The sequence below is a fragment of the Amia ocellicauda genome, chromosome 23, assembly GCF_036373705.1.
Source record: "Amia ocellicauda isolate fAmiCal2 chromosome 23, fAmiCal2.hap1, whole genome shotgun sequence".
NCBI lineage: Eukaryota > Metazoa > Chordata > Actinopteri > Amiiformes > Amiidae > Amia > Amia ocellicauda.
This window is the reverse complement of record NC_089872.1, coordinates 4749-147281: the sequence shown is the minus strand read 5'-3', so window position 1 is coordinate 147281 and position 142533 is coordinate 4749. Positions and strand designations below refer to the sequence as shown.

The 142533-nt window shown below is 44.3% G+C and overlaps 48 non-coding genes across 48 annotated transcripts; all 48 read left to right on the top strand.

Annotated features, from left to right (window-relative positions):
• The first annotated feature begins 3976 nt into the window (after window positions 1-3976).
• Window positions 3977-4047, top strand: trnag-gcc (transfer RNA glycine (anticodon GCC)). The gene has a single exon. It is a non-coding gene; the product is annotated as a tRNA-Gly (tRNA).
• Window positions 4048-4692: 645 nt separating this feature from the next.
• On the top strand, window positions 4693-4763 carry trnag-gcc (transfer RNA glycine (anticodon GCC)). The gene has a single exon. It is a non-coding gene; the product is annotated as a tRNA-Gly (tRNA).
• A 2436-nt stretch (window positions 4764-7199) lies between these two features.
• Window positions 7200-7270, top strand: trnag-gcc (transfer RNA glycine (anticodon GCC)). The gene has a single exon. It is a non-coding gene; the product is annotated as a tRNA-Gly (tRNA).
• A 1233-nt stretch (window positions 7271-8503) lies between these two features.
• trnas-gcu (transfer RNA serine (anticodon GCU)) lies at window positions 8504-8574 on the top strand. The gene has a single exon. It is a non-coding gene; the product is annotated as a tRNA-Ser (tRNA).
• A 4480-nt stretch (window positions 8575-13054) lies between these two features.
• trnas-gcu (transfer RNA serine (anticodon GCU)) lies at window positions 13055-13125 on the top strand. Its single transcript has one exon. It is a non-coding gene; the product is annotated as a tRNA-Ser (tRNA).
• Window positions 13126-23421: 10296 nt separating this feature from the next.
• trnag-gcc (transfer RNA glycine (anticodon GCC)) lies at window positions 23422-23492 on the top strand. The gene has a single exon. It is a non-coding gene; the product is annotated as a tRNA-Gly (tRNA).
• A 6302-nt stretch (window positions 23493-29794) lies between these two features.
• trnag-gcc (transfer RNA glycine (anticodon GCC)) lies at window positions 29795-29865 on the top strand. Its single transcript has one exon. It is a non-coding gene; the product is annotated as a tRNA-Gly (tRNA).
• Window positions 29866-31682: 1817 nt separating this feature from the next.
• trnag-gcc (transfer RNA glycine (anticodon GCC)) lies at window positions 31683-31753 on the top strand. The gene has a single exon. It is a non-coding gene; the product is annotated as a tRNA-Gly (tRNA).
• A 2109-nt stretch (window positions 31754-33862) lies between these two features.
• trnag-gcc (transfer RNA glycine (anticodon GCC)) lies at window positions 33863-33933 on the top strand. The gene has a single exon. It is a non-coding gene; the product is annotated as a tRNA-Gly (tRNA).
• Window positions 33934-36672: 2739 nt separating this feature from the next.
• On the top strand, window positions 36673-36743 carry trnag-gcc (transfer RNA glycine (anticodon GCC)). The gene has a single exon. It is a non-coding gene; the product is annotated as a tRNA-Gly (tRNA).
• Window positions 36744-38191: 1448 nt separating this feature from the next.
• trnag-gcc (transfer RNA glycine (anticodon GCC)) lies at window positions 38192-38262 on the top strand. The gene has a single exon. It is a non-coding gene; the product is annotated as a tRNA-Gly (tRNA).
• A 1518-nt stretch (window positions 38263-39780) lies between these two features.
• Window positions 39781-39851, top strand: trnag-gcc (transfer RNA glycine (anticodon GCC)). Its single transcript has one exon. It is a non-coding gene; the product is annotated as a tRNA-Gly (tRNA).
• Window positions 39852-41584: 1733 nt separating this feature from the next.
• trnag-gcc (transfer RNA glycine (anticodon GCC)) lies at window positions 41585-41655 on the top strand. Its single transcript has one exon. It is a non-coding gene; the product is annotated as a tRNA-Gly (tRNA).
• Window positions 41656-43095: 1440 nt separating this feature from the next.
• trnag-gcc (transfer RNA glycine (anticodon GCC)) lies at window positions 43096-43166 on the top strand. Its single transcript has one exon. It is a non-coding gene; the product is annotated as a tRNA-Gly (tRNA).
• Window positions 43167-45486: 2320 nt separating this feature from the next.
• Window positions 45487-45557, top strand: trnag-gcc (transfer RNA glycine (anticodon GCC)). Its single transcript has one exon. It is a non-coding gene; the product is annotated as a tRNA-Gly (tRNA).
• Window positions 45558-55824: 10267 nt separating this feature from the next.
• trnag-gcc (transfer RNA glycine (anticodon GCC)) lies at window positions 55825-55895 on the top strand. The gene has a single exon. It is a non-coding gene; the product is annotated as a tRNA-Gly (tRNA).
• Window positions 55896-58132: 2237 nt separating this feature from the next.
• trnag-gcc (transfer RNA glycine (anticodon GCC)) lies at window positions 58133-58203 on the top strand. The gene has a single exon. It is a non-coding gene; the product is annotated as a tRNA-Gly (tRNA).
• A 1738-nt stretch (window positions 58204-59941) lies between these two features.
• trnag-gcc (transfer RNA glycine (anticodon GCC)) lies at window positions 59942-60012 on the top strand. The gene has a single exon. It is a non-coding gene; the product is annotated as a tRNA-Gly (tRNA).
• Window positions 60013-62899: 2887 nt separating this feature from the next.
• On the top strand, window positions 62900-62970 carry trnag-gcc (transfer RNA glycine (anticodon GCC)). The gene has a single exon. It is a non-coding gene; the product is annotated as a tRNA-Gly (tRNA).
• Window positions 62971-64997: 2027 nt separating this feature from the next.
• On the top strand, window positions 64998-65068 carry trnag-gcc (transfer RNA glycine (anticodon GCC)). The gene has a single exon. It is a non-coding gene; the product is annotated as a tRNA-Gly (tRNA).
• A 2023-nt stretch (window positions 65069-67091) lies between these two features.
• On the top strand, window positions 67092-67162 carry trnag-gcc (transfer RNA glycine (anticodon GCC)). The gene has a single exon. It is a non-coding gene; the product is annotated as a tRNA-Gly (tRNA).
• Window positions 67163-68096: 934 nt separating this feature from the next.
• On the top strand, window positions 68097-68167 carry trnag-gcc (transfer RNA glycine (anticodon GCC)). The gene has a single exon. It is a non-coding gene; the product is annotated as a tRNA-Gly (tRNA).
• Window positions 68168-71348: 3181 nt separating this feature from the next.
• Window positions 71349-71419, top strand: trnag-gcc (transfer RNA glycine (anticodon GCC)). Its single transcript has one exon. It is a non-coding gene; the product is annotated as a tRNA-Gly (tRNA).
• A 4046-nt stretch (window positions 71420-75465) lies between these two features.
• trnag-gcc (transfer RNA glycine (anticodon GCC)) lies at window positions 75466-75536 on the top strand. Its single transcript has one exon. It is a non-coding gene; the product is annotated as a tRNA-Gly (tRNA).
• A 2668-nt stretch (window positions 75537-78204) lies between these two features.
• Window positions 78205-78275, top strand: trnag-gcc (transfer RNA glycine (anticodon GCC)). Its single transcript has one exon. It is a non-coding gene; the product is annotated as a tRNA-Gly (tRNA).
• A 3186-nt stretch (window positions 78276-81461) lies between these two features.
• trnag-gcc (transfer RNA glycine (anticodon GCC)) lies at window positions 81462-81532 on the top strand. The gene has a single exon. It is a non-coding gene; the product is annotated as a tRNA-Gly (tRNA).
• Window positions 81533-87529: 5997 nt separating this feature from the next.
• Window positions 87530-87600, top strand: trnag-gcc (transfer RNA glycine (anticodon GCC)). Its single transcript has one exon. It is a non-coding gene; the product is annotated as a tRNA-Gly (tRNA).
• Window positions 87601-89623: 2023 nt separating this feature from the next.
• On the top strand, window positions 89624-89694 carry trnag-gcc (transfer RNA glycine (anticodon GCC)). The gene has a single exon. It is a non-coding gene; the product is annotated as a tRNA-Gly (tRNA).
• A 3745-nt stretch (window positions 89695-93439) lies between these two features.
• Window positions 93440-93510, top strand: trnag-gcc (transfer RNA glycine (anticodon GCC)). Its single transcript has one exon. It is a non-coding gene; the product is annotated as a tRNA-Gly (tRNA).
• Window positions 93511-95533: 2023 nt separating this feature from the next.
• On the top strand, window positions 95534-95604 carry trnag-gcc (transfer RNA glycine (anticodon GCC)). Its single transcript has one exon. It is a non-coding gene; the product is annotated as a tRNA-Gly (tRNA).
• A 3111-nt stretch (window positions 95605-98715) lies between these two features.
• Window positions 98716-98786, top strand: trnag-gcc (transfer RNA glycine (anticodon GCC)). The gene has a single exon. It is a non-coding gene; the product is annotated as a tRNA-Gly (tRNA).
• Window positions 98787-101023: 2237 nt separating this feature from the next.
• trnag-gcc (transfer RNA glycine (anticodon GCC)) lies at window positions 101024-101094 on the top strand. Its single transcript has one exon. It is a non-coding gene; the product is annotated as a tRNA-Gly (tRNA).
• Window positions 101095-104491: 3397 nt separating this feature from the next.
• On the top strand, window positions 104492-104562 carry trnag-gcc (transfer RNA glycine (anticodon GCC)). The gene has a single exon. It is a non-coding gene; the product is annotated as a tRNA-Gly (tRNA).
• Window positions 104563-106295: 1733 nt separating this feature from the next.
• trnag-gcc (transfer RNA glycine (anticodon GCC)) lies at window positions 106296-106366 on the top strand. The gene has a single exon. It is a non-coding gene; the product is annotated as a tRNA-Gly (tRNA).
• Window positions 106367-108389: 2023 nt separating this feature from the next.
• On the top strand, window positions 108390-108460 carry trnag-gcc (transfer RNA glycine (anticodon GCC)). Its single transcript has one exon. It is a non-coding gene; the product is annotated as a tRNA-Gly (tRNA).
• A 570-nt stretch (window positions 108461-109030) lies between these two features.
• On the top strand, window positions 109031-109101 carry trnag-gcc (transfer RNA glycine (anticodon GCC)). The gene has a single exon. It is a non-coding gene; the product is annotated as a tRNA-Gly (tRNA).
• A 1151-nt stretch (window positions 109102-110252) lies between these two features.
• trnag-gcc (transfer RNA glycine (anticodon GCC)) lies at window positions 110253-110323 on the top strand. Its single transcript has one exon. It is a non-coding gene; the product is annotated as a tRNA-Gly (tRNA).
• Window positions 110324-112346: 2023 nt separating this feature from the next.
• trnag-gcc (transfer RNA glycine (anticodon GCC)) lies at window positions 112347-112417 on the top strand. The gene has a single exon. It is a non-coding gene; the product is annotated as a tRNA-Gly (tRNA).
• A 570-nt stretch (window positions 112418-112987) lies between these two features.
• Window positions 112988-113058, top strand: trnag-gcc (transfer RNA glycine (anticodon GCC)). The gene has a single exon. It is a non-coding gene; the product is annotated as a tRNA-Gly (tRNA).
• Window positions 113059-114502: 1444 nt separating this feature from the next.
• trnag-gcc (transfer RNA glycine (anticodon GCC)) lies at window positions 114503-114573 on the top strand. The gene has a single exon. It is a non-coding gene; the product is annotated as a tRNA-Gly (tRNA).
• A 2023-nt stretch (window positions 114574-116596) lies between these two features.
• trnag-gcc (transfer RNA glycine (anticodon GCC)) lies at window positions 116597-116667 on the top strand. Its single transcript has one exon. It is a non-coding gene; the product is annotated as a tRNA-Gly (tRNA).
• Window positions 116668-117237: 570 nt separating this feature from the next.
• trnag-gcc (transfer RNA glycine (anticodon GCC)) lies at window positions 117238-117308 on the top strand. Its single transcript has one exon. It is a non-coding gene; the product is annotated as a tRNA-Gly (tRNA).
• Window positions 117309-119331: 2023 nt separating this feature from the next.
• trnag-gcc (transfer RNA glycine (anticodon GCC)) lies at window positions 119332-119402 on the top strand. Its single transcript has one exon. It is a non-coding gene; the product is annotated as a tRNA-Gly (tRNA).
• A 570-nt stretch (window positions 119403-119972) lies between these two features.
• trnag-gcc (transfer RNA glycine (anticodon GCC)) lies at window positions 119973-120043 on the top strand. Its single transcript has one exon. It is a non-coding gene; the product is annotated as a tRNA-Gly (tRNA).
• Window positions 120044-122066: 2023 nt separating this feature from the next.
• On the top strand, window positions 122067-122137 carry trnag-gcc (transfer RNA glycine (anticodon GCC)). Its single transcript has one exon. It is a non-coding gene; the product is annotated as a tRNA-Gly (tRNA).
• A 4038-nt stretch (window positions 122138-126175) lies between these two features.
• Window positions 126176-126246, top strand: trnag-gcc (transfer RNA glycine (anticodon GCC)). Its single transcript has one exon. It is a non-coding gene; the product is annotated as a tRNA-Gly (tRNA).
• Window positions 126247-128269: 2023 nt separating this feature from the next.
• trnag-gcc (transfer RNA glycine (anticodon GCC)) lies at window positions 128270-128340 on the top strand. The gene has a single exon. It is a non-coding gene; the product is annotated as a tRNA-Gly (tRNA).
• Window positions 128341-135577: 7237 nt separating this feature from the next.
• On the top strand, window positions 135578-135648 carry trnag-gcc (transfer RNA glycine (anticodon GCC)). Its single transcript has one exon. It is a non-coding gene; the product is annotated as a tRNA-Gly (tRNA).
• Window positions 135649-142533: the final 6885 nt, after the last annotated feature.

Genomic DNA, 142533 nt, shown 5'->3' with positions numbered 1-142533 from the left:
TCAAAAAATAGCTCTAATTCAATTTTCAACATTTCATTTTTTATTTCTGGTTCATAAAACTCATTCTAATAGTATTTGTATGTTTTATATTCTCCTTCAAAATTATGCAATACTAATTTTAGCTCACTTATTCAATGCTCATAATTTATATTTCTATAGTATCCTTAAAATTCTTACCCATTGACTAATTCACTCATCTTAAATCCAAGGTATAATTTTAACTTTTATTTCAGGTATTTTATGTAATACACCCATAACCAAATATTTTCTAAAATAAGACTATAATATGTCACTATACTGTTTACATTCTCCTGCTATGGATTTTACATCAGGCTGTCACTCAGGGCTGCACCAGAGTGCTGCTCCTGTGGATTCCAGCCTTTAGTTTTCCTTTAATTTGACTTTGAATTTGAATTTGTCCATAATATGATTTTAAACAAACAAGTTCTTGTTCTTCTGAGTCTTAGAGGACACCGTTACTATTTATTTACTTTATTAGTATTATTAATCTATGTATTTAGTGTATATTTTTTATTACTTTAACATTATTCTTATAATAGAATGCATTATTAATTTCTTATTTCTGATGCTTTATGCACTCTGTATACAGTTAAATGTCTAAATCCTCATTAATCTGTTGTTAAAACATCAATAACTGCATAATTGTAAATATAATTCTGAAATTATTGGTTACTTCCCTTCTCAGTCTTATTCTGGACTATGCACAATATTAAAAATACAAAGCATACAAAACAGACATAACCTTACATAACCTTCAGACTATTATGTTTATATATATATGTACATAAACACACAAAGCACATACATATTGAAATCCAAAGATAATTCAGATATTAGATTAGTGGTGTGTTTTGTTGACCCTGCAGCGTCTCAAACAGCCCTTAGCATTTATTTATTTATTATATTGTTATTATTAAAAATCAGATATAAAATAATCTTTGAATTACAGTACTTTGGGGTTTTCTTGATGTATTATGATCAATTTCTTCCCTAAATTCTTATTATTCAGACAAAGAATTATAGAAACTTTGTCGGTTTTTATCTTGTCTTTACCATTTTAAGTTTAACATTTTTAAATTTCTCTTATCATTTTAAGTTTAAAATTTTAAACTTGTAGGAATTGACATACAGACACGTATTTTAACGCCATTATGCCAATCCTATCTTTTCCAACGATGGGGCTATATCGCTGGACTTTATGTACCTCAGGTTCCGTCTGGCTTTGACTGCCACTGACTGTCTTAGCGTACAAAGGTTTCCTTGCTTAACCTGGGGCTCAGCAGGCCTCGTCGTACCTTTAGGTTCCCTTGGTATCTCTCCCCGCAGATCTGTCTTACCTGAAGTTCACCTTACTGTGAACCTCCGCTGTACAGTCAACCTTTCTATTTGTTTTACGTCAACCTCTCCACAGGTTCTCTTTAAATTACAATCTGAGAACCTCACACAATCCTGAGATCAAATCTAAATATACAGGGTGGTCATTTTTAAAGCTACTCACCCATATTTTGGTCCCGGGAGTGGAGGCAAGTTCAGATACTCGTTCGTGACGCCAAGTTGTAGAACCGTCTCAGAAATAAGTGGAGAAGTCACGGAGATAAAGCAAATAGAACTTTAATCGAGCCGGCTCGGAAGCCTCACGTCAGAAATAATTCCTTAAGTGAGACTTAATGTCTACAAACATGAGTACAACTTTATAGGAAAAATGACGTAACATCTTATGGCCGTTCATCCAATCGGAAGATACAGGACCGTGTCCGTTTACGATCTGTCCTCCCATGAAGAGGTGATGGATACAAAAAGCAGATGTCCGTCTTTGATGTGCACTAGGAAGATGTGATCCCACGGTGGTCATTTACCTAGTGTCAATCGCTCATTAACAGAAACATTCCTGCCTATCTTGAGAAACGATTAAGTCATAAACAAATTGACAGCAGACATCTGTAGGCTATTTCAGCACTGTGTAATCCTTCATTCCGGACAGGAGATTCTAACAAACCAACCTTGCTGACCCTTTACTTGTCCTGCTAAATCTAATCTGCTCAGTCTGTATACAAACTACTTCTAATGCTAGTATTAATATAAAACATTATATAATTATCACAAAACACTTTCTTCAACATCCTATACCGAGTCTTCACTGAGGTCTGGGTCTGATTGGTACTTTTTCCTCCTTCTGCATAGAAGACGATGACTGCATCGTGCCATCCAGATGTTCGTCTGTGCCTCCTTGGCTCGTGTTGGCTGCAACTTTCTTGTTTAATGGGTTAAAATTCTGATTGGTACTTATTCCTTCTTCAGCCGGTTCAAACACATGTCACCAGAGCATTGGTCCTACAGTGGCAGAGATCTCAGCTGCCACTCAGGAGGTCGTAGCTTGATTCATGGCCAATGGTTTTCCCTGTTCTATATAGAACAGGATGGCAAATAATTGCAACAACCAGACATTTGTGTCTGTCTCACTCTCTAACTCATCTATCCAATTATCGTTAATGATTGGTACTTCTTTCCCATTCAACCACTTAAGGTTTTCATAATCTGAGCATTGGTTGTTCAGTGGTAGAGTTCTCGCCTGACATGCGGGAGACCTGGGATCAATTCTCGGCCAATGCATTTCCCTCGTTCTGCATAGACGACGATGACTACATCGTCCCATCCAGACGTTACTGTAACCCGTGTTTTAGTAATCCCAAGATCTAAGTCTCATCGGTACTTATTCCTCGTTCATCCACTCGAAACCCTTGTCACCTGAGAATTGGTCCTACAGTGGAAGAGATCTCACCTTCCACTCGGGAGGTTTTTGCTTGATTTGCGGCCAATGGTTTTCCCCATTCTATATAGAAGAGGATGGCGATTATTGTAACAACCAGACATTTGTGTCTGTCTCTCTCTTTCACTCATCTATCTAAAATGATTGGTACTTCTTTCTACGTCTTCCCATCCGGACGTTCCTGTTTCCCGCGCCTTAGTAATCCCGAGGTCTGGGTCTGATTGGTACTTATTCGTCGTTCAACCACTTGAAACCCTTGTCACCTTAGCATTTGTGCTACAGTGGTAGAGATCTCACCTTCCACTCAGGAGGTTGTTCCTTGATTCGCGGCCAATGGTTTTCCCCATTCTATATAGAGGAGGATGGTTATTATTGAAACAACCAGACATTTGTGTCTCTCTCTCTCACTCACTCACTCACTCATCTATCTATAATGATTGGTACTTCTTTCTACATCGTCCCATCCGGACGTTCCGGTTTCCCGCGCCTTAGTAATCCCGAGGTCTTGGTCTGATTGGTACTTATTCCTCGTTCATCCACTTGATACCCTTGTCACCTGAGCATTGGTCCTACAGTGGTAGAGTTCTCGCCTGACACGCGGGACGCCTTAGATCGATTCTCGGAAAATGCATTTTCCTCGTTCTGCATAGACGACGATGACTACATCGTCCCATCCAGACGTTCCTGATACCCGCGCCTTAGTAATCCTGAGGTCTGGGTCTCATCGGTACTAATTCCTCGTTCATCTACTTGATACCCTTTTCACCTGAGCATTGGTTCTACATGGTAGAGATCTCAGCTGCCATTTGGGAATTCGCGGCCTGTGGATTTCCCCGTTCAATAAAAAAGAGGATGGCTATTATTGTAACAACCAGACGTTTGTGTCTCTCTCTCTGTCACTCACTCACTCATCGAACTACAATGATTGTTACATATTCCTTGTTCAACCACTTGGAACCCTTGTCACCTGAGCATAGGTCCTACAGACATTGAGACCTCACCTGCCACTCGGGAGGCCTTTCCTTGATTCGCGGCCAATGGTTGTCCCCGTTCTATATAGAAGAGGATGGCAAATAATTGCAACAACCAGACATTTGTGTCTGTCTCACTCACTCACTCATCTATCCAATTATCTTTAATGATTGGTACTTCTTTCCCATTCAACCACTTAAGGTTTTCATAACCTGAGCATTGGTTGTTCAGTGGTAGAATTCTCGCCTGCCACGCGGGAGGCCTGGGTTCGATTCCCGGCCAATGCATTTTCCTCGTTTTACAAAGAAGACAATGATTACATCGTCCCATCCGGATGTTACTGTAACCCGTGTCTTAGTAAAACCGAGGTCTGGGTCTGATTGGTACTTATTCGTCATTCAACCATTTGAAACCCTTGTCAGCTTAGCATTTGTGCTACAGTGGTAGAGATCTCACCTTCCACTCGGGAGGTTGTTGCTTGATTTGCGGCCATTGGCATTCCCCATTCTATATAGAAGAGAATGGTTGTTACAATAATAGCCAGACATTTTTTTCTGTCTCTCTCTCACTCACTCACTCATCTATCAATAATGATTGGTACTTCTTTCTACATCGTCCCATCCAGACGTTCCTGATACCCGCGCCTTAGTAATCCTGAGGTCTGGGTCTGATTGGTACATTTTCCTCCTTCAGCCGGTTCAAACACTTGTCACCTGAGGATTGGTCCTACAGTGGTAGAGATCTCACCTGCCACTCGGGAGGTGTCTGCTTGATTCGTGGCCAATTTTTTTCTTCGTTCTATATAGAAGAGGTTGGCTATTAATTGCAATAACCAGACATTTGTGTGTCTCACACACTCACTCATCTATCCAATTATCTTAAATAATTGGTACTTCTTTCCCATTCAACCACTTAAGATTTTCATAACCTGAGCATTGGTTGTTCAGTGGTAGAATTCTCGCCTGCCACGCGGGAGGCCCGGGTTCGATTCCCGGTCAATGCATTTTACTCGTTCTACAAAGAAGACAATGACTACATCGTCCCATCCGGACGTTACTGTAACCCGTGTCTTAGTAATCCCGAGATCTAAGTCTAATCGGTACTTATTCCTCGTTCATCCACTTGATACCCTTGTCACCTGAGAATTGGTCCTACAGTGGTAGACATCTCACCTTCCACTCAGGAGGCCTTTGCTTGATTCGCGGCCAATGGTTTTCCCCGTTCTATATAGAAGAGGATGGCAAATAATTGCAACAACCAGACATTTGTGTCTGTCTCACTCTCTAACTCACTCATCTATCTATAAAGATTGGTACTTCTTTCTACATCGTCCCATTTGGACGTTCCTGTTTCCCGTGCCTTAGTTATCCCGAGGTCTGGGTCTGATTGGTACTTATTCCTCGTTCAACCATTTGAAACCCTTGTCACCTGAGCATTGGTCCTACAGTGGTAAAAGTCTCGCCTGCCACTCGGGAGGTTGTTGCTTGATTCGCGGCCAATGGTTTTCCCCGTTCTATATAGAAGAGGATGGCTATCATTGTAACAACCAGACATTTGTGTCTGTCTCTCTCTCTCACTCACTCACTATTCTATCTATAATGATTGGTACTTCTTTCTACTTCGTCCCATCCAGACGTTCCTGATACCCGCGCCTTAGTAATCCTGAGGTCTGGGTCTGATTGGTACTTTTTCCTCCTTCAGCCGGTTCAAACACTTGTCACCTGAGGATTGGTCCTACAGTGTTAGAGATCTCACCTGCCACTCGGGAGGTGTCTGCTTGATTCGTGGCCAATTTTTTTCTTCGTTCTATATAGAAGAGGATGGCTATTATTTTAAAAAACAGACATTTGTGTCTGTCTCTCTCTCTCACTCACTCATCTATCTATAAAGATTGGTACTTCTTTCTACATCGTCCCATCCGGACGTTCCTGTTTCCCGTGCCTTAGTTATCCCGAGATCTAAGTCTCATCGGTACTTATTCCTCATTCATCCACTTGATAACCTTGTCACCTGAGAATTGGTCCTACGGTGGTAAAAATCTCACCTGCCACTCGGGAGGTTGTTGCTTGATTCGCGGCCAATGATTTTCCCCGTTCTATATAGAAGAGGATGGCTATCATTGTAACTACCAGACATTTGTGTCTGTCTCTCTTTCTCACTCACACACTATTCTATCTAAAATGATTGGTACTTCTTTCTACATCGTCCCATCCGGACGTTCCTGTTTGCCACGCCTTAGTAATCCCGAGGTCTTGGTCTGATTGGTACTTATTCCTCGTTCATCCACTTGATACCCTTGTCACCTGAGCATTGGTCCTACAGTGGTAGAGTTCTCGCCTGACACGCGGGACGCCTTAGATCGATTCTCGGAAAATGCATTTTCCTCGTTCTGCATAGACGACGATGACTACATCGTCCCATCCAGACGTTCCTGATGCCCGTGCCTTAGTGATCCTGAGTGTAGAACCATCTCAAAAATAAGTGGAGAAGTCACGGAGATAAATCAAATAGAACTTTAATCGAGCCGTCTCGGAAGCCCCACGTCAGAAATAATTCCTTCAGTGAGACTTAATGTTTACAAACATGAGTACAACTTTATAGGAAAAATGACGTAACATCTTATGGCCGTTCATCCAATCGGAAGATACAGGTCCGGGTCCGTTTACGATCTGTCCTCCCGTGAAGAGGTGATGGAGACACAAAGCAGATGTCCGTCTTTAATGTGCACTAGGAAGATGCCATCCCACGGATGTCATTTACCTAGTGTCAATCGCTCATTAACAGAAACATTCCTGCCTATCTTGAGAAACGATTAAGTCATAAACAAATTCACAGCAGATATCTGTAGGCTATTTCAGCACTGTGTAATCTTTCATTACTGACAGGAGATTCTAACAAACCAACCTTGTTGACCCTTTACTTGTTCTGCTAATTCTAATCTGCTCAGTCTGTATACAAACTACTTCTAATGCTAGTATTAATATAAAACATTATATAATTATCACAAAACACTTTCTTCAACATCCTATACAGAGTCTTCACTGAGGTCCAAGTCTGATTGGTACTTTCTCCTCCTTCTGCATAGATGACGATGACTGCGTCGTGCCATCCAGATGTTCGTCTGTGCCTCATTGGCTCGTGTTGGCTGCATCTTTCTTGTGTAATGGGTTAAAGTTCTGATTGGTACTTATTCCTCCTTCAGCCGGTTCAAACACTTGTCACCTGAACATTGGTCCTACAGTGGTAGAGATCTCAGCTGCCACTCGGGAGGTTGTTGCTTGATTAGCAGCCAATGGTTTTCCCCATTCTATATAGAAGAGGATGGCAAGAAATTGCAACAACCAGACATTTGTGTCTGTCTCACTCACTCACTCACTCATCTATCTATAATGATTGGTACTTCTTTCCCATTCAACCACTTAAGATTTTCATAATCTGAGCATTGGTTGTTTAGTGGTAGAATTCTCGCCTGCCACGCGGGAGGCCCGGGTTCGATTCCCGGCCAATGCATTTTCCTCGTTCTACAAAGAAGACAATGATTACATCGTCCCATCCGGACGTTACTGTAACCCGTGTCTTAGTAATCCCGAGATCTAAGTCTCATCGGTACTTATTCCTCGTTCAACCACTTGATACCCAAGTCACCTAAGCATTGGTCCTACAGTGGTAGAGATCTCACCTGCCACTCGGGAGGTGTCTGCTTGATTTGCGGCCAATTTTTTTCTCTGTTCTATATAGAAGAGGATGGGAGTTATTTTAACAACCAGACATTTGTGTCTGTCTCTCTCTTTCACTCACTCACTCATCTATCTAAAATGATTGGTACTTCTTTCTACATCGTCCCATCCGGATGTTCCCATTTCCCGCGCCTTAGTAATCCCGAGGTCTGGGTCTGATTGGTACTTATTCCTTGTTCAACCATTTAAAACCCTTGTCACCTGAGCATTGGTCCTACAGTGGTAGAGATCTCACCTGCCACTCGGGAGGTGTCTGCTTAATTCGCGGCCAATGGTTTTCCCCATTCTATATAGAAGATGACGGCTATTATTGTAACAACCAGACATTTGTGTCTGTCTCTCTCTCTCACTAACTCACTCATCTATCTATAATGATTGGTACTTCTTTCTACTTCGTCCCATCCGGACGTTCCTGATACCTGCCCTTTAGTAATCCTGAGGTCTGGGTCTGATTGGTACTTTTTCCTCCTTCAGCCGGTTCAAACACTTGTCACCTGAGCATTGGTCCTACAGTGGTAGAGATCTCACCTGCCACTCGGGAGGTGTCTGCTTGATTCGCGGCCAATTGTTTTCTCCGTTCTATATAGAAGAGGTTGGCTATTAATTGCAACAACCAGACATGTGTGTCTGTCTCTCTCTCTCACTCACTCACTCATCTATCAATAATGATTTGTACTTCTTTCTACATCGTCCCATCCGGACGTTCCTGTTTCCCGTGCCTTAGTTATTTCGAGATCTAAGTCTCATCGGAACTTATTCCTCATTCATCCACTTGATACCCTTGTCACCTGAGCATTGGTCCTACAGTGGTAGAGATCTCACCTGCCACTCGGGAGGTGTCTGCTTGATTCGCGGCCAATTTTTTTCTCCGTTCTATATAGAAGAGGTTGGCTATTATTGTAACAACCAGACATTTGTGTGTCTCACACACTCACTCATCTATCCAATTATCTTTAATAATTGGTACATCTTTCCCATTCAACCACTTAAGGTTTTCATAATCTGAGCATTGGTTGTTCAGTGGTAGAATTCTCGCCTGCTACGCGGGAGGCCAGGGTTCGATTTCCGGCCAATGCATTCTCCTCGTTCTACAAAGAAGACAATGACTACATCGTTCAATCCGGACGTTACTGTAACCTGTGTTTTAGTAATCCCGAGATCTAAGTCTCATCGGTACTTATTCCTCGTTCATCCACTTGATACCCTTGTCACCTGAGCATTGGTCCTACAGTGGTGGAGATCTCACCTGCCACTCGGGAGGTTGTTGCTTGATTTGCGGCCAATGGTTTTCCCCGTTCTATATAGAAGAGGATGGCTATTATTTTAACAACCAGACATTTGTGTCTGTCTCTCTCTCTCACTCACTCATCTATCTATAAAGATTGGTACTTCTTTCTACATCGTCCCATCCAGACGTTCCTGTTTCCCGTGCCTTAGTAATCCCGAGGTCTGGGTCTGATTGGTAATTTTTCCTCCTTCAGCCGGTTCAAACACTTGTCACCTGAGCATTGGTCCTACAGTGGTAGAGATCTCACCTGCCACTCTGGAGGTGTCTGCTTGATTCGCGGCCAATTTTTTTCTCCGTTCTATATAGAAGAGGTTGGCTATTATTGTAACAACCAGACATTTGTTTCTCTCTCTCTGTCACTCACTCACTTATCTATCTATAATGATTGTTCCTTATTCCTTGTTCAACCACTCGAAACCCTTGTCACCTGAGCATTGGTCCTACAGTGGTAGAGATCTCACCTTCCACTCGGGAGGCCTTTGCTTGATTCGCGGCCAATGGTTTTCCCCGTTCTAAATAGAAGAGGATGGCAAATAATTACAACAACCAGACATTTGTGTCTGTCTCACTCTCTCACTCACTCATCTATCTATAAAGATTGGTACTTCTTCCCACATCGTCACATCCGGACGTTCCTGTTTCCCGTGCCTTAGTTATCCCGAGGTCTGGGTCTGATTGGTACTTATTCCTCGTTCAACCATTTGAAACCCTTGTCACCTGAGCATTGGTCCTACAGTGGTAGAGATCTCACCTTCCACTCGGGGGGTTGTTGCTTGATTTGCGGCCAATGGTTTTCCCCATTCTATATAGAAGAGGATGGCTATTATTGTAACTACCAGACATTTGTGTCTGTCTCTCTCTCTCACTCACTCACTCATCTATCAATAATGATTGTTACTTCTTTCTACATTGTCCCATCCGGACGTTCCTGTTTCCCGTGCCTTAGATATCCCGAAATCTAAGTCTCAACGGTACTTATTCCTCATTCATCCACTTGATACCCTTGTCACCTGAGCATTGGTCCTACAGTGGTAGAGATCTCACCTGTCACTCGGCAGGTGTCTGCTTGATTCGCGGCCAATTTTTTTCTCCGTTCTATATAGAAGAAGATGGCAAATAATTGCAACAACCAGACATTTGTGTCTGTCTCACTCTCTCACTCACTCATCTATCTATAAAGATTGGTACTTCTTTCTACATCGTCCCATCCGGACGTTCCTGTTTCCCGTGCCTTAGTTATCCCGAGGTCTGGGTCTGATTGGTACTCATTCCTCGTTCAACCATTTGAAACCCTTGTCACCTGAGCATTGGTCCTACAGTGGTAGAGATCTCACCTTCCACTCGGGAGGCCTTTGCTTGATTCGCGGCCAATGGTTTTCCCCGTTCTAAATAGAAGAGGATGGCAAATAATTGCAACAACCAGACATTTGTGTCTGTCTCACTCTCTCACTCACTCATCTATCTATAAAGATTGGTTCTTCTTCCCACATCGTCCCATCCGGACGTTCCTGTTTCCCGTGCCTTAGATATCCCGAGATCTAAGTCTCATCGGTACTTATTCCTCATTCATCCACTTGATACCCTTGTCACCTGAGCATTGGTCCTACAGTGGTAGAGATCTCACCTGTCACTCGGGAGGTGTCTGCTTGATTCGCGGCCAATTTTTTTCTCCGTTCTATATAGAAGAGGTTGGCTATTATTGTAACAACCAGACATTTGTCTCTCTCTCTCTGTCACTCACTCACTTATCTATCTATAATGATTGTTCCTTATTCCTTGTTCATCCACTTGATACCCTTGTCACCTGAGCATTGGTCCTACAGTGGTAGAGATCTCACCTGCCACTCGGGAGATTGTTGCTTGATTTGCGGCCAATTGTTTTCCCTGTTCTAAATAGAAGAAGATGGCAAATAATTGCAACAACCAGACATTTGTGTCTGTCTCACTCTCTCACTCACTCATCTATCTATAAAGATTGGTACTTCTTTCTACATCGTCCCATCCGGACGTTCCTGTTTCCCGTGCCTTAGTTATCCCGAGGTCTGGGTCTGATTGGTACTTATTCCTCGTTCAACCATTTGAAACCCTTGTCACCTGAGCATTGGTCCTACAGTGGTAGAGATCTCACCTTCCACTCGGGAGGCCTTTGCTTGATTCGCGGCCAATGGTTTTCCCCGTTCTAAATAGAAGAGGATGGCAAATAATTGCAACAACCAGACATTTGTGTCTGTCTCACTCTCTCACTCACTCATCTATCTATAAAGATTGGTTCTTCTTCCCACATCGTCCCATCCGGACGTTCCTGTTTCCCGTGCCTTAGATATCCCGAGATCTAAGTCTCATCGGTACTTATTCCTCATTCATCCACTTGATACCCTTGTCACCTGAGCATTGGTCCTACAGTGGTAGAGATCTCACCTGTCACTCGGGAGGTGTCTGCTTGATTCGCGGCCAATTTTTTTCTCCGTTCTATATAGAAGAGGTTGGCTATTATTGTAACAACCAGACATTTGTCTCTCTCTCTCTGTCACTCACTCACTTATCTATCTATAATGATTGTTCCTTATTCCTTGTTCATCCACTTGATACCCTTGTCACCTGAGCATTGGTCCTACAGTGGTAGAGATCTCACCTGCCACTCGGGAGATTGTTGCTTGATTTGCGGCCAATTGTTTTCCCTGTTCTAAATAGAAGAAGATGGCAAATAATTGCAACAACCAGACATTTGTGTCTGTCTCACTCTCTCACTCACTCATCTATCTATAAAGATTGGTACTTCTTTCTACATCGTCCCATCCGGACGTTCCTGTTTCCCGTGCCTTAGTTATCCCGAGGTCTGGGTCTGATTGGTACTTATTCCTCGTTCAACCATTTGAAACCCTTGTCACCTGAGCATTGGTCCTACAGTGGTAGAGATCTCACCTTCCACTCGGGAGGCCTTTGCTTGATTCGCGGCCAATGGTTTTCCCCGTTCTAAATAGAAGAGGATGGCAAATAATTGCAACAACCAGACATTTGTGTCTGTCTCACTCTCTCACTCACTCATCTATCTATAAACATTGGTACTTCTTCCCACATCGTCACATCCGGACGTTCCTGTTTCCCGTGCCTTAGTTATCCCGAGGTCTGGGTCTGATTGTTCCTTATTCCTTGTTCATCCACTTGATACCCTTGTCACCTGAGCATTGGTCCTACAGTGGTAGAGATCTCACCTGCCACTCGGGAGATTGTTGCTTGATTTGCGGCCTATGGTTTTCCCCGTTCTAAATAGAAGAAGATGGCAAATAATTGCAACAACCAGACATTTGTGTCTGTCTCACTCTCTCACTCACTCATCTATCTATAAAGATTGGTACTTCTTTCTACATCGTCCCATCCGGACGTTCCTGTTTCCGGTGCCTTAGTTATCCCGAGGTCTGGGTCTGATTGGTACTTTTTCCTCGTTCAACCATTTGAAACCCTTGTCACCTGAGCATTGGTCCTACAGTGGTAGAGATCTCACCTTCCACTCGGGAGGCCTTTGCTTGATTTGCGGCCAATGGTTTTCCCCGTTCTAAATAGAAGAGGATGGCAAATAATTGCAACAACCAGACATTTGTGTCTGTCTCACTCTCTCACTCACTCATCTATCTATAAAGATTGGTACTTCTTCCCACATCGTCACATCCGGACGTTCCTGTTTCCCGTGCCTTAGTTATCCCGAGGTCTGGGTCTGATTGGTACTTATTCCTCGTTCAACCATTTGAAACCCTTGTCACCTGAGCATTGGTCCTACAGTGGTAGAGATCTCACCTTCCACTCGGGGGGTTGTTGCTTGATTTGCGGCCAATGGTTTTCCCCATTCTATATAGAAGAGGATGGCTATTATTGTAACTACCAGACATTTGTGTCTGTCTCTCTCTCTCACTCACTCACTCATCTATCAATAATGATTGGTACTTCTTTCTACATTGTCCCATCCGGACGTTCCTGTTTCCCGTGCCTTAGATATCCCGAGATCTAAGTCTCATCGGTACTTATTCCTCATTCATCCACTTGATACCCTTGTCACCTGAGCATTGGTCCTACAGTGGTAGATATCTCACCTGCCACTCGGGAGGTGTCTGCTTGATTCGCGGCCAATTTTTTACTCCATTCTATATAGAAGAGGTTGGCTTTTATTGTAACAACCAGACATTTGTGTGTCTCACACACTCACTCATCTATCCAATTATCTTTAATAATTGGTACATCTTTCCCATTCAACCACTTAAGGTTTTCATAATCTGAGCATTGGTTGTTCAGTGGTAGAATTCTCGCCTGCTACGCGGGAGGCCAGGGTTCGATTTCCGGCCAATGCATTCTCCTCGTTCTACAAAGAAGACAATGACTACATCGTTCAATCCGGACGTTACTGTAACCTGTGTTTTAGTAATCCCGAGATCTAAGTCTCATCGGTACTTATTCCTCGTTCATCCACTTGATACCCTTGTCACCTGAGCATTGGTCCTACAGTGGTAGAGATCTCACCTGCCACTCGGGAGATTGTTGCTTGATTTGCGGCCTATGGTTTTCCCCGTTCTAAATAGAAGAAGATGGCAAATAATTGCAACAACCAGACATTTGTGTCTGTCTCTCTCTCTCACTCACTCATCTATCTATAAAGATTGGTACTTCTTTCTACATTGTCCCATCCGGACGTTCCTGTTTCCCGTGCCTTAGATATCCCGAAATCTAAGTCTCAACGGTACTTATTCCTCATTCATCCACTTGATACCCTTGTCACCTGAGCATTGGTCCTACAGTGGTAGAGATCTCACCTGTCACTCGGCAGGTGTCTGCTTGATTCGCGGCCAATTTTTTTCTCCGTTCTATATAGAAGAGGTTGGCTATTATTGTAACAACCAGACATTTATCTCTCTCTCTCTGTCACTCACTCACTTATCTATCTATAATGATTGTTCCTTATTCCTTGTTCATCCACTTGATACCCTTGTCACCTGAGCATTGGTCCTACAGTGGTAGAGATCTCACCTGCCACTCGGGAGATTGTTGCTTGATTTGCGGCCATGGTTTTCCCCGTTCTAAATAGAAGAAGATGGCAAATAATTGCAACAACCAGACATTTGTGTCTGTCTCACTCTCTCACTCACTCATCTATCTATAAAGATTGGTACTTCTTTCTACATCGTCCCATCCGGACGTTCCTGTTTCCCGTGCCTTAGTTATCCCGAGGTCTGGGTCTGATTGGTACTCATTCCTCGTTCAACCATTTGAAACCCTTGTCACCTGAGCATTGGTCCTACAGTGGTAGAGATCTCACCTTCCACTCGGGAGGCCTTTGCTTGATTCGCGGCCAATGGTTTTCCCCGTTCTAAATAGAAGAGGATGGCAAATAATTGCAACAACCAGACATTTGTGTCTGTCTCACTCTCTCACTCACTCATCTATCTATAAAGATTGGTTCTTCTTCCCACATCGTCCCATCCGGACGTTCCTGTTTCCCGTGCCTTAGATATCCCGAGATCTAAGTCTCATCGGTACTTATTCCTCATTCATCCACTTGATACCCTTGTCACCTGAGCATTGGTCCTACAGTGGTAGAGATCTCACCTGTCACTCGGGAGGTGTCTGCTTGATTCGCGGCCAATTTTTTTCTCCGTTCTATATAGAAGAGGTTGGCTATTATTGTAACAACCAGACATTTGTCTCTCTCTCTCTGTCACTCACTCACTTATCTATCTATAATGATTGTTCCTTATTCCTTGTTCATCCACTTGATACCCTTGTCACCTGAGCATTGGTCCTACAGTGGTAGAGATCTCACCTGCCACTCGGGAGATTGTTGCTTGATTTGCGGCCAATGGTTTTCCCCGTTCTAAATAGAAGAAGATGGCAAATAATTGCAACAACCAGACATTTGTGTCTGTCTCACTCTCTCACTCACTCATCTATCTATAAAGATTGGTACTTCTTTCTACATCGTCCCATCCGGACGTTCCTGTTTCCCGTGCCTTAGTTATCCCGAGGTCTGGGTCTGATTGGTACTTATTCCTCGTTCAACCATTTGAAACCCTTGTCACCTGAGCATTGGTCCTACAGTGGTAGAGATCTCACCTTCCACTCGGGAGGCCTTTGCTTGATTCGCGGCCAATGGTTTTCCCCGTTCTAAATAGAAGAGGATGGCAAATAATTGCAACAACCAGACATTTGTGTCTGTCTCACTCTCTCACTCACTCATCTATCTATAAAGATTGGTACTTCTTCCCACATCGTCACATCCGGACGTTCCTGTTTCCCGTGCCTTAGTTATCCCGAGGTCTGGGTCTGATTGGTACTTATTCCTCGTTCAACCATTTGAAACCCTTGTCACCTGAGCATTGGTCCTACAGTGGTAGAGATCTCACCTTCCACTCGGGGGGTTGTTGCTTGATTTGCGGCCAATGGTTTTCCCCATTCTATATAGAAGAGGATGGCTATCATTGTAACAACCAGACATTTGTGTCTGTCTCTCTCTCTCACTCACTCATCTATCTATAAAGATTGGTACTTCTTTCTACATCGTCCCATCCGGACGTTCCTGTTTCCCGTGCCTTAGTTATCCCGAGATCAAAGTCTCATCGGTACTTATTCCTCATTCATCCACTTGATAACCTTGTCACCTGAGCATTAGTCCTACAGTGGTAGAGATCTCACCTTCCACTCGGGAGGCCTTTGCTTGATTCGCGGCCAATGGTTTTCCCCGTTCTAAATAGAAGAGGATGGCAAATAATTGCAACAACCAGACATTTGTGTCTGTCTCACTCTCTCACTCACTCATCTATCTAAAATGATTGGTACTTCTTTCTACATCGTCCAATCCGGACGTTCGTGTTTGCCGCGCCTTAGTAATTCCGAGTTCTTGGTCTGATTGGTACTTATTCCTCGTTCATCCACTTGATACCCTTCTCACCTGAGCATTGGTCCTACAGTGGAAGAGATCTCACCTTCCACTCGGGAATTCGTTGCTTAATTCGCGGCCAATGGTTTTCCCCATTCTATATAGAAGATGACGGCTATTATTGTAACAACCAGACATTTGTGTCTGTCTCTCTCTCTCACTAACTCACTCATCTATCTATAATGATTGGTACTTCTTTCTACTTCGTCCCATCCGGACATTCCTGATACCTGCACCTTAGTAATCCTGTGGTCTGGGTCTGATTGGTACTTTTTCCTCCTTCAGCCGGTTCAAACACTTGTCACCTGAGCATTGGTCCTACAGTGGTAGAGATCTCACCTGCCACTCGGGAGGTGTCTGCTTGATTCGCGGCCAATTTTTTTCTCCGTTCTATATAGAAGAGGTTGGCTATTAATTGCAACTACCAGACATTTGTGTGTCTCACTCACTCACTCATCTATCCAATTATCTTTAATAATTGGTACTTCTTTCCCATTCAACCACTAAATATTTTCATAACCTGAGCATTGGATGTTCAGTGGTAGAATTCTTGCCTGCCATGCGGGAGGCCCGGGTTCAATTGCCAGCCAATGCATTTTCCTTGTTCTACAAAGAAGACAATGACTACATCGTCCAATCCGGACGTTACTGTAACCCGTGCCTTAGTTATCCCGAGGTCTGGGTCTGATTGGTACTTATTCCTCGTTCATCTTATTGATACCCTTGTCACCTGAGAATTGGTCCTACAGTGGTAGAGATCTCACCTGCCACTCGGGAGGTTGTTGCTTGATTCGCGGCCAATGGTTTTCCCCGTTCTATATAGAAGAGGATGGCTATCATTGTAACAACCAGACATTTGTGTCTGTCTCTCTCTCTCACTCACTCATCTATCTATAAAGATTGGTACTTCTTTCTACATCGTCCCATCCGGACGTTCCTGTTTCCCGTGCCTTAGTTATCCCGAGGTCTGGGTCTGATTGGTACTTATTCCTCGTTCAACCATTTGAAACCCTTGTCACCTGAGCATTGGTCCTACAGTGGTAGAGATCTCACCTTACACTCGGGAGGCCTTTGCTTGATTCGCGGCCAATGGTTTTCCCCGTTCTAAATAGAAGAGGATGGCAAATAATTGCAACAACCAGACATTTGTGTCTGTCTCACTCTCTCATTCATCTATCCAATTATCTTTAATGATTGGTACTTCCTTCCCATTCAACCACTTAAGATATTAATAACCTGAGCATTGGTTGTTCAGTGGTAGAGATCTCACCTGCCACTCGGGAGGTTGTTGCTTGATTCGCGGCCAATGGTTCTCCCCGTTCTATATAGAAGAGGATGGCTATCATTGTAACAACCAGACATTTGTGTCTGTCTCTCTCTCTCACTCACTCACTATTCTATCTATAATGATTGGTACTTCTTTCTACATCGTCCCATCCGGACATTCCTGTTTGCCGCTCCTTAGTAATCCCGAGTTCTTGGTCTGATTGGTACATATTCCTCGTTCATGCACTTGATACCCTTCTCACCTGAGCATTGGTCCTACAGTGGAAGAAATCTCACCTTCCACTCGGGAATTCGTTGCTTAATTCGCGGCCAATGGTTTTCCCCATTCTATATAGAAGATGACGGCTATTATTGTAACAACCAGACATTTGTGTCTGTCTCTCTCTCTCACTAACTCACTCATCTATCTATAATGATTGGTACTTCTTTCTACTTCGTCCCATCCGGACGTTCCTGATACCCTCGCCTTAGTAATCCTGAGGTCTGGGTCTGATTGGTATTTTTCCTCCTTCAGCCGGTTCAAACACTTGTCACCTGAGCATTGGTCCTACAGTGGTAGAGATCTCACCTGTCACTCGGTAGGTGTCTGCTTGATTCGCGGCCAATTTTTTTTTCCGTTCTATATAGAAGAGGATGGCTATTATTTTAAAAACCAGACATTTGTGTCTGTCTCTCTCTCTCACTCACTCATCTATCTATAAAGATTGGTACTTCTTTCTACATCGTCTCATCCGGACGTTCCTGTTTCCCGTGCCTTAGTTATCCCGAGATCTAAGTCTCATCGGTACTTATTCCTCATTCATCCATTTGATAACCTTGTCACCTGAGCATTGGTCCTACAGTGGAAGAGATCTCACCTTCCACTGGGGAATTCGTTGCTTAATTCGCGGCCAATGGTTTTCCAAATTCTATATAGAAGATGACGGCTATTATTGTAACAACCAGACATTTGTGTCTGTCTCACTCTCTCACTCACTTATCTATCTATAAAGATTGGTACTTCTTTCTACATCGTCCCATCCGGACGTTCCTGTTTCCCGTGCCTTAGTAATCCTGAGGTCTGGGTCTGATTGGTATTTTTCCTCCTTCAGCCGGTTCAAACACTTGTCACCTGAGCATTGGTCCTACAGTGGTAGACATCTCACCTGTCACTCGGTAGGTGTCTGCTTGATTCGCGGCCAATTTTTTTTTCCGTTCTATATAGAAGAGGATGGCTATTATTTTATAAACCAGACATTTGTGTCTGTCTCTCTCTCTCACTCACTCATCTATCTATAAAGATTGGTACTTCTTTCTACATCGTCTCATCCGGACGTTCCTGTTTCCCGTGCCTTAGTTATCCCGAGATCTAAGTCTCATCGGTACTTATTCCTCATTCATACATTTGATAACCTTGTCACCTGAGCATTGGTCCTACAGTGGAAGAGATCTCACCTTCCACTGGGGAATTCGTTGCTTAATTCGCGGCCAATGGTTTTCCCCATTCTATATAGAAGATGACGGCTATTATTGTAACAACCAGACATTTGTGTCTGTCTCACTCTCTCACTCACTTATCTATCTATAAAGATTGGTACTTCTTTCTACATCGTCCCATCCGGACGTTCCTGTTTCCCGTGCCTTAGTTATCCCGAGATAAAAGTCTCATCGGTACTTATTCCTCATTCATCCACTTGATAACCTTGTCACCTGAGCATTGGTCCTACAGTGGTAAAAATCTCACCTGCCACTCGGAAGGTTGTTGCTTGATTCGCGGCCAATGGTTTTCCCCGTTCTATATAGAAGAGGATGGCTATCATTGTAACAACCAGACATTTGTGTCGGTCTCTCTCTCTCACTCACTCACTATTCTATCTAAAATGATTAGTACTTCTTTCTACATCGTACAATCCGGACGTTCCTGTTTGCCGCGCCTTAGTAATCCCGAGTTCTTGGTCTGATTGGTAATTATTCCTCGTTCATCCACTTGATACCCTTCTCACCTGAGCATTGGTCCTACAGTGGAAGAAATCTCACCTTCCACTCGGGAATTCGTTGCTTAATTCGCGGCCAATGGTTTTCCCCATTCTATATAGAAGATGACGGCTATTATTGTAACAACCAGACATTTGTGTCTGTCTCTCTCTCTCACTAACTCACTCATCTATCTATAATGATTGGTACTTCTTTCTACTTCGTCCCATCCGGACGTTCCTGTTTCCCGTGCCTTAGTAATCCTGAGGTCTGGGTCTGATTGGTATTTTTCCTCCTTCAGCCGGTTCAAACACTTGTCACCTGAGCATTGGTCCTACAGTGGTAGAGATCTCACCTGTCACTCGGTAGGTGTCTGCTTGATTCGCGGCCAATTTTTTTCTCCGTTCTATATAGAAGAGGATGGCTATTATTTTAAAAACCAGACATTTGTGTCTGTCTCTCTCTCTCACTCACTCATCTATCTATAAAGATTGGTACTTCTTTCTACATCGTCTCATCCGGACGTTCCTGTTTCCCGTGCCTTAGTTATCCCGAGATCTAAGTCTCATCGGTACTTATTCCTCATTCATCCAGTTGATAACCTTGTCACCTGAGCGTTGGTCCTACAGTGGAAGAGATCTCACCTTCCACTGGGGAATTCGTTGCTTAATTCGCGGCCAATGGATTTCCAAATTCTATATAGAAGATGACGGCTATTATTGTAACAACCAGACATTTGTGTCTGTCTCTCTCTCTCACTAACTCACTCATCTATCTATAATGATTGTTCCTTATTCCTTGTTCAACCACTCGAAACCCTTGTCACCTGAGCATTGGTCCTACAGACGTAGAGACCTCACCTGCCACTCGGGAGGCCTTTGCTTGATTCGCAGCCAATGGTTTTCCCCGTTCTATATAGAAGAGGATGGCTATTATTTTAAAAACCAGACATTTGTGTCTGTCTCTCTCTCTCACTCACTCATCTATCTATAAAGATTGGTACTTCTTTCTACATCTTCCCATCCGGACGTTCCTGTTTCCCGTGCCTTAGTTATCCCGAGAACTAAGTCTCATCGGTACTTATTCCTCATTCATCCACTTGATAACCTTGTCACCTGAGCATTGGTCCTACAGTGGTAAAAATCTCACCTGCCACTCGGGAGGTTGTTGCTTGATTCGCGGCCAATGGTTTTCCCCATTCTATATAGAAGATGACGGCTATTATTGTAACAAACCAGACATTTGTGTCTGTCTCTCTCTCTCTCACTAACTCACTCATCTATCTATAATGATTGGTACTTCTTTCTACTTCGTGCCATCCGGACGTTCCTGATACCCGTGCCTTAGTAATCCTGAGGTCTGGGTCTGATTGCTACTTTTTCCTCATTCAGCCGGTTCAAACACTTGTCACCTGAGCATTGGTCCTACAGTGGTAGAGATCTCACCTGCCACTCGGGAGGCCTTTGCTTGATTCGCGGCCAATGGTTTTCCCCGTTCTATATAGAAGAGGATGGCAAACAATTGCAACAACCAGACATTTGTGTCTGTCTCACTCTTTCACTCACTCATCTATCTATAAAGATTGGTACTTCTTTCTACATCGTCCCATCCGGACGTTCCTGTTTCCCGTGCCTTAGTTATCCCGAGGTCTTGGTCTGATTGGTACTTATTCCTCGTTCAACCATTTGAAACCCTTGTCACCTGAGCATTGGTCCTACAGTGGTAGAGATCTCACCTTCCACTCTGGGGGTTGTTGCTTGATTTGCGGCCAATGGTTTTCCCCATTCTATATAGAAGAGGATGGCTATTATTGTAACTACCAGACATTTGTGTCTGTCTCTCTCTCTCACTCACTCACTCATCTATCAATAATGATTGGTACTTCTTTCTACATTGTCCCATCCGGACGTTCCTGTTTCCCGTGCCTTAGATATCCCGAGATCTAAGTCTCATCGGTACTTATTCCTCATTCATCCACTTGATACCCTTGTCACCTGAGCATTGGTCCTACAGTGGTAGAGATCTCACCTGCCACTCGGGAGGTGTCTGCTTGATTCGCGGCCAATTTTTTACTCCATTCTATATAGAAGAGGTTGGCTTTTATTGTAACAACAAGACATTTGTCTCTCTCTCTCTGTCACTCACTCACTTATCTATCTATAATGATTGTTCCTTATTCCTTGTTCAACCACTCGAAACCCTTGTCACCTGAGCATTGGTCCTACAGACGTAGAGACCTCACCTGCCACTCGGGAGGCCTTTGCTTGATTCGCAGCCAATGGTTTTCCCCGTTCTAAATAGAAGAGGATGGCAACTAATTGCAACAACCAGACATTTGTGTCTGTCTCTCTCTCTCACTCACTCACTATTCTATCTAAAATGATTGGTACTTCTTTCTACATCGTCCCATCTGGACGTTCCTGTTTGCCGCGCCTTAGTAATCCCGAGTTCTTGGTCTGATTGGTACTTATTCCTCGTTCATCCACTTGATACCCTTCTCACCTGAGCATTGGTCCTACAGTGAAAGAGATCTCACCTTCCACTCTGGAATTCGTTGCTTAATTCGCGGCCAATGGTTTTCCCCATTCTATATAGAAGATGACGGCTATTATTGTAACAACCAGACATTTGTGTCTGTCTCTCTCTCTCTCACTAACTCACTCATCTATCTATAATGATTGGTACTTCTTTCTACTTCGTCCCATCCGGACGTTCCTGATACCCGCGCCTTAGTAATCCTGTGGTCTGGGTCTGATTGGTACTTTTTCCTCCTTCAGCCGGTTCAAACACTTGTCACCTGAGCATTGGTCCTACAGTGGTAGAGATCTCACCTGCCACTCGGGAGGCCTTTGCTTGATTCGCGGCCAATGGTTTTCCCCATTCTATATAGAAGAGGATGGCAAACAATTGCAACAACCAGACATTTGTGTCTGTCTCACTCTCTCACTCACTTATCTATCTATAAAGATTGGTACTTCTTTCTACATCGTCCCATCCGGACGTACCTGTTTCCCGTGCCTTAGTTATCCCGAGGTCTGGGTCTGATTGGTACTTATTCCTCGTTCAACCATTTAAAACCCTTGTCACCTGTGCATTGGTCCTACAGTGGTAGAGATCTCACCTTACACTCGGGAGGCCTTTGCTTGATTCGCGGCCAATGGTTTTCCCCGTTATAAATAAAAGAGGATGGCAAATAATTGCAACAACCAGACATTTGTGTCTGTCTCACTCTCTCACTCACTCATCTATCTATAAAGATTGGTACTTCTTTCTACATCGTCCCATCCGGACGTTCCTGTTTCCCAGGCCTTAGTTATCCCGAGGTCTGGGTCTGATTGGTACTTATTCCTCGTTCAACCATTTGAAACCCTTGTCACCTGAGCATTGGTCCTACAGTGGTAGAGATCTCTCCTTCCACTCGGGGGGTTGTTGCTTGATTTGCGGCCAATGGTTTTCCCCATTCTATATAGAAGAGGATGGCTATTATTGTAACTACCAGACATTTGTGTCTGTCTCTCTCTCTCACTCACTCACTCATCTATCAATAATGATTGGTACTTCTTTCTACATCGTCCCATCCGGACGTTCCTGTTTCCCGTGCCTTAGTTATCCCGAGATCTAAGTCTCATCGGTACTTATTCCTCATTCATCCACTTGATACCCTTGTCACCTGAGCATTGGTCCTACAGTGGTAGAGATCTCACCTGCCACTCGGGAGGTGTCTGCTTGATTCGCGGCCAATTTTTTTCTCCGTTCTATATAGAAGAGGTTGGCTATTAATGTAACAACCAGACATTTGTCTCTCTCTCTCTGTCACTCACTCACTTATCTATCTTTAATGATTGGTACTTCTTTCTACATCGTCTCATCCGGACGTTCCTGTTTCCCGTGCCTTAGTTATCCCGAGATCTAAGTCTCATCGGTACTTATTCCTCATTCATCCATTAGATAACCTTGTCACCTGAGCATTGGTCCTACACTGGAAGAGATCTCACCTTCCACTGGGGAATTCGTTGCTTAATTCGCGGCCAATGGTTTTCCACATTCTATATAGAAGATGACGGCTATTATTGTAACAACCAGACATTTGTGTCTGTCTCTCTCTCTCTCACTAACTCACTCATCTATCTATAATGATTGGTACTTCATCCCACATCGTCACATCCGGACGTTCCTGTTTCCCGTGCCTTAGTTATCCCGAGGTCTGGGTCTGATTGGTACTTATTCCACGTTCAACCATTCGAAACCCTTGTCACCTGAGCATTGGTCCTACAGTGGTAGAGATCTCACCTTCCACTCGGGGGGTTGTTGCTTGATTTGCGGCCAATGGTTTTCCCCGTTCTATATAGAAGAGGATGGCAAATAATTGCAACAACCAGACATTTGTGTCTGTCTCACTCACTCACTCATCTATCCAATTACCTTTAATGATTGGTACTTCTTTCCCATTCAACCACTTAAGATTTTCATAACCTGAGCATTGGTTGTTCAGTGGTAGAATTCTCGCCTGCCACGCGGGAGGCCCGGTTTCGATTCCCAGCCAATGCATTTTCCTCGTTCTACAAAGAAGACAATGACTACATCGTCCCATCCGGACGTTACTGTAACCCGTGTCTTAGTAATCCCGAGATCTAAGTCTCATCGGTACTTATTCCTCGTTCATCTTATTGATACCCTTGTCACCTGAGAATTGGTCCTACAGTGGTCGAGATCTCACCTGCCACTCGGGAGGTTGTTGCTTGATTCGCGGCCAATGGTTTTCCCCATTCTATATAGAAGAGGATGGCTATTCATTTTAAAACCAGACATTTGTGTCTGTCTCTCTCTCTCACTCACTCATCTATCTAAAAAGATTGGTACTTCTTTCTACATCGTCCCATCCGGACGTTCCTGTTTCCCGTGCCTTAGTTATCCCGAGATCAAAGTCTCATCGGTACTTATTCCTCATTCATCCACTTGATAACCTTGTCACCTGAGCATTGGTCCTACAGTGGTAAAAATCTCACCTGCCACTCGGGAGGTTGTTGCTTGATTCGCGGCCAATGGTTTTCCCCGTTCTATATAGAAGAGGATGGCTATCATTGTAACAACCAGACATTTGTGTCGGTCTCTCTCTCTCACTCACTCACTATTCTATCTAAAATGATTGGTACTTCTTTCTACATCGTACAATCCGGACGTTCCTGTTTGCCGCGCCTTAGTAATCCCGAGTTCTTGGTCTGATTGGTACTTATTCCTCGTTCATCCACTTGATACCCTTCTCACCTGAGCATTGGTCCTACAGTGGAAGAGATCTCACCTTCCACTCGGGAATTCGTTGCTTAATTCGCGGCCAATGGTTTTCCCCATTCTATATAGAAGATGACGGCTATTATTGTAACAACCAGACATTTGTGTCTGTCTCTCTCTCTCACTAACTCACTCATCTATCTATAAAGATTGGTACTTCTTTCTACATCGTCCCATCCGGACGTTCCTGTTTCCCGTGCCTTAGTAATCCTGAGGTCTGGGTCTGATTGGTATTTTTCCTCCTTCAGCCGGTTCAAACACGTGTCACCTGAGCATTGGTCCTACAGTGGTAGAGATCTCACCTGTCACTCGGTAGGTGTCTGCTTGATTCGCGGCCAATTTTTTTTTCCGTTCTATATAGAAGAGGATGGCTATTATTTTAAAAACCAGAAATTTGTGTCTGTCTCTCTCTCTCACTCACTCATCTATCTATAAAGATTGGTACTTCTTTCTACATCGTCACATCCGGACGTTCCTGTTTCCCGTGCCTTAGTAATCCCGAGATCTAAGTCTCATCGGTACTTATTCCTCGTTCATCCACTTGATACCCTTGTCACCTGAGAATTGGTCCTACAGTGGTAGAGATCTCACCTGCCACTCGGGAGGTTGTTGCTTGATTCGCGGCCAATGGTTCTCCCCGTTCTATATAGAAGAGGATGGCTATCATTGTAACAACCAGACATTTGTGTCTGTCTCTCTCTCTCACTCACTCACTATTCTATCTAAAATGATTGGTACTTCTTTCTACATCGTCCCATCCGGACATTCCTGTTTGCCGCTCCTTAGTAATCCCGAGTTCTTGGTCTGATTGGTACTTATTCCTCGTTCATCCACTTGATACCCTTCTCACCTGAGCATTGGTCCTACAGTGGAAGAGATCTCACCTTCCACTCGGGAATTCGTTGCTTAATTCGCGGCCAATGCTTTTCCCCATTCTATATAGAAGATGACGGCTATTATTGTAACAACCAGACATTTGTGTCTGTCTCTCTCTCTCACTAACTCACTCATCTATCTATAATGATTGGTACTTCTTTCTACTTCGTCCCATCCGGACGTTCCTGATACCCTCGCCTTAGTAATCCTGAGGTCTGGGTCTGATTGGTATTTTTCCTCCTTCAGCCGGTTCAAACACTTGTCACCTGAGCATTGGTCCTACAGTGGTAGAGATCTCACCTGTCACTCGGTAGGTGTCTGCTTGATTCGCGGCCAATTTTTTTTTCCGTTCTATATAGAAGAGGATGGCTATTATTTTAAAAACCAGACATTTGTGTCTGTCTCTCTCTCTCACTCACTCATCTATCTATAAAGATTGGTACTTCTTTCTACATCGTCTCATCCGGACGTTCCTGTTTCCCGTGCCTTAGTTATCCCGAGATCTAAGTCTCATCGGTACTTATTCCTCATTCATCCATTTGATAACCTTGTCACCTGAGCATTGGTCCTACAGTGGAAGAGATCTCACCTTCCACTGGGGAATTCGTTGCTTAATTCGCGGCCAATGGTTTTCCAAATTCTATATAGAAGATGACGGCTATTATTGTAACAACCAGACATTTGTGTCTGTCTCACTCTCTCACTCACTTATCTATCTATAAAGATTGGTACTTCTTTCTACATCGTCCCATCCGGACGTTCCTGTTTCCCGTGCCTTAGTAATCCTGAGGTCTGGGTCTGATTGGTATTTTTCCTCCTACAGCCGGTTCAAACACTTGTCACCTGAGCATTGGTCCTACAGTGGTAGAGATCTCACCTGTCACTCGGTAGGTGTCTGCTTGATTCGCGGCCAATTTTTTTTTCCGTTCTATATAGAAGAGGATGGCTATTATTTTATAAACCAGACATTTGTGTCTGTCTCTCTCTCTCACTCACTCATCTATCTATAAAGATTGGTACTTCTTTCTACATCGTCTCATCCGGACGTTCCTGTTTCCCGTGCCTTAGTTATCCCGAGATCTAAGTCTCATCGGTACTTATTCCTCATTCATCCATTTGATAACCTTGTCACCTGAGCATTGGTCCTACAGTGGAAGAGATCTCACCTTCCACTGGGGAATTCGTTGCTTAATTCGCGGCCAATGGTTTTCCAAATTCTATATAGAAGATGACGGCTATTATTGTAACAATCAGACATTTGTGTCTGTCTCACTCTCTCACTCACTTATCTATCTATAAAGATTGGTACTTCTTTCTACATCGTCCCATCCGGACGTTCCTGTTTCCCGTGCCTTAGTAATCCTGAGGTCTGGGTCTGATTGGTATTTTTCCTCCTTCAGCCGGTTCAAACACTTGTCACCTGAGCATTGGTCCTACAGTGGTAGAGATCTCACCTGTCACTCGGTAGGTGTCTGCTTGATTCGCGGCCAATTTTTTTTTCCGTTCTATATAGAAGAGGATGGCTATTATTTTATAAACCAGACATTTGTGTCTGTCTCTCTCTCTCACTCACTCATCTATCTATAAAGATTGGTACTTCTTTCTACATCGTCTCATCCGGACGTTCCTGTTTCCCGTGCCTTAGTTATCCCGAGATCTAAGTCTCATCGGTACTTATTCCTCATTCATACATTTGATAACCTTGTCACCTGAGCATTGGTCCTACAGTGGAAGAGATCTCACCTTCCACTGGGGAATTCGTTGCTTAATTCGCGGCCAATGGTTTTCCCCATTCTATATAGAAGATGACGGCTATTATTGTAACAACCAGACATTTGTGTCTGTCTCACTCTCTCACTCACTTATCTATCTATAAAGATTGGTACTTCTTTCTACATCGTCCCATCCGGACGTTCCTGTTTCCCGTGCCTTAGTTATCCCGAGATAAAAGTCTCATCGGTACTTATTCCTCATTCATCCACTTGATAACCTTGTCACCTGAGCATTGGTCCTACAGTGGTAAAAATCTCACCTGCCACTCGGAAGGTTGTTGCTTGATTCGCGGCCAATGGTTTTCCCCGTTCTATATAGAAGAGGATGGCTATCATTGTAACAACCAGACATTTGTGTCGGTCTCTCTCTCTCACTCACTCACTATTCTATCTAAAATGATTAGTACTTCTTTCTACATCGTACAATCCGGACGTTCCTGTTTGCCGCGCCTTAGTAATCCCGAGTTCTTGGTCTGATTGGTAATTATTCCTCGTTCATCCACTTGATACCCTTCTCACCTGAGCATTGGTCCTACAGTGGAAGAAATCTCACCTTCCACTCGGGAATTCGTTGCTTAATTCGCGGCCAATGGTTTTCCCCATTCTATATAGAAGATGACGGCTATTATTGGAACAACCAGACATTTGTGTCTGTCTCTCTCTCTCACTAACTCACTCATCTATCTATAATGATTGGTACTTCTTTCTACTTCGTCCCATCCGGACGTTCCTGTTTCCCGTGCCTTAGTAATCCTGAGGTCTGGGTCTGATTGGTATTTTTCCTCCTTCAGCCGGTTCAAACACTTGTCACCTGAGCATTGGTCCTACAGTGGTAGAGATCTCACCTGTCACTCGGTAGGTGTCTGCTTGATTCGCGGCCAATTTTTTTCTCCGTTCTATATAGAAGAGGATGGCTATTATTTTAAAAACCAGACATTTGTGTCTGTCTCTCTCTCTCACTCACTCATCTATCTATAAAGATTGGTACTTCTTTCTACATCGTCTCATCCGGACGTTCCTGTTTCCCGTGCATTAGTTATCCCGAGATCTAAGTCTCATCGGTACTTATTCCTCATTCATCCATTTGATAACCTTGTCACCTGAGCATTGGTCCTACAGTGGAAGAGATCTCACCTTCCACTGGGGAATTCATTGCTTAATTCGCGGCCAATGGTTTTCCAAATTCTATATAGAAGATGACGGCTATTATTGTAACAACCAGACATTTGTGTCTGTCTCACTCTCTCACTCACTTATCTATCTATAAAGATTGGTACTTCTTTCTACATCGTCCCATCCGGACGTTCCTGTTTCCCGTGCCTTAGTTATCCCGAGATAAAAGTCTCATCGGTACTTATTCCTCATTCATCCACTTGATACCCTTGTCACCTGAGCATTGGTCCTACAGTGGTAGAGATCTCACCTGCCACTCGGGAGGTGTCTGCTTGATTCGCGGCCAATTTTTTTCTCCGTTCTATATAGAAGAGGTTGGCTATTAATGTAACAACCAGACATTTGTCTCTCTCTCTCTGTCACTCACTCACTTATCTATCTATAATGATTGTTACATATTCCTTGTTCAACCACTCGAAACCCTTGTCACCTGAGCATTGGTCCTACAGTGGTAGAGATCTCACCTGCCACTCGGGAGGTTGTTGCTTGATTCGCGGCCAATGGTTCTCCCCGTTCTATATAGAAGAGGATGGCTATCATTGTAACAACCAGACATTTGTGTCTGTCTCTCTCTCTCACTCACTCACTATTCTATCTAAAATGATTGGTACTTCTTTCTACATCGTCCCATCCGGACACTCCTGTTTGCTTCTCCTTAGTAATCCCGAGTTCTTGGTCTGATTGGTACTTATTCCTCGTTCATCCACTTGATACCCTTCTCACCTGAGCATTGGTCCTACAGTGGAAGAGATCTCACCTTCCACTCGGGAATTCGTTGCTTAATTCGCGGCCAATGCTTTTCCCCATTCTATATAGAAGATGACGGCTATTATTGTAACAACCAGACATTTGTGTCTGTCTCTCTCTCTCACTAACTCACTCATCTATCTATAATGATTGGTACTTCTTTCTACTTCGTCCCATCCGGACGTTCCTGATACCCGCGCCTTAGTAATCCTGAGGTCTGGGTCTGATTGGTATTTTTCCTCCATCAGCCGGTTCAAACACTTGTCACCTGAGCATTGGTCCTACAGTGGTAGAGATCTCACCTGCCACTCGGTAGGCCTTTGCTTGATTCGCGGCCAATGGTTTTCCCCTTTCTAAATAGAAGAGGATGGCAAATAATTGCAACAACCAGACATTTGTGTCTGTCTCACTCTCTCACTCACTCATCTACCTATAAAGTTTGGTACTTCTTCCCATATCGTCACATCCGGACGTTCCTTTTTTCCGTGCCTTAGTTATCCCGAGGTCAAGGTCTGATTGGTACTTATTCCTCGTTCAACCATTTGAAACCCTTGTCACCTGAGCATTGTTCCTACAGTGGTAGAGATCTCACCTTCCACTCGGGGGGTTGTTGCTTGATTTGCGGCCAATGGTTTTCCCCGTTCTATATAGAAGAGGTTGGCTTTTATTGTAACAACAAGACATTTGTCTCTCTCTCTCTGTCACTCACTCACTTATCTATCTATAATGATTGTTCCTTATTCCTTGTTCAACCACTCGAATCCCTTGTCACCTGAGCATTGGTCCTACAGACGTAGAGACCTCACCTGCCACTCGGGAGGCCTTTGCTTGATTCGCAGCCAATGGTTTTCTCCGTTCTAAATAGAAGAGGATGGCAAATAATTGCAACAACCAGACATTTGTGTCTGTCTCACTCACTCATTCATCTATCCAATTATCTTTAATGATTGGTACTTCCTTCCCATTCAACCACTTAAGATTTTCATAACCTGGGCATTGGTTGTTCAGTGGTAGAATTCTCGCCTGCCACGCGGGAGGCCCGGGTTCGATTCCTGGCCAATGCATTTTCCTCGTTCTACAAAGAAGACAATGACTACATCGTCCCATCCGGACGTTACTGTAACCCGTGTCTTAGTAATCCCGAGATCTAAGTCTCATCGGTACTTATTCCTCGTTCATCCACTTGAAACCCTTGTCACCTGAGAATTGGTCCTACAGTGGTGGAGATCTCACCTGCCACTCGGGAGGTTGTTGCTTGATTCGCGGCCAATGGTTTTCCCCGTTCTATATAGAAGAGGATGGCTATTATTTTAAAAACCAGACATTTGTGTCTGTCTCTCTCTCTCACTCACTCATCTATCTATAAAGATTGGTACTTCTTTCTACATCGTCCCATCCGGACGTTCCTGTTTCCCGTGCCTTAGTTATCCCGAGATCTAAGTCTCATCGGTACTTATTCCTCATTCATCCACTTGATAACCTTGTCACCTGAGCATTGGTCCTACAGTGGTAAAAATCTCACCTGCCACTCGGGAGGTTGTTGCTTGATTCGCGGCCAATGGTTTTCCCCGTTCTATATAGAAGAGGATGGCTATCATTGTAACAACCAGACATTTGTGTCTGTCTCTCTCTCTCACTCACTCACTATTCTATCTAAAATGATTGGTACTTCTTTCTACATCGTCCCATCCGGACGTTCCTGTTTGCCGCGCCTTAGTAATCCCGAGTTCTTGGTCTGATTGGTACTTATTCCTCGTTCATCCACTTGATACCCCTCTCTCCTGAGCATTGGTCCTACAGTGGAAGAGATCTCACCTTCCACTCTGGAATTCGTTGCTTAATTCGCGGCCAATGGTTTTCCCCATTCTATATAGAAGATGACGGCTATTATTGTAACAACCAGACATTTGTGTCTGTCTCTCTCTCTCTCACTAACTCACTCATCTATCTATAATGATTGGTACTTCTTTCTACTTCGTCCCATCCGGACGTTCCTGATACCCGCGCCTTAGTAATCCTGAGGTCTGGGTCTGATTGGTACTTTTTCCTCATTCAGCCGGTTCAAACACTTGTCACCTGAGCATTGGTCCTACAGTGGTAGAGATCTCACCTGCCACTCGGGAGGTGTCTGCTTGATTCGCGGCCAATTTTTTTCTCCGTTCTATATAGAAGAGGTTGGCTATTAATGTAACAACCAGACATTTGTCTCTCTCTCTCTGTCACTCACTCACTTATCTATCTATAAAGATTGGTACTTCTTTCTACATCGTCTCATCCGGACGTTCCTGTTTCCCGTGCATTAGTTATCCCGAGATCTAAGTCTCATTGGTACTTATTCCTCATTCATCCATTTGATAACCTTGTCACCTGAGCATTGGTCCTACAGTGGAAGAGATCTCACCTTCCACTGGGGAATTCGTTGCTTAATTCGCGGCCAATGGTTTTCCACATTCTATATAGAAGATGACGGCTATTATTATAACAACCAGACATTTGTGTCTGTCTCTCTCTCTCACTAACTCACTCATCTATCTATAATGATTGGTACTTCATCCCACATCGTCACATCCGGACGTTCCTGTTTCCCGTGCCTTAGTTATCCCGAGGTCTGGGTCTGATTGGTACTTATTCCACGTTCAACCATTTGAAACCCTTGTCACCTGAGCATTGGTCCTACAGTGGTAGAGATCTCACCTTCCACTCGGGGGGTTGTTGCTTGATTTGCGGCCAATGGTTTTCCCCGTTCTATATAGAAGAGGATGGCAAATAATTGCAACAACCAGACATTTGTGTCTGTCTCACTCACTCACTCATCTATCCAATTATCTTTAATGATTGGTACTTCTTTCCCATTCAACCACTTAAGTTTTTCATAACCTGAGCATTGGTTGTTCAGTGGTAGAATTCTCGCCTGCCACGCGGGAGGCCCGGTTTCGATTCCCGGCCAATGCATTTTCCTCGTTCTACAAAGAAGACAATGACTACATCGTCCCATCCGGACGTTACTGTAACCCGTGTCTTAGTAATCCCGAGATCTAAGTCTCATCGGTACTTATTCCTCGTTCATCTTATTGATACCCTTGTCACCTGAGAATTGGTCCTACAGTGGTCGAGATCTCACCTGCCACTCGGGAGGTTGTTGCTTGATTCGCGGCCAATGGTTTTCCCCGTTCTATATAGAAGAGGATGGCTATTATTTTAAAAACCAGACATTTGTGTCTGTCTCTCTCTCTCACTCACTCATCTATCTATGAAGATTGGTACTTCTTTCTACATCGTCCCATCCGGACGTTCCTGTTTCCCGTGCCATAGTTATCCCGAGATCTAAGTCTCATCGGTACTTATTCCTCGTTCATCTTATTGATAACCTTGTCACCTGAGCATTGGTCCTACAGTGGTAAAAATCTCACCTGCCACTCGGGAGGTTGTTGCTTGATTCGCGGCCAATGGTTTTCCCCGTTCTATATAGAAGAGGATGGCTATCATTGTAACAACCAGACATTTGTGTCTGTCTCTCTCTCTCACTCACTCACTATTCTATCTAAAATGATTGGTACTTCTTTCTACATCGTCCCATCCGGACGTTCCTGTTTGCCGCGCCTTAGTAATCCCAAGTTCTTGGTCTGATTGGTACTTATTCCTCGTTCATCCACTTGATACCCCTCTCTCCTGAGCATTGGTCCTACAGTGGAAGAGATCTCACCTTCCACTCTGGAATTCGTTGCTTAATTCGCGGCCAATGGTTTTCCCCATTCTATATAGAAGATGACGGCTATTATTGTAACAACCAGACATTTGTGACTGTCTCTCTCTCTCTCACTAACTCACTCATCTATCTATAATGATTGGTACTTCTTTCTACTTCGTCCCATCCGGACGTTCCTGTTTGCCGCGCCTTAGTAATCCCGAGTTCTTGGTCTGATTGGTACTTATTCCTCGTTCATCCACTTGATACCCCTCTCTCCTGAGCATTGGTCCTACAGTGGAAGAGATCTCACCTTCCACTCTGGAATTCGTTGCTTAATTCGCGGCCAATGGTTTTCCCCATTCTATATAGAAGATGACGGCTATTATTGTAACAACCAGACATTTGTGTCTGTCTCTCTCTCTCTCACTAACTCACTCATCTATCTATAATGATTGGTACTTCTTTCTACTTCGTCCCATCCGGACGTTCCTGATACCCGCGCCTTAGTAATCCTGAGGTCTGGGTCTGATTGGTATTTTTCCTCCTTCAGCCGGTTCAAACACTTGTCACCTGAGCATTGGTCCTACAGTGGTAGAGATCTCACCTGTCACTCGGTAGGAGTCTGCTTGATTCGCGGCCAATTTTTTTTTCCGTTCTATATAGAAGAGGATGGCTATTATTTTAAAAACCAGACATTTGTGTCTGTCTCTCTCTCTCACTCACTCATCTATCTATAAAGATTGGTACTTCTTTCTACATCGTCTCATCCGGACGTTCCTGTTTCCCGTGCCTTAGTTATCCCGAGATCTAAGTCTCATCGGTACTTATTCCTCATTCATCCATTTGATAACCTTGTCACCTGAGCATTGGTCCTACAGATGTAGAGACCTCACCTTCCACTGGGGAATTCGTTGCTTAATTCGCGGCCAATGGTTTTCCACATTCTATATAGAAGATGACGGCTATTATTATAACAACCAGACATTTGTGTCTGTCTCTCTCTCTCACTAACTCACTCATCTATCTATAATGATTGGTACTTCATCCCACATCGTCACATCCGGACGTTCCTGTTTCCCGTGCCTTAGTTATCCCGAGGTCTGGGTCTGATTGGTACTTATTCCACGTTCAACCATTTGAAACCCTTGTCACCTGAGCATTGGTCCTACAGTGGTAGAGATCTCACCTTCCACTCGGGGGGTTGTTGCTTGATTTGCGGCCAATGGTTTTCCCCGTTCTATATAGAAGAGGATGGCAAATAATTGCAACAACCAGACATTTGTGTCTGTCTCACTCACTCACTCATCTATCCAATTATCTTTAATGATTGGTACTTCTTTCCCATTCAACCACTTAAGTTTTTCATAACCTGAGCATTGGTTGTTCAGTGGTAGAATTCTCGCCTGCCACGCGGGAGGCCCGGTTTCGATTCCCGGCCAATGCATTTTCCTCGTTCTACAAAGAAGACAATGACTACATCGTCCCATCCGGACGTTACTGTAACCCGTGTCTTAGTAATCCCGAGATCTAAGTCTCATCGGTACTTATTCCTCGTTCATCTTATTGATACCCTTGTCACCTGAGAATTGGTCCTACAGTGGTCGAGATCTCACCTGCCACTCGGGAGGTTGTTGCTTGATTCGCGGCCAATGGTTTTCCCCGTTCTATATAGAAGAGGATGGCTATTATTTTAAAAACCAGACATTTGTGTCTGTCTCTCTCTCTCACTCACTCATCTATCTATGAAGATTGGTACTTCTTTCTACATCGTCCCATCCGGACGTTCCTGTTTCCCGTGCCATAGTTATCCCGAGATCTAAGTCTCATCGGTACTTATTCCTCGTTCATCTTATTGATAACCTTGTCACCTGAGCATTGGTCCTACAGTGGTAAAAATCTCACCTGCCACTCGGGAGGTTGTTGCTTGATTCGCGGCCAATGGTTTTCCCCGTTCTATATAGAAGAGGATGGCTATCATTGTAACAACCAGACATTTGTGTCTGTCTCTCTCTCTCTCACTAACTCACTCATCTATCTATAATGATTGGTACTTCTTTCTACTTCGTCCCATCCGGACGTTCCTGATACCCGCGCCTTAGTAATCCTGAGGTCTGGGTCTGATTGGTATTTTTCCTCCTTCAGCCGGTTCAAACACTTGTCACCTGAGCATTGGTCCTACAGTGGTAGAGATCTCACCTGTCACTCGGTAGGAGTCTGCTTGATTCGCGGCCAATTTTTTTTTCCGTTCTATATAGAAGAGGATGGCTATTATTTTAAAAACCAGACATTTGTGTCTGTCTCTCTCTCTCACTCACTCATCTATCTATAAAGATTGGTACTTCTTTCTACATCGTCTCATCCGGACGTTCCTGTTTCCCGTGCCTTAGTTATCCCGAGATCTAAGTCTCATCGGTACTTATTCCTCATTCATCCATTTGATAACCTTGTCACCTGAGCATTGGTCCTACAGATGTAGAGACCTCACCTGCCACTCGGGAGGCCTTTGCTTGATTCGCGCCCAATGGTTTTCCCCGTTCTATATAGAAGAGGATGGCAAATAATTGCAACAACCAGACATTTGTGTCTGTCTCACTCACTCATTCATCTATCCAATTATCTTTAATGATTGGTACTTCTTTCCCATTCAACCACTTAAGATTTTCATAACCTGAACATTGGTTGTTCAGTGGTAGAATTCTCGCCTGCCACGCGGGAGGCCTGGTTTCGATTCCCGGCCAATTCATTTTCCTCGTTCTACAAAGAAGACAATGACTACATCGTCCCATCCGGACGTTACTGTAACCCGTGTCTTAGTAATCCCGAGATCTAAGTCTCATCGGTACTTATTCCTCGTTCATCTTATTGATACCCTTGTCACCTGAGAATTGGTCCTACAGTGGTAGAGATCTCACCTGCCACTCGGGAGGTTGTTGCTTGATTCGCGGCCAATGGTTTTCCCCGTTCTATATAGAAGAGGATGGCTATTATTTTAAAACCAGACATTTGTGTCTGTCTCTCTCTCTCACTCACTCATCTATCTAAAAAGATTGGTACTTCTTTCTACATCGTCCCATCCGGACGTTCCTGTTTCCCGTGCCTTAGTTATCCCGAGATAAAAGTCTCATCGGTACTTATTCCTCATTCATCCACTTGATAACCTTGTCACCTGAGCATTGGTCCTACAGTGGTAAAAATCTCACCTGCCACTCGGAAGGTTGTTGCTTGATTCGCGGCCAATGGTTTTCCCCGTTCTATATAGAAGAGGATGGCTATCATTGTAACAACCAGACATTTGTGTCGGTCTCTCTCTCTCACTCACTCACTATTCTATCTAAAATGATTGGTACTTCTTTCTACATCGTACAATCCGGACGTTCCTGTTTGCCGCGCCTTAGTAATCCCGAGTTCTTGGTCTGATTGGTACTTATTCCTCGTTCATCCACTTGATACCCTTCTCACCTGAGCATTGGTCCTACAGTGGAAGAGATCTCACCTTCCACTCGGGAATTCGTTGTTTAATTCGCGGCCAATGGATTTCCCCATTCTATATAGAAGATGACGGCAATTATTGTAACAACCAGACATTTGTGTCTGTCTCACTCTCTCACTCACTCATCTATCTATAAAGATTGGTACTTCTTTCTACATCGTCCCATCCGGACGTTCCTGTTTCCCGTGCCTTAGTTATCCCGAGATCTAAGTCTCATCGATACTTATTCCTCATTCATCCACTTGATACCCTTGTCACCTGAGCATTGGTCCTACAGTGGTAGAGATCTCACCTGCCACTCGGGAGGTGTCTGCTTGATTCGCGGCCAATTTTTTTCTCCGTTCTATATAGAAGAGGTTGGCTATTAATTAAACAACCAGACATTTGTCTCTCTCTCTCTGTCACTCACTCACTTATCTATCTATAATGATTGTTACATATTCCTTGTTCAACCACTCGAAACCCTTGTCACCTGAGCATTGGTCCTACAGATGTAGAGACCTCACCTGCCACTCGGGAGGCCTTTGCTTGATTCACGCCCAATGGTTTTCCCCGTTCTATATAGAAGAGGATGGCAAATAATTGCAACAACCAGACATTTGTGTCTGTCTCACTCACTCACTCATCTATCCAATTATCTTTAATGATTGGTACTTCTTTCCCATTCAACCACTTAAGATTTTCATAACCTGAGCATTGGTTGTTCAGTGGTAGAATTCTCGCCTGCCACGCGGGAGGCCCGGTTTCGATTCCCGGCCAATGCATTTTCCTCGTTCTACAAAGAAGACAATGACTACATCGTCCCATCCGGACGTTACTGTAACCCGTGTTTTAGTAATCCCGAGATCTAAGTCTCATCGGTACTTATTCCTCGTTCATCCACTTGATACCTTTGTCACCTGAGAATTGGTCCTACAGTGGTAGAGATCTCACCTGCCACTCGGGAGGTTGTTGCTTGATTCGCGGCCAATGGTTCTCCCCGTTCTATATAGAAGAGGATGGCTATTATTGTAACTACCAGACATTTGTGTCTGTCTCTTTCTCTCACTCACTCACTATTCTATCTAAAATGATTGGTACTTCTTTCTACATCGTCCCATCCGGACATTCCTGTTTGCCGCTCCTTAGTAATCCCGAGTTCTTGGTCTGATTGGTACTTATTCTTCGTTCATACACTTGATACCCTTCTCACCTGAGCATTGGTCCTACAGTGGAAGAGATCTCACCTTCCACTCGGGAATTCGTTGCTTAATTCGCGGCCAATGGTTTTCCCCATTCTATATTGAAGATGACTGCTATTATTGTATCAACCAGACATTTGTGTCTGTCTCTCTCTCTCACTAACTCACTCATCTATCTATAATGATTGGTACTTCTTTCTACTTCGTCCCATCCGGACGTTCCTGATACCCGCGCCTTAGTAATCCTGAGGTCTGGGTCTGATTGGTATTTTTCCTCCTTCAGCCGGTTCAAACACTTGTCACCTGAGCATTGGTCCTACAGTGGTATAGATCTCTCCTTCCACTCGGGGGGTTGTTGCTTGATTTGCGGCCAATGGTTTTCCCCATTCTATATAGAAGAGGATGGCTATTATTGTAACTACCAGACATTTGTGTCTGTCTCTCTCTCTCACTCACTCACTCATCTATCAATAATGATTGGTACTTCTTTCTACATCGTCCCATCCGGACGTTCCTGTTTCCCATGCCTTAGTTATCCCGAGATCTAAGTCTCATCGGTACTTATTCCTCATTCATCCACTTGATACCCTTGTCACCTGAGCATTGGTCCTACAGTGGTAGAGATCTCACCTGCCACTCGGGAGGTGTCTGCTTGATTCGCGGCCAATTTTTTTCTCCGTTCTATATAGAAGAGGTTGGCTATTAATGTAACAACCAGACATTTGTCTCTCTCTCTCTGTCACTCACTCACTTATCTATATATAATGATTGTTACATATTCCTTGTTCAACCACTCGATACCCTTGTCACCTGAGCATTGGTCCTACAGATGTAGAGACCTCACCTGCCACTCGGGAGGCCTTTGCTTGATTCGCGCCCAGTGGTTTTCCCCGTTCTATATAGAAGAGGATGGCAAATAATTACAACAACCAGACATTTGTGTCTGTCTCACTCACTCATTCATCTATCCAATTATCTTTAAAGATTGGTACATCTATCCCATTCAACCACTTAAGATTTTCATAACCTGAGCATTGGTTGTTCAGTGGTAGAGTTCTCGCCTGCCACGCGGGAGGCTCGGGTTCGATTCCCGGCCAATGCATTTACCTCGTTCTACAAAGAAGACAATGACTACATCGTCCCATCCGGACGTTACTGTAACCCGTGTTTTAGTAATCCCGAGATCTAAGTCTCATCGGTACTTATTCCTCGTTCATCCACTTGATACCCTTGTCACCTGAGAATTGGTCCTACAGTGGTGGAGATCTCACCTGACACTCGGGAGGTTGTTGCTTGATTCGCGTCCAAAGGTTTTCCCCGTTCTATATAGAAGAGGATGGCTATTATTTTAAAAACCAGACATTTGTGTCTTTTTCTCTCTCTCACTCACTCATCTATCTATAATGATTGGTACTTCTTTCTACTTCGTCCCATCCGGACGTTCCTGATACCCGCGCCTTAGTAATCCTGAGGTCTGGGTCTGATTGGTATTTTTCCTCCTTCAGCCGGTTCAAACACTTGTCACCTGAGCATTGGTCCTACAGTGGTAGAGATCTCACCTGTCACTCGGTAGGTGTCTGCTTGATTCGCGGCCAATTTTTTTTTCCGTTCTATATAGAAGAGGATGGCTATTATTTTAAAAACCAGACATTTGTGTCTGTCTCTCTCTCTCACTCACTCATCTATCTATAAAGATTGGTACTTCTTTCTACATCGTCACATCCGGACGTTCCTGTTTCCCGTGCCTTAGTTATCCCGAGGTCTGGGTCTGATTGGTACTTATTCCTCGTTCAAACATTTGAAACCCTTGTCACCTGAGCATTGGTCCTACAGTGGTAGAGATCTCACCTTACACTTGGGAGGCCTTTGCTTGATTCGCGGCCAATGGTTCTCCCCGTTCTATATAGAAGAGGATGGCTATCATTGTAACAACCAGACATTTGTGTCGGTCTCTCTCTCTCACTCACTCACTATTCTATCTAAAATGATTGGTACTTCTTTCTACATCGTACAATCCGGACGTTCCTGTTTGCCGCGCCTTAGTAATCCCGAGTTCTTGGTCTGATTGGTACTTATTCCTCGTTCAACCACTTGATACCCTTCTCACCTGAGCATTGGTCCTACAGTGGAAGAGATCTCACCTTCCACTCGGGAATTCGTTGCTTAATTCGCGGCCAATGGTTTTCCCCTTCTATATAGAACATGACGGCTATTATTGTAACAACCAGACATTTTTGTCTGTCTCTCTCTCTCACTAACTCACTCATCTATCTATAATGATTGGTACTTCATCCCACATCGTCACATCCGGACGTTCCTGTTTCCCGTGCCTTAGTTATCCCGAGGTCTGGGTCTGATTGGTACTTATTCCACGTTCAACCATTTGAAACCCTTGTCACCTGAGCATTGGTCCTACAGTGGTAGAGATCTCACCTTCCACTCGGGGGGTTGTTGCTTGATTTGCGGCCAATGGTTTTCCCCGTTCTATATAGAAGAGGATGGCAAATAATTGCAACAACCAGACATTTGTGTCTGTCTCACTCACTCACTCATCTATCCAATTATCTTTAATGATTGGTACTTCTTTCCCATTCAACCACTTAAGATTTTCATAACCTGAGCATTGGTTGTTCAGTGGTAGAATTCTCGCCTGCCACGCGGGAGGCCCGGTTTCGATTCCCGGCCAATGCATTTTCCTCGTTCTACAAAGAAGACAATGACTACATCGTCCCATCCGGACGTTACTGTAACCCGTGTCTTAGTAATCCCGAGATCTAAGTCTCATCGGTACTTATTCCTCGTTCATCTTATTGATACCCTTGTCAACTGAGAATTGGTCCTACAGTGGTAGAGATCTCACCTGCCACTCGGGAGGTTGTTGCTTGATTCGCGGCCAATGGTTTTCCCCGTTCTATATAGAAGAGGATGGCTATTATTTTAAAACCAGACATTTGTGTCTGTCTCTCTCTCTCACTCACTCATCTATCTAAAAAGATTGGTACTTCTTTCTACATCGTCCCATCCGGACGTTCCTGTTTCCCGTGCCTTAGTTATCCCGAGATAAAAGTCTCATCGGTACTTATTCCTCATTCATCCACTTGATAACCTTGTCACCTGAGCATTGGTCCTACAGTGGTAAAAATCTCACCTGCCACTCGGAAGGTTGTTGCTTGATTCGCGGCCAATGGTTTTCCCCGTTCTATATAGAAGAGGATGGCTATCATTGTAACAACCAGACATTTGTGTCGGTCTCTCTCTCTCACTCACTCACTATTCTATCTAAAATGATTGGTACTTCTTTCTACATCGTACAATCCGGACGTTCCTGTTTGCCGCGCCTTAGTAATCCCGAGTTCTTGGTCTGATTGGTACTTATTCCTCGTTCATCCACTTGATACCCTTCTCACCTGAGCATTGGTCCTACAGTGGAAGAGATCTCACCTGTCACTCGGTAGGTGTCTGCTTGATTCGCGGCCAATTTTTTTTTCCGTTCTATATAGAAGAGGATGGCTATTATTTTAATAACCAGACATTTGTGTCTGTCTCTCTCTCTCACTCACTCATCTATCTATAAAGATTGGTACTTCTTTCTACATCGTCTCATCTGGACGTTCCTGTTTCCCGTGCCTTAGTTATCCCGAGATCTAAGTCTCATCGGTACTTATTCCTCATTCATCCATTTGATAACCTTGTCACCTGAGCATTGGTCCTACAGTGGAAGAGATCTCACCTTCCACTGGGGAATTCGTTGCTTAATTCGCGGCCAATGGTTTTCCACATTCTATATAGAAGATGACGGCTATTATTGTAACAACCAGACATTTGTGTCTGTCTCTCTCTCTCACTAACTCACTCATCTATCTATAATGATTGGTACTTCATCCCACATCGTCACATCCGGACGTTCCTGTTTCCCGTGCCTTAGTTATCCCGAGGTCTGGGTCTGATTGGTACTTATTCCACGTTCAACCATTTGAAACCCTTGTCACCTGAGCATTGGTCCTACAGTGGTAGAGATCTCACCTGCCACTCGGGAGGTGTCTGCTTGATTCGCGGCCAATTTTTTTCTCCGTTCTATATAGAAGAGGTTGGCTATTAATTAAACAACCAGACATTTGTCTCTCTCTCTCTGTCACTCACTCACTTATCTATCTATAATGATTGTTACATATTCCTTGTTCAACCACTCGAAACCCTTGTCACCTGAGCATTGGTCCTACAGATGTAGAGACCTCACCTGCCACTCGGGAGGCCTTTGCTTGATTCACGCCCAATGGTTTTCCCCGTTCTATATAGAAGAGGATGGCAAATAATTGCAACAACCAGACATTTGTGTCTGTCTCACTCACTCACTCATCTATCCAATTATCTTTAATGATTGGTACTTCTTTCCCATTCAACCACTTAAGATTTTCATAACCTGAGCATTGGTTGTTCAGTGGTAGAATTCTCGCCTGCCACGCGGGAGGCCCGGTTTCGATTCCCGGCCAATGCATTTTCCTCGTTCTACAAAGAAGACAATGACTACATCGTCCCATCCGGACGTTACTGTAACCCGTGTCTTAGTAATCCCGAGATCTAAGTCTCATCGGTACTTATTCCTCGTTCATCTTATTGATACCCTTGTCACCTGAGAATTGGTCCTACAGTGGTAGAGATCTCACCTGCCACTGGGGAGGTTTTTGCTTGATTCGCGGCCAATGGTTTTCCCCGTTCTATATAGAAGAGGATGGCTATTATTTTAAAACCAGACATTTGTGTCTGTCTCTCTCTCTCACTCACTCATCTATCTAAAAAGATTGGTACTTCTTTCTACATCGTCCCATCCGGACGTTCCTGTTTCCCGTGCCTTAGTTATCCCGAGATCAAAGTCTCATCGGTACTTATTCCTCATTCATCCACTTGATAACCTTGTCACCTGAGCATTGGTCCTACAGTGGTAAAAATCTCTCCTGACACTCGGGAGGTTGTTGCTTGATTCGCGGCCAATGGTTTTCCCCGTTCTATATAGAAGAGGATGGCTATCATTGTAACAACCAGACATTTGTGTCGGTCTCTCTCTCTCACTCACTCACTATTCTATCTAAAATGATTGGTACTTCTTTCTACATCGTACAATCCGGACGTTCCTGTTTGCCGCGCCTTAGTAATCCCGAGTTCTTGGTCTGATTGGTACTTATTCCTCGTTCATCCACTTGATACTCTTCTCACCTGAGCATTGGTCCTACAGTGGAAGAGATCTCACCTTCCACTCTGGAATTCGTTGCTTAATTCGCGGCCAATGGTTTTCCCCATTCTATATAGAAGATGACGGCTATTATTGTAACAACCAGACCTTTGTGTCTGTCTCACTCTCTCACTCACTCATCTATCTATAAAGATTGGTACTTCTTTCTACATCGTCCCATCCGGACGTTCCTGTTTCCCGTGCCTTAGTTATCCCGAGATCTAAGTCTCATCGGTACTTATTCCTCATTCATCCACTTGATACCCTTGTCACCTGAGCATTGGTCCTACAGTGGTAGAGATCTCACATGCCACTCGGGAGGTGTCTGCTTGATTCGCGGCCAATTTTTTTCTCTGTTCTATATAGAAGAGGTTGGCTATTAATGTAACAACCAGACATTTGTCTCTCTCTCTCTGTCACTCACTCACTTATCTATCTATAATGATTGTTACATATTCCTTGTTCAACCACTCGAAACCCTTGTCACCTGAGCATTGGTCCTACAGATGTAGAGACCTCACCTGCCACTCGGGAGGCCTTTGCTTGATTCGCGCCCAATGGTTTTCCCCGTTCTATATAGAAGAGGATGGCAAATTATTGCAACAACCAGACATTTGTGTCTGTCTCACTCACTCATTCATCTATCTAATTGTCTTTAATGATTGGTACTTCTTTCCCATTCAACCACTTAAGTTTTTCATAACCTGAGCATTGGTTGTTCAGTGGTAGAATTCTCGCCTGCCACGCGGGAGGCCCGGGTTCGATTCCTGGCCAATGCATTTTCCTCGTTCTACAAAGAAGACAATGACTACATCGTCCCATCCGGACGTTACTGTAACCCGTGTTTTAGTAATCCCGAGATCTAAGTCTCATCGGTACTTATTCCTCGTTCATCCACTTGATACCCTTGTCACCTGAGAATTGGTCCTACAGTGGTAGAGATCTCACCTGCCACTCGGGAGGTTGTTGCTTGATTCGCGGCCAATGGTTCTCCCCGTTCTATATAGAAGAGGATGGCTATCATTGTAACAACCAGACATTTGTGTCTGTCTCTTTCTCTCACTCACTCACTATTCTATCTAAAATGATTGGTACTTCTTTCTACATCGTCCCATCCGGACATTCCTGTTTGCCGCTCCTTAGTAATCCCGAGTTCTTGGTCTGATTGGTACTTATTCCTCGTTCATACACTTGATACCCTTCTCACCTGAGCATTGGTCCTACAGTGGAAGAGATCTCACCTTCCACTCGGGAATTTGTTGCTTAATTCGCGGCCAATGGTTTTCCCCATTCTATATAGAAGATGACGGCTATTATTGTAACAACCAGACATTTGTGTCTGTCTCTCTCTCTCACTAACTCACTCATCTATCTATAATGATTGGTACTTCTTTCAACTTCGTCCCATCCGGACGTTCCTGATACCCGCGCCTTAGTAATCCTGAGGTCTGGGTCTGATTGGTATTTTTCCTCCTTCAGCCGGTTCAAACACTTGTCACCTGAGCATTGGTCCTACAGTGGTAGAGATCTCACCTGCCACTCGGGAGGTTGTTGCTTGATTCGCGGCCAATGGTTTTCCCCGTTTTATATAGAAGAGGATGGCTATTATTTTAAAAACCAGACATTTGTGTCTGTCTCTCTCTCTCACTCACTCATCTATCTATAAAGATTGGTACTTCTTTCTACATCGTCACATCCGGACGTTCCTGTTTCCCGTGCCTTAGTTATCCCGAGGTCTGGGTCTGATTGGTACTTATTCCTCGTTCAACCATTTGAAACCCTTGTCACCTGAGCATTGGTCCTACAGTGGAAGAGATCTCTCCTTCCACTCGGGGGGTTGTTGGTTGATTTGCGGCCAATGGTTTTCCCCATTCTATATAGAAGAGGATGGCTATTATTGTAACTACCAGACATTTGTGTCTGTCTCTCTCTCTCACTCACTCACTTTAATCTTCAATAATGATTGGTACTTCTTTCTACATCGTCCCATCCGGACGTTCCTGTTTCCCGTGCCTTAGTTATCCCGAGATCTAAGTCTCATCGGTACTTATTCCTCATTCATCCACTTGATACCCTTGTCACCTGAGCATTGGTCCTACAGTGGTAGAGATCTCACCTGCCACTCGAGAGGTGTCTGCTTGATTCGCGGCCAATTTTTTTCTGCGTTCTATATAGAAGAGGTTGGCTATTAATGTAACAACCAGACATTTGTCTCTCTCTCTCTGTCACTCACTCACTTATCTATATATAATGATTGTTACATATTCCTTGTTCAACCACTCGAAACCCTTGTCACCTGAGCATTGGTCCTACAGTGGTAGAGATCTCACCTTACACTCGGGAGGCCTTTGCTTGATTCGCGGCCAATGGTTCTCCCCGTTCTATATAGAAGAGGATGGCTATCATTGTAACAACCAGACATTTGTGTCTGTCTCTCTCTCTCACTCACTCACTATTCTATCAAAAATGATTGGTACTTCTTTCTACATCGTACAATCCGGACGTTCCTGTTTGCCGCGCCTTAGTAATCCCGAGTTCTTGGTCTGATTGGTACTTATTCCTCGTTCATCCACTTGATACCCTTCTCACCTGAGCATTGGTCCTACAGTGGAAGAGATCTCACCTTCCACTCGGGAATTCGTTGCTTAATTCGCGGCCAATGGTTTTCCCCATTCTATATAGAAGATGACGGCAATTATTGTAACAACCAGACATTTGTGTCTGTCTCACTCTCTCACTCACTCATCTATCTATAAAGATTGGTACTTCTTTCTACATCGTCCCATCCGGACGTTCCTGTTTCCTGTGCCTTAGTTTTCCCGAGATCTAAGTCTCATCGGTACTTATTCCTCATTCAACCACTCGAAACCCTTGTCACCTGAGCATTGGTCCTACAGATGTAGAGACCTCACCTGCCACTCGGGAGGCCTTTGCTTGATTCGCGCCCAATGGTTTTCCCCGTTCTATATAGAAGAGGATGGCAAATAATTGCAACAACCAGACATTTGTGTCTGTCTCACTCACTCATTCATCTATCTAATTGTCTTTAATGATTGGTACTTCTTTCCCATTCAACCACTTAAGTTTTTCATAACCTGTGCATTGGTTGTTCAGTGGTAGAATTCTCGCCTGCCACGCGGGAGGCCCGGGTTCGATTCCTGGCCAATGCATTTTCCTCGTTCTACAAAGAAGACAATGACTACATCGTCCCATCCGGACGTTACTGTAACCCGTGTTTTAGTAATCCCGAGATCTAAGTCTCATCGGTACTTATTCCTCGTTCATCCACTTGATATCCTTGTCACCAGAGAATTGGTCCTACAGTGGTAGAGATCTCACCTGCCACTCGGGAGGTTGTTGCTTGATTCGCGGCCAATGGTTCTCCCCGTTCTATATAGAGGAGGATGGCTATCATTGTAACAACCAGACATTTGTGTCTGTCTCTTTCTCTCACTCACTCACTATTCTATCTAAAATGATTGGTACTTCTTTCTACATCGTCCCATCCGGACATTCCTGTTTGCCGCTCCTTAGTAATCCCGAGTTCTTGGTCTGATTGGTACTTATTCCACGTTCATACACTTGATACCCTTCTCACCTGAGCATTGGTCCTACAGTGGAAGAGATCTCACCTTCCACTCGGGAATTCGTTGCTTAATTCGCGGCCAATGGTTTTCCCCATTCTATATAGAAGATGACGGCTATTATTGTAACAACCAGACATTTGTGTCTGTCTCTCTCTCTCACTAACTCACTCATCTATCTATAATGATTGGTACTTCTTTCTACTTCGTCCCATCCGGACGTTCCTGATACCCGCGCCTTAGTAATCCTGAGGTCTGGGTCTGATTGGTATTTTTCCTCCTTCAGCCGGTTCAAACACTTGTCACCTGAGCATTGGTCCTACAGTGGTAGAGATCTCACCTGCCACTCGGGAGGTTGTTGCTTGATTCGCGGCCAATGGTTTTCCCCGTTCTATATAGAAGAGGATGGCTATTATTTTAAAAACCAGACATTTGTGTCTGTCTCTCTCTCTCACTCACTCATCTATCTATAAAGATTGGTACTTCTTTCTACATCGTCACATCCGGACGTTCCTGTTTCCCGTGCCTTAGTTATCCCGAGATCTAAGTCTCATTGGTACTTATTCCTCGTTCATCCACTTGATACCCTTCTCACCTGAGCATTGGTCCTACAGTGGAAGAGATCTCACCTTCCACTCGGGAATTCGTTGCTTAATTCGCGGCCAATGGTTTTCCCCATTCTATATAGAAGATGACGGCAATTATTGTAACAACCAGACATTTGTGTCTGTCTCACTCTCTCACTCACTCATCTATCTATAAAGATTGGTACTTCTTTCTACATCGTCCCAACCGGACATTCCTGTTTGCCGCTCCTTAGTAATCCCGAGTTCTTGGTCTGATTGGTACTTATTCCTCGTTCATACACTTGATACCCTTCTCACCTGAGCATTGGTCCTACAGTGGAAGAGATCTCACCTTCCACTCGGGAATTCGTTGCTTAATTCGCGGCCAATGGTTTTCCCCATTCTATATAGAAAATGACGGCTATTATTGTAACAACCAGACATTTGTGTCTGTCTCTCTCTCTCACTAACTCACTCATCTATCTATAATGATTGGTACTTCTTTCTACTTCGTCCCATCCGGACGTTCCTGATACCCGCGCCTTAGTAATCCTGAGGTCTGGGTCTGATTGGTATTTTTCCTCCTTCAGCCGGTTCAAACACTTGTCACCTGAGCATTGGTCCTACAGTGGTAGAGATCTCACCTGCCACTCGGGAGGTTGTTGCTTGATTCGCGGCCAATGGTTTTCCCCGTTCTATATAGAAGAGGATGGCTATTATTTTAAAAACCAGACATTTGTGTCTGTCTCTCTCTCTCACTCACTCATCTATCTATAAAGATTGGTACTTCTTTCTACATCGTCACATCCGGACGTTCCTGTTTCCCGTGCCTTAGTTACCCCGAGATCTAAGTCTCATTGGTACTTATTCCTCATTCATCCACTTGATACCCTTCTCACCTGAGCATTGGTCCTACAGTGGAAGAGATCTCACCTTCCACTCGGGAATTCGTTGCTTAATTCGCGGCCAATGGTTTTCCCCATTCTATATAGAAGATGACGGCAATTATTGTAACAACCAGACATTTGTGTCTGTCTCACTCTCTCACTCACTCATCTATCTATAAAGATTGGTACTTCTTTCTACATCGTCCCATCCGGACGTTCCTGTTTCCTGTGCCTTAGTTATCCCGAGATCTAAGTCTCATCGGTACTTATTCCTCATTCATCCACTTGATACCCTTGTCACCTGAGCATTGGTCCTACAGTGGTAGAGATCTCACCTGCCACTCGGGAGGTGTCTGCTTGATTCGCGGCCAATGGTTTTCCCCGTTCTATATAGAAGAGGATGGCTATTATATTAAAAACCAGACATTTGTGTCTGTCTCTCTCTCTCACTCACTCATTTATCTATAAAGATTGGTACTTCTTTCTATATCGTCCCATCCGGACGTTCCTGTTTCCCGTGCCTTAGTTATCCCGAGATCTAAGTCTCATCGGTACTTATTCCTCAATCATCCACTTGATAACCTTGTCACCTGAGCATTGGTCCTACAGTGGTAAAAATCTCACCTGCCACTCGGGGGGTTGTTGCTTGATTCGCGGCCAATGGTTTTCCCTGTTCTATATAGAAGAGGATGGCTATCATTGTAACAACCGGACATTTGTGTCTGTCTCTCTCTCTCACTCACTCACTATTCTATCTAAAATGATTGGTACTTCTTTCTACATCGTCCCATCCGGACTTTCCTGTTTGCCGCGCCTTAGTAATCCCGAGTTCTTGGTCTGATTGGTACTTATTCCTCGTTCATCCACTTGATACCCTTCTCACCTGAGCATTGGTCCTACAGTGGAAGATATCTCACCTTCCACTCTGGAATTCGTTGCTTAATTCGCGGCCAATGGTTTTCACCATTCTATATAGAAGATGACGGCTATTATTGTAACAACCAGACATTTGTGTCTGTCTCACTCTCTCACTCACTCATCTATCTATAAAGATTGGTACTTCTTTCTACATCGTCCCATCCGGACGTTCCTGTTTCCCATGCCTTAGTTATCCCGAGGTCTGGGTCTGATTGGTACTTATTCCTCGTTCAACCATTTGAAACCCTTGTCACTTGAGCATTGGTCCTACAGTGGTAGAGATCTCTCCTTCCACTCGGGGGGTTGTTGCTTGATTTGCGGCCAATGGTTTTCCCTATTCTATATAGAAGAGGATGGCTATTATTGTAACTACCAGACATTTGTGTCTGTCTCTCTCTCTCACTCACTCACTCATCTATCAATAATGATTGGTACTTCTTTCTACATAGTCCCATCCGGACGTTCCTGTTTCCCGTGCCTTAGTTATTCCGAGATTTAAGTCTCATCGGTACTTAATCCTCATTCATCCACTTGATACCCTTGTCACCTGAGCATTGGTCCTACAGTGGTAGAGATCTCACCTGCCAGTCGGGAGGTGTCTGCTTGATTCGCGGCCAATTTTTCTCTCCGTTCTATATAGAAGAGGTTGGCTATTAATGTAACAACCAGACATTTGTCTCTCTCTCTCTGTCACTCACTCACTTATCTAACTATAATGATTGTTACATATTCCTTGTTCAACCACTCGAAACCCTTGTCACCTGAGAATTGGTCCTACAGTGGAAGAGATCTCACCTTCCACTCGGGAATTCGTTGCTTAATTCGCGGCCAATGGTTTTCCCCATTCTATATAGAAGATGACGGCAATTATTGTAACAACCAGACATTTGTGTCTGTCTCACTCTCTCACTCACTCATCTATCTATAAAGATTGGTACTTCTTTCTACATCGTCCCATCCGGACGTTCCTGTTTCCTGTGCTTTAGTTATCCCGAGATCTAAGTCTCATCGGTACTTATTCCTCATTCATCCACTTGATACCCTTGTCACCTGAGCATTGGTCCTACAGTGGTAGAGATCTCACCTGCCACTCGGGAGGTGTCTGCTTGATTCGCGGCCAATTTTTTTCTCCGTTCTATATAGAAGAGGTTGGCTATTAATGTAACAACCAGACATTTGTCTCTCTCTCTCTGTCACTCACTCACTTATCTATCTATAATGATTGTTACATATTCCTTGTTCAACCACTCGAAACCCTTGTCACCTGAGCATTGGTCCTACAGATGTAGAGACCTCACCTGCCACTCGGGAGGCCTTTGCTTGATTCGCGCCCAATGGTTTTCCCCGTTCTATATAGAAGAGGATGGCAAATAATTGCAACAACCAGACATTTGTGTCTGTCTCACTCACTCATTCATCTATCTAATTGTCTTTAATGATTGGTACTTCTTTCCCATTCAACCACTTAAGTTTTTCCTAACCTGAGCATTGGTTGTTCAGTGGTAGAATTCTCACCTGCCACGCAGGAGGCCAGGGTTCGATTCCTGGCCAATGCATTTTCCTCGTTCTACAAAGAAGACAATGACTACATCGTCCCATCCGGACGTTACTGTAACCCGTGTTTTAGTAATCCCGAGATCTAAGTCTCATCGGTACTTATTCCTCGTTCATCCACTTGATACCCTTGTCACCTGAGAATTGGTCCTACAGTGGTAGAGATCTCAGCTTACACTCGGGAGGCCTTTACTTGATTCGCGGCCAATGGTTCTCCCCGTTCTACATTGAAGAGGATGGCTATCATTGTAACAACCAGACATTTGTGTCTGTCTCTCTCTCTCACTCACTCACTATTCTATCTAAAATGATTGGTACTTCTTTCTACATCGTACAATCCGGACGTTCCTGTTTGCCGCGCCTTAGTAATCCCGAGTTCTTGGTCTGATTGGTACTTATTCCTCGTTCATCCACTTGATACCCTTCTCACCTGAGCATTGGTCCTACAGTGGAAGAGATCTCACCTTCCACTCGGGAATTCGTTGCTTAATTCGCGGCCAATGGTTTTCCCCATTCTATATAGAAGATGACGGCTATTATTGTAACAACCAGACATTTGTGTCTGTCTCTCTCTCTCACTAACTCACTCATCTATCTATAATGATTGGTACTTCTTTCTACTTTGTCCCATCCGGACGTTCCTGATACCCGCGCCTTAGTAATCCTGAGGTCTGGGTCTGATTGGTATTTCTCCTCCTTCAGCCGGTTCAAACACTTGTCACCTGAGCATTGGTCCTACAGTGGTAGAGATCTCACCTGCCACTCGGGAGGTTGTTGCTTGATTCGCGGCCAATGGTTTTCCCCGTTCTATATAGAAGAGGATGGCTATTATTTTAAAAACCAGACATTTGTGTCTGTCTCTCTCTCTCACTCACTCATCTATCTATAAAGATTGGTACTTCTTTCTACATCGTCACATCCGGACGTTCCTGTTTCCCGTGCCTTAGTTATCCCGAGGTCTGGGTCTGATTGGTACTTATTCCTCGTTCAACCATTTGAAACCCTTGTCACCTGAGCATTGGTCCTACAGTGGTAGAGATCTCACCTTACACTCGGGAGGCCTTTGCTTGATTCGCGGCCAATGGTTCTCCCCGTTCTATATAGAAGAGGATGGCTATCATTGTAACAACCAGACATTTGTGTCTGTCTCTCTCTCTCACTCACTCACTATTCTATCTAAAATGATTGGTACTTCTTTCTACATCGTACAATCCGGACGTTCCTGTTTGCCGCGCCTTAGTAATCCCGAGTTCTTGGTCTGATTGGTACTTATTCCTCGTTCATCCACTTGATACCCTTCTCACCTGAGCATTGGTCCTACAGTGGAAGAGATCTCACCTTCCACTCGGGAATTCGTTGCTTAATTCGCGGCCAATGGTTTTCCCCATTCTATATAGAAGATGACGGCAATTATTGTAACAACCAGACATTTGTGTCTGTCTCACTCTCTCACTCACTCATCTATCTATAAAGATTGGTACTTCTTTCTACATCGTCCCATCCGGACGTTCCTGTTTCCTGTGCTTTAGTTATCCCGAGATCTAAGTCTCATCGGTACTTATTCCTCATTCATCCACTTGATACCCTTGTCACCTGAGCATTGGTCCTACAGTGGTAGAGATCTCACCTGCCACTCGGGAGGTGTCTGCTTGATTCGCGGCCAATTTTTTTCTCCGTTCTATATAGAAGAGGTTGGCTATTAATGTAACAACCAGACATTTGTCTCTCTCTCTCTGTCACTCACTCACTTATCTATCTATAATGATTGTTACATATTCCTTGTTCAACCACTCGAAACCCTTGTCACCTGAGCATTGGTCCTACAGATGTAGAGACCTCACCTGCCACTCGGGAGGCCTTTGCTTGATTCGCGCCCAATGGTTTTCCCCGTTCTATATAGAAGAGGATGGCAAATAATTGCAACAACCAGACATTTGTGTCTGTCTCACTCACTCATTCATCTATCTAATTGTCTTTAATGATTGGTACTTCTTTCCCATTCAACCACTTAAGTTTTTCCTAACCTGAGCATTGGTTGTTCAGTGGTAGAATTCTCGCCTGCCACGCAGGAGGCCAGGGTTCGATTCCTGGCCAATGCATTTTCCTCGTTCTACAAAGAAGACAATGACTACATCGTCCCATCCGGACGTTACTGTAACCCGTGTTTTAGTAATCCCGAGATCTAAGTCTCATCGGTACTTATTCCTCGTTCATCCACTTGATACCCTTGTCACCTGAGAATTGGTCCTACAGTGGTAGAGATCTCAGCTTACACTCGGGAGGCCTTTACTTGATTCGCGGCCAATGGTTCTCCCCGTTCTACATTGAAGAGGATGGCTATCATTGTAACAACCAGACATTTGTGTCTGTCTCTCTCTCTCACTCACTCACTATTCTATCTAAAATGATTGGTACTTCTTTCTACATCGTACAATCCGGAAGTTCCTGTTTGCCGCGCCTTAGTAATCCCGAGTTCTTGGTCTGATTGGTACTTATTCCTCGTTCATCCACTTGATACCCTTCTCACCTGAGCATTGGTCCTACAGTGGAAGAGATCTCACCTTCCACTCGGGAATTCATTGCTTAATTCGCGGCCAATGGTTTTCCCCATTCTATATAGAAGATGACGGCAATTATTGTAACAACCAGACATTTGTGTCTGTCTCACTCTCTCACTCACTCATCTATCTATAAAGATTGGTACTTCTTTCTACATCGTCCCATCCGGACATTCCTGTTTGCCGCTCCTTAGTAATCCCGAGTTCTTGGTCTAATTGGTACTTATTCCTCGTTCATACACTTGATACCCTTCTCACCTGAGCATTGGTCCTACAGTGGAAGAGATCTCACCTTCCACTCGGGAATTCGTTGCTTAATTCGCGGCCAATGGTTTTCCCCATTCTATATAGAAGATGACGGCTATTATTGTAACAACCAGACATTTGTGTCTGTCTCTCTCTCTCACTAACTCACTCATCTATCTATAATGATTGGTACTTCTTTCTACTTCGTCCCATCCAGACGTTCCTGATACCCGCGCCTTAGTAATCCTGAGGTCTGGGTCTGATTGGTATTTCTCCTCCTTCAGCCGGTTCAAACACTTGTCACCTGAGCATTGGTCCTACAGTGGTAGAGATCTCACCTGCCACTCGGGAGGTTGTTGCTTGATTCGCGGCCAATGGTTTTCCCCGTTCTATATAGAAGAGGATGGCTATTATTTTAAAAACCAGACATTTGTGTCTGTCTCTCTCTCTCACTCACTCATCTATCTATAAAGATTGGTACTTCTTTCTACATCGTCACATCCGGACGTTCCTGTTTCCCGTGCCTTAGTTATCCCGAGGTCTGGGTCTGATTGGTACTTATTCCTCGTTCAACCATTTGAAACCCTTGTCACCTGAGCATTGGTCCTACAGTGGTAGAGATCTCACCTTACACTCGGGAGGCCTTTGCTTGATTCGCGGCCAATGGTTCTCCCCGTTCTATATAGAAGAGGATGGCTATCATTGTAACAACCAGACATTTGTGTCTGTCTCTCTCTCTCACTCACTCACTATTCTATCAAAAATGATTGGTACTTCTTTCTACATCGTACAATCCGGACGTTCCTGTTTGCCGCGCCTTAGTAATCCCGAGTTCTTGGTCTGATTGGTACTTATTCCTCGTTCATCCACTTGATACCCTTCTCACCTGAGCATTGGTCCTACAGTGGAAGAGATCTCACCTTCCACTCGGGAATTCGTTGCTTAATTCGCGGCCAATGGTTTTCCCCATTCTATATAGAAGATGACGGCAATTATTGTAACAACCAGACATTTGTGTCTGTCTCACTCTCTCACTCACTCATCTATCTATAAAGATTGGTACTTCTTTCTACATCGTCCCATCCGGACGTTCCTGTTTCCTGTGCTTTAGTTATCCCGAGATCTAAGTCTCATCGGTACTTATTCCTCATTCATCCACTTGATACCCTTGTCACCTGAGCATTGGTCCTACAGTGGTAGAGATCTCACCTGCCACTCGGGAGGTGTCTGCTTGATTCGCGGCCAATTTTTTTCTCCGTTCTATATAGAAGAGGTTGGCTATTAATGTAACAACCAGACATTTGTCTCTCTCTCTCTGTCACTCACTCACTTATCTATCTATAATGATTGTTACATATTCCTTGTTCAACCACTCGAAACCCTTGTCACCTGAGCATTGGTCCTACAGATGTAGAGACCTCACCTGCCACTCGGGAGGCCTTTGCTTGATTCGCGCCCAATGGTTTTCCCCGTTCTATATAGAAGAGGATGGCAAATAATTGCAACAACCAGACATTTGTGTCTGTCTCACTCACTCATTCATCTATCTAATTGTCTTTAATGATTGGTACTTCTTTCCCATTCAACCACTTAAGTTTTTCATAACCTGAGCATTGGTTGTTCAGTGGTAGAATTCTCACCTGCCACGCGGGAGGCCCGGGTTCGATTCCTGTCCAATGCATTTTCCTCGTTCTACAAAGAAGACAATGACTACATCGTCCCATCCGGACGTTACTGTAACCCGTGTTTTAGTAATCCCGAGATCTAAGTCTCATCGGTACTTATTCCTCGTTCATCCACTTGATACCCTTGTCACCTGAGAATTGGTCCTACAGTGGTAGAGATCTCACCTGCCACTCGGGAGGTTGTTGCTTGATTCGCGGCCAATGGTTCTCCCCGTTCTATATAGAAGAGGATGGCTATCATTGTAACAACCAGACATTTGTGTCTGTCTCTTTCTCTCACTCACTCACTATTCTATCTAAAAAGATTGGTACTTCTTTCTACATCGTCCCATCCGGACATTCCTGTTTGCCGCTCCTTAGTAATCCCGAGTTCTTGGTCTGATTGGTACTTATTCCTCGTTCATACACTTGATACCCTTCTCACCTGAGCATTGGTCCTACAGTGGAAGAGATCTCACCTTCCACTCGGAAATTCGTTGCTTAATTCGCGGCCAATGGTTTTCCCCATTCTATATAGAAGATGACGGCAATTATTGTAACAACCAGACATTTGTGTCTGTCTCACTCTCTCACTCACTCATCTATCTATAAAGATTGGTACTTCTTTCTACATCGTCCCATCCGGACGTTCCTGTTTCCCTTGTCTTAGTTATCCCGAGATCTAAGTCTCATCGGTACTTATTCCTCATTCATCCACTTGATACCCTTGTCACCTGAGCATTGGTCCTACAGTGGTAGAGATCTCACCTGCCACTCGGGAGGTGTCTGCTTGATTCGCGGCCAATTTTTTCTCTGTTCTATATAGAAGAGGTTGCCTATTATTGTAACTACCAGACATTTGTGTCTGTCTCTCTCTCTCACTCACTCACTTTAATCTTCAATAATGATTGGTACTTCTTTCTACATCGTCCCATCCGGACGTTCCTGTTTCCCGTGCCTTAGTTATCCCGAGATCTAAGTCTCATCGGTACTTATTCCTCATTCATCCACTTGATACCCTTGTCACCTGAGCATTGGTCCTACAGTGGTAGAGATCTCACCTGCCACTCGGGAGGTGTCTGCTTGATTCGCGGCCAATTTTTTTCTGCGTTCCATATAGAAGAGGTTGGCTATCAATGTAACAACCAGACATTTGTCTCTCTCTCTGTCACTCACTCACTTATCTATATATAATGATTGTTACAAATTCCTTGTTCAACCATTCGAAACCCTTGTCACCTGAGCATTGGTCCTACAGATGTAGAGACCTCACTTGCCACTCGGGAGGCCTTTGCTTGATTCGCGCCCAGTGGATTTCCCCGTTCTATATAGAAGAGGATGGCAAATAATTGCAACAACCAGACATTTGTGTCTGTCTCACTCACTCATTCATCTATCCAATTATCTTTAATGATTGGTACTTCTTTCCCATTCAACCACTTAAGATTTTCATAACCTGAGCATTGGTTGTTCAGTGGTAGAATTCTCGCCTGCCACGCGGGAGGCCCGGTTTCGATTCCTGGCCAATGCATTTTCCTCGTTCTACAAAGAAGACAATGACTACATCGTCCCATCCGGACGTTACTGTAACCCGTGTTTTAGTAATCCCGAGATCTAAGTCTCATCAGTACTTATTCCTCGTTCATCCACTTGATACCCTTGTCACCTGAGAATTGGTCCTACAGTGGTGGAGATCTCACCTGCCACTCGGGAGGTTGTTGCTTGATTCGCGGCCAATGGTTTTCCCCGTTCTATATAGAAGAGGATGGCTATTATTTTAAAAACCAGACATTTGTGTCTGTCTCTCTCTCTCACTCACTCATCTATCTATAAAGATTGGTACTTCTTTCTATATCGTCCCATCCAGACGTTCCTGTTTCCCGTGCCTTAGTTATCCCGAGATCTAAGTCTCATCGGTACTTATTCCTCAATCATCCACTTGATAACCTTGTCACCTGAGCATTGGTCCTACAGTGGTAAAAATCTCACCTGCCACTCGGGAGGTTGTTGCTTGATTCGCGGCCAATGGTTTTCCCCGTTCTATATAGAAGAGGATGGCTATCATTGTAACAACCGGACATTTGTGTCTGTCTCTCTCTCTCACTCACTCACTTTTCTATCTAAAATGATTGGTACTTCTTTCTACATCGTCCCATCCGGACGTTCCTGTTTGCCGCGCCTTAGTAATCCCGAGTTCTTGGTCTGATTGGTACTTATTCCTCGTTCATCCACTTGATACCCTTCTCACCTGAGCATTGGTCCTACAGTGGAAGAGATCTCACCTTCCACTCTGGAATTCGTTGCTTAATTCGCGGCCAATGGTTTTCCCCATTCTATATAGAAGATGACGGCTATTATTGTAACAACCAGACAATTGTGTCTGTCTCACTCTCTCACTCACTCATCTATCTATAAACATGGGAACTTCTTTCTACATCGTCCCATCCGGACGTTCCTGTTTCCCATGCCTTAGTTATCCCGAGGTCTGGGTCTGATTGGTACTTATTCCTCGTTCAACCATTTGAAACCCTTGTCACTTGAGCATTGGTCCTACAGTGGTAGAGATCTCTCCTTCCACTCGGGGGGTTGTTGCTTGATTTGCGGCCAATGGTTTTCCCTATTCTATATAGAAGAGGATGGCTATTATTGTAACTACCAGACATTTGTGTCTGTCTCTCTCTCTCACTCACTCACTCTTCTATCAATAATGATTGGTACTTCTTTCTACATAGTCCCATCCGGACGTTCCTGTTTCCCGTGCCTTAGTTATCCCGAGATCTAAGTCTCATCGGTACTTAATCCTCATTCATCCACTTGATACCCTTGTCACCTGAGCATTGGTCCTACAGTGGTAGAGATCTCACCTGCCACTCGGGAGGTGTCTGCTTGATTCGCGGCCAATTCTTCTCTCCGTTCTATATAGAAGAGGTTGGCTATTAATGTAACAACCAGACATTTGTCTCTCTCTCTCTGTCACTCACTCACTTATCTATCTATAATGATTGTTACATATTCCTTGTTCAACCACTCGAAACCCTTGTCACCTGAGAATTGGTCCTACAGTGGAAGAGATCTCACCTTCCACTCGGGAATTCGTTGCTTAATTCGCGGCCAATGGTTTTCCCCGATCTATATAGAAGATGACGGCTATTATTGTAACAACCAGACATCTGTGTCTGTCTCTCTCTCTCACTCACTCATCTATCTATAACGATTGGTACTTCTTTCTACATCGTCCCATCCGGACGTTCCTGTTTCCCGTGCCTTAGTTATCCCGAGATCTAAGTCTCATCGGTACTTATTCCTCATTCATCCACTTGATACCCTTGTCACCTGAGCATTGGTCCTACAGTGGTAGAGATCTCACCTGCCACTCGGGAGGTGTCTGCTTGTTTCGCGGCCAATTTTTTTCTCTGTTCTATATAGAAGAGGTTGGCTATTAATGTAACAACCAGACATTTGTCTCTCTCTCTCTGTCACTCACTCACTTATCTATCTATAATGATTGTTACATATTCCTTGTTCAACCACTCGAAACCCTTGTCACCTGAGCATTGGTCCTACAGATGTAGAGACCTCACCTGCCACTCGGGAGGCCTTTGCTTGATTCGCGCCCAATGGTTTTCCCCGTTCTATATAGAAGAGGATGGCAAATAATTGCAACAACCAGACATTTGTGTCTGTCTCACTCACTCATTCATCTATCTAATTGTCTTTAATGATTGGTACTTCTTTCCCATTCAACCACTTAAGTTTTTCATAACCTGAGCATTGGTTGTTCAGTGGTAGAATTCTTGCCTGCCACGCGGGAGGTCCGGGTTCGATTCCTGGCCAATGCATTTTCCTCGTTCTACAAAGAAGACAATGACTACATCGTCCCATCCGGACGTTAATGTAACCCGTGTTTTAGTAATCCCGAGATCTAAGTCTCATCGGTACTTATTCCTCGTTCATCCACTTGATACCCTTGTCACCTGAGAATTGGTCCTACAGTGGTAGAGATCTCACCTGCCACTCGGAAGGTTGTTGCTTGATTCGCGGCCAATGGTTCTCCCCGTTCTATATAGAAGAGGATGGCTATCATTGTAACAACCAGACATTTGTGTCTGTCTCTCTCTCTCACTCACTCACTATTCTATCTAAAATGATTGGTACTTCTTTCTACATCGTCCCATCCGGACATTCCTGTTTGCCGCTCCTTAGTAATCCCGAGTTCTTGGTCTGATTGGTACTTATTCCTCGTTCATACACTTGATACCCTTCTCACCTGAGCATTGGTCCTACAGTGGAAGAGATCTCACCTTCCACTCGGGAATTCGTTGCTTAATTCGCGGCCAATGGTTTTCCCCATTCTATATAGAAGATGACGGCAATTATTGTAACAACCAGACATTTGTGTCTGTCTCTCTCTCTCACTAACTCACTCATCTATCTATAATGATTGGTACTTCTTTCTAAATCGTCCCATCCGGACGTTCCTGATACCCGCGCCTTAGTAATCCTGAGGTCTGGGTCTGATTGGTATTTTTCCTCCTTCAGCCGGTTCAAACACTTGTCACCTGAGCATTGGTCCTACAGTGGTAGAGATCTCACCTGTCACTCGGTAGGTGTCTGCTTGATTCGCGGCCAATTTTTTTTTCCGTTCTATATAGAAGAGGATGGCTATTATTTTAAAAACCAGACATTTGTGTCTGTCTCTCTCTCTCACTCACTCATCTATCTATAAAGATTGGTACTTCTTTCTACATCATCACATCCGGACGTTCCTGTTTCCCGTGCCTTAGTTATCCCGAGGTCTGGGTCTGATTGGTACTTATTCCTCGTTCAACCATTTGAAACCCTTGTCACCTGAGCATTGGTCCTACAGTGGAAGAGATCTCTCCTTCCACTCGGGGGGTTGTTGCTTGATTTGCGGCCAATGGTTTTCCCCATTCTATATAGAAGAGGATGGCTATTATTGTAACTACCAGACATTTGTGTCTGTCTCTCTCTCTCACTCACTCACTTTAATCTTCAATAATGATTGGTACTTCTTTCTACATCGTCCCATCCGGACGTTCCTGTTTCCCGTGCCTTAGTTATCCCGAGATCTAAGTCTCATCGGTACTTATTCCTCATTCATCCACTTGATACCCTTGTCACCTGAGCATTGGTCCTACAGTGGTAGAGATCTCACCTGCCACTCGGGAGGTGTCTGCTTGATTCGCGGCCAATTTTTTTCTGCGTTCTATATAGAAGAGGTTGGCTATTAATGTAACAACCAGACATTTGTCTCTCTCTCTCTGTCACTCACTCACTTATCTATATATAATGATTGTTACATATTCCTTGTTCAACCACTCGAAACCCTTGTCACCTGAGCATTGGTCCTACAGATGTAGAGACCTCACCTGCCACTCGGGAGGCCTTTGCTTGATTCGCGCCCAGTGGTTTTCCCCGTTCTATATAGAAGAGGATGGCAAATAATTGCAACAACCAGACATTTGTGTCTGTCTCACTCACTCATTCATCTATCCAATTATCTTTAATGATTGGTACTTCTTTCCCATTCAACCACTTAAGATTTTCATAACCTGAGCATTGGTTGTTCAGTGGTAGAATTCTCGCCTGCCACGCGGGAGGCCCGGTTTCGATTCCTGGCCAATGCATTCTCCTCGTTCTACAAAGAAGACAATGACTACATCGTCCCATCCGGACGTTACTGTAACCCGTGTTTTAGTAATCCAGAGATCTAAGTCTCATCGGTACTTATTCCTCGTTCATCCACTTGATACCCTTGTCACCTGAGAATTGGTCCTACAGTGGTGGAGATCTCACCTGCCACTCGGGAGGTTGTTGCTTGATTCGCGGCCAATGGTTTTCCCCGTTCTATATAGAAGAGGATGGCTATTATTTTAAAAACCAGACATTTGTGTCTGTCTCTCTCTCTCACTCACTCATCTATCTATAAAGATTGGTACTTCTTTCTATATCGTCCCATCCGGACGTTCCTGTTTCCCGTGCCTTAGTTATCCCGAGATCTAAGTCTCATCGGTACTTATTCCTCAATCATCCACTTGATAACCTTGTCACCTGAGCATTGGTCCTACAGTGGTAAAAATCTCACCTGCCACTCGGGAGGTTGTTGCTTGATTCGCGGCCAATGGTTTTCCCCGTTCTATATAGAAGAGGATGGCTATCATTGTAACAACCGGACATTTGTGTCTGTCTCTCTCTCTCACTCACTCACTATTCTATCTAAAATGATTGGTACTTCTTTCTACATCGTCCCATCCGGACGTTCCTGTTTGCCGCGCCTTAGTAATCCCGAGTTCTTGGTCTGATTGGTACTTATTCCTCGTTCATCCACTTGATACCCTTCTCACCTGAGCATTGGTCCTACAGTGGAAGAGATCTCACCTTCCACTCTGGAATTCGTTGCTTAATTCGCGGCCAATGGTTTTCCCCATTCTATATAGAAGATGACGGCTATTATTGTAACAACCAGACATTTGTGTCTGTCTCACTCTCTCACTCACTCATCTATCTATAAAGATTGGTACTTCTTTCTACATCGTCCCATCCAGACGTTCCTGTTTCCCATGCCTTAGTTATCCCGAGGTCTGGGTCTGATTGGTACTTATTCCTCGTTCAACCATTTGAAACCCTTGTCACCTGAGCATTGGTCCTACAGTGGTAGAGATCTCTCCTTCCACTCGGGGGGTTGTTGCTTGATTTGCGGCCAATGGTTTTCCCTATTCTATATAGAAGAGGATGGCTATTATTGTAACTACCAGACATTTGTGTCTGTCTCTCTCTCTCACTCACTCACTCATCTATCAATAATGATTGGTACTTCTTTCTACATAGTCCCATCCGGACGTTCCTGTTTCCCGTGCCTTAGTTATCCCGAGATTTAAGTCTCATCGGTACTTAATCCTCATTCATCCACTTGATACCCTTGTCACCTGAGCATTGGTCCTACAGTGTTAGAGATCTCACCTGCCACTCGGGAGGTGTCTGCTTGATTCGCGGCCAATTTTTCTCTCCGATCTATATAGAAGAGGTTGGCTATTAATGTAACAACCAGACATTTGTCTCTCTCTCTCTGTCACTCACTCACTTATCTATCTATAATGATTGTTACATATTCCTTGTTCAACCACTCGAAACCCTTGTCACCTGAGAATTGGTCCTACAGTGGTGGAGATCTCACCTGTCACTCGGGAGGTTGTTGCTTGATTCGCGGCCAATGGTTTTCCCCGTTCTATATAGAAGAGGATGGCTATTATTTTACCAACCAGACATCTGTGTCTGTCTCTCTCTCTCACTCACTCATCTATCTATAACGATTGGTACTTCTTTCTACATCGTCCCATCCAGACGTTCCTGTTTCCCGTGCCTTAGTAATCCCGAGGTCTGGGTCTGATTGGTAATTTCTCCTCCTTCAGCCGGTTCAAACACTTGTCACCTGAGCATTGGTCCTACAGTGGTAGAGATCTCACCTGCCACTCGGGAGGTGTCTGCTTGATTCGCGGCCAATTTTTTTCTCCGTTCTATATAGAAGAGGTTGGCTATTATTGTAACAACCAGACATTTGTCTCTCTCTCTCACTCACTCACTATTCTATCTAAAATGATTGGTACTTCTTTCTACATCGTACAATCCGGACGTTCCTGTTTGCCGCGCCTTAGTAATCCCGAGTTCTTGGTCTGATTGGTACTTATTCCTCGTTCATCCACTTGATACCCTTCTCACCTGAGCATTGGTCCAACAGTGGAAGAGATCTCACCATCCACTCGGGAATTCATTGCTTAATTCGCGGCCAATGGTTCTCCCCATTCTATATAGAAGATGACGGCTATTATTGTAACAACCGGACATTTGTGTCTGTCTCTCTCTCTCACTCACTCATCTATCTATAAAGATTGGTACTTCTTTCTACATCGTCCCATCCGGACATTCCTGTTTGCCGCTCCTTAGTAATCCCAAGTTCTTGGTCTGATTGGTACTTATTCCTCGTTCATACACTTGATACCCTTCTCACCTGAGCATTGGTCCTACAGTGGAAGAGATCTCACCTTCCACTCGGGAATTCGTTGCTTAATTCGCGGCCAATGGTTTTCCCCGTTCTATATAGAAGAGGATGGCTATTATTTTAAAAACCAGACATTTGTGTCTGTCTCTCTCTCTCACTCACTCATCTATCTATAAAGATTGGTACTTCTTTCTACATCGTCACATCCGGACGTTCCTGTTTCCCGTGCCTTAGTTATCCCGAGGTCTGTGTCTGATTGGTACTTATTCCTCGTTCAACCATTTGAAACCCTTGTCACCTGAGCATTGGTACTACAGTGGTAGAGATCTCACCTTACACTCGGGAGGCCTTTGCTTGATTCGCGGCCAATGGTTCTCCCCGTTCTATATAGAAGAGGATGGCTATCATTGTAACAACCAGACATTTGTGTCTGTCTCACTCACTCATTCATCTATCTAATTGTCTTTAATGATTGGTACTTCTTTCCCATTCAACCACTTAAGTTTTTCATAACCTGAGCATTGGTTGTTCAGTGGTAGAATTCTCGCCTGCCACGCGGGAGGCCAGGGTTCGATTCCTGGCCAATGCATTTTCCTCGTTCTACAAAGAAGACAATGACTACATCGTCCCATCCGGACGTTACTGTAACCCGTGTTTTAGTAATCCCGAGATCTAAGTCTCATCGGTACTTATTCCTCGTTCATCCACTTGATACCCTTGTCACCTGAGAATTGGTCCTACAGTGGTAGAGATCTCAGCTTACACTCGGGAGGCCTTTGCTTGATTCGCGGCCAATGGTTCTCCCCGTTCTACATTGAAGAGGATGGCTATCATTGTAACAACCAGACATTTGTGTCTGTCTCTCTCTCTCACTCACTCACTATTCTATCTAAAATGATTGGTACTTCTTTCTACATCGTACAATCCGGACGTTCCTGTTTGCCGCGCCTTAGTAATCCCGAGTTCTTGGTCTGATTGGTACTTATTCCTCGTTCATCCACTTGATACCCTTCTCACCTGAGCATTGGTCCTACAGTGGAGGATATCTCACCTTCCACTCGGGAATTCGTTGCTTAATTCGCGGCCAATGGTTTTCCCCATTCTATATAGAAGATGACGGCAATTATTGTAACAACCAGACATTTGTGTCTGTCTCACTCTCTCACTCACTCATCTATCTATAAAGATTGGTACTTCTTTCTACATCGTCCCATCCGGACGTTCCTGTTTCCTGTGCCTTAGTTTTCCCGAGATCTAAGTCTCATCGGTACTTATTCCTCATTCAACCACTCGAAACCCTTGTCACCTGAGCATTGGTCCTACAGATGTAGAGATCTCACCTGCCACTCGGGAGGTTGTTGCTTGATTCGCGGCCAATGGTTCTCCCCGTTCTATATAGAAGAGGATGGCTATCATTGTAACAACCAGACATTTGTGTCTGTCTCTTTCTCTCACTCACTCACTATTCTATCTAAAATGATTGGTACTTCTTTCTACATCGTCCCATCCGGACATTCCTGTTTGCCGCTCCTTAGTAATCCCGAGTTCTTGGTCTGATTGGTACTTATTCCTCGTTCATACACTTGATACCCTTCTCACCTGAGCATTGGTCCTACAGTGGAAGAGATCTCACCTTCCACTCGGAAATTCGTTGCTTAATTCGCGGCCAATGGTTTTCCCCATTCTATATAGAAGATGACGGCAATTATTGTAACAACCAGACATTTGTGTCTGTCTCACTCTCTCACTCACTCATCTATCTATAAAGATTGGTACTTCTTTCTACATCGTCCCATCCGGACGTTCCTGTTTCCCTTGTCTTAGTTATCCCGAGATCTCAGTCTCATCGGTACTTATTCCTCATTCATCCACTTGATACCCTTGTCACCTGAGCATTGGTCCTACAGTGGTAGAGATCTCACCTGCCACTCGGGAGGTGTCTGCTTGATTCGCGGCCAATTTTTTCTCCGTTCTATATAGAAGAGGTTGCCTATTATTGTAACTACCAGACATTTGTGTCTGTCTCTCTCTCTCACTCACTCACTTTAATCTTCAATAATGATTGGTACTTCTTTCTACATCGTCCCATCCGGACGTTCCTGTTTCCCGTGCCTTAGTTATCCCGAGATCTAAGTCTCATCGGTACTTATTCCTCATTCATCCACTTGATACCCTTGTCACCTGAGCATTGGTCCTACAGTGGTAGAGATCTCACCTGCCACTCGGGAGGTGTCTGCTTGATTCGCGGCCAATTTTTTTCTGCGTTCCATATGGAAGAGGTTGGCTATCAATGTAACAACCAGACATTTGTCTCTCTCTCTCTGTCACTCACTCACTTATCTATATATAATGATTGTTACATATTCCTTGTTCAACCATTCGAAACCCTTGTCACCTGAGCATTGGTCCTACAGATGTAGAGACCTCACCTGCCACTCGGGAGGCCTTTGCTTGATTCGCGCCCAGTGGATTTCCCCGTTCTATATAGAAGAGGATGGCAAATAATTGCAACAACCAGACATTTGTGTCTGTCTCACTCACTCATTCATCTATCCAATTATCTTTAATGATTGGTACTTCTTTCCCATTCAACCACTTAAGATTTTCATAACCTGAGCATTGGTTGTTCAGTGGTAGAATTCTCGCCTGCCACGCGGGAGGCCCGGTTTCGATTCCTGGCCAATGCATTTTCCTCGTTCTACAAAGAAGACAATGACTACATCGTCCCATCCGGACGTTACTGTAACCCGTGTTTTAGTAATCCCGAGATCTAAGTCTCATCGGTACTTATTCCTCGTTCATCCACTTGATACCCTTGTCACCTGAGAATTGGTCCTACAGTGGTGGAGATCTCACCTGCCACTCGGGAGGTTGTTGCTTGATTCGCGGCCAATGGTTTTCCCCGTTCTATATAGAAGAGGATGGCTATTATTTTAAAAACCAGACATTTGTGTCTGTCTCTCTCTCTCACTCACTCATCTATCTATAAAGATTGGTACTTCTTTCTATATCGTCCCATCCGGACGTTCCTGTTTCCCGTGCCTTAGTTATCCCGAGATCTAAGTCTCATCGGTACTTATTCCTCAATCATCCACTTGATAACCTTGTCACCTGAGCATTGGTCCTACAGTGGTAAAAATCTCACCTGCCACTCGGGAGGTTGTTGCTTGATTCGCGGCCAATGGTTTTCCCCGTTCTATATAGAAGAGGATGGCTATCATTGTAACAACCGGACATTTGTGTCTGTCTCTCTCTCTCACTCACTCACTATTCTATCTAAAATGATTGGTACTTCTTTCTACATCGTCCCATCCGGACGTTCCTGTTTGCCGCGCCTTAGTAATCCCGAGTTCTTGGTCTGATTGGTACTTATTCCTCGTTCATACACTTGATACCCTTCTCACCTGAGCATTGGTCCTACAGTGGAAGAGATCTCACCTTCCACTCGGGAATTCGTTGCTTAATTCGCGGCCAATGGTTTTCCCCGTTCTATATAGAAGAGGATGGCTATTATTTTAAAAACCAGACATTTGTGTCTATCTCTCTCTCTCACTCACTCATCTATCTATAAAGATTGGTACTTCTTTCTACATCGTCACATCCGGACGTTCCTGTTTCCCGTGCCTTAGTTATCCCGAGGTCTGGGTCTGATTGGTACTTATTCCTCGTTCAACCATTTGAAACCCTTGTCACCTGAGCATTGGTACTACAGTGGTCGAGATCTCACCTTACACTCGGGAGGCCTTTGCTTGATTCGCGGCCAATGGTTCTCCCCGTTCTATATAGAAGAGGATGGCTATCATTGTAACAACCAGACATTTGTGTCTGTCTCTCTCTCTCACTCACTCACTATTCTATCTAAAATGATTGGTACTTCTTTCTAAATCGTACAATCCGGACGTTCCTGTTTGCCGCGCCTTAGTAATCCCGAGTTCTTGGTCTGATTGGTACTTATTCCTCGTTCATCCACTTGATACCCTTCTCACCTGAGCATTGGTCCTACAGTGGAAGAGATCTCACCTTCCACTCGGGAATTCGTTGCTTAATTCGCGGCCAATGGTTTTCCCCATTCTATATAGAAGATGACGGCAATTATTGTAACAACCAGACATTTGTGTCTGTCTCACTCTCTCACTCACTCATCTATCTATAAAGATTGGTACTTCTTTCTACATCGTCCCATCCGGACGTTCCTGTTTCCTGTGCCTTTGTTATCCCGAGATCTAAGTCTCATCGGTACTTATTCGTCATTCATCCACTTGATACCCTTGTCACCTGAGCATTGGTCCTACAGTGCTAGAGATCTCACCTGCCACTCGGGAGGTGTCTGCTTGATTCGCGGCCAATTTTTTTCTCTGTTCTATATAGAAGAGGTTGGCTATTAATGTAACAACCAGACATTTGTCTCTCTCTCTCTGTCACTCACTCACTTATCTATCTATAATGATTGTTACATATTCCTTGTTCAACCACTCGAAACCCTTGTCACCTGAGCATTGGTCCTACAGATGTAGAGACCTCACCTGCCACTCGGGAGGCCTTTGCTTGATTCGCGCCCAATGGTTTTCCCCGTTCTATATAGAAGAGGATGGCAAATAATTGCAACAACCAGACATTTGTGTCTGTCTCACTCACTCATTCATCTATCTAATTGTCTTTAATGATTGGTACTTCTTTCCCATTCAACCACTTAAGTGTTTCATAACCTGAGCATTGGTTGTTCAGTGGTAGAATTCTCGCCTGCCACGCGGGAGGCCAGGGTTCGATTCCTGGCCAATGCATTTTCCTCGTTCTACAAAGAAGACAATGACTACATCGTCCCATCCGGACGTTACTGTAACCCGTGTTTTAGTAATCCCGAGATCTAAGTCTCATCGGTACTTATTCCTCGTTCATCCACTTGATACCCTTGTCACCTGAGAATTGGTCCTACAGTGGTAGAGATCTCAGCTTACACTCGGGAGGCCTTTGCTTGATTCGCGGCCAATGGTTCTCCCCGTTCTACATTGAAGAGGATGGCTATCATTGTAACAACCAGACATTTGTGTCTGTCTCTCTCTCTCACTCACTATTCTATCTAAAATGATTGGTACTTCTTTCTACATCGTACAATCCGGACGTTCCTGTTTGCCGCGCCTTAGTAATCCCGAGTTCTTGGTCTGATTGGTACTTATTCCTCGTTCATCCACTTGATACCCTTCTCACCTGAGCATTGGTCCTACAGTGGAAGATATCTCACCTTCCACTCGGGAATTCGTTGCTTAATTCGCGGCCAATGGTTTTCCCCATTCTATATAGAAGATGACGGCAATTATTGTAACAACCAGACATTTGTGTCTGTTTCACTCTCTCACTCACTCATCTATCTATAAAGAATGGTACTTCTTTCTACATCGTCCCATCCGGACGTTCCTGTTTCCTGTGCCTTAGTTTTCCCGAGATCTAAGTCTCATCGGTACTTATTCCTCATTCAACCACTCGAAACCCTTGTCACCTGAGCATTGGTCCTACAGATGTAGAGACCTCACCTGCCACTCGGGAGGCCTTTGCTTGATTCGCGCCCAATGGTTTTCCCCGTTCTATATAGAAGAGGATGGGAAATAATTGCAACAACCAGACATTTGTGTCTGTCTCACTCACTCATTCATCTATCTAATTGTCTTTAATGATTGGTACTTCTTTCCCATTCAACCACTTAAGTTTTTCATAACCTGAGCATTGGTTGTTCAGTGGTAGAATTCTCGCCTGCCACGCGGGAGGCCCGGGTTCGATTCCTGGCCAATGCATTTTCCTTGTTCTACAAAGAAGACAATGACTACATCGTCCCATCCGGACGTTACTGTAACCCGTGTTTTAGTAATCCCGAGATCTAAGTCTCATCGGTACTTATTCCTCGTTCATCCACTTGATATCCTTGTCACCAGAGAATTGGTCCTACAGTGGTAGAGATCTCACCTGCCACTCGGGAGGTTGTTGCTTGATTCGCGGCCAATGGTTCTCCCTGTTCTATATAGAAGAGGATGGCTATCATTGTAACAACCAGACATTTGTGTCTGTCTCTTTCTCTCACTCACTCACTATTCTATCTAAAATGATTGGTACTTCTTTCTACATCGTCCCATCCGGACATTCCTGTTTGCCGCTCCTTAGTAATCCCGAGTTCTTGGTCTGATTGGTACTTATTCCTCGTTCATACACTTGATACCCTTCTCACCTGAGCATTGGTCCTACAGTGGAAGAGATCTCACCTTCCACTCGGGAATTCGTTGCTTAATTCGCGGCCAATGGTTTTCCCCATTCTATATAGAAGATGACGGCTATTATTGTAACAACCAGACATTTGTGTCTGTCTCACTCTCTCACTCACTCATCTATCTATAAAGATTGGTACTTCTTTCTACATCGTCCCATCCGGACATTCCTGTTTGCCGCTCCTTAGTAATCCCGAGTTCTTGGTCTGATTGGTACTTATTCCTCGTTCATACACTTGATACCCTTCTCACCTGAGCATTGGTCCTACAGTGGAAGAGATCTCACCTTCCACTCGGGAATTCGTTGCTTAATTCGCGGCCAATGGTTTTCCCCGTTCTATATAGAAGAGGATGGCTATTATTTTAAAAACCAGACATTTGTGTCTGTCTCTCTCTCTCACTCACTCATCTATCTATAAAGATTGGTACTTCTTTCTATATCGTCCCATCCGGACGTTCCTGTTTCCCGTGCCTTAGTTATCCCGAGATCTAAGTCTCATCGGTACTTATTCCTCAATCATCCACTTGATAACCTTGTCACCTGAGCATTGGTCCTACAGTGGTAAAAATCTCACCTGCCACTCGGGAGGTTGTTGCTTGATTCGCGGCCAATGGTTTTCCCCGTTCTATATAGAAGAGGATGGCTATCATTGTAACAACCGGACATTTGTGTCTGTCTCTCTCTCTCACTCACTCACTATTCTATCTAAAACGATTGGTACTTCTTTCTACATCGTCCCATCCAGACGTTCCTGTTTCCCGTGCCTTAGTAATCCCGAGGTCTGGGTCTGATTGGTAATTTCTCCTCCTTCAGCCGGTTCAAACACTTGTCACCTGAGCATTGGTCCTACAGTGGTAGAGATCTCACCTGCCACTCGGGAGGTGTCTGCTTGATTCGCGGCCAATTTTTTTCTCCGTTCTATATAGAAGAGGTTGGCTATTATTGTAACAACCAGACATTTGTCTCTCTCTCTCACTCACTCACTATTCTATCTAAAATGATTGGTACTTCTTTCTACATCGTACAATCCGGACGTTCCTGTTTGCCGCGCCTTAGTAATCCCGAGTTCTTGGTCTGATTGGTACTTATTCCTCGTTCATCCACTTGATACCCTTCTCACCTGAGCATTGGTCCAACAGTGGAAGAGATCTCACCATCCACTCGGGAATTCATTGCTTAATTCGCGGCCAATGGTTCTCCCCATTCTATATAGAAGATGACGGCTATTATTGTAACAACCGGACATTTGTGTCTGTCTCTCTCTCTCACTCACTCATCTATCTATAAAGATTGGTACTTCTTTCTACATCGTCCCATCCGGACATTCCTGTTTGCCGCTCCTTAGTAATCCCGAGTTCTTGGTCTGATTGGTACTTATTCCTCGTTCATACACTTGATACCCTTCTCACCTGAACATTGGTCCTACAGTGGAAGAGATCTCACCTTCCACTCGGGAATTCGTTGCTTAATTCGCGGCCAATGGTTTTCCCCGTTCTATATAGAAGAGGATGGCTATTATTTTAAAAACCAGACATTTGTGTCTGTCTCTCTCTCTCACTCACTCATCTATCTATAAAGATTGGTACTTCTTTCTACATCGTCACATCCGGACGTTCCTGTTTCCCGTGCCTTAGTTATCCCGAGGTCTGGGTCTGATTGGTACTTATTCCTCGTTCAACCATTTGAAACCCTTGTCACCTGAGCATTGGTACTACAGTGGTAGAGATCTCACCTTACACTCGGGAGGCCTTTGCTTGATTCGCGGCCAATGGTTCTCCCCGTTCTATATAGAAGAGGATGGCTATCATTGTAACAACCAGACATTTGTGTCTGTCTCTCTCTCTCACTCACTCACTATTCTATCTAAAATGATTGGTACTTCTTTCTAAAACGTACAATCCGGACGTTCCTGTTTGCCGCGCATTAGTAATCCCGAGTTCTTGGTCTGATTGGTACTTATTCCTCGTTCATCCACTTGATACCCTTCTCACCTGAGCATTGGTCCTACAGTGGAAGAGATCTCACCTTCCACTCGGGAATTCGTTGCTTAATTCGCGGCCAATGGTTTTCCCCATTCTATATAGAAGATGACGGCAATTATTGTAACAACCAGACATTTGTGTCTGTCTCACTCTCTCACTCACTCATCTATCTATAAAGATTGGTACTTCTTTCTACATCGTCCCATCCGGACGTTCCTGTTTCCTGTGCCTTTGTTATCCCGAGATCTAAGTCTCATCGGTACTTATTCGTCATTCATCCACTTGATACCCTTGTCACCTGAGCATTGGTCCTACAGTGCTAGAGATCTCACCTGCCACTCGGGAGGTGTCTGCTTGATTCGCGGTCAATTTTTTTCTCCGTTCTATATAGAAGAGGTTGGCTATTAATGTAACAACCAGACATTTGTCTCTCTCTCTCTGTCACTCACTCACTTATCTATCTATAATGATTGTTACATATTCCTTGTTCAACCACTCGAAACCCTTGTCACCTGAGCATTGGTCCTACAGATGTAGAGACCTCACCTGCCACTCGGGAGGCCTTTGCTTGATTCGCGCCCAATGGTGTTCCCCATTCTATATAGAAGAGGATGGCAAATAATTGCAACAACCAGACATCTGTGTCTGTCTCACTCACTCATTCATCTATCTAATTGTCTTTAATGATTGGTACTTCTTTCCCATTCAACCACTTAAGTTTTTCATAACCTGAGCATTGGTTGTTCAGTGGTAGAATTCTCGCCTGCCACGCGGGAGGCCCGGGTTCGATTCCTGTCCAATGCATTTTCCTCGTTCTACAAAGAAGACAATGACTACATCGTCCCATCCGCACGTTACTGTAACCCGTGTTTTAGTAATCCCGAGATATAAGTCTCATCGGTACTTATTCCTCGTTCATCCACTTGATACCCTTGTCACCTGAGAATTGGTCCTACAGTGGTAGAGATCTCACCTGCCACTCGGGAGGTTGTTGCTTGATTCGCGGCCAATGGTTCTCCCCGTTCTATATAGAAGAGGATGGCTATCATTGTAACAACCAGACATTTGTGTCTGTCTCTTTCTCTCACTCACTCACTATTCTATCTAAAATGATTGGTACTTCTTTCTACATCGTCCCATCCGGACATTCCTGTTTGCCGCTCCTTAGTAATCCCGAGTTCATGGTCTGATTGGTACTTATTCCTCGTTCATACACTTGATACCCTTCTCACCTGAGCATTGGTCCTACAGTGGAAGAGATCTCACCTTCCACTCGGGAATTCGTTGCTTAATTCGCGGCCAATGGTTTTCCCCATTCTATATAGAAGATGACGGCAATTATTGTAACAACCAGACATTTGTGTCTGTCTCTCTCTCTCACTAACTCACTCATCTATCTATAATGATTGGTACTTCTTTCTAAATCGTCCCATCCGGACGTTCCTGATACCCGCGCCTTAGTAATCCTGAGGTCTGGGTCTGATTGGTATTTTTCCTCCTTCAGCCGGTTCAAACACTTGTCACCTGAGCATTGGTCCTACAGTGGTAGAGATCTCACCTGTCACTCGGTAGGTGTCTGCTTGATTCGCGGCCAATTTTTTTTTCCGTTCTATATAGAAGAGGATGGCTATTATTTTAAAAACCAGACATTTGTGTCTGTCTCTCTCTCTCACTCACTCATCTATCTATAAAGAATGGTACTTCTTTCTACATCGTCACATCCGGACGTTCCTGTTTCCCGTGCCTTAGTTATCCCGAGGTCTGGGTCTGATTGGTACTTATTCCTCGTTCAACCATTTGAAACCCTTGTCACCTGAGCATTGGTCCTACAGTGGAAGAGATCTCTCCTTCCACTCGGGGGGTTGTTGCTTGATTTGCGGCCAATGGTTTTCCCCATTCTATATAGAAGAGGATGGCTATTATTGTAACTACCAGACATTTGTGTCTGTCTCTCTCTCTCACTCACTCACTTTAATCTTCAATAATGATTGGTACTTCTTTCTACATCGTCCCATCCGGACGTTCCTGTTTCCCGTGCCTTAGTTATCCCGAGATCTAAGTCTCATCGGTACTTATTCCTCATTCATCCACTTGATACCCTTGTCACCTGAGCATTGGTCCTACAGTGGTAGAGATCTCACCTGCCACTCGGGAGGTGTCTGCTTGATTCGCGGCCAATTTTTTTCTGCGTTCTATATAGAAGAGGTTGGCTATTAATGTAACAACCAGACATTTGTCTCTCTCTCTCTGTCACTCACTCACTTATCTATATATAATGATTGTTACATATTCCTTGTTCAACCACTCGAAACCCTTGTCACCTGAGCATTGGTCCTACAGATGTAGAGACCTCACCTGACACTCGGGAGGCCTTTGCTTGATTCGCGCCCAGTGGTTTTCCCCGTTCTATATAGAAGAGGATGGCAAATAATTGCAACAACCAGACATTTGTGTCTGTCTCACTCACTCATTCATCTATCCAATTATCTTTAATGATTGGTACTTCTTTCCCATTCAACCACTTAAGATTTTCATAACCTGAGCATTGGTTGTTCAGTGGTAGAATTCTCGCCTGTCACGCGGGAGGCCCGGTTTCGATTCCTGGCCAATGCATTTTCCTCGTTCTACAAAGAAGACAATGACTACATCGTCCCATCCGGACGTTACTGTAACCCGTGTTTTAGTAATCCCGAGATCTAAGTCTCATCGGTACTTATTCCTCGTTCATCCACTTGATACCCTTGTCACCTGAGAATTGGTCCTACAGTGGTGGAGATCTCACCTGCCACTCGGGAGGTTGTTGCTTGATTCGCGGCCAATGGTTTTCCCCGTTCTATATAGAAGAGGATGGCTATTATTTTAAAAACCAGACATTTGTGTCTGTCTCTCTCTCTCACTCACTCATCTATCTATAAAGATTGGTACTTCTTTCTATATCGTCCCATCCGGACGTTCCTGTTTCCCGTGCCTTAGTTATCCCGAGATCTAAGTCTCATCGGTACTTATTCCTCAATCATCCACTTGATAACCTTGTCACCTGAGCATTGGTCCTACAGTGGTAAAAATCTCACCTGCCACTCGGGAGGTTGTTGCTTGATTCGCGGCCAATGGTTTTCCCCGTTCTATATAGAAGAGGATGGCTATCATTGTAACAACCGGACATTTGTGTCTGTCTCTCTCTCTCACTCACTCACTATTCTATCTAAAATGATTGGTACTTCTTTCTACATCGTCCTATCCGGACGATCCTGTTTGCCGCGCCTTAGTAATCCCGAGTTCTTGGTCTGATTGGTACTTATTCCTCGTTCATCCACTTGATACCCTTCTCACCTGAGCATTGGTCCTACAGTGGAAGAGATCTCACCTTCCACTCTGGAATTCGTTGCTTAATTCGCGGCCAATGGTTTTGCCCATTCTATATAGAAGATGATGGCTATTATTGTAACAACCAGACATTTGTGTCTGTCTCACTCTCTCACTCACTCATCTATCTATAAAGATTGGTACTTCTTTCTACATCGTCCCATCCGGACGTTCCTGTTTCCCATGCCTTAGTTATCCCGAGGTCTGGGTCTGATTGGTACTTATTCCTCGTTCAACCATTTGAAACCCTTGTCACCTGAGCATTGGTCCTACAGTGGTAGAGATCTCTCCTTCCACTCGGGGGGTTGTTGCTTGATTTGCGGCCAATGGTTTTCCCTATTCTATATAGAAGAGGATGGCTATTATTGTAACTACCAGACATTTGTGTCTGTCTCTCTCTCTCACTCACTCACTCATCTATCAATAATGATTGGTACTTCTTTCTACATAGTCCCATCCGGACGTTCCTGTTTCCCGTGCCTTAGTTATTCCGAGATCTAAGTCTCATCGGTACTTAATCCTCATTCATCCACTTGATACCCTTGTCACCTGAGCATTGGTCCTACAGTGGTAGAGATCTCACCTGCCACTCGGGAGGTGTCTGCTTGATTCGCGGCCAATTTTTCTCTTCGTTCTATATAGAAGAGGTTGGCTATTAATGTAACAACCAGACATTTGTCTCTCTCTCTCTGTCACTCACTCACTTATCTATCTATAATGATTGTTACATATTCCTTGTTCAACCACTCGAAACCCTTGTCACCTGAGAATTGGTCCTACAGTGGAAGAGATCTCACCTTCCACTCGGGAATTCGTTGCTTAATTCGCGGCCAATGGTTTTCCCCGTTCTATATAGAAGATGACGGCTATTATTGTAACAACCAGACATCTGTGTCTGTCTCTCTCTCTCACTCACTCATCTATCTATAACGATTGGTACTTCTTTCTACATCGTCCCATCCGGACGTTCCTGTTTCCCGTGCCTTAGTTATCCCGAGATCTAAGTCTCATCGGTACTTATTCCTCATTCATCCACTTGATACCCTTGTCACCTGAGCATTGGTCCTACAGTGGTAGAGATCTCACCTGCCACTCGGGAGGTGTCTGCTTGATTCGCGGCCAATTTTTTTCTCTGTTCTATATAGAAGAGGTTGGCTATTAATGTAACAACCAGACATTTGTCTCTCTCTCTCTGTCACTCACTCACTTATCTATCTATAATGATTGTTACATATTCCTTGTTCAACCACTCGAAACCCTTGTCACCTGAGCATTGGTCCTACAGATGTAGAGACCTCACCTGCCACTCGGGAGGCCTTTGCTTGATTCGCGCCCAATGGTTTTCCCCGTTCTATATAGAAGAGGATGGCAAATAATTGCAACAACCAGACATTTGTGTCTGTCTCACTCACTCATTCATCTATCTAATTGTCTTTAATGATTGGTACTTCTTTCCCATTCAACCACTTAAGTTTTTCATAACCTGAGCATTGGTTGTTCAGTGGTAGAATTCTCGCCTGCCACGCGGGAGGCCAGGGTTCGATTCCTGGCCAATGCATTTTCCTCGTTCTACAAAGAAGACAATGACTACATCGTCCCATCCGGACGTTACTGTAACCCGTGTTTTAGTAATCCCGAGATCTAAGTCTCATCGGTACTTATTCCTCGTTCATCCACTTGATACCCTTGTCACTTGAGAATTGGTCCTACAGTGGTAGAGATCTCAGCTTACACTCGGGAGGCCTTTGCTTGATTCGCGGCCAATGGTTCTCCCCGTTCTATATAGAAGAGGATGGCTATCATTGTAACAACCAGACATTTGTGTCTGTCTCTTTCTCTCACTCACTCACTATTCTATCTAAAATGATTGGTACTTCTTTCTACATCGTCCCATCCGGACATTCCTGTTTGCCGCTCCTTAGTAATCCCGAGTTCTTGGTCTGATTGGTACTTATTCCTCGTTCATACACTTGATACCCTTCTCACCTGAGCATTGGTCCTACAGTGGAAGAGATCTCACCTTCCACTCGGGAATTCGTTGCTTAATTCGCGGCCAATGGTTTTCCCCATTCTATATAGAAGATGACGGCTATTATTGTAACAACCAGACATTTGTGTCTGTCTCTCTCTCTCACTAACTCACTCATCTATCTATAATGATTGGTACTTCTTTCTACTTCGTCCCATCCGGACGTTCCTGATACCCGCGCCTTAGTAATCCTGAGGTCTGGGTCTGATTGGTATTTTTCCTCCTTCAGCCGGTTCAAACACTTGTCACCTGAGCATTGGTCCTACAGTGGTAGAGATCTCACCTGTCACTCGGTAGGTGTCTGCTTGATTTGCGGCCAATGGTTTTCCCCATTCTATATAGAAGAGGATGGCTATTATTGTAACTACCAGACATTTGTGTCTGTCTCTCTCTCTCACTCACTCACTTTAATCTTCAATAATGATTGGTACTTCTTTCTACATCGTCCCATCCAGACGTTCCTGTTTCCCGTGCCTTAGTTATCCCGAGATCTAAGTCTCATCGGTACTTTTTCCTCATTCATCCACTTGATACCCTTGTCACCTGAGCATTGGTCCTACAGTGGTAGAGATCTCACCTGCCACTCGGGAGGTGTCTGCTTGATTCGCGGCCAATTTGTTTCTGCGTTCTATATAGAAGAGGTTGGCTATTAATGTAACAACCAGACATTTGTCTCTCTCTCTCTGTCACTCACTCACTTATCTATATATAATGATTGTTACATATTCCTTGTTCAACCACTCGAAACCCTTGTCACCTGAGCATTGGTCCTACAGATGTAGAGACCTCACCTGCCACTCGGGAGGCCTTTGCTTGATTCGCGCCCAGTGGTTTTCCCCGTTCTATATAGAAGAGGATGGCAAATAATTGCAACAACCAGACATTTGTGTCTGTCTCACTCACTCATTCATCTATCCAATTATCTTTAATGATTGGTACTTCTTTCCCATTCAACCACTTAAGATTTTCATAACCTGAGCATTGGTTGTTCAGTGGTAGAATTCTCGCCTGCCACTCGGGAGGCCTGGTTTCGATTCCTGGCCAATGCATTTTCCTCGTTCTACAAAGAAGACAATGACTACATCGTCCCATCCGGACGTTACTGTAACCCGTGTTTTAGTAATCCCGAGATCTAAGTCTCATCGGAACTTATTCCTCGTTCATCCACTTGATACCCTTCTCACCTGAGCATTGGTCCTACAGTGGAAGATATCTCACCTTCCACTCTGGAATTCGTTGCTTAATTCGCGGCCAATGGTTTTCCCCATTCTATATAGAAGATGACGGCTATTATTGTAACAACCAGACATTTGTGTCTGTCTCACTCTCTCACTCACTCATCTATCTATAAAGATTGGTACTTCTTTCTACATCGTCCCATCCGGACGTTCCTGTTTCCCATGCCTTAGTTATCCCGAGGTCTGGGTCTGATTGGTACTTATTCCTCGTTCAACCATTTGAAACCCTTGTCACTTGAGCATTGGTCCTACAGTGGTAGAGATCTCTCCTTCCACTCGGGGGGTTGTTGCTTGATTTGCGGCCAATGGTTTTCCCTATTCTATATAGAAGAGGATGGCTATTATTGTAACTACCAGACATCTGTGTCTGTCTCTCTCTCTCACTCACTCATCTATCTATAACGATTGGTACTTCTTTCTACATCGTCCCATCCGGACGTTCCTGTTTCCCGTGCCTTAGTTATCCCGAGATCTAAGTCTCATCGGTACTTATTCCTCATTCATCCACTTGATACCCTTGTCACCTGAGCATTGGTCCTACAGTGGTAGAGATCTCACCTGCCACTTGGGGGGTGTCTGCTTGATTCGCGGCCAATTTTTTTCTCTGTTCTATATAGAAGAGGTTGGCTATTAATGTAACAACCAGACATTTGTCTCTCTCTCTCTGTCACTCACTCACTTATCTATCTATAATGATTGTTACATATTCCTTGTTCAACCACTCGAAACCCTTGTCACCTGAGCATTGGTCCTACAGATGTAGAGACCTCACCTGCCACTCGGGAGGCCTTTGCTTGATTCGCGCCCAATGGTTTTCCCCGTTCTATATAGAAGAGGATGGCAAATAATTGCAACAACCAGACATTTGTGTCTGTCTCACTCACTCATTCATCTATCTAATTGTCTTTAATGATTGGTACTTCTTTCCCATTCAACCACTTAAGTTTTTCATAACCTGAGCATTGGTTGTTCAGTGGTAGAATTCTCGCCTGCCACGTGGGAGGCCAGGGTTCGATTCCTGGCCAATGCATTTTCCTCGTTCTACAAAGAAGACAATGACTACATCGTCCCATCCGGACGTTACTGTAACCCGTGTTTTAGTAATCCCGAGATCTAAGTCTCATCGGTACTTATTCCTCGTTCATCCACTTGATACCCTTGTCACCTGAGAATTGGTCCTACAGTGGTAGAGATCTCAGCTTACACTCGGGAGGCCTTTGCTTGATTCGCGGCCAATGGTTCTCCCCGTTCTACATTGAAGAGGATGGCTATCATTGTAACAACCAGACATTTGTGTCTGTCTCTCTCTCTCACTCACTCACTATTCTATCTAAAATGATTGGTACTTCTTTCTACATCGTACAATCCGGACGTTCCTGTTTGCCGCGCCTTAGTAATCCCGAGTTCTTGGTCTGATTGGTACTTATTCCTCGTTCATCCACTTGATACCCTTCTCACCTGAGCATTGGTCCTACAGTGGAAGATATCTCACCTTCCACTCGGGAATTCGTTGCTTAATTCGCGGCCAATGGTTTTCCCCATTCTATATAGAAGATGACGGCAATTATTGTAACAACCAGACATTTGTGTCTGTCTCACTCTCTCACTCACTCATCTATCTATAAAGATTGGTACTTCTTTCTACATCGTCCCATCCGGACATTCCTGTTTGCTGCTCCTTAGTAATCCCGAGTTCTTGGTCTGATTGGTACTTATTCCTCGTTCATACACTTGATACCCTTCTCACCTGAGCATTGGTCCTACAGTGGAAGAGATCTCACCTTCCACTCGGGAATTCGTTGCTTAATTCGCAGCCAATGGTTTTCCCCATTCTATATAGAAGATGACGGCTATTATTGTAACAACCAGACATTTGTGTCTGTCTCTCTCTCTCACTAACTCACTCATCTCTCTATAATGATTGGTACTTCTTTCTACTTCGTCCCATCCGGACGTTCCTGATACCCGCGCCTTAGTAATCCTGAGGTCTGGGTCTGATTGGTATTTTTCCTCCTTCAGCCGGTTCAAACACTTGTCACCTGAGCATTGGTCCTACAGTGGTAGAGATCTCACCTGCCACTCGGGAGGTTGTTGCTTGATTCGCGGCCAATGGTTTTCCCCGTTCTATATAGAAGAGGATGGCTATTATTTTAAAAACCAGACATTTGTGTCTGTCTCTCTCTCTCACTCACTCATCTATCTATAAAGATTGGTACTTCTTTCTACATCGTCACATCCGGACGTTCCTGTTTCCCGTGCCTTAGTTATCCCGAGATCTAAGTCTCATTGGTACTTATTCCTCATTCATCCACTTGATACCCTTCTCACCTGAGCATTGGTCCTACAGTGGAAGAGATCTCACCTTCCACTCGGGAATTCGTTGCTTAATTCGCGGCCAATGGTTTTCCCCATTCTATATAGAAGATGACGGCAATTATTGTAACAACCAGACATTTGTGTCTGTCTCACTCTCTCACTCACTCATCTATCTATAAAGATTGGTACTTCTTTCTACATCGTCCCATCCGGACGTTCCTGTTTCCTGTGCCTTAGTTATCCCGAGATCTAAGTCTCATCGGTACTTATTCCTCATTCATCCACTTGATACCCTTGTCACCTGAGCATTGGTCCTACAGTGGTAGAGATCTCACCTGCCACTCGGGAGGTGTCTGCTTGATTCGCGGCCAATGGTTTTCCCCGTTCTATATAGAAGAGGATGGCTATTATTTTAAAAACCAGACATTTGTGTCTGTCTCTCTCTCTCACTCACTCATCTATCTATAAAGATTGGTACTTCTTTCTATATCGTCCCATCCGGACGTTCCTGTTTCCCGTGCCTTAGTTATCCCGAGATCTAAGTCTCATCGGTACTTATTCCTCAATCATCCACTTGATAACCTTGTCACCTGAGCATTGGTCCTACAGTGGTAAAAATCTCACCTGCCACTTGGGGGGTTGTTGCTTGATTCGCGGCCAATGGTTTTCCCCGTTCTATATAGAAGAGGATGGCTATCATTGTAACAACCGGACATTTGTGTCTGTCTCTCTCTCTCACTCACTCACTATTCTATCTAAAATGATTGGTACTTCTTTCTACATCGTCCCATCCGGACGTTCCTGTTTGAAGCGCCTTAGTAATCCCGAGTTCTTGGTCTGATTGGTACTTATTCCTCGTTCATCCACTTGATACCCTTCTCACCTGAGCATTGGTCCTACAGTGGAAGATATCTCACCTTCCACTCTGGAATTCGTTGCTTAATTCGCGGCCAATGGTTTTCCCCATTCTATATAGAAGATGACGGCTATTATTGTAACAACCAGACATTTGTGTCTGTCTCACTCTCTCACTCACTCATCTATCTATAAAGATTGGTACTTCTTTCTACATCGTCCCATCCGGACGTTCCTGTTTCCCATGCCTTAGTTATCCCGAGGTCTGGGTCTGATTGGTACTTATTCCTCATTCAACCATTTGAAACCCTTGTCACTTGAGCATTGGTCCTACAGTGGTAGAGATCTCTCCTTCCACTCGGGGGGTTGTTGCTTGATTTGCGGCCAATGGTTTTCCCTATTCTATATAGAAGAGGATGGCTATTATTGTAACTACCAGACATTTGTGTCTGTCTCTCTCTCTCACTCACTCACTCATCTATCAATAATGATTGGTACTTCTTTCTACATAGTCCCATCCGGACGTTCCTGTTTCCCGTGCCTTAGTTATTCCGAGATTTAAGTCTCATCGGTACTTAATCCTCATTCATCCACTTGATACCCTTGTCACCTGAGCATTGGTCCTACAGTGGTAGAGATCTCACCTGCCACTCGGGAGGTGTCTGCTTGATTCGCGGCCAATTTTTCTCTCCGTTCTATATAGAAGAGGTTGGCTATTAATGTAACAACCAGACATTTGTCTCTCTCTCTCTGTCACTCACTCACTTATCTATCTATAATGATTGTTACATATTCCTTGTTCAACCACTCGAAACCCTTGTCACCTGAGAATTGGTCCTACAGTGGAAGAGATCTCACCTTCCACTCGGGAATTCGTTGCTTAATTCGCGGCCAATGGTTTTCCCCGTTCTATATAGAAGAGGATGGCAAATAATTGCAACAACCAGACATTTGTGTCTGTCTCACTCACTCATTCATCTATCTAATTGTCTTTAATGATTGGTACTTCTTTCCCATTCAACCACTTAAGTTTTTCATAACCTGAGCATTGGTTGTTCAGTGGTAGAATTCTCGCCTGCCACGTGGGAGGCCAGGGTTCGATTCCTGGCCAATGCATTTTCCTCGTTCTACAAAGAAGACAATGACTACATCGTCCCATCCGGACGTTACTGTAACCCGTGTTTTAGTAATCCCGAGATCTAAGTCTCATCGGTACTTATTCCTCGTTCATCCACTTGATACCCTTGTCACCTGAGAATTGGTCCTACAGTGGTAGAGATCTCAGCTTACACTCGGGAGGCCTTTGCTTGATTCGCGGCCAATGGTTCTCCCCGTTCTACATTGAAGAGGATGGCTATCATTGTAACAACCAGACATTTGTGTCTGTCTCTCTCTCTCACTCACTCACTATTCTATCTAAAATGATTGGTACTTCTTTCTACATCGTACAATCCGGACGTTCCTGTTTGCCGCGCCTTAGTAATCCCGAGTTCTTGGTCTGATTGGTACTTATTCCTCGTTCATCCACTTGATACCCTTCTCACCTGAGCATTGGTCCTACAGTGGAAGATATCTCACCTTCCACTCGGGAATTCGTTGCTTAATTCGCGGCCAATGGTTTTCCCCATTCTATATAGAAGATGACGGCAATTATTGTAACAACCAGACATTTGTGTCTGTCTCACTCTCTCACTCACTCATCTATCTATAAAGATTGGTACTTCTTTCTACATCGTCCCATCCGGACATTCCTGTTTGCTGCTCCTTAGTAATCCCGAGTTCTTGGTCTGATTGGTACTTATTCCTCGTTCATACACTTGATACCCTTCTCACCTGAGCATTGGTCCTACAGTGGAAGAGATCTCACCTTCCACTCGGGAATTCGTTGCTTAATTCGCAGCCAATGGTTTTCCCCATTCTATATAGAAGATGACGGCTATTATTGTAACAACCAGACATTTGTGTCTGTCTCTCTCTCTCACTAACTCACTCATCTCTCTATAATGATTGGTACTTCTTTCTACTTCGTCCCATCCGGACGTTCCTGATACCCGCGCCTTAGTAATCCTGAGGTCTGGGTCTGATTGGTATTTTTCCTCCTTCAGCCGGTTCAAACACTTGTCACCTGAGCATTGGTCCTACAGTGGTAGAGATCTCACCTGCCACTCGGGAGGTTGTTGCTTGATTCGCGGCCAATGGTTTTCCCCGTTCTATATAGAAGAGGATGGCTATTATTTTAAAAACCAGACATTTGTGTCTGTCTCTCTCTCTCACTCACTCATCTATCTATAAAGATTGGTACTTCTTTCTACATCGTCACATCCGGACGTTCCTGTTTCCCGTGCCTTAGTTATCCCGAGATCTAAGTCTCATTGGTACTTATTCCTCGTTCATCCACTTGATACCCTTCTCACCTGAGCATTGGTCCTACAGTGGAAGAGATCTCACCTTCCACTCGGGAATTCGTTGCTTAATTCGCGGCCAATGGTTTTCCCCATTCTATATAGAAGATGACGGCAATTATTGTAACAACCAGACATTTGTGTCTGTCTCACTCTCTCACTCACTCATCTATCTATAAAGATTGGTACTTCTTTCTACATCGTCCCATCCGGACGTTCCTGTTTCCTGTGCCTTAGTTATCCCGAGATCTAAGTCTCATCGGTACTTATTCCTCATTCATCCACTTGATACCCTTGTCACCTGAGCATTGGTCCTACAGTGGTAGAGATCTCACCTGCCACTCGGGAGGTGTCTGCTTGATTCGCGGCCAATGGTTTTCCCCGTTCTATATAGAAGAGGATGGCTATTATTTTAAAAACCAGACATTTGTGTCTGTCTCTCTCTCTCACTCACTCATCTATCTATAAAGATTGGTACTTCTTTCTATATCGTCCCATCCGGACGTTCCTGTTTCCCGTGCCTTAGTTATCCCGAGATCTAAGTCTCATCGGTACTTATTCCTCAATCATCCACTTGATAACCTTGTCACCTGAGCATTGGTCCTACAGTGGTAAAAATCTCACCTGCCACTTGGGGGGTTGTTGCTTGATTCGCGGCCAATGGTTTTCCCCGTTCTATATAGAAGAGGATGGCTATCATTGTAACAACCGGACATTTGTGTCTGTCTCTCTCTCTCACTCACTCACTATTCTATCTAAAATGATTGGTACTTCTTTCTACATCGTCCCATCCGGACGTTCCTGTTTGAAGCGCCTTAGTAATCCCGAGTTCTTGGTCTGATTGGTACTTATTCCTCGTTCATCCACTTGATACCCTTCTCACCTGAGCATTGGTCCTACAGTGGAAGATATCTCACCTTCCACTCTGGAATTCGTTGCTTAATTCGCGGCCAATGGTTTTCCCCATTCTATATAGAAGATGACGGCTATTATTGTAACAACCAGACATTTGTGTCTGTCTCACTCTCTCACTCACTCATCTATCTATAAAGATTGGTACTTCTTTCTACATCGTCCCATCCGGACGTTCCTGTTTCCCATGCCTTAGTTATCCCGAGGTCTGGGTCTGATTGGTACTTATTCCTCGTTCAACCATTTGAAACCCTTGTCACTTGAGCATTGGTCCTACAGTGGTAGAGATCTCTTCTTCCACTCGGGGGGTTGTTGCTTGATTTGCGGCCAATGGTTTTCCCTATTCTATATAGAAGAGGATGGCTATTATTGTAACTACCAGACATTTGTGTCTGTCTCTCTCTCTCACTCACTCACTCATCTATCAATAATGATTGGTACTTCTTTCTACATAGTCCCATCCGGACGTTCCTGTTTCCCGTGCCTTAGTTATTCCGAGATTTAAGTCTCATCGGTACTTAATCCTCATTCATCCACTTGATACCCTTGTCACCTGAGCATTGGTCCTACAGTGGTAGAGATCTCACCTGCCACTCGGGAGGTGTCTGCTTGATTCGCGGCCAATTTTTCTCTCCGTTCTATATAGAAGAGGTTGGCTATTAATGTAACAACCAGACATTTGTCTCTCTCTCTCTGTCACTCACTCACTTATCTATCTATAATGATTGTTACATATTCCATGTTCAACCACTCGAAACCCTTGTCACCTGAGAATTGGTCCTACAGTGGAAGAGATCTCACCTTCCACTCGGGAATTCGTTGCTTAATTCGCGGCCAATGGTTTTCCCCGTTCTATATAGAAGATGATGGCTATTATTGTAACAAACAGACATCTGTGTCTGTCTCTCTCTCTCACTCACTCATCTATCTATAACGATTGGTACTTCTTTCTACATCGTCCCATCCGGACGTTCCTGTTTCCCGTGCCTTAGTTATCCCGAGATCTAAGTCTCATCGGTACTTATTCCTCATTCATCCACTTGATACCCTTGTCACCTGAGCATTGGTCCTACAGTGGTAGAGATCTCACCTGCCACTCGGGAGGTGTCTGCTTGATTCGCGGCCAATTTTTTTCTGCGTTCTATAGAGAAGAGGTTGGCTATTAATGTAACAACCAGACATTTGTCTCTCTCTCTCTGTCACTCACTCACTTATCTATATATAATGATTGTTACATATTCCTTGTTCAACCACTCGAAACCCTTGTCACCTGAGCATTGGTCCTACAGATGTAGAGACCTCACCTGCCACTCGGGAGGCCTTTGCTTGATTCGCGCCCAGTGGTTTTCCCCGTTCTATATAGAAGAGGATGGCAAATAATTGCAACAACCAGACATTTGTGTCTGTCTCACTCACTCATTCATCTATCCAATTATCTTTAATGATTGGTACTTCTTTCCCATTCAACCACTTAAGTTTTTCATAACCTGAGCATTGGTTGTTCAGTGGTAGAATTCTCGCCTGCCACGCGGGAGACCTGGTTTCGATTCCTGGCCAATGCATTTTCCTCGTTCTACAAAGAAGACAATGACTACATCGTCCCATCCGGACGTTACTGTAACCCGTGTTTTAGTAATCCCGAGATCTAAGTCTCATCGGTACTTATTCCTCGTTCATCCACTTGATACCCTTGTCACCTGAGAATTGGTCCTACAGTGGTGGAGATCTCACCTGCCACTCGGGAGGTTGTTGCTTGATTCGCGGCCAATGGTTTTCCCCGTTCTATATAGAAGAGGATGGCTATTATTTTAAAAACCAGACATTTGTGTCTGTCTCTCTCTCTCACTCACTCATCTATCTATAAAGATTGGTACTTCTTTCTATATCGTCCCATCCGGACGTTCCTGTTTCCCGTGCCTTAGTTATCCCGAGATCTAAGTCTCATCGGTACTTATTCCTCAATCATCCACTTGATAACCTTGTCACCTGAGCATTGGTCCTACAGTGGTAAAAATCTCACCTGCCACTCGGGAGGTTGTTGCTTGATTCGCGGCCAATGGTTTTCCCCGTTCTATATAGAAGAGGATGGCTATCATTGTAACAACCGGACATTTGTGTCTGTCTCTCTCTCTCACTCACTCACTATTCTATCTAAAATGATTGGTACTTCTTTCTACATCGTCCCATCCGGACGTTCCTGTTTGCCGCGCCTTAGTAATCCCGAGTTCTTGGTCTGATTGGTACTTATTCCTCGTTCATCCACTTGATACCCTTCTCACCTGAGCATTGGTCCTACAGTGGAAGAGATCTCACCTTCCACTCTGGAATTCGTTGCTTAATTCGCGGCCAATGGTTTTCCCCATTCTATATAGAAGATGACGGCTATTATTGTAACAACCAGACATTTGTGTCTGTCTCACTCTCTCACTCACTCATCTATCTATAAAGATTGGTACTTCTTTCTACATCGTCCCATCCGGACGTTCCTGTTTCCCATGCCTTAGTTATCCCGAGGTCTGGGTCTGATTGGTACTTATTCCTCGTTCAACCATTTGAAACCCTTGTCACTTGAGCATTGGTCCTACAGTGGTAGAGATCTCTCCTTCCACTCGGGGGGTTGTTGCTTGATTTGCGGCCAATGGTTTTCCCTATTCTATATAGAAGAGGATGGCTATTATTGTAACTACCAGACATTTGTGTCTGTCTCTCTCTCTCACTCACTCACTCTTCTATCAATAATGATTGGTACTTCTTTCTACATAGTCCCATCCGGACGTTCCTGTTTCCCGTGCCTTAGTTATCCCGAGATCTAAGTCTCATCGGTACTTAATCCTCATTCATCCACTTGATACCCTTGTCACCTGAGCATTGGTCCTACAGTGGTAGAGATCTCACCTGCCACTCGGGAGGTGTCTGCTTGATTCGCGGCCAATTTTTCTCTCCGTTCTATATAGAAGAGGTTGGCTATTAATGTAACAACCAGACATTTGTCTCTCTCTCTCTGTCACTCACTCACTTATCTATCTATAATGATTGTTACATATTCCTTGTTCAACCACTCGAAACCCTTGTCACCTGAGAATTGGTCCTACAGTGGAAGAGATCTCACCTTCCACTCGGGAATTCGTTGCTTAATTCGCGGCCAATGGTTTTCCCCGATCTATATAGAAGATGACGGCTATTATTGTAACAACCAGACATCTGTGTCTGTCTCTCTCTCTCACTCACTCATCTATCTATAACGATTGGTACTTCTTTCTACATCGTCCCATCCGGACGTTCCTGTTTCCCGTGCCTTAGTTATCCCGAGATCTAAGTCTCATCGGTACTTATTCCTCATTCATCCACTTGATACCCTTGTCACCTGAGCATTGGTCCTACAGTGGTAGAGATCTCACCTGCCACTCGGGAGGTGTCTGCTTGTTTCGCGGCCAATTTTTTTCTCTGTTCTATATAGAAGAGGTTGGCTATTAATGTAACAACCAGACATTTGTCTCTCTCTCTCTGTCACTCACTCACTTATCTATCTATAATGATTGTTACATATTCCTTGTTCAACCACTCGAAACCCTTGTCATCTGAGCATTGGTCCTACAGATGTAGAGACCTCACCTGCCACTCGGTAGGCCTTTGCTTGATTCGCGCCCAATGGTTTTCCCCGTTCTATATAGAAGAGGATGGCAAATAATTGCAACAACCAGACATTTGTGTCTGTCTCACTCACTCATTCATCTATCTAATTGTCTTTAATGATTGGTACTTCTTTCCCATTCAACCACTTAAGTTTTTCATAACCTGAGCATTGGTTGTTCAGTGGTAGAATTCTTGCCTGCCACGCGGGAGGCCCGGGTTCGATTCCTGGCCAATGCATTTTCCTCGTTCTACAAAGAAGACAATGACTACATCGTCCCATCCGGACGTTAATGTAACCCGTGTTTTAGTAATCCCGAGATCTAAGTCTCATCGGTACTTATTCCTCGTTCATCCACTTGATACCCTTGTCACCTGAGAATTGGTCCTACAGTGGTAGAGATCTCACCTGCCACTCGGAAGGTTGTTGCTTGATTCGCGGCCAATGGTTCTCCCCGTTCTATATAGAAGAGGATGGCTATCATTGCAACAACCAGACATTTGTGTCTGTCTCTCTCTCTCACTCACTCACTATTCTATCTAAAATGATTGGTACTTCTTTCTACATCGTCCCATCCGGACATTCCTGTTTGCCGCTCCTTAGTAATCCCGAGTTCTTGGTCTGATTGGTACTTATTCCTCGTTCATACACTTGATACCCTTCTCACCTGAGCATTGGTCCTACAGTGGAAGAGATCTCACCTTCCACTCGGGAATTCGTTGCTTAATTCGCGGCCAATGGTTTTCCCCATTCTATATAGAAGATGACGGCTATTATTGTAACAACCAGACATTTGTGTCTGTCTCACTCTCTCACTCACTCATCTATCTATAAAGATTGGTACTTCTTTCTACATCGTCCCATCCGGACATTCCTGTTTGCCGCTCCTTAGTAATCCCGAGTTCTTGGTCTGATTGGTACTTATTCCTCGTTCATACACTTGATACCCTTCTCACCTGAGCATTGGTCCTAAAGTGGAAGAGATCTCACCTTCCACTCGGGAATTCGTTGCTTAATTCGCGGCCAATGGTTTTCCCCGTTCTATATAGAAGAGGATGGCTATTATTTTAAAAACCAGACATTTGTGTCTGTCTCTCTCTCTCACTCACTCATCTATCTATAAAGATTGGTACTTCTTTCTACATCGTCACATCCGGACGTTCCTGTTTCCCGTGCCTTAGTTATCCCGAGGTCTGGGTCTGATTGGTACTTATTCCTCGTTCAACCATTTGAAACCCTTGTCACCTGAGCATTGGTCCTACAGTGGTAGAGATCTCACCTTACACTCGGGAGGCCTTTGCTTGATTCGCGGCCAATGGTTCTCCCCGTTCTATATAGAAGAGGATGGCTATCATTGTAACAACCAGACATTTGTGTCTGTCTCTCTCTCTCACTCACTCACTATTCTATCTAAAATGATTGGTACTTCTTTCTAAATCGTACAATCCGGACGTTCCTGTTTGCCACGCCTTAGTAATCCCGAGTTCTTGGTCTGATTGGTACTTATTCCTCGTTCATCCACTTGATACCCTTCTCACCTGAGCATTGGTCCTACAGTGGAAGAGATCTCACCTTCCACTCGGGAATTCGTTGCTTAATTCGCGGCCAATGGTTTTCCCCATTCTATATAGAAGATGACGGCAATTATTGTAACAACCAGACATTTGTGTCTGTCTCACTCTCTCACTCACTCATCTATCTATAAAGATTGGTACTTCTTTCTACATCGTCCCATCCGGACGTTCCTGTTTCCTGTGCCTTTGTTATCCCGAGATCTAAGTCTCATCGGTACTTATTCGTCATTCATCCACTTGATACCCTTGTCACCTGAGCATTGGTCCTACAGTGGTAGAGATCTCACCTGCCACTCGGGAGGTGTCTGCTTGATTCGCGGCCAATTTTTTTCTCCGTTCTATATAGAAGAGGTTGGCTATTAATGTAACAACCAGACATTTGTCTCTCTCTCTCTGTCACTCACTCACTTATCTATCTATAATGATTGTTACATATTCCTTGTTCAACCACTCGAAACCCTTGTCACCTGAGCATTGGTCCTACAGATGTAGAGACCTCACCTGCCACTCGGGAGGCCTTTGCTTGATTCGCGCCCAATGGTTTTCCCCTTTCTATATAGAAGAGGATGGCAAATAATTGCAACAACCAGACATCTGTGTCTGTCTCACTCACTCATTCATCTATCTAATTGTCTTTAATGATTGGTACTTCTTTCCCATTCAACCACTTAAGTTTTTCATAACCTGAGCATTGGTTGTTCAGTGGTAGAATTCTCGCCTGCCACGCGGGAGGCCCGGGTTCGATTCCTGGCCAATGCATTTTCCTCGTTCTACAAAGAAGACAATGACTACATCGTCCCATCCGGACGTTACTGTAACCCGTGTTTTAGTAATCCCGAGATCTAAGTCTCATCGGTACTTATTCCTCGTTCATCCACTTGATACCCTTGTCACCTGAGAATTGGTCCTACAGTGGTAGAGATCTCACCTGCCACTCGGGAGGTTGTTGCTTGATTCGCGGCCAATGGTTCTCCCCGTTCTATATAGAAGAGGATGGCTATCATTGTAACAACCAGACATTTGTGTCTGTCTCTTTCTCTCACTCACTCACTATTCTATCTAAAATGATTGGTACTTCTTTCTACATCGTCCCATCCGGACATTCCTGTTTGCCGCTCCTTAGTAATCCCGAGTTCTTGGTCTGATTGGTACTTATTCCTCGTTCATACACTTGATACCCTTCTCACCTGAGCATTGGTCCTACAGTGGAAGAGATCTCACCTTCCACTCGGGAATTCGTTGCTTAATTCGCGGCCAATGGTTTTCCCCATTCTATATAGAAGATGACGGCAATTATTGTAACAACCAGACATTTGTGTCTGTCTCTCTCTCTCACTAACTCACTCATCTATCTATAATGATTGGTACTTCTTTCTAAATCGTCCCATCCGGACGTTCCTGATACCCGCGCCTTAGTAATCCTGAGGTCTGGGTCTGATTGGTATTTTTCCTCCTTCAGCCGGTTCAAACACTTGTCACCTGAGCATTGGTCCTACAGTGGTAGAGATCTCACCTGTCACTCGGTAGGTGTCTGCTTGATTCGCGGCCAATTTTTTTTTCCGTTCTATATAGAAGAGGATGGCTATTATTTTAAAAACCAGACATTTGTGTCTGTCTCTCTCTCTCACTCACTCATCTATCTATAAAGATTGGTACTTCTTTCTACATCGTCACATCCGGACGTTCCTGTTTCCCGTGCCTTAGTTATCCCGAGGTCTGGGTCTGATTGGTACTTATTCCTCGTTCAACCATTTGAAACCCTTGTCACCTGAGCATTGGTCCTACAGTGGAAGAGATCTCTCCTTCCACTCGGGGGGTTGTTGCTTGATTTGCAGCCAATGGTTTTCCCCATTCTATATAGAAGAGGATGGCTATTATTGTAACTACCAGACATTTGTGTCTGTCTCTCTCTCTCACTTTAATCTTCAATAATGATTGGTACTTCTTTCTACATCGTCCCATCCGGACGTTCCTGTTTCCCGTGCCTTAGTTATCCCGAGATCTAAGTCTCATCGGTACTTATTCCTCATTCATCCACTTGATACCCTTGTCACCTGAGCATTGGTCCTACAGTGGTAGAGATCTCACCTGCCACTCGGGAGGTGTCTGCTTGATTCGCGGCCAATTTTTTTCTGCGTTCTATAGAGAAGAGGTTGGCTATTAATGTAACAACCAGACATTTGTCTCTCTCTCTCTGTCACTCACTCACTTATCTATATATAATGATTGTTACATATTCCTTGTTCAACCACTCGAAACCCTTGTCACCTGAGCATTGGTCCTACAGATGTAGAGACCTCACCTGCCACTCGGGAGGCCTTTGCTTGATTCGCGCCCAGTGGTTTTCCCCGTTCTATATAGAAGAGGATGGCAAATAATTGCAACAACCAGACATTTGTGTCTGTCTCACTCACTCATTCATCTATCCAATTATCTTTAATGATTGGTACTTCTTTCCCATTCAACCACTTAAGTTTTTCATAACCTGAGCATTGGTTGTTCAGTGGTAGAATTCTCGCCTGCCACGCGGGAGACCTGGTTTCGATTCCTGGCCAATGCATTTTCCTCGTTCTACAAAGAAGACAATGACTACATCGTCCCATCCGGACGTTACTGTAACCCGTGTTTTAGTAATCCCGAGATCTAAGTCTCATCGGTACTTATTCCTCGTTCATCCACTTGATACCCTTGTCACCTGAGAATTGGTCCTACAGTGGTGGAGATCTCACCTGCCACTCGGGAGGTTGTTGCTTGATTCGCGGCCAATGGTTTTCCCCGTTCTATATAGAAGAGGATGGCTATTATTTTAAAAACCAGACATTTGTGTCTGTCTCTCTCTCTCACTCACTCATCTATCTATAAAGATTGGTACTTCTTTCTATATCGTCCCATCCGGACGTTCCTGTTTCCCGTGCCTTAGTTATCCCGAGATCTAAGTCTCATCGGTACTTATTCCTCAATCATCCACTTGATAACCTTGTCACCTGAGCATTGGTCCTACAGTGGTAAAAATCTCACCTGCCACTCGGGAAGTTGTTGCTTGATTCGCGGCCAATGGTTTTCCCCGTTCTATATAGAAGAGGATGGCTATCATTGTAACAACCGGACATTTGTGTCTGTCTCTCTCTCTCACTCACTCACTATTCTATCTAAAATGATTGGTACTTCTTTCTACATCGTCCCATCCGGACGTTCCTGTTTGCCGCGCCTTAGTAATCCCGAGTTCTTGGTCTGATTGGTACTTATTCCTCGTTCATCCACTTGATACCCTTCTCACCTGAGCATTGGTCCTACAGTGGAAGAGATCTCACCTTCCACTCTGGAATTCGTTGCTTAATTCGCGGCCAATGGTTTTCCCCATTCTATATAGAAGATGACGGCTATTATTGTAACAACCAGACATTTGTGTCTGTCTCACTCTCTCACTCACTCATCTATCTATAAAGATTGGTACTTCTTTCTACATCGTCCCATCCGGACGTTCCTGTTTCCCATGCCTTAGTTATCCCGAGGTCTGGGTCTGATTGGTACTTATTCCTCGTTCAACCATTTGAAACCCTTGTCACTTGAGCATTGGTCCTACAGTGGTAGAGATCTCTCCTTCCACTCGGGGGGTTGTTGCTTGATTTGCGGCCAATGGTTTTCCCTATTCTATATAGAAGAGGATGGCTATTATTGTAACTACCAGACATTTGTGTCTGTCTCTCTGTCACTCACTCACTTATCTATCTATAATGATTGTTACATATTCCTTGTTCAACCACTCGAAACCCTTGTCACCTGAGAATTGGTCCTACAGTGGAAGAGATCTCACCTTCCACTCGGGAATTCGTTGCTTAATTCGCGGCCAATGGTTTTCCCCGATCTATATAGAAGATGACGGCTATTATTGTAACAACCAGACATCTGTGTCTGTCTCTCTCTCTCACTCACTCATCTATCTATAACGATTGGTACTTCTTTCTACATCGTCCCATCCGGACGTTCCTGTTTCCCGTGCCTTAGTTATCCCGAGATCTAAGTCTCATCGGTACTTATTCCTCATTCATCCACTTGATACCCTTGTCACCTGAGCATTGGTCCTACAGTGGTAGAGATCTCACCTGCCACTCGGGAGGTGTCTGCTTGTTTCGCGGCCAATTTTTATCTCTGTTCTATATAGAAGAGGTTGGCTATTAATGTAACAACCAGACATTTGTCTCTCTCTCTCTGTCACTCACTCACTTATCTATCTATAATGATTGTTACATATTCCTTGTTCAACCACTCGAAACCCTTGTCATCTGAGCATTGGTCCTACAGATGTAGAGACCTCACCTGCCACTCGGGAGGCCTTTGCTTGATTCGCGCCCAATGGTTTTCCCCGTTCTATATAGAAGAGGATGGCAAATAATTGCAACAACCAGACATTTGTGTCTGTCTCACTCACTCATTCATCTATCTAATTGTCTTTAATGATTGGTACTTCTTTCCCATTCAACCACTTAAGTTTTTCATAACCTGAGCATTGGTTGTTCAGTGGTAGAATTCTTGCCTGCCACGCGGGAGGCCCGGGTTCGATTCCTGGCCAATGCATTTTCCTCGTTCTACAAAGAAGACAATGACTACATCGTCCCATCCGGACGTTAATGTAACCCGTGTTTTAGTAATCCCGAGATCTAAGTCTCATCGGTACTTATTCCTCGTTCATCCACTTGATACCCTTGTCACCTGAGAATTGGTCCTACAGTGGTAGAGATCTCACCTGCCACTCGGAAGGTTGTTGCTTGATTCGCGGCCAATGGTTCTCCCCGTTCTATATAGAAGAGGATGGCTATCATTGTAACAACCAGACATTTGTGTCTGTCTCTCTCTCTCACTCACTCACTATTCTATCTAAAATGATTGGTACTTCTTTCTACATCGTCCCATCCGGACATTCCTGTTTGCCGCTCCTTAGTAATCCCGAGTTCTTGGTCTGATTGGTACTTATTCCTCGTTCATACACTTGATACCCTTCTCACCTGAGCATTGGTCCTACAGTGGAAGAGATCTCACCTTCCACTCGGGAATTCGTTGCTTAATTCGCGGCCAATGGTTTTCCCCATTCTATATAGAAGATGACGGCTATTATTGTAACAACCAGACATTTGTGTCTGTCTCACTCTCTCACTCACTCATCTATCTATAAAGATTGGTACTTCTTTCTACATCGTCCCATCCGGACATTCCTGTTTGCCGCTCCTTAGTAATCCCGAGTTCTTGGTCTGATTGGTACTTATTCCTCGTTCATACACTTGATACCCTTCTCACCTGAGCATTGGTCCTAAAGTGGAAGAGATCTCACCTTCCACTCGGGAATTCGTTGCTTAATTCGCGGCCAATGGTTTTCCCCGTTCTATATAGAAGAGGATGGCTATTATTTTAAAAACCAGACATTTGTGTCTGTCTCTCTCTCTCACTCACTCATCTATCTATAAAGATTGGTACTTCTTTCTACATCGTCACATCCGGACGTTCCTGTTTCCCGTGCCTTAGTTATCCCGAGGTCTGGGTCTGATTGGTACTTATTCCTCGTTCAACCATTTGAAACCCTTGTCACCTGAGTATTGGTCCTACAGTGGTAGAGATCTCACCTTACACTCGGGAGGCCTTTGCTTGATTCGCGGCCAATGGTTCTCCCCGTTCTATATAGAAGAGGATGGCTATCATTGTAACAACCAGACATTTGTGTCTGTCTCTCTCTCTCACTCACTCACTATTCTATCTAAAATGATTGGTACTTCTTTCTAAATCGTACAATCCGGACGTTCCTGTTTGCCACGCCTTAGTAATCCCGAGTTCTTGGTCTGATTGGTACTTATTCCTCGTTCATCCACTTGATACCCTTCTCACCTGAGCATTGGTCCTACAGTGGAAGAGATCTCACCTTCCACTCGGGAATTCGTTGCTTAATTCGCGGCCAATGGTTTTCCCCATTCTATATAGAAGATGACGGCAATTATTGTAACAACCAGACATTTGTGTCTGTCTCACTCTCTCACTCACTCATCTATCTATAAAGATTGGTACTTCTTTCTACATCGTCCCATCCGGACGTTCCTGTTTCCTGTGCCTTTGTTATCCCGAGATCTAAGTCTCATCGGTACTTATTCGTCATTCATCCACTTGATACCCTTGTCACCTGAGCATTGGTCCTACAGTGGTAGAGATCTCACCTGCCACTCGGGAGGTGTCTGCTTGATTCGCGGCCAATTTTTTTCTCCGTTCTATATAGAAGAGGTTGGCTATTAATGTAACAACCAGACATTTGTCTCTCTCTCTCTGTCACTCACTCACTTATCTATCTATAATGATTGTTACATATTCCTTGTTCAACCACTCGAAACCCTTGTCACCTGAGCATTGGTCCTACAGATGTAGAGACCTCACCTGCCACTCGGGAGGCCTTTGCTTGATTCGCGCCCAATGGTTTTCCCCGTTCTATATAGAAGAGGATGGCAAATAATTGCAACAACCAGACATCTGTGTCTGTCTCACTCACTCATTCATCTATCTAATTGTCTTTAATGATTGGTACTTCTTTCCCATTCAACCACTTAAGTTTTTCATAACCTGAGCATTGGTTGTTCAGTGGTAGAATTCTCGCCTGCCACGCGGGAGGCCCGGGTTCGATTCCTGGCCAATGCATTTTCCTCGTTCTACAAAGAAGACAATGACTACATCGTCCCATCCGGACGTTACTGTAACCCGTGTTTTAGTAATCCCGAGATCTAAGTCTCATCGGTACTTATTCCTCGTTCATCCACTTGATACCCTTGTCACCTGAGAATTGGTCCTACAGTGGTAGAGATCTCACCTGCCACTCGGGAGGTTGTTGCTTGATTCGCGGCCAATGGTTCTCCCCGTTCTATATAGAAGAGGATGGCTATCATTGTAACAACCAGACATTTGTGTCTGTCTCTTTCTCTCACTCACTCACTATTCTATCTAAAATGATTGGTACTTCTTTCTACATCGTCCCATCCGGACATTCCTGTTTGCCGCTCCTTAGTAATCCCGAGTTCTTGGTCTGATTGGTACTTATTCCTCGTTCATACACTTGATACCCTTCTCACCTGAGCATTGGTCCTACAGTGGAAGAGATCTCACCTTCCACTCGGGAATTCGTTGCTTAATTCGCGGCCAATGGTTTTCCCCATTCTATATAGAAGATGACGGCAATTATTGTAACAACCAGACATTTGTGTCTGTCTCTCTCTCTCACTAACTCACTCATCTATCTATAATGATTGGTACTTCTTTCTAAATCGTCCCATCCGGACGTTCCTGATACCCGCGCCTTAGTAATCCTGAGGTCTGGGTCTGATTGGTATTTTTCCTCCTTCAGCCGGTTCAAACACTTGTCACCTGAGCATTGGTCCTACAGTGGTAGAGATCTCACCTGTCACTCGGTAGGTGTCTGCTTGATTCGCGGCCAATTTTTTTTTCCGTTCTATATAGAAGAGGATGGCTATTATTTTAAAAACCAGACATTTGTGTCTGTCTCTCTCTCTCACTCACTCATCTATCTATAAAGATTGGTACTTCTTTCTACATCGTCACATCCGGACGTTCCTGTTTCCCGTGCCTTAGTTATCCCGAGGTCTGGGTCTGATTGGTACTTATTCCTCGTTCAACCATTTGAAACCCTTGTCACCTGAGCATTGGTCCTACAGTGGTAGAGATCTCACCTGCCACTCGGGAGGTGTCTGCTTGATTCGTGGCCAATGGTTTTCCCCGTTCTATATAGAAGAGGATGGCTATTATTTTAAAAACCAGACATTTGTGTCTGTCTCTCTCTCTCACTCACTCATCTATCTATAAAGATTGGTACTTCTTTCTATATCGTCCCATCCGGACGTTCCTGTTTCCCGTGCCTTAGTTATCCCGAGATCTAAGTCTCATCGGTACTTATTCCTCAATCATCCACTTGATAACCTTGTCACCTGAGCATTGGTCCTACAGTGGTAAAAATCTCACCTGCCACTCGGGGGGTTGTTGCTTGATTCGCGGCCAATGGTTTTCCCCGTTCTATATAGAAGAGGATGGCTATCATTGTAACAACCGGACATTTGTGTCTGTCTCTCTCTCTCACTCACTCACTATTCTATCTAAAATGATTGGTACTTCTTTCTACATCGTCCCATCCGGACGTTCCTGTTTGAAGCGCCTTAGTAATCCCGAGTTCTTGGTCTGATTGGTACTTATTCCTCGTTCATCCACTTGATACCCTTCTCACCTGAGCATTGGTCCTACAGTGGAAGATATCTCACCTTCCACTCTGGAATTCGTTGCTTAATTCGCGGCCAATGGTTTTCCCCATTCTATATAGAAGATGACGGCTATTATTGTAACAACCAGACATTTGTGTCTGTCTCACTCTCTCACTCACTCATCTATCTATAAAGACTGGTACTTCTTTCTACATCGTCCCATCCGGACGTTCCTGTTTCCCATGCCTTAGTTATCCCGAGGTCTGGGTCTGATTGGTACTTATTCCTCGTTCAACCATTTGAAACCCTTGTCACTTGAGCATTGGTCCTACAGTGGTAGAGATCTCTCCTTCCACTCGGGGGGTTGTTGCTTGATTTGCGGCCAATGGTTTTCCCTATTCTATATAGAAGAGGATGGCTATTATTGTAACTACCAGACATTTGTGTCTGTCTCTCTCTCTCACTCACTCACTCATCTATCAATAATGATTGGTACTTCTTTCTACATAGTCCCATCCGGACGTTCCTGTTTCCCGTGCCTTAGTTATTCCGAGATTTAAGTCTCATCGGTACTTAATCCTCATTCATCCACTTGATACCCTTGTCACCTGAGCATTGGTCCTACAGTGGTAGAGATCTCACCTGCCACTCGGGAGGTGTCTGCTTGATTCGCGGCCAATTTTTCTCTCCGTTCTATATAGAAGAGGTTGGCTATTAATGTAACAACCAGACATTTGTCTCTCTCTCTCTGTCACTCACTCACTTATCTATCTATAATGATTGTTACATATTCCTTGTTCAACCACTCGAAACCCTTGTCACCTGAGAATTGGTCCTACAGTGGAAGAGATCTCACCTTCCACTCGGGAATTCGTTGCTTAATTCGCGGCCAATGGTTTTCCCCGTTCTATATAGAAGATGATGGCTATTATTGTAACAACCAGACATCTGTGTCTGTCTCTCTCTCTCACTCACTCATCTATCTATAACGATTGGTACTTCTTTCTACATCGTCCCATCCGGACGTTCCTGTTTCCCGTGCCTTAGTTATCCCGAGATCTAAGTCTCATCGGTACTTATTCCTCATTCATCCACTTGATACCCTTGTCACCTGAGCATTGGTCCTACAGTGGTAGAGATCTCACCTGCCACTCGGGAGGTGTCTGCTTGATTCGCGGCCAATTTTTTTCTCTGTTCTATATAGAAGAGGTTGGCTATTAATGTAACAACCAGACATTTGTCTCTCTCTCTCTGTCACTCACTCACTTATCTATCTATAATGATTGTTACATATTCCTTGTTCAACCACTCGAAACCCTTGTCACCTGAGCATTGGTCCTACAGATGTAGAGACCTCACCTGCCACTCGGGAGGCCTTTGCTTGATTCGCGCCCAATGGTTTTCCCCGTTCTATATAGAAGAGGATGGCAAATAATTGCAAAAACCAGACATTTGTGTCTGTCTCACTCACTCATTCATCTATCTAATTGTCTTTAATGATTGGTACTTCTTTCCCATTCAACCACTTAAGATTTTCATAACCTGAGCATTGGTTGTTCAGTGGTAGAATTCTCGCCTGCCACGCGGGAGGCCCGGTTTCGATTCCTGGCCAATGCATTTACCTCGTTCTACAAAGAAGACAATGACTACATCGTCCCATCCGGACGTTACTGTAACCCGTGTTTTAGTAATCCCGAGATCTAAGTCTCATCGGTACTTATTCCTCGTTCATCCACTTGATACCCTTGTCACCTGAGAATTGGTCCTACAGTGGTGGAGATCTCACCTGCCACTCGGGAGGTTGTTGCTTGATTCGCGGCCAATGGTTTTCCCCGTTCTATATAGAAGAGGATGGCTATTATTTTAAAAACCAGACATTTGTGTCTGTCTCTCTCTCTCACTCACTCATCTATCTATAAAGATTGGTACTTCTTTCTATATCGTCCCATCCGGACGTTCCTGTTTCCCGTGCCTTAGTTATCCCGAGATCTAAGTCTCATCGGTACTTATTCCTCAATCATCCACTTGATAACCTTGTCACCTGAGCATTGGTCCTACAGTGGTAAAAATCTCACCTGCCACTCGGGAGGTTGTTGCTTGATTCGCGGCCAATGGTTTTCCCCGTTCTATATAGAAGAGGATGGCTATCATTGTAACAACCGGACATTTGTGTCTGTCTCTCTCTCTCACTCACTCACTATTCTATCTAAAATGATTGGTACTTCTTTCTACATCGTCCCATCCGGACGTTCCTGTTTGCCGCGCCTTAGTAATCCCGAGTTCTTGGTCTGATTGGTACTTATTCCTCGTTCATCCACTTGATACCCTTCTCACCTGAGCATTGGTCCTACAGTGGAAGATATCTCACCTTCCACTCTGGAATTCGTTGCTTAATTCGCGGCCAATGGTTTTCCCCATTCTATATAGAAGATGACGGCTATTATTGTAACAACCAGACATTTGTGTCTGTCTCACTCTCTCACTCACTCATCTATCTATAAAGATTGGTACTTCTTTCTACATCGTCCCATCCGGACGTTCCTGTTTCCCATGCCTTAGTTATCCCGAGGTCTGGGTCTGATTGGTACTTATTCCTCGTTCAACCATTTGAAACCCTTGTCACTTGAGCATTGGTCCTACAGTGGTAGAGATCTCTCCTTCCACTCGGGGGGTTGTTGCTTGATTTGCGGCCAATGGTTTTCCCTATTCTATATAGAAGAGGATGGCTATTATTGTAACTACCAGACATTTGTGTCTGTCTCTCTCTCTCACTCACTCACTCATCTATCAATAATGATTGGTACTTCTTTCTACATAGTCCCATCCGGACGTTCCTGTTTCCCGTGCCTTAGTTATTCCGAGATCTAAGTCTCATCGGTACTTAATCCTCATTAATCCACTTGATACCCTTGTCACCTGAGCATTGGTCCTACAGTGGTAGAGATCTCACCTGCCACTCGGGAGGTGTCTGCTTGATTCGCGGCCAATTTTTCTCTCCGTTCTATATAGAAGAGGTTGGCTATTAATGTAACAACCAGACATTTGTCTCTCTCTCTCTGTCACTCACTCACTTATCTATCTATAATGATTGTTACATATTCCTTGTTCAACCACTCGAAACCCTTGTCACCTGAGAATTGGTCCTACAGTGGAAGAGATCTCACCTTCCACTCGGGAATTCGTTGCTTAATTCGCGGCCAATGGTTTTCCCCGTTCTATATAGAAGATGACGGCTATTATTGTAACAACCAGACATCTGTGTCTGTCTCTCTCTCTCACTCACTCATCTATCTATAACGATTGGTACTTCTTTCTACATCGTCCCATCCGGACGTTCCTGTTTCCCGTGCCTTAGTTATCCCGAGATCTAAGTCTCATCGGTACTTATTCCTCATTCATCCACTTGATACCCTTGTCACCTGAGCATTGGTCCTACAGTGGTAGAGATCTCACCTGCCACTTCGGGGGTGTCTGCTTGATTCGCGGCCAATTTTTTTCTCTGTTCTATATAGAAGAGGTTGGCTATTAATGTAACAACCAGACATTTGTCTCTCTCTCTCTGTCACTCACTCACTTATCTATCTATAATGATTGTTACATATTCCTTGTTCAACCACTCGAAACCCTTGTCACCTGAGCATTGGTCCTACAGATGTAGAGACCTCACCTGCCACTCGGGAGGCCTTTGCTTGATTCGCGCCCAATGGTTTTCCCCGTTCTATATAGAAGAGGATGGCAAATAATTGCAACAACCAGACATTTGTGTCTGTCTCACTCACTCATTCATCTATCTAATTGTCTTTAATGATTGGTACTTCTTTCCTATTCAACCACTTAAGTTTTTCATAACCTGAGCATTGGTTGTTCAGTGGTAGAATTCTCGCCTGCCAAGCGGGAGGCCAGGGTTCGATTCCTGGCCAATGCATTTTCCTCGTTCTACAAAGAAGACAATGACTACATCGTCCCATCCGGACGTTACTGTAACCCGTGTTTTAGTAATCCCGAGATCTAAGTCTCATCGGTACTTATTCCTCGTTCATCCACTTGATACCCTTGTCACCTGAGAATTGGTCCTACACTGGTAGAGATCTCAGCTTACACTCGGGAGGCCTTTGCTTGATTCGCGGCCAATGGTACTCCCCGTTCTACATTGAAGAGGATGGCTATCATTGTAACAACCAGACATTTGTGTCTGTCTCTCTCTCTCACTCACTCACTATTCTATCTAAAATGATTGGTACTTCTTTCTACATCGTACAATCCGGACGTTCCTGTTTGCCGCGCCTTAGTAATCCCGAGTTCTTGGTCTGATTGGTACTTATTCCTCGTTCATCCACTTGATACCCTTCTCACCTGAGCATTGGTCCTACAGTGGAAGATATCTCACCTTCCACTCGGGAATTCGTTGCTTAATTCGCGGCCAATGGTTTTCCCCATTCTATATAGAAGATGACGGCAATTATTGTAACAACCAGACATTTGTGTCTGTCTCACTCTCTCACTCACTCATCTATCTATAAAGATTGGTACTTCTTTCTACATCGTCCCATCCGGACATTCCTGTTTGCTGCTCCTTAGTAATCCCGAGTTCTTGGTCTGATTGGTACTTATTCCTCGTTCATACACTTGATACCCTTCTCACCTGAGCATTGGTCCTACAGTGGAAGAGATCTCACCTTCCACTCGGGAATTCGTTGCTTAATTCGCAGCCAATGGTTTTCCCCATTCTATATAGAAGATGACGGCTATTATTGTAACAACCAGACATTTGTGTCTGTCTCTCTCTCTCACTAACTCACTCATCTATCTATAATGATTGGTACTTCTTTCTACTTCGTCCCATCCGGACGTTCCTGATACCCGCGCCTTAGTAATCCTGAGGTCTGGGTCTGATTGGTACTTATTCCTCGTTCATCCACTTGATACCCTTCTCACCTGAGCATTGGTCCTACAGTGGAAGAGATCTCACCTTCCACTCGGGAATTCGTTGCTTAATTCGCGGCCAATGGTTTTCCCCATTCTATATAGAAGATGACGGCAATTATTGTAACAACCAGACATTTGTGTCTGTCTCACTCTCTCACTCACTCATCTATCTATAAAGATTGGTACTTCTTTCTACATCGTCCCATCCGGACGTTCCTGTTTCCTGTGCCTTAGTTATCCCGAGATCTAAGTCTCATCGGTACTTATTCCTCATTCATCCACTTGATACCCTTGTCACCTGAGCATTGGTCCTACAGTGGTAGAGATCTCACCTGCCACTCGGGAGGTGTCTGCTTGATTCGCGGCCAATGGTTTTCCCCGTTCTATATAGAAGAGGATGGCTATTATTTTAAAAACCAGACATTTGTGTCTGTCTCTCTCTCTCACTCACTCATCTATCTATAAAGATTGGTACTTCTTTCTATATCGTCCCATCCGGACGTTCCTGTTTCCCGTGCCTTAGTTATCCCGAGATCTAAGTCTCATCGGTACTTATTCCTCAATCATCCACTTGATAACCTTGTCACCTGAGCATTGGTCCTACAGTGGTAAAAATCTCACCTGCCACTCGGGAGGTTGTTGCTTGATTCGCGGCCAATGGTTTTCCCCGTTCTATATAGAAGAGGATGGCTATCATTGTAACAACCGGACATTTGTGTCTGTCTCTCTCTCTCACTCACTCACTATTCTATCTAAAATGATTGGTACTTCTTTCTACATCGTCCCATCCGGACGTTCCTGTTTGCCGCGCCTTAGTAATCCCGAGTTCTTGGTCTGATTGGTACTTATTCCTCGTTCATCCACTTGATACCCTTCTCACCTGAGCATTGGTCCTACAGTGGAAGAGATCTCACCTTCCACTCTGGAATTCGTTGCTTAATTCGCGGCCAATGGTTTTCCCCATTCTATATAGAAGATGACGGCTATTATTGTAACAACCAGACAATTGTGTCTGTCTCACTCTCTCACTCACTCATCTATCTATAAAGATTGGTACTTCTTTCTACATCGTCCCATCCGGACGTTCCTGTTTCCCATGCCTTAGTTATCCCGAGGTCTGGGTCTGATTGGTACTTATTCCTCGTTCAACCATTTGAAACCCTTGTCACTTGAGCATTGGTCCTACAGTGGTAGAGATCTCTCCTTCCACTCGGGGGGTTGTTGCTTGATTTGCGGCCAATGGTTTTCCCTATTCTATATAGAAGAGGATGGCTATTATTGTAACAACCAGACAATTGTGTCTGTCTCACTCTCTCACTCACTCATCTATCTATAAAGATTGGTACTTCTTTCTACATAGTCCCATCCGGACGTTCCTGTTTCCCGTGCCTTAGTTATCCCGAGATCTAAGTCTCATCGGTACTTAATCCTCATTCATCCACTTGATACCCTTGTCACCTGAGCATTGGTCCTACAGTGGTAGAGATCTCACCTGCCACTCGGGAGGTGTCTGCTTGATTCGCGGCCAATTTTTCTCTCCGTTCTATATAGAAGAGGTTGGCTATTAATGTAACAACCAGACATTTGTCTCTCTCTCTCTGTCACTCACTCACTTATCTATCTATAATGATTGTTACATATTCCTTGTTCAACCACTCGAAACCCTTGTCACCTGAGAATTGGTCCTACAGTGGAAGAGATCTCACCTTCCACTCGGGAATTCGTTGCTTAATTCGCGGCCAATGGTTTTCCCCGATCTATATAGAAGATGACGGCTATTATTGTAACAACCAGACATCTGTGTCTGTCTCTCTCTCTCACTCACTCATCTATCTATAACGATTGGTACTTCTTTCTACATCGTCCCATCCGGACGTTCCTGTTTCCCGTGCCTTAGTTATCCCGAGATCTAAGTCTCATCGGTACTTATTCCTCATTCATCCACTTGATACCCTTGTCACCTGAGCATTGGTCCTACAGTGGTAGAGATCTCACCTGCCACTCGGGAGGTGTCTGCTTGATTCGCGGCCAATTTTTTTCTGCGTTCCATATAGAAGAGGTTGGCTATCAATGTAACAACCAGACATTTGTCTCTCTCTCTCTGTCACTCACTCACTTATCTATATATAATGATTGTTACATATTCCTTGTTCAACCATTCGAAACCCTTGTCACCTGAGCATTGGTCCTACAGATGTAGAGACCTCACCTGCCACTCGGTAGGCCTTTGCTTGATTCGCGCCCAGTGGATTTCCCCGTTCTATATAGAAGAGGATGGCAAATAATTGCAACAACCAGACATTTGTGTCTGTCTCACTCACTCATTCATCTATCCAATTATCTTTAATGATTGGTACTTCTTTCCCATTCAACCACTTAAGATTTTCATAACCTGAGCATTGGTTGTTCAGTGGTAGAATTCTCGCCTGCCACGCGGGAGGCCCGGTTTCGATTCCTGGCCAATGCATTTTCCTCGTTCTACAAAGAAGACAATGACTACATCGTCCCATCCGGACGTTACTGTAACCCGTGTTTTAGTAATCCCGAGATCTAAGTCTCATCGGTACTTATTCCTCGTTCATCCACTTGATACCCTTGTCACCTGAGAATTGGTCCTACAGTGGTGGAGATCTCACCTGCCACTCGGGAGGTTGTTGCTTGATTCGCGGCCAATGGTTATCCCCGTTCTATATAGAAGAGGATGGCTATTATTTTAAAAACCAGACATTTGTGTCTGTCTCTCTCTCTCACTCACTCATCTATCTATAAAGATTGGTACTTCTTTCTATATCGTCCCATCCGGACGTTCCTGTTTCCCGTGCCTTAGTTATCCCGAGATCTAAGTCTCATCGGTACTTATTCCTCAATCATCCACTTGATAACCTTGTCACCTGAGCATTGGTCCTACAGTGGTAAAAATCTCACCTGCCACTCGGGAGGTTGTTGCTTGATTCGCGGCCAATGGTTTTCCCCGTTCTATATAGAAGAGGATGGCTATCATTGTAACAACCGGACATTTGTGTCTGTCTCTCTCTCTCACTCACTCACTATTCTATCTAAAATGATTGGTACTTCTTTCTACATCGTCCCATCCGGACGTTCCTGTTTGCCGCGCCTTAGTAATCCCGAGTTCTTGGTCTGATTGGTACTTATTCCTCGTTCATCCACTTGATACCCTTCTCACCTGAGCATTGGTCCTACAGTGGAAGAGATCTCACCTTCCACTCTGGAATTCGTTGCTTAATTCGCGGCCAATGGTTTTCCCCATTCTATATAGAAGATGACGGCTATTATTGTAACAACCAGACAATTGTGTCTGTCTCACTCTCTCACTCACTCATCTATCTATAAAGATTGGTACTTCTTTCTACATCGTCCCATCCGGACGTTCCTGTTTCCCATGCCTTAGTTATCCCGAGGTCTGGGTCTGATTGGTACTTATTCCTCGTTCAACCATTTGAAACCCTTGTCACTTGAGCATTGGTCCTACAGTGGTAGAGATCTCTCCTTCCACTCGGGGGGTTGTTGCTTGATTTGCGGCCAATGGTTTTCCCTATTCTATATAGAAGAGGATGGCTATTATTGTAACTACCAGACATTTGTGTCTGTCTCTCTCTCTCACTCACTCACTCTTCTATCAATAATGATTGGTACTTCTTTCTACATAGTCCCATCCGGACGTTCCTGTTTCCCGTGCCTTAGTTATCCCGAGATCTAAGTCTCATCGGTACTTAATCCTCATTCATCCACTTGATACCCTTGTCACCTGAGCATTGGTCCTACAGTGGTAGAGATCTCACCTGCCACTCGGGAGGTGTCTGCTTGATTCGCGGCCAATTTTTCTCTCTGTTCTATATAGAAGAGGTTGGCTATTAATGTAACAACCAGACATTTGTCTCTCTCTCTCTGTCACTCACTCACTTATCTATCTATAATGATTGTTACATATTCCTTGTTCAACCACTCGAAACCCTTGTCACCTGAGAATTGGTCCTACAGTGGAAGAGATCTCACCTTCCACTCGGGAATTCGTTGCTTAATTCGCGGCCAATGGTTTTCCCCGATCTATATAGAAGATGACGGCTATTATTGTAACAACCAGACATTTGTGTCTGTCTCACTCACTCATTCATCTATCTAATTGTCTTTAATGATTGGTACTTCTTTCCCATTCAACCACTTAAGTTTTTCATAACCTGAGCATTGGTTGTTCAGTGGTAGAATTCTTGCCTGCCACGCGGGAGGCCCGGGTTCGATTCCTGGCCAATGCATTTTCCTCGTTCTACAAAGAAGACAATGACTACATCGTCCCATCCGGACGTTAATGTAACCCGTGTTTTAGTAATCCCGAGATCTAAGTCTCATCGGTACTTATTCCTCGTTCATCCACTTGATACCCTTGTCACCTGAGAATTGGTCCTACAGTGGTAGAGATCTCACCTGCCACTCGGAAGGTTGTTGCTTGATTCGCGGCCAATGGTTCTCCCCGTTCTATATAGAAGAGGATGGCTATCATTGTAACAACCAGACATTTGTGTCTGTCTCTCTCTCTCACTCACTCACTATTCTATCTAAAATGATTGGTACTTCTTTCTACATCGTCCCATCCGGACATTCCTGTTTGCCGCTCCTTAGTAATCCCGAGTTCTTGGTCTGATTGGTACTTATTCCTCGTTCATACACTTGATACCCTTCTCACCTGAGCATTGGTCCTACAGTGGAAGAGATCTCACCTTCCACTCGGGAATTCGTTGCTTAATTCGCGGCCAATGGTTTTCCCCATTCTATATAGAAGATGACGGCTATTATTGTAACAACCAGACATTTGTGTCTGTCTCACTCTCTCACTCACTCATCTATCTATAAAGATTGGTACTTCTTTCTACATTGTCCCATCCGGACATTCCTGTTTGCCGCTCCTTAGTAATCCCGAGTTCTTGGTCTGATTGGTACTTATTCCTCGTTCATACACTTGATACCCTTCTCACCTGAGCATTGGTCCTAAAGTGGAAGAGATCTCACCTTCCACTCGGGAATTCGTTGCTTAATTCGCGGCCAATGGTTTTCCCCGTTCTATATAGAAGAGGATGGCTATTATTTTAAAAACCAGACATTTGTGTCTGTCTCTCTCTCTCACTCACTCATCTATCTATAAAGATTGGTACTTCTTTCTACATCGTCACATCCGGACGTTCCTGTTTCCCGTGCCTTAGTTATCCCGAGGTCTGGGTCTGATTGGTACTTATTCCTCGTTCAACCATTTGAAACCCTTGTCACCTGAGCATTGGTCCTACAGTGGTAGAGATCTCACCTTACACTCGGGAGGCCTTTGCTTGATTCGCGGCCAATGGTTCTCCCCGTTCTATATAGAAGAGGATGGCTATCATTGTAACAACCAGACATTTGTGTCTGTCTCTCTCTCTCACTCACTCACTATTCTATCTAAAATGATTGGTACTTCTTTCTAAATCGTACAATCCGGACGTTCCTGTTTGCCACGCCTTAATAATCCCGAGTTCTTGGTCTGATTGGTACTTATTCCTCGTTCATCCACTTGATACCCTTCTCACCTGAGCATTGGTCCTACAGTGGAAGAGATCTCACCTTCCACTCGGGAATTCGTTGCTTAATTCGCGGCCAATGGTTTTCCCCATTCTATATAGAAGATGACGGCAATTATTGTAACAACCAGACATTTGTGTCTGTCTCACTCTCTCACTCACTCATCTATCTATAAAGATTGGTACTTCTTTCTACATCGTCCCATCCGGACGTTCCTGTTTCCTGTGCCTTTGTTATCCCGAGATCTAAGTCTCATCGGTACTTATTCGTCATTCATCCACTTGATACCCTTGTCACCTGAGCATTGGTCCTACAGTGGTAGAGATCTCACCTGCCACTCGGGAGGTGTCTGCTTGATTCGCGGCCAATTTTTTTCTCTGTTCTATATAGAAGAGGTTGGCTATTAATGTAACAACCAGACATTTGTCTCTCTCTCTCTGTCACTCACTCACTTATCTATCTATAATGATTGTTACATATTCCTTGTTCAACCACTCGAAACCCTTGTCACCTGAGCATTGGTCCTACAGATGTAGAGACCTCACCTGCCACTCGGGAGGCCTTTGCTTGATTCGCGCCCAATGGTTTTCCCCGTTCTATATAGAAGAGGATGGCAAATAATTGCAACAACCAGACATCTGTGTCTGTCTCACTCACTCATTCATCTATCTAATTGTCTTTAATGATTGGTACTTCTTTCCCATTCAACCACTTAAGTTTTTCATAACCTGAGCATTGGTTGTTCAGTGGTAGAATTCTCGCCTGCCACGCGGGAGGCCCGGGTTCGATTCCTGGCCAATGCATTTTCCTCGTTCTACAAAGAAGACAATGACTACATCGTCCCATCCGGACGTTACTGTAACCCGTGTTTTAGTAATCCCGAGATCTAAGTCTCATCGGTACTTATTCCTCGTTCATCCACTTGATACCCTTGTCACCTGAGCATTGGTCCTACAGTGGTAGAGATCTCACCTGCCACTCGGGAGGTGTCTGCTTGATTCGCGGCCAATTTTTTTCTCTGTTCTATATAGAAGAGGTTGGCTATTAATGTAACAACCAGACATTTGTCTCTCTCTCTCTGTCACTCACTCACTTATCTATCTATAATGATTGTTACATATTCCTTGTTCAACCACTCGAAACCCTTGTCACCTGAGCATTGGTCCTACAGATGTAGAGACCTCACCTGCCACTCGGGAGGCCTTTGCTTGATTCGCGCCCAATGGTTTTCCCCGTTCTATATAGAAGAGGATGGCAAATAATTGCAACAACCAGACATTTGTGTCTGTCTCACTCACTCATTCATCTATCTAATTGTCTTTAATGATTGGTACTTCTTTCCCATTCAACCACTTAAGTTTTTCATAACCTGAGCATTGGTTGTTCAGTGGTAGAATTCTTGCCTGCCACGCGGGAGGCCCGGGTTCGATTCCTGGCCAATGCATTTTCCTCGTTCTACAAAGAAGACAATGACTACATCGTCCCATCCGGACGTTAATGTAACCCGTGTTTTAGTAATCCCGAGTTCTTGGTCTGATTGGTACTTATTCCTCGTTCATCCACTTGATACCCTTCTCACCTGAGCATTGGTCCTACAGTGGAAGAGATCTCACCTTCCACTCTGGAATTCGTTGCTTAATTCGCGGCCAATGGTTTTCCCCATTCTATATAGAAGATGACGGCTATTATTGTAACAACCAGACAATTGTGTCTGTCTCACTCTCTCACTCACTCATCTATCTATAAAGATTGGTACTTCTTTCTACATCGTCCCATCCGGACGTTCCTGTTTCCCATGCCTTAGTTATCCCGAGGTCTGGGTCTGATTGGTACTTATTCCTCGTTCAACCATTTGAAACCCTTGTCACTTGAGCATTGGTCCTACAGTGGTAGAGATCTCTCCTTCCACTCGGGGGGTTGTTGCTTGATTTGCGGCCAATGGTTTTCCCTATTCTATATAGAAGAGGATGGCTATTATTGTAACTACCAGACATTTGTGTCTGTCTCTCTCTCTCACTCACTCACTCTTCTATCAATAATGATTGGTACTTCTTTCTACATAGTCCCATCCGGACGTTCCTGTTTCCCGTGCCTTAGTTATCCCGAGATCTAAGTCTCATCGGTACTTAATCCTCATTCATCCACTTGATACCCTTGTCACCTGAGCATTGGTCCTACAGTGGTAGAGATCTCACCTGCCACTCGGGAGGTGTCTGCTTGATTCGCGGCCAATTTTTCTCTCTGTTCTATATAGAAGAGGTTGGCTATTAATGTAACAACCAGACATTTGTCTCTCTCTCTCTGTCACTCACTCACTTATCTATCTATAATGATTGTTACATATTCCTTGTTCAACCACTCGAAACCCTTGTCACCTGAGAATTGGTCCTACAGTGGAAGAGATCTCACCTTCCACTCGGGAATTCGTTGCTTAATTCGCGGCCAATGGTTTTCCCCGATCTATATAGAAGATGACGGCTATTATTGTAACAACCAGACATTTGTGTCTGTCTCACTCACTCATTCATCTATCTAATTGTCTTTAATGATTGGTACTTCTTTCCCATTCAACCACTTAAGTTTTTCATAACCTGAGCATTGGTTGTTCAGTGGTAGAATTCTTGCCTGCCACGCGGGAGGCCCGGGTTCGATTCCTGGCCAATGCATTTTCCTCGTTCTACAAAGAAGACAATGACTACATCGTCCCATCCGGACGTTAATGTAACCCGTGTTTTAGTAATCCCGAGATCTAAGTCTCATCGGTACTTATTCCTCGTTCATCCACTTGATACCCTTGTCACCTGAGAATTGGTCCTACAGTGGTAGAGATCTCACCTGCCACTCGGAAGGTTGTTGCTTGATTCGCGGCCAATGGTTCTCCCCGTTCTATATAGAAGAGGATGGCTATCATTGTAACAACCAGACATTTGTGTCTGTCTCTCTCTCTCACTCACTCACTATTCTATCTAAAATGATTGGTACTTCTTTCTACATCGTCCCATCCGGACATTCCTGTTTGCCGCTCCTTAGTAATCCCGAGTTCTTGGTCTGATTGGTACTTATTCCTCGTTCATACACTTGATACCCTTCTCACCTGAGCATTGGTCCTACAGTGGAAGAGATCTCACCTTCCACTCGGGAATTCGTTGCTTAATTCGCGGCCAATGGTTTTCCCCATTCTATATAGAAGATGACGGCTATTATTGTAACAACCAGACATTTGTGTCTGTCTCACTCTCTCACTCACTCATCTATCTATAAAGATTGGTACTTCTTTCTACATTGTCCCATCCGGACATTCCTGTTTGCCGCTCCTTAGTAATCCCGAGTTCTTGGTCTGATTGGTACTTATTCCTCGTTCATACACTTGATACCCTTCTCACCTGAGCATTGGTCCTAAAGTGGAAGAGATCTCACCTTCCACTCGGGAATTCGTTGCTTAATTCGCGGCCAATGGTTTTCCCCGTTCTATATAGAAGAGGATGGCTATTATTTTAAAAACCAGACATTTGTGTCTGTCTCTCTCTCTCACTCACTCATCTATCTATAAAGATTGGTACTTCTTTCTACATCGTCACATCCGGACGTTCCTGTTTCCCGTGCCTTAGTTATCCCGAGGTCTGGGTCTGATTGGTACTTATTCCTCGTTCAACCATTTGAAACCCTTGTCACCTGAGCATTGGTCCTACAGTGGTAGAGATCTCACCTTACACTCGGGAGGCCTTTGCTTGATTCGCGGCCAATGGTTCTCCCCGTTCTATATAGAAGAGGATGGCTATCATTGTAACAACCAGACATTTGTGTCTGTCTCTCTCTCTCACTCACTCACTATTCTATCTAAAATGATTGGTACTTCTTTCTAAATCGTACAATCCGGACGTTCCTGTTTGCCACGCCTTAATAATCCCGAGTTCTTGGTCTGATTGGTACTTATTCCTCGTTCATCCACTTGATACCCTTCTCACCTGAGCATTGGTCCTACAGTGGAAGAGATCTCACCTTCCACTCGGGAATTCGTTGCTTAATTCGCGGCCAATGGTTTTCCCCATTCTATATAGAAGATGACGGCAATTATTGTAACAACCAGACATTTGTGTCTGTCTCACTCTCTCACTCACTCATCTATCTATAAAGATTGGTACTTCTTTCTACATCGTCCCATCCGGACGTTCCTGTTTCCTGTGCCTTTGTTATCCCGAGATCTAAGTCTCATCGGTACTTATTCGTCATTCATCCACTTGATACCCTTGTCACCTGAGCATTGGTCCTACAGTGGTAGAGATCTCACCTGCCACTCGGGAGGTGTCTGCTTGATTCGCGGCCAATTTTTTTCTCTGTTCTATATAGAAGAGGTTGGCTATTAATGTAACAACCAGACATTTGTCTCTCTCTCTCTGTCACTCACTCACTTATCTATCTATAATGATTGTTACATATTCCTTGTTCAACCACTCGAAACCCTTGTCACCTGAGCATTGGTCCTACAGATGTAGAGACCTCACCTGCCACTCGGGAGGCCTTTGCTTGATTCGCGCCCAATGGTTTTCCCCGTTCTATATAGAAGAGGATGGCAAATAATTGCAACAACCAGACATCTGTGTCTGTCTCACTCACTCATTCATCTATCTAATTGTCTTTAATGATTGGTACTTCTTTCCCATTCAACCACTTAAGTTTTTCATAACCTGAGCATTGGTTGTTCAGTGGTAGAATTCTCGCCTGCCACGCGGGAGGCCCGGGTTCGATTCCTGGCCAATGCATTTTCCTCGTTCTACAAAGAAGACAATGACTACATCGTCCCATCCGGACGTTACTGTAACCCGTGTTTTAGTAATCCCGAGATCTAAGTCTCATCGGTACTTATTCCTCGTTCATCCACTTGATACCCTTGTCACCTGAGCATTGGTCCTACAGTGGTAGAGATCTCACCTGCCACTCGGGAGGTGTCTGCTTGATTCGCGGCCAATTTTTTTCTCTGTTCTATATAGAAGAGGTTGGCTATTAATGTAACAACCAGACATTTGTCTCTCTCTCTCTGTCACTCACTCACTTATCTATCTATAATGATTGTTACATATTCCTTGTTCAACCACTCGAAACCCTTGTCACCTGAGCATTGGTCCTACAGATGTAGAGACCTCACCTGCCACTCGGGAGGCCTTTGCTTGATTCGCGCCCAATGGTTTTCCCCGTTCTATATAGAAGAGGATGGCAAATAATTGCAACAACCAGACATTTGTGTCTGTCTCACTCACTCATTCATCTATCTAATTGTCTTTAATGATTGGTACTTCTTTCCCATTCAACCACTTAAGTTTTTCATAACCTGAGCATTGGTTGTTCAGTGGTAGAATTCTTGCCTGCCACGCGGGAGGCCCGGGTTCGATTCCTGGCCAATGCATTTTCCTCGTTCTACAAAGAAGACAATGACTACATCGTCCCATCCGGACGTTAATGTAACCCGTGTTTTAGTAATCCCGAGATCTAAGTCTCATCGGTACTTATTCCTCGTTCATCCACTTGATACCCTTGTCACCTGAGAATTGGTCCTACAGTGGTAAAAATCTCACCTGCCACTCGGGAGGTTGTTGCTTGATTCGCGGCCAATGGTTTTCCCCGTTCTATATAGAAGAGGATGGCTATCATTGTAACAACCGGACATTTGTGTCTGTCTCTCTCTCTCACTCACTCACTATTCTATCTAAAATGATTGGTACTTCTTTCTACATCGTCCCATCCGGACGTTCCTGTTTGCCGCGCCTTAGTAATCCCGAGTTCTTGGTCTGATTGGTACTTATTCCTCGTTCATCCACTTGATACCCTTCTCACCTGAGCATTGGTCCTACAGTGGAAGAGATCTCACCTTCCACTCTGGAATTCGTTGCTTAATTCGCGGCCAATGGTTTTCCCCATTCTATATAGAAGATGACGGCTATTATTGTAACAACCAGACAATTGTGTCTGTCTCACTCTCTCACTCACTCATCTATCTATAAAGATTGGTACTTCTTTCTACATCGTCCCATCCGGACGTTCCTGTTTCCCATGCCTTAGTTATCCCGAGGTCTGGGTCTGATTGGTACTTATTCCTCGTTCAACCATTTGAAACCCTTGTCACTTGAGCATTGGTCCTACAGTGGTAGAGATCTCTCCTTCCACTCGGGGGGTTGTTGCTTGATTTGCGGCCAATGGTTTTCCCTATTCTATATAGAAGAGGATGGCTATTATTGTAACTACCAGACATTTGTGTCTGTCTCTCTCTCTCACTCACTCACTCTTCTATCAATAATGATTGGTACTTCTTTCTACATAGTCCCATCCGGACGTTCCTGTTTCCCGTGCCTTAGTTATCCCGAGATCTAAGTCTCATCGGTACTTAATCCTCATTCATCCACTTGATACCCTTGTCACCTGAGCATTGGTCCTACAGTGGTAGAGATCTCACCTGCCACTCGGGAGGTGTCTGCTTGATTCGCGGCCAATTTTTCTCTCTGTTCTATATAGAAGAGGTTGGCTATTAATGTAACAACCAGACATTTGTCTCTCTCTCTCTGTCACTCACTCACTTATCTATCTATAATGATTGTTACATATTCCTTGTTCAACCACTCGAAACCCTTGTCACCTGAGAATTGGTCCTACAGTGGAAGAGATCTCACCTTCCACTCGGGAATTCGTTGCTTAATTCGCGGCCAATGGTTTTCCCCGATCTATATAGAAGATGACGGCTATTATTGTAACAACCAGACATTTGTGTCTGTCTCACTCACTCATTCATCTATCTAATTGTCTTTAATGATTGGTACTTCTTTCCCATTCAACCACTTAAGTTTTTCATAACCTGAGCATTGGTTGTTCAGTGGTAGAATTCTTGCCTGCCACGCGGGAGGCCCGGGTTCGATTCCTGGCCAATGCATTTTCCTCGTTCTACAAAGAAGACAATGACTACATCGTCCCATCCGGACGTTAATGTAACCCGTGTTTTAGTAATCCCGAGATCTAAGTCTCATCGGTACTTATTCCTCGTTCATCCACTTGATACCCTTGTCACCTGAGAATTGGTCCTACAGTGGTAGAGATCTCACCTGCCACTCGGAAGGTTGTTGCTTGATTCGCGGCCAATGGTTCTCCCCGTTCTATATAGAAGAGGATGGCTATCATTGTAACAACCAGACATTTGTGTCTGTCTCTCTCTCTCACTCACTCACTATTCTATCTAACATGATTGGTACTTCTTTCTACATAGTCCCATCCGGACATTCCTGTTTGCCGCTCCTTAGTAATCCCGAGTTCTTGGTCTGATTGGTACTTATTCCTCGTTCATACACTTGATACCCTTCTCACCTGAGCATTGGTCCTACAGTGGAAGAGATCTCACCTTCCACTCGGGAATTCGTTGCTTAATTCGCGGCCAATGGTTTTCCCCATTCTATATAGAAGATGACGGCTATTATTGTAACAACCAGACATTTGTGTCTGTCTCACTCTCTCACTCACTCATCTATCTATAAAGATTGGTACTTCTTTCTACATTGTCCCATCCGGACATTCCTGTTTGCCGCTCCTTAGTAATCCCGAGTTCTTGGTCTGATTGGTACTTATTCCTCGTTCATACACTTGATACCCTTCTCACCTGAGCATTGGTCCTAAAGTGGAAGAGATCTCACCTTCCACTCGGGAATTCGTTGCTTAATTCGCGGCCAATGGTTTTCCCCGTTCTATATAGAAGAGGATGGCTATTATTTTAAAAACCAGACATTTGTGTCTGTCTCTCTCTCTCACTCACTCATCTATCTATAAAGATTGGTACTTCTTTCTACATCGTCACATCCGGACGTTCCTGTTTCCCGTGCCTTAGTTATCCCGAGGTCTGGGTCTGATTGGTACTTATTCCTCGTTCAACCATTTGAAACCCTTGTCACCTGAGCATTGGTCCTACAGTGGTAGAGATCTCACCTTACACTCGGGAGGCCTTTGCTTGATTCGCGGCCAATGGTTCTCCCCGTTCTATATAGAAGAGGATGGCTATCATTGTAACAACCAGACATTTGTGTCTGTCTCTCTCTCTCACTCACTCACTATTCTATCTAAAATGATTGGTACTTCTTTCTAAATCGTACAATCCGGACGTTCCTGTTTGCCACGCCTTAATAATCCCGAGTTCTTGGTCTGATTGGTACTTATTCCTCGTTCATCCACTTGATACCCTTCTCACCTGAGCATTGGTCCTACAGTGGAAGAGATCTCACCTTCCACTCGGGAATTCGTTGCTTAATTCGCGGCCAATGGTTTTCCCCATTCTATATAGAAGATGACGGCAATTATTGTAACAACCAGACATTTGTGTCTGTCTCACTCTCTCACTCACTCATCTATCTATAAAGATTGGTACTTCTTTCTACATCGTCCCATCCGGACGTTCCTGTTTCCTGTGCCTTTGTTATCCCGAGATCTAAGTCTCATCGGTACTTATTCGTCATTCATTCACTTGATACCCTTGTCACCTGAGCATTGGTCCTACAGTGGTAGAGATCTCACCTGCCACTCGGGAGGTGTCTGCTTGATTCGCGGCCAATTTTTTTCTCTGTTCTATATAGAAGAGGTTGGCTATTAATGTAACAACCAGACATTTGTCTCTCTCTCTCTGTCACTCACTCACTTATCTATCTATAATGATTGTTACATATTCCTTGTTCAACCACTCGAAACCCTTGTCACCTGAGCATTGGTCCTACAGATGTAGAGACCTCACCTGCCACTCGGGAGGCCTTTGCTTGATTCGCGCCCAATGGTTTTCCCCGTTCTATATAGAAGAGGATGGCAAATAATTGCAACAACCAGACATCTGTGTCTGTCTCACTCACTCATTCATCTATCTAATTGTCTTTAATGATTGGTACTTCTTTCCCATTCAACCACTTAAGTTTTTCATAACCTGAGCATTGGTTGTTCAGTGGTAGAATTCTCGCCTGCCACGCGGGAGGCCCGGGTTCGATTCCTGGCCAATGCATTTTCCTCGTTCTACAAAGAAGACAATGACTACATCGTCCCATCCGGACGTTACTGTAACCCGTGTTTTAGTAATCCCGAGATCTAAGTCTCATCGGTACTTATTCCTCGTTCATCCACTTGATACCCTTGTCACCTGAGCATTGGTCCTACAGTGGTAGAGATCTCACCTGCCACTCGGGAGGTGTCTGCTTGATTCGCGGCCAATTTTTTTCTCTGTTCTATATAGAAGAGGTTGGCTATTAATGTAACAACCAGACATTTGTCTCTCTCTCTCTGTCACTCACTCACTTATCTATCTATAATGATTGTTACATATTCCTTGTTCAACCACTCGAAACCCTTGTCACCTGAGCATTGGTCCTACAGATGTAGAGACCTCACCTGCCACTCGGGAGGCCTTTGCTTGATTCGCGCCCAATGGTTTTCCCCGTTCTATATAGAAGAGGATGGCAAATAATTGCAACAACCAGACATTTGTGTCTGTCTCACTCACTCATTCATCTATCTAATTGTCTTTAATGATTGGTACTTCTTTCCCATTCAACCACTTAAGTTTTTCATAACCTGAGCATTGGTTGTTCAGTGGTAGAATTCTTGCCTGCCACGCGGGAGGCCCGGGTTCGATTCCTGGCCAATGCATTTTCCTCGTTCTACAAAGAAGACAATGACTACATCGTCCCATCCGGACGTTAATGTAACCCGTGTTTTAGTAATCCCGAGATCTAAGTCTCATGGGTACTTATTCCTCGTTCATCCACTTGATACCCTTGTCACCTGAGAATTGGTCCTACAGTGGTAGAGATCTCACCTGCCACTCGGAAGGTTGTTGCTTGATTCGCGGCCAATGGTTCTCCCCATTCTATATAGAAGAGGATGGCTATCATTGTAACAACCAGACATTTGTGTCTGTCTCTCTCTCTCACTCACTCACTATTCTATCTAAAATGATTGGTACTTCTTTCTACATCGTCCCATCCGGACATTCCTGTTTGCCGCTCCTTAGTAATCCCGAGTTCTTGGTCTGATTGGTACTTATTCCTCGTTCATACACTTGATACCCTTCTCACCTGAGCATTGGTCCTACAGTGGAAGAGATCTCACCTTCCACTCGGGAATTCGTTGCTTAATTCGCGGCCAATGGTTTTCCCCATTCTATATAGAAGATGACGGCTATTATTGTAACAACCAGACATTTGTGTCTGTCTCACTCTCTCACTCACTCATCTATCTATAAAGATTGGTACTTCTTTCTACATCGTCCCATCCGGACATTCCTGTTTGCCGCTCCTTAGTAATCCCGAGTTCTTGGTCTGATTGGTACTTATTCCTCGTTCATACACTTGATACCCTTCTCACCTGAGCATTGGTCCTAAAGTGGAAGAGATCTCACCTTCCACTCGGGAATTCGTTGCTTAATTCGCGGCCAATGGTTTTCCCCGTTCTATATAGAAGAGGATGGCTATTATTTTAAAAACCAGACATTTGTGTCTGTCTCTCTCTCTCACTCACTCATCTATCTATAAAGATTGGTACTTCTTTCTACATCGTCACATCCGGACGTTCCTGTTTCCCGTGCCTTAGTTATCCCGAGGTCTGGGTCTGATTGGTACTTATTCCTCGTTCAACCATTTGAAACCCTTGTCACCTGAGCATTGGTCCTACAGTGGTAGAGATCTCACCTTACACTCGGGAGGCCTTTGCTTGATTCGCGGCCAATGGTTCTCCCCGTTCTATATAGAAGAGGATGGCTATCATTGTAACAACCAGACATTTGTGTCTGTCTCTCTCTCTCACTCACTCACTATTCTATCTAAAATGATTGGTACTTCTTTCTAAATCGTACAATCCGGACGTTCCTGTTTGCCACGCCTTAATAATCCCGAGTTCTTGGTCTGATTGGTACTTATTCCTCGTTCATCCACTTGATACCCTTCTCACCTGAGCATTGGTCCTACAGTGGAAGAGATCTCACCTTCCACTCGGGAATTCGTTGCTTAATTCGCGGCCAATGGTTTTCCCCATTCTATATAGAAGATGACGGCAATTATTGTAACAACCAGACATTTGTGTCTGTCTCACTCTCTCACTCACTCATCTATCTATAAAGATTGGTACTTCTTTCTACATCGTCCCATCCGGACGTTCCTGTTTCCTGTGCCTTTGTTATCCCGAGATCTAAGTCTCATCGGTACTTATTCGTCATTCATTCACTTGATACCCTTGTCACCTGAGCATTGGTCCTACAGTGGTAGAGATCTCACCTGCCACTCGGGAGGTGTCTGCTTGATTCGCGGCCAATTTTTTTCTCTGTTCTATATAGAAGAGGTTGGCTATTAATGTAACAACCAGACATTTGTCTCTCTCTCTCTGTCACTCACTCACTTATCTATCTATAATGATTGTTACATATTCCTTGTTCAACCACTCGAAACCCTTGTCACCTGAGCATTGGTCCTACAGATGTAGAGACCTCACCTGCCACTCGGGAGGCCTTTGCTTGATTCGCGCCCAATGGTTTTCCCCGTTCTATATAGAAGAGGATGGCAAATAATTGCAACAACCAGACATCTGTGTCTGTCTCACTCACTCATTCATCTATCTAATTGTCTTTAATGATTGGTACTTCTTTCCCATTCAACCACTTAAGTTTTTCATAACCTGAGCATTGGTTGTTCAGTGGTAGAATTCTCGCCTGCCACGCGGGAGGCCCGGGTTCGATTCCTGGCCAATGCATTTTCCTCGTTCTACAAAGAAGACAATGACTACATCGTCCCATCCGGACGTTACTGTAACCCGTGTTTTAGTAATCCCGAGATCTAAGTCTCATCGGTACTTATTCCTCGTTCATCCACTTGATACCCTTGTCACCTGAGCATTGGTCCTACAGTGGTAGAGATCTCACCTGCCACTCGGGAGGTGTCTGCTTGATTCGCGGCCAATTTTTTTCTCTGTTCTATATAGAAGAGGTTGGCTATTAATGTAACAACCAGACATTTGTCTCTCTCTCTCTGTCACTCACTCACTTATCTATCTATAATGATTGTTACATATTCCTTGTTCAACCACTCGAAACCCTTGTCACCTGAGCATTGGTCCTACAGATGTAGAGACCTCACCTGCCACTCGGGAGGCCTTTGCTTGATTCGCGCCCAATGGTTTTCCCCGTTCTATATAGAAGAGGATGGCAAATAATTGCAACAACCAGACATTTGTGTCTGTCTCACTCACTCATTCATCTATCTAATTGTCTTTAATGATTGGTACTTCTTTCCCATTCAACCACTTAAGTTTTTCATAACCTGAGCATTGGTTGTTCAGTGGTAGAATTCTTGCCTGCCACGCGGGAGGCCCGGGTTCGATTCCTGGCCAATGCATTTTCCTCGTTCTACAAAGAAGACAATGACTACATCGTCCCATCCGGACGTTAATGTAACCCGTGTTTTAGTAATCCCGAGATCTAAGTCTCATGGGTACTTATTCCTCGTTCATCCACTTGATACCCTTGTCACCTGAGAATTGGTCCTACAGTGGTAGAGATCTCACCTGCCACTCGGAAGGTTGTTGCTTGATTCGCGGCCAATGGTTCTCCCCATTCTATATAGAAGAGGATGGCTATCATTGTAACAACCAGACATTTGTGTCTGTCTCTCTCTCTCACTCACTCACTATTCTATCTAAAATGATTGGTACTTCTTTCTACATCGTCCCATCCGGACATTCCTGTTTGCCGCTCCTTAGTAATCCCGAGTTCTTGGTCTGATTGGTACTTATTCCTCGTTCATACACTTGATACCCTTCTCACCTGAGCATTGGTCCTACAGTGGAAGAGATCTCACCTTCCACTCGGGAATTCGTTGCTTAATTCGCGGCCAATGGTTTTCCCCATTCTATATAGAAGATGACGGCTATTATTGTAACAACCAGACATTTGTGTCTGTCTCACTCTCTCACTCACTCATCTATCTATAAAGATTGGTACTTCTTTCTACATCGTCCCATCCGGACATTCCTGTTTGCCGCTCCTTAGTAATCCCGAGTTCTTGGTCTGATTGGTACTTATTCCTCGTTCATACACTTGATACCCTTCTCACCTGAGCATTGGTCCTAAAGTGGAAGAGATCTCACCTTCCACTCGGGAATTCGTTGCTTAATTCGCGGCCAATGGTTTTCCCCGTTCTATATAGAAGAGGATGGCTATTATTTTAAAAACCAGACATTTGTGTCTGTCTCTCTCTCTCACTCACTCATCTATCTATAAAGATTGGTACTTCTTTCTACATCGTCACATCCGGACGTTCCTGTTTCCCGTGCCTTAGTTATCCCGAGGTCTGGGTCTGATTGGTACTTATTCCTCGTTCAACCATTTGAAACCCTTGTCACCTGAGCATTGGTCCTACAGTGGTAGAGATCTCACCTTACACTCGGGAGGCCTTTGCTTGATTCGCGGCCAATGGTTCTCCCCGTTCTATATAGAAGAGGATGGCTATCATTGTAACAACCAGACATTTGTGTCTGTCTCTCTCTCTCACTCACTCACTATTCTATCTAAAATGATTGGTACTTCTTTCTAAATCGTACAATCCGGACGTTCCTGTTTGCCACGCCTTAGTAATCCCGAGTTCTTGGTCTGATTGGTACTTATTCCTCGTTCATCCACTTGATACCCTTCTCACCTGAGCATTGGTCCTACAGTGGAAGAGATCTCACCTTCCACTCGGGAATTCGTTGCTTAATTCGCGGCCAATGGTTTTCCCCATTCTATATAGAAGATGACGGCAATTATTGTAACAACCAGACATTTGTGTCTGTCTCACTCTCTCACTCACTCATCTATCTATAAAGATTGGTACTTCTTTCTACATCGTCCCATCCGGACGTTCCTGTTTCCTGTGCCTTTGTTATCCCGAGATCTAAGTCTCATCGGTACTTATTCGTCATTCATCCACTTGATACCCTTGTCACCTGAGCATTGGTCCTACAGTGGTAGAGATCTCACCTGCCACTCGGGAGGTGTCTGCTTGATTCGCGGCCAATTTTTTTCTCCGTTCTATATAGAAGAGGTTGGCTATTAATGTAACAACCAGACATTTGTCTCTCTCTCTCTGTCACTCACTCACTTATCTATCTATAATGATTGTTACATATTCCTTGTTCAACCACTCGAAACCCTTGTCACCTGAGCATTGGTCCTACAGATGTAGAGACCTCACCTGCCACTCGGGAGGCCTTTGCTTGATTCGCGCCCAATGGTTTTCCCCGTTCTATATAGAAGAGGATGGCAAATAATTGCAACAACCAGACATCTGTGTCTGTCTCACTCACTCATTCATCTATCTAATTGTCTTTAATGATTGGTACTTCTTTCCCATTCAACCACTTAAGTTTTTCATAACCTGAGCATTGGTTGTTCAGTGGTAGAATTCTCGCCTGCCACGCGGGAGGCCCGGGTTCGATTCCTGGCCAATGCATTTTCCTCGTTCTACAAAGAAGACAATGACTACATCGTCCCATCCGGACGTTACTGTAACCCGTGTTTTAGTAATCCCGAGATCTAAGTCTCATCGGTACTTATTCCTCGTTCATCCACTTGATACCCTTGTCACCTGAGAATTGGTCCTACAGTGGTAGAGATCTCACCTGCCACTCGGGAGGTTGTTGCTTGATTCGCGGCCAATGGTTCTCCCCGTTCTATATAGAAGAGGATGGCTATCATTGTAACAACCAGACATTTGTGTCTGTCTCTTTCTCTCACTCACTCACTATTCTATCTAAAATGATTGGTACTTCTTTCTACATCGTCCCATCCGGACATTCCTGTTTGCCGCTCCTTAGTAATCCCGAGTTCTTGGTCTGATTGGTACTTATTCCTCGTTCATACACTTGATACCCTTCTCACCTGAGCATTGGTCCTACAGTGGAAGAGATCTCACCTTCCACTCGGGAATTCGTTGCTTAATTCGCGGCCAATGGTTTTCCCCATTCTATATAGAAGATGACGGCAATTATTGTAACAACCAGACATTTGTGTCTGTCTCTCTCTCTCACTAACTCACTCATCTATCTATAATGATTGGTACTTCTTTCTAAATCGTCCCATCCGGACGTTCCTGATACCCGCGCCTTAGTAATCCTGAGGTCTGGGTCTGATTGGTATTTTTCCTCCTTCAGCCGGTTCAAACACTTGTCACCTGAGCATTGGTCCTACAGTGGTAGAGATCTCACCTGTCACTCGGTAGGTGTCTGCTTGATTCGCGGCCAATTTTTTTTTCCGTTCTATATAGAAGAGGATGGCTATTATTTTAAAAACCAGACATTTGTGTCTGTCTCTCTCTCTCACTCACTCATCTATCTATAAAGATTGGTACTTCTTTCTACATCGTCACATCCGGACGTTCCTGTTTCCCGTGCCTTAGTTATCCCGAGGTCTGGGTCTGATTGGTACTTATTCCTCGTTCAACCATTTGAAACCCTTGTCACCTGAGCATTGGTCATACAGTGGAAGAGATCTCTCCTTCCACTCGGGGGGTTGTTGCTTGATTTGCGGCCAATGGTTTTCCCCATTCTATATAGAAGAGGATGGCTATTATTGTAACTACCAGACATTTGTGTCTGTCTCTCTCTCTCACTTTAATCTTCAATAATGATTGGTACTTCTTTCTACATCGTCCCATCCGGACGTTCCTGTTTCCCGTGCCTTAGTTATCCCGAGATCTAAGTCTCATCGGTACTTATTCCTCATTCATCCACTTGATACCCTTGTCACCTGAGCATTGGTCCTACAGTGGTAGAGATCTCACCTGCCACTCGGGAGGTGTCTGCTTGATTCGCGGCCAATTTTTTTCTGCGTTCTATAGAGAAGAGGTTGGCTATTAATGTAACAACCAGACATTTGTCTCTCTCTCTCTGTCACTCACTCACTTATCTATATATAATGATTGTTACATATTCCTTGTTCAACCACTCGAAACCCTTGTCACCTGAGCATTGGTCCTACAGATGTAGAGACCTCACCTGCCACTCGGGAGGCCTTTGCTTGATTCGCGCCCAGTGGTTTTCCCCGTTCTATATAGAAGAGGATGGCAAATAATTGCAACAACCAGACATTTGTGTCTGTCTCACTCACTCATTCATCTATCCAATTATCTTTAATGATTGGTACTTCTTTCCCATTCAACCACTTAAGTTTTTCATAACCTGAGCATTGGTTGTTCAGTGGTAGAATTCTCGCCTGCCACGCGGGAGACCTGGTTTCGATTCCTGGCCAATGCATTTTCCTCGTTCTACAAAGAAGACAATGACTACATCGTCCCATCCGGACGTTACTGTAACCCGTGTTTTAGTAATCCCGAGATCTAAGTCTCATCGGTACTTATTCCTCGTTCATCCACTTGATACCCTTGTCACCTGAGAATTGGTCCTACAGTGGTGGAGATCTCACCTGCCACTCGGGAGGTTGTTGCTTGATTCGCGGCCAATGGTTTTCCCCGTTCTATATAGAAGAGGATGGCTATTATTTTAAAAACCAGACATTTGTGTCTGTCTCTCTCTCTCACTCACTCATCTATCTATAAAGATTGGTACTTCTTTCTATATCGTCCCATCCGGACGTTCCTGTTTCCCGTGCCTTAGTTATCCCGAGATCTAAGTCTCATCGGTACTTATTCCTCAATCATCCAATTGATAACCTTGTCACCTGAGCATTGGTCCTACAGTGGTAAAAATCTCACCTGCCACTCGGGAGGTTGTTGCTTGATTCGCGGCCAATGGTTTTCCCCGTTCTATATAGAAGAGGATGGCTATCATTGTAACAACCGGACATTTGTGTCTGTCTCTCTCTCTCACTCACTCACTATTCTATCTAAAATGATTGGTACTTCTTTCTACATCGTCCCATCCGGACGTTCCTGTTTGCCGCGCCTTAGTAATCCCGAGTTCTTGGTCTGATTGGTACTTATTCCTCGTTCATCCACTTGATACCCTTCTCACCTGAGCATTGGTCCTACAGTGGAAGAGATCTCACCTTCCACTCTGGAATTCGTTGCATAATTCGCGGCCAATGGTTTTCCCCATTCTATATAGAAGATGACGGCTATTATTGTAACAACCAGACATTTGTGTCTGTCTCACTCTCTCACTCACTCATCTATCTATAAAGATTGGTACTTCTTTCTACATCGTCCCATCCGGACGTTCCTGTTTCCCATGCCTTAGTTATCCCGAGGTCTGGGTCTGATTGGTACTTATTCCTCGTTCAACCATTTGAAACCCTTGTCACTTGAGCATTGGTCCTACAGTGGTAGAGATCTCTCCTTCCACTCGGGGGGTTGTTGCTTGATTTGCGGCCAATGGTTTTCCCTATTCTATATAGAAGAGGATGGCTATTATTGTAACTACCAGACATTTGTGTCTGTCTCTCTCTCTCACTCACTCACTCTTCTATCAATAATGATTGGTACTTCTTTCTACATAGTCCCATCCGGACGTTCCTGTTTCCCGTGCCTTAGTTATCCCGAGATCTAAGTCTCATCGGTACTTAATCCTCATTCATCCACTTGATACCCTTGTCACCTGAGCATTGGTCCTACAGTGGTAGAGATCTCACCTGCCACTCGGGAGGTGTCTGCTTGATTCGCGGCCAATTTTTCTCTCCGTTCTATATAGAAGAGGTTGGCTATTAATGTAACAACCAGACATTTGTCTCTCTCTCTCTGTCACTCACTCACTTATCTATCTATAATGATTGTTACATATTCCTTGTTCAACCACTCGAAACCCTTGTCACCTGAGAATTGGTCCTACAGTGGAAGAGATCTCACCTTCCACTCGGGAATTCGTTGCTTAATTCGCGGCCAATGGTTTTCCCCGATCTATATAGAAGATGACGGCTATTATTGTAACAACCAGACATCTGTGTCTGTCTCTCTCTCTCACTCACTCATCTATCTATAACGATTGGTACTTCTTTCTACATCGTCCCATCCGGACGTTCCTGTTTCCCGTGCCTTAGTTATCCCGAGATCTAAGTCTCATCGGTACTTATTCCTCATTCATCCACTTGATACCCTTGTCACCTGAGCATTGGTCCTACAGTGGTAGAGATCTCACCTGCCACTCGGGAGGTGTCTGCTTGTTTCGCGGCCAATTTTTTTCTCTGTTCTATATAGAAGAGGTTGGCTATTAATGTAACAACCAGACATTTGTCTCTCTCTCTCTGTCACTCACTCACTTATCTATCTATAATGATTGTTACATATTCCTTGTTCAACCACTCGAAACCCTTGTCATCTGAGCATTGGTCCTACAGATGTAGAGACCTCACCTGCCACTCGGGAGGCCTTTGCTTGATTCGCGCCCAATGGTTTTCCCCGTTCTATATAGAAGAGGATGGCAAATAATTGCAACAACCAGACATTTGTGTCTGTCTCACTCACTCATTCATCTATCTAATTGTCTTTAATGATTGGTACTTCTTTCCCATTCAACCACTTAAGTTTTTCATAACCTGAGCATTGGTTGTTCAGTGGTAGAATTCTTGCCTGCCACGCGGGAGGCCCGGGTTCGATTCCTGGCCAATGCATTTTCCTCGTTCTACAAAGAAGACAATGACTACATCGTCCCATCCGGACGTTAATGTAACCCGTGTTTTAGTAATCCCGAGATCTAAGTCTCATCGGTACTTATTCCTCGTTCATCCACTTGATACCCTTGTCACCTGAGAATTGGTCCTACAGTGGTAGAGATCTCACCTGCCACTCGGAAGGTTGTTGCTTGATTCGCGGCCAATGGTTCTCCCCGTTCTATATAGAAGAGGATGGCTATCATTGTAACAACCAGACATTTGTGTCTGTCTCTCTCTCTCACTCACTCACTATTCTATCTAAAATGATTGGTACTTCTTTCTACATCGTCCCATCCGGACATTCCTGTTTGCCGCTCCTTAGTAATCCCGAGTTCTTGGTCTGATTGGTACTTATTCCTCGTTCATACACTTGATACCCTTCTCACCTGAGCATTGGTCCTACAGTGGAAGAGATCTCACCTTCCACTCGGGAATTCGTTGCTTAATTCGCGGCCAATGGTTTTCCCCATTCTATATAGAAGATGACGGCTATTATTGTAACAACCAGACATTTGTGTCTGTCTCACTCTCTCACTCACTCATCTATCTATAAAGATTGGTACTTCTTTCTACATCGTCCCATCCGGACATTCCTGTTTGCCGCTCCTTAGTAATCCCGAGTTCTTGGTCTGATTGGTACTTATTCCTCGTTCATACACTTGATACCCTTCTCACCTGAGCATTGGTCCTAAAGTGGAAGAGATCTCACCTTCCACTCGGGAATTCGTTGCTTAATTCGCGGCCAATGGTTTTCCCCGTTCTATATAGAAGAGGATGGCTATTATTTTAAAAACCAGACATTTGTGTCTGTCTCTCTCTCTCACTCACTCATCTATCTATAAAGATTGGTACTTCTTTCTACATCGTCACATCCGGACGTTCCTGTTTCCCGTGCCTTAGTTATCCCGAGGTCTGGGTCTGATTGGTACTTATTCCTCGTTCAACCATTTGAAACCCTTGTCACCTGAGCATTGGTCCTACAGTGGTAGAGATCTCACCTTACACTCGGGAGGCCTTTGCTTGATTCGCGGCCAATGGTTCTCCCCGTTCTATATAGAAGAGGATGGCTATCATTGTAACAACCAGACATTTGTGTCTGTCTCTCTCTCTCACTCACTCACTATTCTATCTAAAATGATTGGTACTTCTTTCTAAATCGTACAATCCGGACGTTCCTGTTTGCCACGCCTTAGTAATCCCGAGTTCTTGGTCTGATTGGTACTTATTCCTCGTTCATCCACTTGATACCCTTCTCACCTGAGCATTGGTCCTACAGTGGAAGAGATCTCACCTTCCATTCGGGAATTCGTTGCTTAATTCGCGGCCAATGGTTTTCCCCATTCTATATAGAAGATGACGGCAATTATTGTAACAACCAGACATTTGTGTCTGTCTCACTCTCTCACTCACTCATCTATCTATAAAGATTGGTACTTCTTTCTACATCGTCCCATCCGGACGTTCCTGTTTCCTGTGCCTTTGTTATCCCGAGATCTAAGTCTCATCGGTACTTATTCGTCATTCATCCACTTGATACCCTTGTCACCTGAGCATTGGTCCTACAGTGGTAGAGATCTCACCTGCCACTCGGGAGGTGTCTGCTTGATTCGCGGCCAATTTTTTTCTCCGTTCTATATAGAAGAGGTTGGCTATTAATGTAACAACCAGACATTTGTCTCTCTCTCTCTGTCACTCACTCACTTATCTATCTATAATGATTGTTACATATTCCTTGTTCAACCACTCGAAACCCTTGTCACCTGAGCATTGGTCCTACAGATGTAGAGACCTCACCTGCCACTCGGGAGGCCTTTGCTTGATTCGCGCCCAATGGTTTTCCCCGTTCTATATAGAAGAGGATGGCAAATAATTGCAACAACCAGACATCTGTGTCTGTCTCACTCACTCATTCATCTATCTAATTGTCTTTAATGATTGGTACTTCTTTCCCATTCAACCACTTAAGTTTTTCATAACCTGAGCATTGGTTGTTCAGTGGTAGAATTCTCGCCTGCCACGCGGGAGGCCCGGGTTCGATTCCTGGCCAATGCATTTTCCTCGTTCTACAAAGAAGACAATGACTACATCGTCCCATCCGGACGTTACTGTAACCCGTGTTTTAGTAATCCCGAGATCTAAGTCTCATCGGTACTTATTCCTCGTTCATCCACTTGATACCCTTGTCACCTGAGAATTGGTCCTACAGTGGTAGAGATCTCACCTGCCACTCGGGAGGTTGTTGCTTGATTCGCGGCCAATGGTTCTCCCCGTTCTATATAGAAGAGGATGGCTATCATTGTAACAACCAGACATTTGTGTCTGTCTCTTTCTCTCACTCACTCACTATTCTATCTAAAATGATTGGTACTTCTTTCTACATCGTCCCATCCGGACATTCCTGTTTGCCGCTCCTTAGTAATCCCGAGTTCTTGGTCTGATTGGTACTTATTCCTCGTTCATACACTTGATACCCTTCTCACCTGAGCATTGGTCCTACAGTGGAAGAGATCTCACCTTCCACTCGGGAATTCGTTGCTTAATTCGCGGCCAATGGTTTTCCCCATTCTATATAGAAGATGACGGCAATTATTGTAACAACCAGACATTTGTGTCTGTCTCTCTCTCTCACTAACTCACTCATCTATCTATAATGATTGGTACTTCTTTCTAAATCGTCCCATCCGGACGTTCCTGATACCCGCGCCTTAGTAATCCTGAGGTCTGGGTCTGATTGGTATTTTTCCTCCTTCAGCCGGTTCAAACACTTGTCACCTGAGCATTGGTCCTACAGTGGTAGAGATCTCACCTGTCACTCGGTAGGTGTCTGCTTGATTCGCGGCCAATTTTTTTTTCCGTTCTATATAGAAGAGGTTGGCTATTATTTTAAAAACCAGACATTTGTGTCTGTCTCTCTCTCTCACTCACTCATCTATCTATAAAGATTGGTACTTCTTTCTACATCGTCACATCCGGACGTTCCTGTTTCCCGTGCCTTAGTTATCCCGAGGTCTGGGTCTGATTGGTACTTATTCCTCGTTCAACCATTTGAAACCCTTGTCACCTGAGCATTGGTCCTACAGTGGAAGAGATCTCTCCTTCCACTCGGGGGGTTGTTGCTTGATTTGCGGCCAATGGTTTTCCCCATTCTATATAGAAGAGGATGGCTATTATTGTAACTACCAGACATTTGTGTCTGTCTCTCTCTCTCACTTTAATCTTCAATAATGATTGGTACTTCTTTCTACATCGTCCCATCCGGACGTTCCTGTTTCCCGTGCCTTAGTTATCCCGAGATCTAAGTCTCATCGGTACTTATTCCTCAATCATCCACTTGATAACCTTGTCACCTGAGCATTGGTCCTACAGTGGTAAAAATCTCACCTGCCACTCGGGAGGTTGTTGCTTGATTCGCGGCCAATGGTTTTCCCCGTTCTATATAGAAGAGGATGGCTATCATTGTAACAAACGGACATTTGTGTCTGTCTCTCTCTCTCACTCACTCACTATTCTATCTAAAATGATTGGTACTTCTTTCTACATCGTCCCATCCGGACGTTCCTGTTTGCCGCGCCTTAGTAATCCCGAGTTCTTGGTCTGATTGGTACTTATTCCTCGTTCATCCACTTGATACCCTTCTCACCTGAGCATTGGTCCTACAGTGGAAGAGATCTCACCTTCCACTCTGGAATTCGTTGCTTAATTCGCGGCCAATGGTTTTCCCCATTCTATATAGAAGATGACGGCTATTATTGTAACAACCAGACATTTGTGTCTGTCTCACTCTCTCACTCACTCATCTATCTATAAAGATTGGTACTTCTTTCTACATCGTCCCATCCGGACGTTCCTGTTTCCCATGCCTTAGTTATCCCGAGGTCTGGGTCTGATTGGTACTTATTCCTCGTTCAACCATTTGAAACCCTTGTCACCTGAGCATTGGTCCTACAGTGGTAGAGATCTCTCCTTCCACTCGGGGGGTTGTTGCTTGATTTGCGGCCAATGGTTTTCCCTATTCTATATAGAAGAGGATGGCTATTATTGTAACTACCAGACATTTGTGTCTGTCTCTCTCTCTCACTCACTCACTCATCTATCAATAATGATTGGTACTTCTTTCTACATAGTCCCATCCGGACGTTCCTGTTTCCCGTGCCTTAGTTATCCCGAGATTTAAGTCTCATCGGTACTTAATCCTCATTCATCCACTTGATACCCTTGTCACCTGAGCATTGGTCCTACAGTGTTAGAGATCTCACCTGCCACTCGGGAGGTGTCTGCTTGATTCGCGGCCAATTTTTCTCTCCGATCTATATAGAAGAGGTTGGCTATTAATGTAACAACCAGACATTTGTCTCTCTCTCTCTGTCACTCACTCACTTATCTATCTATAATGATTCTTACATATTCCTTGTTCAACCACTCGAAACCCTTGTCACCTGAGAATTGGTCCTACAGTGGTGGAGATCTCACCTGTCACTCGGGAGGTTGTTGCTTGATTCGCGGCCAATGGTTTTCCCCGTTCTATATAGAAGAGGATGGCTATTATTTTACCAACCAGACATCTGTGTCTGTCTCTCTCTCTCACTCACTCATCTATCTATAACGATTGGTACTTCTTTCTACATCGTCCCATCCAGACGTTCCTGTTTCCCGTGCCTTAGTAATCCCGAGATCTAAGTCTCATCGGTACTTATTCCTCAATCATCCACTTGATAACCTTGTCACCTGAGCATTGGTCCTACAGTGGTAGAGATCTCACCTGCCACTCGGGAGGTGTCTGCTTGATTCGCGGCCAATTTTTTTCTCCGTTCTATATAGAAGAGGTTGGCTATTATTGTAACAACCAGACATTTGTCTCTCTCTCTCACTCACTCACTATTCTATCTAAAATGATTGGTACTTCTTTCTACATCGTACAATCCGGACATTCCTGTTTGCCGCGCCTTAGTAATCCCGAGTTCTTGGTCTGATTGGTACTTATTCCTCGTTCATCCACTTGATACCCTTCTCACCTGAGCATTGGTCCAACAGTGGAAGAGATCTCACCATCCACTCGGGAATTTATTGCTTAATTCGCGGCCAATGGTTCTCCCCATTCTATATAGAAGATGACTGCTATTATTGTAACAACCGGACATTTGTGTCTGTCTCTCTCTCTCACTAACTCACTCATCTATCTATAATGATTGGTACTTCTTTCTACTTCGTCCCATCCGGACGTTCCTGATACCTGCGCCTTAGTAATCCTGAGGTCTGGGTCTGATTGGTACTTTTTCCTCCTTCAGCCGGTTCAAACACTTGTCACCTGAGCATTGGTCCTACAGTGGTAGAGATCTCACCTGCCACTCGGGAGGTGTCTGCTTGATTCGCGGCCAATGGTTTTCCCCGTTCTAAATAGAAGAGGATGGCTAATAATTGCAACAACCAGATATTTGTGTCTGTCTCACTCACTCACTTATCTATCTATAATGATTGTTCCTTATTCCTTGTTTAACCACTCGAAACCCTTGTCACCTGAGCATTGGTCCTACAGACATGGAGACCTCACCTTTCAGTCGGGAGGCCTTTGCTTGACTCGCGGCCAATGGTTTTCCCCGTTCTAAATAGAAGAGGATGGCAAATAATTGCAACAAGCAGACATTTGTGTCTGTCTCACTCTCTCATTCACTCATCTATCTATAAAGATTGGTACTTCTTTCCACATCGTCCCATCCGGACGTTCCTGATTCCCGTGCCTTAGTTATCCCGAGGTCTGGGTCTGATTGGTACTTATTCCTCGTTCATCCACTTGATACCCATCTCACCTGAGCATTGGTCCTACAGTGGAAGAGATCTCAGCTTCCACTCGGGAGGTTGTTGCTTGATTTGCGGCCAATGGTTTTCTCCATTCTATATAGAAGAGGATGGCTATTATTGTAACAACCAGACATTTGTGTCTGTCTCTCTCTCACTAACTCACTCATCTATCTATAATGATTGGTACTTCTTTCTACTTCGTTCCATCCGGACATTACTGTAACCCGTGTCTTAGTAATCCCGAGATCTAAGTCTCATCGGTACTTATTCCTCGTTCATCCACTTGATACCCTTGTCACCTGAGCATTGGTCCTACAGTGGTAGAGATCTCACCTGCCACTCGGGAGGCCTTTGCTTGATTCGCGGCCAATGGTTTTCCTCTTTCTAAATAGAAGAGGATGGCAAATAATTGCAACAACCAGACATTTGTGTCTGTCTCACTCTGTCACTCACTCATCTATCTATAAAGATTGGTACTTCTTCCCACATCGTCACATCCGGACTTTCCTGTTTCCCGTGCCTTAGTTATCCCGAGGTCAAGGTCTGATTGGTACTTATTCCTCGTTCAACCATTTGAAACCCATGTCACCTGAGCATTGTTCCTACAGTGGTAGAGATCTCACCTTCCACTCGGGGGGTTGTTGCTTGATTTGCGGCCAATGGTTTTCCCCGTTCTATATAGAAGAGGTTGGCTTTTATTGTAACAACAAGACATTTGTCTCTCTCTCTCTGTCACTCACTCACTTATCTATCTATAATGATTGTTCCTTATTCCTTGTTCAACCACTCGAAACCCTTGTCACCTGAGCATTGGTCCTACAGACGTACAGACCTCACCTGCCACTCGGGAGGCCTTTGCTTGATTCGCAGCCAATGGTTTTCTCCGTTCTAAATAGAAGAGGATGGCAAATAATTGCAAAAACCAGACATTTGTGTCTGTCTCTCTCTCTCACTCACTCACTATTCTATCTAAAATGATTGGTACTTTTTTCTACATCGTCCCATCCGGACGTTCCTGTTTGCCGCGCCTTTGTAATCCCGAGTTCTTGGTCTGATTGGTACTTATTCCTCGTTCATCCACTTGATACCCATCTCACCTGAGCAATGGTCCTACAGTGGAAGAGATCTCAGCTTCCACTCGGGAGGTTGTTGCTTGATTTGCGGCCAATGGTTTTCTCCATTCTATATAGAAGAGGATGGCTATTATTGTAACAACCAGACATTTGTGTCTGTCTCTCTCTCACTAACTCACTCATCTATCTATAATGATTGGTACTTCTTTCTACTTCGTTCCATCCGGACATTACTGTAACCCGTGTCTTAGTAATCCCGAGATCTAAGTCTCATCGGTACTTATTCCTCGTTCATCTACTTGATACCCTTGTCACCTGAGCATTGGTCCTACAGTGGTAGAGATCTCACCTGCCACTCGGGAGGCCTTTGCTTGATTCGCGGTAAATGGTTTTCCCCTTTCTAAATAGAAGAGGATGGCAAATAATTGCAACAACCAGACATTTGTGTCTGTCTCACTCTCTCACTCACTCATCTATCTATAAAGATTGGTACTTCTTCCCACATCGTCACATCCAGACGTTCCTGTTTCCCGTGCCTTAGTTATCCCGAGGTCAAGGTCTGATTGGTACTTATTCCTCGTTCAACCATTTGAAACCCTTGTCACCTGAGCATTGTTCCTACAGTGGTAGAGATCTCACCTTCCACTCGGGGGGTTATTGCTTGATTTGCGGCCAATGGTTTTCCCCGTTCTATATAGAAGAGGTTGGCTTTTATTGTAACAACAAGACATTTGTCTCTCTCTCTCTCTGTCACTCACTCACTTATCTATCTATAATGATTGTTCCTTATTCCTTGTTCAACCACTCGAAACCCTTGTCACCTGAGCATTGGTCCTACAGACATAGAGACCTCACCTGCCACTCGGGAGGCCTTTGCTTGATTCGCGCCCAATGGTTTTCCCCGTTCTATATAGAAGAGGATGGCTATTATTGTAACAACCAGACATTTGTCTCTCTCTCTCTGTCACTCACTCATCTATCTATAAAGATTGGTACTTCTTTCTACATCGTCCCATCCGGACGTTCCTGTTTCCCGTGCCTTAGTTATCCCGAGGTCTGGGTCTGATTGGTACTTATTCCTCGTTCAACCATTTGAAACCCTTGTCACCTGAGCATTGGTCCTACAGTGGAAGAGATCTCACCTTACACTCGGGAGGCCTTTGCTTGATTCGCGGCCAATGGTTTTCCCCATTCTATATAGAAGATGACGGCTATTATTGTAACAACCAGACATTTGTGTCTGTCTCTCTCTCTCACTAACTCACTCATCTATCTATAAAGATTGGTACTTCTTTCTACTTCGTCCCATCCGGACGTTCCTGATACCTGCCCCTTAGTAATCCTGAGGTCTGGGTCTGATTGGTACTTTTTCCTCCTTCAGCCGGTTCAAACACTTGTCACCTGAGCATTGGTCCTACAGTGGTAGAGATCTCACCTGCCACTCGGGAGGTGTCTGCTTGATTCGCGGCCAATTTTTTTCTCCGTTCTATATAGAAGAGGTTGGCTATTAATAGCAACAACTAGACATGTGTGTCTGTCTCTCTCTCTCACTCACTCACTCATCTATCAATAATGATTGGTACTTCTTTCTACATCGTCCCATCCGGACGTTCCTGTTTCAAGTGCCTTAGTTATTTCGAGATCTAAGTCTCATCGGTACTTATTCCTCATTCATCCACTTGATACCCTTGTCACCTGAGCATTGGTCCTACAGTGGTAGAGATCTCACCTGCCACTCGGGAGGCCTTTGCTTGATTCGCGGCCAATGGTTTTCCCCGTTATAAATAAAAGAGGATGGCAAATAATTGCTACAACCAGACATTTGTGTCTGTCTCACTCTCTCACTCACTCATCTATCTATAAAGATTGGTACTTCTTTCTACATCGTCCCATCCGGACGTTCCTGTTTCCCGTGCCTTCGTTATCCCGAGGTCTGGGTCTGATTGGTACTTATTCCTCGTTCAACCACTTGAAACCCTTGTCACCTGAGCATTGGTTCTACAGTGGTAGAGATCTCACCTGCCACTCGGGAGGTGTCTGCTTGATTCGCGGCCAATTTTTTTCTCCGTTCTATATAGAAGAGGTTGGCTATTAATGTAACAACCAGACATTTGTCTCTCTCTCTCTGTCACTCACTCACTTATCTATCTATAATGATTGTTACATATTCCTTGTTCAACCACTCGAAACCCTTGTCACCTGAGCATTGGTCCTACAGATGTAGAGACCTCACCTGCCACTCGGGAGGCCTTTGCTTGATTCGCGCCCAATGGTTTTCCCCGTTCTATATAGAAGAGGATGGCAAATAATTGCAACAACCAGACATTTGTGTCTGTCTCACTCACTCATTCATCTATCCAATTATCTTTAATGATTGGTACTTCTTTCCCATTCAACCACTTAAGATTTTCATAACCTGAGCATTGGTTGTTCAGTGGTAGAATTCTCACCTGCCACGCGGGAGGCCCGGGTTCGATTCCTGGCCAATGTATTTTCCTCGTTCTACAAAGAAGACAATGACTACATCGTCCAATCCGCACGTTACTGTAACCCGTGTTTTAGTAATCCCGAGATCTAAGTCTCATCGGTACTTTTTCCTCGTTCAACCACTTGTTACCCATGTCACCTGAGCATTGGTCCTATAGTGGTAGAGATCTCACCTGCCACTCGGGAGGTTGTTGCTTGATTTGCGGCCAATGGTTTTCCCCGTTCTATATAGAAGAGGATGGCTATTATTTTACCAACCAGACATCTGTGTCTGTCTCTCTCTCTCACTCACTCATCTATCTATAACGATTGGTACTTCTTTCTACATCGTCCCATCCAGACGTTCCTGTTTCCCGTGCCTTAGTAATCCCGAGGTCTGGGTCTGATTGGTAATTTCTCCTCCTTCAGCCGGTTCAAACACTTGTCACCTGAGCATTGGTCCTACAGTGGTAGAGATCTCACCTGCCACTCGGGAGGTGTCTGCTTGATTCGCGGCCAATTTTTTTCTCCGTTCTATATAGAAGAGGTTGGCTATTATTGTAACAACCAGACATTTGTCTCTCTCTCTCACTCACTCACTATTCTATCTAAAATGATTGGTACTTCTTTCTACATCGTACAATCCGGACGTTACTGTAACCCGTGTTTTAGTAATCCCGAGATCTAAGTCTCATCGGTACTTATTCCTCGTTCATCTTATTGATACCCTTGTCACCTGAGAATTGGTCCTACAGTGGTAGAGATCTCACCTGCCACTCGGGAGGTTGTTGCTTGATTCGCGGCCAATGGTTTTCCCCGTTCTATATAGAAGAGGATGGCTATCATTGTAACAACCAGACATTTGTGTCTGTCTCTCTCTCTCACTCACTCATCTATCTATAAAGATTGGTACTTCTTTCTACATCGTCCCATCCGGACGTTCCTGTTTCCCGTGCCTTAGTTATCCCGAGATCAAAGTCTCATCGGTACTTATTCCTCATTCATCCACTTGATAACCATGTCACCTGAGCATTGGTCCTACAGTGGTAAAAATCTCACCTGCCACTCGGGAGGTTGTTGCTTGATTCGCGGCCAATGGTTTTCCCCGTTTTATATAGAAGAGGATGGCTATCATTGTAACAACCAGACATTTGTGTCGGTCTCTCTCTCTCACTCACTCACTATTCTATCTAAAATGATTGGTACTTCTTTCTACATCGTCCTATCCGGACGTTCCTGTTTGCCGCGCCTTAGTAATCATGAGTTCTTGGTCTGATTGGTACTTATTCCTCGTTCATCCACTTGATACCCTTCTCACCTGAGCATTGGTCCTACAGTGGAAGAGATCTCACCTTCCACTCGGGAATTCGTTGCATAATTCGCGGCCAATGGTTTTCCCCATTCTATATAAAAGATGACGGCTATTATTGTAACAACCAGACATTTGTGTCTGTCTCTCTCTCTCACTAACTCACTCATCTATCTATAATGATTGGTACTTCTTTCTACTTCGTCCCATCCGGACATTCCTGATACCTGCACCTTAGAAATCCTGTGGTCTGGGTCTGATTGGTACTTTTTCCTCATTCAGCCGGTTCAAACACTTGTCACCTGAGCATTGGTCCTACAGTGGTAGAGATCTCACCTGCCACTCAAGAGGTGTCTGCTTGATTCGCGGCCAATTTTTTTCTCTGTTCTATATAGAAGAGGTTGGCTATTAATTGCAACAACCAGACATTTGTGTGTCTCACTCACTCACTCATCTATCCAATTATCTTTAATAATTGGTACTTCTTTCCCATTCAACCACTAAATATTTTCATAACCTGAGCATTGGATGTTCAGTGGTAGAATTCTGGCCTGCCATGCGGGAGGCCCGGGTTCAATTGCCAGCCAATGCAATTTCCTCGTTCTACAAAGAAGACAATGACTACATCGTCCAATCCGGACGTTACTGTAACCCGTGCCTTAGTATTCCCGAGGTCTCATCGATACTTATTCCTCGTTCAACCACTTGATACCCAAGTCACCTGAGCATTGGTCCTACAGTGGAAGAGATCTCAGCTTCCACTCGGGAATTCTTTGCTTAATTCGCGTCCAATGGTTTTCCCCATTCTATATAGAAGAGGATGGCTATTATTGTAACAACCAGACATTTGTCTCTCTCTCTCTGTCACTCACTCATCTATCTATAAAGATTGGTACTTCTTTCTACATCGTCCCATCCGGACGTTCCTGTTTCCCGTGCCTTAGTAATCCCGAGGTCTGGGTCTGATTGGTAATTTCTCCTCCTTCAGCCGGTTCAAACACTTGTCACCTGAGCATTGGTCCTACAGTGGTAGAGATCTCACCTGCCACTCAAGAGGTGTCTGCTTGATTCGCGGCCAATTTTTTTCTCCGTTCTATATAGAAGAGGTTGGCTATTAATTGCAACAACCAGACATTTGTGTGTCTCACTCACTCACTCATCTATCCAATTATCTTTAATAATTGGTACTTCTTTCCCATTCAACCACTAAATATTTTCATAACCTGAGCATTGGATGTTCAGTGGTAGAATTCTGGCCTGCCATGCGGGAGGCCCGGGTTCAATTGCCAGCCAATGCAATTTCCTCGTTCTACAAAGAAGACAATGACTACATCGTCCAATCCGGACGTTACTGTAACCCGTGCCTTAGTATTCCCGAGGTCTCATCTATACTTATTCCTCGTTCAACCACTTGATACCCAAGTCACCTGAGCATTGGTCCTACAGTGGAAGAGATCTCAGCTTCCACTCGGGAATTCTTTGCTTAATTCGCGTCCAATGGTTTTCCCCATTCTATATAGAAGAGGATGGCTATTATTGTAACAACCAGACATTTGTCTCTCTCTCTCTGTCACTCACTCATCTATCTATAAAGATTGGTACTTCTTTCTACATCGTCCCATCCGGACGTTCCTGTTTCCCGTGCCTTAGTAATCCCGAGGTCTGGGTCTGATTGGAACTTTTTCCTGCTTCAGCCGGTTGAAACACTTGTCACCTGAGCATTGGTCCTACAGTGGTAGAGATCTCACCTGCCACTCGGGAGGTGTCTGCTTGATTCGCGGTCAATTTTTTTCTCCGTTCTATATAGAAGAGGTTGGCTATTATTGTAACAACCAGACATTTGTCTCTCTCTCTCTGTCACTCACTCACTTATCTATCTATAATGATTGTTCCTTATTCCTTGTTTAACCACTCGAAACCCTTGTCACCTGAGCATTGGTCCTACAGACATAGAGACCTCACCTGCCACTCGGGAGGCCTTTGCTTGATTCGCGGCCAATGGTTTTCCCCGTTCTAAATAGAAGAGGATGGCTAATAATTGCAACAACCAGACATTTGTGTCTGTCTCACTCTCTCACTTACTCATCTATCTATAAAGATTGGTACTTTTTTCTACATCGTCCCATCCGGACGTTCCTGTTTCCCGTGCCTTAGTTATCCCGAGGTCTGGGTCTAATTGGTACTTATTCCTCGTTCAACCATTTGAAACCCTTGTCACCTGAGCATTGGTCCTACAGTGGTAGAGATCTCACCTTTCACTCGGGAGGCCTTTGCTTAATTCGCGGCCAATGGTTTTCCCCGTTCTAAATAGAAGAGGATGGCAAATAATTGCAACAACCAGACATTTGTGTCTGTCTCACTCTCTCATTCACTCATCTATCTATAAAGATTGGTACTTCTTTCCACATCGTCCCATCCGGACGTTCCTGTTTCCCGTGCCTTAGTTATCCCGAGGTCTGGGTCTGATTGGTACTTATTCCTCGTTCATCCACTTGATACCCATCTCACCTGAGGATTGGTCCTACAGTGGAAGAGATCTCAGCTTCCACTCGGGAGGTTGTTGGTTGATTTGCGGCCAATGGTTTTCTCCATTCTATATAGAAGAGGATGGCTATTATTGTAACAACCATACATTTGTGTCTGTCTCTCTCTCACTAACTCACTCATCTATCTATAATGATTGGTACTTCTTTCTACTTCGTTCCATCCGGACATTACTGTAACCCGTGTCTTAGTAATCCCGAGATCTAAGTCTCATCGGTACTTATTCCTCGTTCATCCACTTGATACCCTTGTCACCTGAGCATTGGTCCTACAGTGGTAGAGATCTCACCTGCCACTCGGGAGGCCTTTGCTTGATTCGCGGCCAATGGTTTTCCCCTTTCTAAATAGAAGAGGATGGCAAATAATTGCAACAACCAGACATTTGTGTCTGTCTCACTCTCTCACTCACTCATCTATCTATAAAGATTGGTACTTCTTCCCACATCGTTTAATCCGGACGTTCCTGTTTCCCGTGCCTTAGTTATCCCGAGGTCAAGGTCTGATTGGTACTTATTCCTCGTTCAACCATTTGAAACCCTTGTCACCTGAGCATTGTTCCTACAGTGGTAGAGATCTCACCTTCCACTCGGGGGGTTGTTGCTTGATTTGCGGCCAATGGTTTTCCCCGTTCTATATAGAAGAGGATGGCAAATAATTCCAACAACCAGACATTTGTGTCTGTCTCACTCACCCACTCATCTATCCAATTATCTTTAATAATTGGTACTTCTTTCCCATTCAACCACTTAAGATTTTCATAACCTGAGCAGGGGTAGAATTCTCGCCTGCCACGCGGGAGACCCGAGTTCGATTCCTGGCCAATGCAATTTCCTTGTTCTGCAAAGAAGACAATGACTACATCGTCCCATCCAGACGTTACTGTAACCCGTGTTTTAGTAATCCCGAGATCTAATTCTCATCGGTACTTTTTCCTCGTTCATCGATTTGATACCCTTGTCACCTGAGCATTGGTCCTACAGTGGTAGAGATCTCACCTTCCTCTCGGGAGCCCTTTGCTTGATTCGCGGCCAATGGTTTTCCCTGTTCTAAATAGAAGAGGATGGCAAATAATTGCAACAACCAAACATTTGTGTCTGTCTCACTCGGTCACTCACTCATCTATCTATAAAGATTGGTACTTCTTTCTACATCGTCCCATCCGGACGTTCCTGTTTCCCGTGCCTTAGTTATCCCGAGGTCTGGGTCTGATTGGTACTTATTCCTCATTCAACCACTTGAAACCCTTGTCACCTGATCATTTGTGCTACAGTGGTAGAGATCTCACCTTACACTCGGGAGGCCTATGCTTGATTAGGGTTAGGGTTAGGGTTAGGGTTAGGGTTAGGTTTAAAAAAATAGGTTATTGAGGTTGTCAGGTGAATCAAACCTTTGGTTCCTCTGACATCCTCAAGTGCACTGGCACTCACAGGTGTTGAGGCTATTGTTGTGTCCTTAAAAGATGCATCCGAAAGTATTCGTTCTATAGTCTATTTTGTTAAGGTAATTCAGTGGGATGAGATGTGGTGTAATTGAATGATGTGAAGTTTGTATGTACAAGAATACGTCTTAAAAGTAAGGGGAATGTTTGGAATTGGGATTAAAATTTAATTATGGAGTCTGGAAGTCTATTACCTAGGTTTTTAAGGGAGTCTGGGTTTTGTTTTGGGGGGGAATAAGTTATGGGGAATAAATTTAAGGATAAGTTGTGAAATTGATTATTGGGGATAGGATTGAGGGTTACATTTGAATAATGGTTAGGTTTAGGGATTGGGTTTAGAGGTTGGTTTGAGTGCCTAGTTAAATTGTGGGCTAATTATATTTTAGGGTTAGGGTTGGGGTTATCTTAGGGTTGAGTTTAAGGGTTAAGTTTAAGGGATATGGTTAGGGTTGGGGTTATTTTAGGGTTGAGTTTAAGGGTTAAGTTTAAGGGATAGGTTTAGGGTTTAGGTTCAGGGGTAGGTTTAAGCTTGAAGGCCTAATTAAATTATGGGTTATTCATATTTGAGGTTAAATATAGGGGTTAAATTTAGGGTTAGGGTTAGGTTTAGGGTTAGGGTTAGGGTTAGGGTTAGGGTTAGGGTTAGGGTTAGGGTTAGGGTTAGGGTTAGGGTTAGGGTTAGGGTTAGGGTTAGGGTTAGGGTTAGGGTTAGGGTTAGGGTTAGGGTTAGGGTTAGGGTTAGGGTTAGGGTTAGGGTTAGGGTTAGGGTTAGGGTTAGGGTTAGGGTTAGGGTTAGGGTTAGGGTTAGGGTTAGGGTTAGGGTTAGGGTTAGGGTTAGGGTTAGGGTTAGGGTTAGGGTTAGGGTTAGGGTTAGGGTTAGGGTTAGGGTTAGGGTTAGGGTTAGGGTTAGGGTTAGGGTTAGGGTTAGGGTTAGGGTTAGGGTTAGGGTTAGGGTTAGGGTTAGGGTTAGGGTTAGGGTTAGGGTTAGGGTTAGGGTTAGGGTTAGGGTTAGGGTTAGGGTTAGGTTAGGGTTAGGGTTAGGGTTAGGGTTAGGGTTAGGGTTAGGGTTAGGGTTAGGGTTAGGGTTAGGGTTAGGGTTAGGGTTAGGGTTAGGGTTAGGGTTAGGGTTAGGGTTAGGGTTAGGGTTAGGGTTAGGGTTAGGGTTAGGGTTAGGGTTAGGGTTAGGGTTAGGGTTAGGGTTAGGGTTAGGGTTAGGGTTAGGGTTAGGGTTAGGGTTAGGGTTAGGGTTAGGGTTAGGGTTAGGGTTAGGGTTAGGGTTAGGGTTAGGGTTAGGGTTAGGGTTAGGGTTAGGGTTAGGGTTAGGGTTAGGGTTAGGGTTAGGGTTAGGGTTAGGGTTAGGGTTAGGGTTAGGGTTAGGGTTAGGGTTAGGGTTAGGGTTAGGGTTAGGGTTAGGGTTAGGGTTAGGGTTAGGGTTAGGGTTAGGGTTAGGGTTAGGGTTAGGGTTAGGGTTAGGGTTAGGGTTAGGGTTAGGGTTAGGGTTAGGGTTAGGGTTAGGGTTAGGGTTAGGTTAGGGTTAGGGTTAGGGTTAGGGTTAGGGTTAGGGTTAGGGTTAGGGTTAGGGTTAGGGTTAGGGTTAGGGTTAGGGTTAGGGTTAGGGT